The sequence below is a fragment of the Schistocerca serialis genome, chromosome 6 (assembly GCF_023864345.2).
Source record: "Schistocerca serialis cubense isolate TAMUIC-IGC-003099 chromosome 6, iqSchSeri2.2, whole genome shotgun sequence".
Lineage (NCBI taxonomy): Eukaryota > Metazoa > Arthropoda > Insecta > Orthoptera > Acrididae > Schistocerca > Schistocerca serialis.
The window spans coordinates 609157645-609279540 of NC_064643.1; the positions used below are offsets into that span (position 1 = coordinate 609157645).

The 121896-nt window shown below is 40.4% G+C and overlaps 1 protein-coding gene across 1 annotated transcript; it reads right to left on the reverse strand.

The window, feature by feature from the left end:
• Positions 1–22312: 22312 nt before the first annotated feature.
• LOC126484134 (protein KRI1 homolog) lies at positions 22313–117411 on the reverse strand. Its single transcript, XM_050107514.1, has 11 exons — positions 117185–117411; positions 92494–92799; positions 85377–85555; positions 76422–76582; positions 62804–62957; positions 52422–52634; positions 46585–46723; positions 24628–24719; positions 24247–24510; positions 23182–23342; positions 22313–22952 (listed from the first exon to the last, which is right to left on the reverse strand). The coding sequence occupies exons 1-11, from the start codon at positions 117294–117296 to the stop codon at positions 22499–22501; spliced, it is 2235 nt and encodes a 744-aa protein (XP_049963471.1). The 5' UTR covers positions 117297–117411; the 3' UTR covers positions 22313–22498.
• Positions 117412–121896: the final 4485 nt, after the last annotated feature.

Sequence of the window (121896 nt, forward strand, 5' to 3'; positions counted from 1 at the left end):
GTGAGTCTGATATTTGAACTTGTGTGCAGCTTGGTCTTGCTTGAAATTTGCAAAGCAGTTTCTTTTTAATTTATTTAGTGCTGCTGCTAATTTTCAGGTACAACTACGGAAATAGCAGGTCTGCTATAACTGTTTGGAAAGCCATGTGTAACCAAAGGGCCCTGAGACATTGGTAGGCCAATTTCATCAACAGGCTTGTTTACTCAACCTTGAGGCGGGATAGGCCATGCCTTGCAATCCTGGCAATGTAACAGAAGTGCAGCATAGCTGCTGGACATGCCAAGGGGGTTACTGCATCATTGAGCTACAGAGGTGCCGATTCGTACATGGTTGAAGAATGGGATGGAATTTGGTTGATGTGATGTACATGAACAAATGACTACAATTTCAGAAAAAATTGGATGACTTGCACAAGAGAAAGAGCTTCACACACTAAGCAAGATAGTAACACAATGGTCTCTTATGCAAGCATTTACTTGTTTCAGCATTGATTGTTGAAGCTGATGGATATCCTCCTGAGGGATATTGTGCCAAATTCTGTACAAATGGAGTGTTAGATTGTCAAAATCCCAAGATGGTTGGAGGCCTCTGCCCATAATGTTCCATATGTTCTCAAAAGGCGGATATCCAGTGACCTTGCTAGCCAAGGTAGAGGTTTGGCAAACATGAAGACAAGCAGTAGAAACTCTCACTGCGTATGGACAGGCATTATCAAGCCGAAATGTAAGCCCGGGATGACTTGCCATAACAGGCAACAAAACAGGACGCAGGATATCATCAACGTACTGCCATGCTTTGAGATGTCCTGCTATGAAAAGAAGTGGCACCACAGACCATTGAAGTGCCACATTCCATTTAGGCAAATGACATTTCACACTCCTTGTGTAGTACAATGGAAGATGATCATGACAAAATAATATTAAATAGGGAACAAGTCACATAACATATACTGTTTGTAGGTGTTTGTTTTAGTATGTTCAGACATTAAAAAAAGAGGCGTAGAATATGAGGAAACGGCCAGGTTTGATGACGAGTGAACAGCTTCACCTGCAGTGGGCGAGGCCTTTTATGTTTTGGCACTGCGGCCTGGTGGCAGCTTGACCATAAAAAATCAACCACTCTCTCCAAGACTGAAAACAAAAGACAAGACTTGGATGTCACGTTGAGTCTTTGAGGTGTACGTCATTTGAAAAGTTGTGTTCTACACTACTTCATGAGTCACTCTAATGACCTGACACACAGTCAAGGAAATAAATGTTTGTAAAAAGAAAGTAGTGAACATGCCTTTTAGTGATACAAGTTGAAAGTTATCTTCTTTTATCCAGTAACAGCTGCAGAACATGAAGAAGTCAAGCCTGTCTTCGGCTACACACAGGATTTCAGAGGCACTGATTAGCAGGACCTCTACTTCAAGAGAAGTAACTACACTGACCAAATTAAAAGAAAAAGATAAATACATCACATGATATGTTGGGTGACAGTGTTATTTACTTGCTCAATCTGTGAAGCTCATTCTCTTGAATAAATCTTCCAATCTTTCTTTTCTTTTTGAAATTGTAGTCATTTGTTAGTACTTGTACATCACATCTGCTGAATTTCATCCCATTTGGACAATTCCTTGATGGTGCTACACTTTCATATATTCATTTTTTTAAAGTGTACACGTTGATTTTAACACAGATAGAAGCAGTCTGGCAGCACCCATCACAATGAAAGGCCCACAACAGAACCATCAGGTTACAGGCCAACAAGCAGCCTACAATAGGACTGGGCTGCCATCTCCACCAGACCAGCTCCCAGTACGAAGTCCACCACTGCTTTGGAAAGCAGTGGTTTGGGTCTGGGGTGGGGTGGTCATCCACATACCATGGCTGGGGTGAGCACTCCAGCACCCACCTTCTTCACCCACTGGGGTGAGCTCTTCTTTTGGATCAGGACGGCCTCCACAAGAATTCTGGAGTCATATGCACTGATTGCACTTGCCACATAATGCCACACTGTGCAAACGGGGGCACGCATTGCCGAGTGGGCTAGACAGTTATCAGCATGGATGTCAGCCAGCCATGCCACCGGAAGCTGGCTTCCGCAGCTGTCAGCAGTGGGTCCTCCATGCCACACACCTGATGGGGTATGTGTGCGGCATCACAGCACCACGAATGTTGTAGCATTATTGAATAAAAGTATTTTATCTTGCAGCTATGTTTACCTTGCACCCCCTCCCTCGTCAAACCTCAGTCTGCACACCATAGCACTCACCCATCGGGACTGATGACCATATTGTTTAGTCCCTTTACCCTATAAATCGAGCATCACCCTTTGGAAACTAAATTTTGCTGATAGAAATCCTTGTCTGTGCAGCACGAATGCACAATCCCAACACCTAGTTTCATCACACATTAGGAGAGTGAACAAAGTACTTTATTTTCTCCATGTGTAGATAAAATGGGGTCTAGGTGGGTGATTCACTGGGATTTGAGGATAATTTTAGTGCAGCCATGAGAATCGGCTGATGTTTCTCCATTCTATGGTAATACCAGTGACCAATAGTAGCAACTCACGAGATGATGTAAATTGCTAGGTTGTTCTGCACTGTGTACCGATTCAGGGGCAGTACTTTGTTTTGTCATGGGTGTGGTCATGTGGCTAGACAGTACACAGTATCAAATTGTCTTTGGTGAGACATTGGTCACAACTGATGAATCATACTATATAAGCTATTGGTAACTTGTTCTGTTTTACTTAGTGTGTATTGAAGATTAAGGTTTTGAGTCTAAACCAGTGGCAGAGTCCAAAACACTGAGTGTCATCAGACAAGAGACTATGCACTTGTTGCTTAATGATCTAGCACATTTGAGAGAGGATAAAACAGACTTACTTGGGCAGCTTGCTGCTATGGATGAACAAATAGAATTTTACTTTTCTAGCAGATCCACCCACTGATAACTCTCTTTTTTGAAAAGTAAACTGAGGGCAGAATATCTTTCTTGGATGATCTGCAATTAGCAGCTAAGACTGGAGGATGGTCACGGGATCAGTTACTGCAAACAGCAAAGTTATGTTTGATAAATGAAGCAAAAATTTAAGTTGGGTGTGCAGAGAGGTTATGAAACACACAGACGTTTCATGAAATCAAACAATGGAAACTCCAGGTAGGAATTCCTGGCCCAAGATGCTGGAGTTGGCAGTTCGCGCGCGTTTGTGTGTGTGTGTGTGTGTGTGTGTGTGTGTGTGTGTGTGTGTGTGTGTGTGTGTGTGTGTTTTTATGAGTTAACAAGGGCCTCCTGCAAACATATAATACACAGAACAGCCCGAGGTTTCTCCACGAACAGTTGAGTACTTTAACAAAGAAGCACAATGAGTTTGAGAATCTTACAAACTGAATATGTAACATTAATATGTAAATATAAGTGTTGGGAGAGAATAATGAGACAAATAAAGTCATACACCAGGGAGCCCATCATAGTGTATTAGACACCTTTTTGAGTGACTTTCCACCTAATATTTCACAAGGGTTAGGACAGATACCCTGAGAGACTTGTACTCTGCTGTCAGGTTAATAGAAACATCAATTGTTGTTACTTTGGTTTGGAAGAATGTTGTCATAATTGTCAGTTGAGTTTTACAGTTAGGTGCGTGAAGTAAAATGTCTATTGAAACAAAAATGCAACCGTTGAATAGTGTGGATTGAGAATCGTTTCAACTGAAATTCTAGGTGTGATAATGACTTAAGTGTGCAATGCGTCATTGTTTTCCCACTAGTCAAGTAACTTTTGCATAATAATCGTTCTTAGTGCCATTGCTTTCTCAATGTTTAAATGACTTCTGTGACATAATTTTTCTAAGCATTGTGGGAGTGACTCAATTGATAATCAACATTGCACCATATGCAGTGAATCTTTATAAAACTATATTCTTTGATTATATTTTTTCTTTTGACATTTGCTGATGATTCACATGTGCTTTTGTATCAGTTATGCTAAAAAAGTGAATTTTTGCTGTACACTATCTGTGTAAAGTTGTTTATGTAACATACATGCTCCTATATAAGTGGTGACCTTGGAACTAAAGTGGTGTGGTAATGGACACATTATTATTAGTCTGTAACTCGCTGGAATGTGTATTTGGGTATTGGCATGTTGTCTGTGCGTAACCTATCATGTGCCACTGATGGTGCAATCCATGATGTCAAGAACGGGATTGAGGTTGTTCAAAATCCTTCTATGTTACTGCTGTCATACGATTCACCACCTCAAACCTATACCAACCATGATGTCACAAGATCACTCGTGTTGGTCATACTACCAGATATCTCTGCCACAGGAGATAGTTTCACACAACCAGACAGCAGGACATATGACATCAAACCAAATGTGAAGACACTCATGATTCAATCACCTGTGCAGGTGCTGTGTTGGTCCCCATGAGCTACAAACTTTCTGCTTGACAGATTTAATTACCCACCTATGTCACAATTACAAATTCAAGTGCTATCATTCATACCCGAACTGCCAGATATTTGGTTTGGTATTATGAGGAACATTTTTGTGCAACAGCAAATGCACAATGAATTTGAAAAATTTATTATGGTCAGCAACCTTGATCAACATGAGCTTCGGTGGTGCTGGCCGTTATTTTTACACCCTCCTCCACAGCAAGCCTACAGCATCCTCAAGATGGTGCTAATGTCTTGCTGCAAGAAACCAATGTATCAGTTATTAACACAGCTTCTTTACCACAAGCAACATGGCAACAGCTCACCTTCCAACTTTTGGAGACACTTACAGGGTGTGGCTGATTCCAGAATTCTTTTGGATGCTCTGCTGTTACACATTTGGCTGAAAGTTACCTCAATTATGCATTAAAGTCTGCCATTATGTCAGTTGCTGCAAGTGGCTGACAAAGCATACAACACAACCACCATTGTTCGCAAAGAGTAGCAAGCATTGCCATACCCAGTTGGCACAGCATCGCCAAGCTGCACAAGCATGACCAACCAAGACTGCTGGCGTCACCGAGGGCCTCTAATCTTTCCGTGCTGCCATCAAGGAGCTGACTAAACAACTGCAGATGTTTCAACTGTGGAGTGCAGTGGCAGATGGCCTGGTAACACAAACTAACTATCCACCACAACTCGGATGTCAAGAACCTAACCAGACAGGGTTTCGCTGATTCCAAGGCATTTAGGTTTTCAAGCTACAAAGTGCAAAGGACCGTGCTCTTATGCAAACATCTCATAAATTCTGTTTTGGGTGTGACAGATGGTGGCAATCATAAGCAGCACCTACCTCTGCAGGCTGGTGGTGGGGACATGAGCTGTACATGACTAAGGATGTTGCTACAATATGAGTGGACCATGGCCAGACAAGTAGTATCACTAAGATTATTCATTTCTGATCACTCTACAGGGCTGATTTTTTAGTAAACATTGAGTTGGATGTCAGCTCACTGCCTGTTAATGCCTCCCCTAACACCAAATGCACCAATGCAGCTCCTTTGAAAGTGGCCAGTGACTCTGCCCTACAAACATATGGACTAAAAACAATGGTTTTTGACACTGGACATTCTACCAAGTGTGTGTGGACATTTATGCTCACCAACATTGACCAACCACTCTAGGTGCCTGTTTCCTGACAAAAAATTTGCTGATCATAGACCTGAGTGGTGCATGCCTTGTTCGTACCGCTGACAGCCGTATTATTCTTGAAGTCAAGGGGCAAACGACATCTTGTGTCTACCCCATGGTGGACAATCTCAGCAAGCCTAACCTACAGGGTAGTGCACGAAATGTGTTACCAATTGTTTCTTTCACAATTTACGACGCACATTACATATCGTGCTGGGATCTCTACAGCAGTACCAGCAGAGCTTGGAAAAACAAATGAATTACGAAATGACGTGTAATTCATGATACTGCTGCTAGGAGACTAATGAGCAGCAATGGCTGACAATGGAAGACTGACGACACAGCAATGATCGGCAATTGTGTTACTTTTTCATGGAACGAAAAGCCTTGTTGTGACTCAGAGGTGTTTTCAACAACAGTTTAACACACGATAGGTCCCTTGCAAGAAGACCATCCACAGGTTGTGTGATAAATTTGTACAGGAAAGAACAGTATTGGAAGCGAAGCGACCTCGGCCTAAGCCTGTTTGTTCACCATAGAATATTGAAACGGTATTGTTGCTGTACAGAGAAGTCCCGGGAAATCGTGTAGAAAGGCAGCAGTGCAACTGGGAATATGCAGATGCTCCGTTCAACACATTCTGAAAAGTGACCTTCATATGTACCCATACAAGATGACCTGTGCACAGAAGCTCACTGAAGAACACAAGCAGCAGAGACTACTGTTTGCTCAGTGGGCAGAGGATAGGGAAGAAACTCTCAACAACATTTGGTTTTCGGACGAGGCGCATTTTCATTTAGATGCTGTGGTTAACAAACAAAATGTACACTTTTGGGCCACTGAAAACCCACAAGTGCTTCATGAACAACAACATTATGCTCCGAGGATTACAGCGTGGGCAGCAATTTCCAGTCAAGGACTTATTGGACCCTTTTTCTTTGAAGAAACTGTGAACAGCGAGTGTTATTTGAGCATGCTTCGCAATAGCTTCATTCCACAGCTTCTTGCTACTGCCTTGCCCTTCAACACGCAGTGGTTCATGCAAGATGGAGCAAGGCCGCATACTGCAAACACTGTGTTGTAGTTTTTACTTTGAGCATTTCGACATGCTGATCATTTCACTCAGGTTTCCAGGTCGCTTCAATGACGGACAAAATTGGCCCCTCTTAGGAGGTACCTAAAGGAAAAAAATTTCCCGAAACGTCCACGTGATTTAATGGACCTCAGAAGACTTATTCTTCAAGCTTGCAGTGAAATTATGGAAGACATGTGCCATAGGGTAATCACTAACTTCAGTGTTCGTTTGAAGGAAGTTAGGAAACAAAATGGTGGACATATTGAGCATGTGCTGAGTTAGAACAAATCTCCATGGCTGGCTCTTCATTGTAGTGTATGTTCCTTTCAGATTGTATTGACAATAAAGCTTATATTCAAAAACAAAATGGTAACAAATTTCGTGCGCCACCCTGCAGGTGATGGCAGGAGATGGTGGGAACACTACCATTGCAACCTAGAATCGGCCATCCAGAGCATGAAGGAGAAGATTGAAGCAAATGGATGCAAATCAAATAAATTATGTAGAGAGAAAAAGTTCTTGAGGCTGCTATTTTGGAAGCAGAGTCAGACCTTAAGCTGCTCGAAAAATTACAGAGCGGCTCACAACACAATAACAGTAAGTCATTTCTTCACCCTCTGAGTCAGTATGACCAGTGATGGATAGGGACATCGTCAAACACTAAACAGTATATCGCATCCACACAATGCCGGGTTAACCAGTTTCCATGTGATCATGAATAGCGACTGATCAGCAATGCAAGACCAAGACCATCTTCAACAACATGGTACAAGGAGTCATGCACCCATTCAACAGGCCATGGTCCTCACCTCTACAACTTTTGCATAAGAAAAATGGGTCATGGTATCTGTGTGGTGGCTATCAGGCACTGAACATCAGAACGATTCCAGAGAGGTACTCTGTGTCACATTTCCAGGATTTCACAAATTCACTGGCTGGGGCAAAAGGTTTCATTGTGTTTGATTGTTAAAAAGCTTACAATCAAATATCTATGGCAAAGCTGGACATATTAAAGAAGGCAGTGACTAGCCCATTTGAATTTTGGTTATGAATTGAATTTTTCGTTATGACATTTGGACTTAAAAACACTGGCTAGACTTGCCAGTGTTTTCTGGACAGTGTACTGAGGGTACTACCTTAGTGCTTTGCTTGCCTTTATGACATTTTGGTATTTTCAGAAAACACACAGGACCATGAGAAACATTTGAATGAATTTGAAACATGCAAAGTACCCATGGAGACGTGCTGAATGAGGATAAGTATGTGTTTGGTGCACCATTGTTAAACTCCCTTGGCTAGAGTGTGTCAGACCACGGCATCTCCCCTCCACTGGAAAAGTTGGAGGTGTTACATTCTCTTCCTTGATTTCAGAATTCAGTTGGTTTCTCAGAATGGTAAACTTTGATTGCCACCATCTTCCAGGAACCGTTGCTATTCAGAATTTCTAACCATAGCACTGGACACAACAAATGTGGAAAATAACCCTTTCCATGGATGCCAGTGACGAATTCTGTCTTTGAGGAGCTGCAAAATTCCCTTGCTGATGTGGTGGCCCTCAAACATCCTGTCCTCAGAGCACATTTGGCCTTATTAGTGGACAGCAACCAGTTAATGATCAATGCAATATCCACCAAACAGTGAGGGAACACTGGGCAAACTCACTGGAGTGCTGCTGACAGGGAACTCGTCACAATGTATGAGAGCAACAAATACTTCCGCTCCTTCACAGTGGCCAGCCTTGTCACTATTTTCACCAACCACAAGCCCATCATTGCAGCTTTCCAGAAAGCTCTGACCTGCAACTAAAGAGGCTGTTAACTGACTCACTCACTGGCCTGTGTTTACAGGTACTGGAAGCAACATGTTGCACTGCTAAAAAGTGGTGTGATGTCTCTACTACCAGACCTTGATTGTACATTACATCCAAGTTCTGGCAAATGGTTTTCAACTGCATTCATGACTTGACATTTCACGGAACAAATGCCACTGTGAGACCAATGACAGAGTATTTTTAGTGGCCTTTGTTCAAAAAAGATTCATGAGCATGGGCTCACAGTTGTACCCAATGCCAGTGCAGCAAAATGGGATGCCAAGTGCACGCTCCAGTAGGCCACTTTCCATCATCTATGACGTGCTTCAGGCATGTCCACATTGATTTAGTTGGTTGTGCTAATAAAGTCAATTCTTGCTGTAAAATATCCTTATGTATACATTGTTTATCTAGTATGAGGACACCTACAGTGTAACTGTTGACATGAGCAGAATGGCTTCAACACATTTAAGTCAGTTTAATTTCAGTTTTATAGGGACAAAATAGGTAACTGAGCAAAGATTATGCACCTTGCTCTTGAAGGGCTAATGGAAGATAACAAAAGGCCAAGGGAGGTAAATTATCCTGTAAGTGAAGACATAGATTCAACATCTCACAAATAATGGAACCTTCAAATGTGTAAGTTGTTGAAAGGGAAGTGCAAAACAAAATCAGTTTCAAAAATTTGTTGGTAACATTCTCTATGCCTAGTAGCAGTTCCAAAAGCAGATCAAATTTTTCCTCTGGTTTAAGTGACAATTATCGACCAACAAAGAGGTTGAATTGTCAAATTCAAGTGAAAGAACAATCGCACATAAAGAAAGCTCTCCCAATTAAAAACCTAAAAAAGAATGTGTTATGTTAGCAAATGTGGCAGAGTAAAAGCAAAGATGTTGAGAAACAGTAGGAGAAGTTACATATCAAGAAAGGGTAAAATTGTTGCATCTCGAAAAATGGGTGCTGTGTGCACTGATAAACGTATCCTCTCTTGTACAAAGAAAAACTATCAGAAGACTAAAAATGTCAGTGTCATGAATTACTGGGCACTGCGATCTTACAAAGACAATCGGATTTTCTGAATTCACGCACTGAAACACTCATTTTCAAATACTGAAAGCTGAAAAGCACTTTCTACTTCATGAAATATGAGTAGAAGATTCGCATATGCAAAACATTTCTAACAAATACTTTGAGAATAGCCAAAAGGTATACCTGTACTGTTATTGAAGGCAAAATGACTGAGACAGGGGTAACACCTTTGGACAACAAGGAAAACATTCTAAGACTGATCCAGAAATCTTGGAGTCAGTTAGGAATCACATATATTCAGTTCCCCATACTGAAAGTCACTATGTAAAGGAAATTCACAGACAGTGGCTTATCCTTCACAGAAATGCACAGATATTACTCTTCAGAGTAATCTTCCGCTAACCTGCCAGCTGTAAATTATGATGCCTACGTGCATATGTTGATACCAAATTTAATATTGGATTTTTTGTACCATAGGAGGATCAGTGCACGCAACATGGAGCTTATAAAAATGCTATTTATTGAAAAGAAGGCAAAGCTACAAGATGCATTTCAAGAACGTAAAGAAGAATAAGAATTGATATAATAGAAGGAAACATTCCACGTGAGAAAAATTATATATAAAAACAAAGATGAGGTGACTTACCGAACAAAAGCGCTGGCAGGTCGATAGACACACAAACAAACACACAAAATTCAAGCTTTCGCAACAAACAGTTGCCTCATCAGGAAAGAGGGAAGGAGAGGGGAAGACGAAAGGAAGTGGGTTTTAAGGGAGAGGGTAAGGAGTCATTCCAATCCCGGGAGCGGAAAGACTTACCTTAGGGGGAAAAAAAGGACAGGTATACACTCGCACACACGCACATATCCATCCACACATTGCCTTTACAAATGTCTGCTTGTGTCTGTGTATGTGTGGATGGATATGTGCGTGTGTGCGAGTGTATACCTGTCCTTTTTTTCCCCCTAAGGTAAGTCTTTCCGCTCCCGGGATTGGAATGACTCCTTACCCTCTCCCTTAAAACCCACTTCCTTTCGTCTTCCCCTCTCCTTCCCTCTTTCCTGATGAGGCAACTGTTTGTTGCGAAAGCTTGAATTTTGTGTGTATGTTTGTGTTTGTTTGTGTGTCTATCGACCTGCCAGCGCTTTTGTTCGGTAAGTCACCTCATCTTTGTTTTTATATAGAATAAGAATTGAGCTGCATATAGAAACACGTGGACAGGAAGTTGGTTTGAAATGAGGAGATATAACTGGTGGTTAATGATTTACGTGCAATAGAAATAGCAACTTGTGTGTTACAATATCTTTCAAGTCTACATATATACTTTGCAAACTACTGTGTAATGCTTGGCAGAGGTATGTCCCATTTTGCCAGTTATTAGGATTCCTTCCCGTTCCATTTATGTATGGGGTGCGCGAAGAATAAATATCTTAATGCCACCATGTGTGCTGTAATTACTCTAATCTTGTCCGTATGTTCCTTATGCAAGCTATAAGTAGGGGGTTGTAGTATATTCCTAGAGTCATCATTTAAGACTGGTTCTTGTAACTTTGTGAGTGTGGCTTTTTTGGGATTGTTTATGTCTAAAGTATGCCAGTTCAGATTCGTCAGCATCTCTATGACATTCTCCCAAGGGTCAAACAAACTTATGACCATTTGTGCTGCCCTTTCAGCAATATTCCACAATCGGTGGTATGAGCGATTTGTGAGCAATCTCCTTTGTAGACTATTCTACAAAAAACCAAAGTCTACCACCTGCTTTACCCATGAGTGAGTCTATGTGATCATTCCATTTCAAATCCCTACAAAGTGTTACACCCACGTATTTGTAGGAGCTGCCTGAACATAACTGTGACTCAGTAGTATTATACTCACAGGATACCACATTTTTTTCATTTTGCGAAGTGCACAATGTTATATTTTGAATATTTAAAATGAGTTGTCAATCTTTGCACCACTTTGAAATCTTATAAAGATTTGACTGAATATCTTCGCTGTTTTTTCAGGGAGTACTTCACTATGGACAACTGTTATCTGAAAGAAGTCTGAGGTTACTATTAATCTTGAAGAGTTATCTAAAAGGATTCCTGGGATGAAGTTGTATTTTATTCCAACAATTGTGGAGAGCAATAGAAGAACAAGTAAGTACCAAAAATTCACATTGTGATTCACAGAAATCATTTAATAAAATGTTACTGTAGCAGACAACACATGGATTGAAATTTTCAATTTATATTACAAATATGTGATTGCACTGTATTTATATGTGGCAAACAGCTGGATAATCAGTCCATTACACAAAAGAATTTGATTTGTGGTCATATCCAGAACAAGAGGGACGCAGTTCATGGCATCACTGAGAGGCCAGTTAAGAGTGTTAGGAAGTCATGGCCTATTCATGTACCTGATCAATACATATCAGTCATACGAAATGCAAAAAAAGAAGGGAAATTCACTAAGTCTTAGAGACATGGATTTTTCAGATCTGAAGGACATTAAAACTTTGTGTGATGACATGGCTCCTTACACAGCCAAGGACTTTGATCGATATATGTTCAAATTATCTGACAATCAAATTGTTCCAGTGTGAAAAGGGAAATGGTGAGTTTCAGTATAAGAATAGCTACAAACAGTCTGAGTGAGGACAAGTTCAGTTTGAAGATAGAAAGATGCATTTAACAAGGAATGTAGATGCAAGGAAATCGGATTTGAAACCTGCTTATATTATGAAAATTACCCTTTCACAGAACAAAAATCAAGATTTAAGTAATTTGGTTAGCAGCAACATCATTCCTAAATATTTCAAGTTTTTCTATGATTCTGTTTCCACATAAATGTACAGTGTTGCCTTTCATGCCCCCCCCCCCCCCCCTTTTTGTCCAATGTATTATTTAACTTCATTTATGTGACAAAAATAATAAAAATGACAAAAAAATGAAACTCCATAAGAATAACAAAATAAAAAAATGATTTAGACAAAAATTTAAGCTTTTCCCACACTCTTTTTTTGGCCATATTTGTTAATTTGGTTAATAATGTTGCAAGTGGGTGAACAGGATGAAATTCACCAGAAATAATTTTTGTATTTTATAGGGGACGCTTAGTTAGAATTAGTCCAACTTTCAATTTCACAGGCAATTTTGCTGTTAGTTAATGAGGTTTTTAAACAATTTAGTTTGTTTTTCTGTGTTTTCTCTAAACTTTTCATTATGGCAGTTGTCATTGTCCATACAGAATGGCAATGCTTGGTTGACCTCAGAGTGTAACGTATTGGGCTTTGGTTATGATATGATCCCTCCATACATTATCTGTTATCTGATTGATATGTGTGCCAACTTTTACCTTACAAATACGTTGCAGTCACTGTTCTTGAAGTTACTTTCTGTAGTGGAGGTGCTATTTAGAGGCTGTAACATGGCTTCTCAACCATCTGGAGTGTGATGGACACTGAAAGAGAGCTCTGATCTATTCAAGATACTAAAATGACAAACCAGTTTTGTGATTACTCTTCTGTATTGTAACTGATATGACTTCACTGTAAAACTTCATTCACAATTACGGATGATACAAATCTTAATGTTAAAAAATATATCGGCTCAACCACTTGTTTATAGTGTAAAACATGTTTTACACTATAAACAAGTGGTTGAGCCGATATATTTTTTAACATTGATATTCACAACCACGACCTCTCATCCAGTATGGATCAAATCAAAATGATCCAAATCTCTCATAAATTCTACCTCATATTAGATCATAACATGTACTGCTCTACCTTTGACATTACAGAATGACAGTTCTTATCTATAATCTTCAGATGTTCTGGTGTTGACATTATTGCCCATGCTCTCCACTCTATCAAGCCATGACACTAAAGCACAAGTGGCCCCTCCACATCTGGTAGAGATGCTCACCTGCCATTGCACCTAGTTGATGTTCTGAGCTGATGCATTTTACAACAAATCTGCACATATGGTAAACCACAGGGCATACAGTGGGATTTTTCACATTTACCAACTGCCTAAAGAACATTTCTGGTTTACATGGACATGTTTCCACAGAATCGATGCTACACCACAAACTTAGAGGGACAACATCTCAGCTAGGAGAAACCGCGTTAGTGAAGTACTTTCACAAGATTTGTCCACCTTCAAGAGTGAACAGCTTGAACTGCAGAGACCAACATCAAAGCTTAACTTGCATGATACTGTGCCACAAGGCAATGTAAAGTTTTTCTGGATGAGTGTAGAACCAAAGTGGCTTGTTAATATGTTGTGTGTGGCAGAAAGACTTGCAGAAAATGATGCATTGGACACATCACATTGCTTTGTAAGAAAAATCATTCTATGTATACAAGTGAAAGGTGACCAGAAAGTGATACCCATAAGTGAAGATAAGTTTGATGCCAATGAGGTGAAGCTGGTAGCTAATCTGGATACCCTAGAAGAGGATGATTGGGAAACAGCAAGTGTGCATTGCGATTGGATGCAGGCTGCTGCTAAAACTGCATTACATTAGGAGGTAGAGCATCTAGAGGAACAGAAAGAGTGAAATGGAAAGCTGTATTGTGGTATGAGGATTTGTGTTTACTCAAGAGCTGTTGGCAGCAACACTTGACAGAACATTGAATTCCTATAAAGTGCCAGTATATCACAATCCTTATTCTGCATCTTGGAATTTATGGAAGTTTTTATATAACCAGCAGTACGAGATGGAATAACAGAGTACAGCCTTGGTCCATTGTGGGCCACTGGAGTGGTCATGCCAAAGAAGACATCATGTACATCTAAGAATCTAGGTCTTGCTGTGACTATAGATACCTTAACAGCAAGACAGTGTCAGATCTAAACCCATCACTAAATGCCACTGAGACTACCGACTACTTGAGGCAGTTCAAGCATTTCTCTACCATGGATCTAAAAGAAGTGGGTACCATCAGCTGGAGGTATTGCTTGAGGACCAACCAAAGACAGTTTTCTTGGTCCCCTGAGGTCATTACCAATAAAGAAGGATGTCATTTGCATTAAAAAATTTACCAGCAACATTTCTCTGGTTGTTGAATGGATTACTGAGAGGGCTAGAACCTCAGCAGCATATGGTGTACCTCAATGATATAATGTTTTTGAAAAGGATGTGACGGAGCATATTCACAACTAAGAGATGTTTTTAAAAGGTTATGTGAAGCGCTTTTCACGCTAAATACTGAGAAGTGTCATTTGATGTTGGAGGAAGTTGTGTACTAGGGGTATGCAATTAGTAGAGAGGTGTTTAACACAGACACAAGGTCAGTGCAGGCAGTGAAAGATTTTTCAGTTCCTAGGAACAGTAAAGAATTACAATCATTTTTGGGTTTAGCAAATTATAATAGAAAATTCCTAAACAGGGTTGCAGAGATGGCAAGACCACTCATGCAGCTATTAAAGGAAGGCGTATAGTTCGAGTGAGCAAAAGAATGTCAGGCTGCCTTCGAGGAACTGAAAAAGGTATTAACACCGAGTCCAGTGTTAGTTTTTCTGGATTACGAGAATGAGTTGTGCTTTCATATGATGCTTTCAATCAGATCTACATCTACATCTACATTGATACTCCGCAAGCCACTCAACGGTGTGTGGCGGAGGGCACTTTACGTGCCACTGTCATTACCTCCCTTTCCTGTTCCAGTCGCGTATGGTTCGCGGGAAGAACGACTGTCTGAAAGCCTCCGTGCGCGCTCTAATCTCTCTAATTTTACATTCGTGATCTCCTCGGGAGGTATAAGTAGGGGGAAGCAATATATTCGATACCTCATCCAGAAACGCACCCTCTCGAAACCTGGCGAGCAGGCTACACCGCGATGCAGAGCGCCTCTCTTGCAGAGTCTGCCACTTGAGTTTATTAAACATCTCCGTAATGCTATCACGGTTACCAAATAACCCTGTGACGAAACGCGCCGCTCTTCTTTGGATCTTCTCTATCTCCTCCGTCAGACCGATCTGGTACGGATCCCACACTGATGAGCAATACTCAAGTATAGGTCGAACGAGTGTTTTGTAAGCCACCTCCTTTGTTGATGGACTACATCTTCTAAGCACTCTCCCAATGAATCTCAACCTGGTACCCGCCTTACCAACAATTAATTTTATATGATCATTCCACTTCAAATCGTTCCGCACGCATACTCCCAGATATTTTACAGAAGTAACTGCTACCAGTGTTTGTTCCGCTATCATATAATCATACAATAAAGGATCCTTCTTTCTATGTATTCGCAATACATTACATTTGTCTATGTTAAGGGTCAGTTGCCACTCCCTGCACCAAGTGCCTATCCGCTACAGATCTTCCTGCATTTCGCTACAATTTTCTAATGCTGCAACTTCTCTGTATACTACAGCATCATCCGCGAAAAGCCGCATGGAACTTCCGACACTATCTACTAGGTCATTTATATATATTGTGAAAAGCAATGGTCCCATAACACTCCCCTGTGGCACGCCAGAGGTTACTTTAACGTCTGTAGACGTCTCTCCATTGATAACAACATGCTGTGTTCTGTTTGCTAAAAACTCTTCAATCCAGCCACACAGCTGGTCTGATATTCCGTAGGCTCTTACTTTGTTTATCAGGCGACAGTGCGGAACTGTATCGAACGCCTTCCGGAAGTCAAGAAAAATAGCATCTACCTGGGAGCCTGTATCTAATATTTTCTGGGTCTCATGAACAAATAAAGCGAGTTGGGTCTCACACGATTGCTGTTTCTGGAATCCATGTTGATTCCTACATAGTAGATTCTGGGTTTCCAGAAATGACATGATACGCGAGCAAAAAACATGTTCTAAAATTCTACAAGAGATCGACATCAGAGATATAGGTCTATAGTTTTGCGCATCTGCTCGACGACCCTTCTTGAAGACTGGGACTATCTGTGCTCTTTTCCAATCATTTGGAACCCTCCGTTCCTCTAGAGACTTGCGGTACACGGCTGTTAGAAGGGGGGCAAGTTCTTTCGCGTACTCTGTGTAGAGTTTTCGGTCAGGTGGTAAATGACAAAGAATATCCTATAGCATATGCTTCTCAACAGCTCAATAGAGGAACACTCCACAGCAGCAAAGGAAATGCTCAGTTTGATGTATGGGATTATGTAATTTCAACGTTATTTATAGGGAAGAAATTTAAGATGGTAACCAACCACCCAATTCTTAAAAGTTTGTTAGGGCTAAAGGACCCTGGTGGTAGGCTCACAAGATGGGCAGCAAGAATGAGCAAATTCAAACATGACGTTGTACACAATTATGATAAAAAACACAGGAGCCACGATGGTTTATGCAGAAACATAGTGGTAATACTGGAACTGGGTCACAGCCTTACATTTGGGAAACAATGTGTCATGCTGACACTGACTGTAAGTTGTACGAGGTGTGTGAGAAATGTAATGAGATCGATTTTTAGCGCCCAAAGTTTTTTTTCTTTTTTTTTCCCTGTCTTTTTTTTCCCCTTCCAAACAACAATATTGTCCTGTTCTGAGATGCTTCAACTGGTAAGGCCTTTAACATGTCAGTCACATTCTTTTGAATGGTCCCCACAGTCCCAAAATGACATCTGTTTAAGAATTTTTCAATTTCGGGAAAAGAAAAAAGTTACAAGGACTCAGATCTGATGAACAGGGGGGCTGTGAACAACAGGACTGCCTTTTGAGATCAAAAATTTCGTGATGGAAGTGGCCATGTGACCTGGGGCATTGTCATGATTCAGCTTCCACTTGTCTGAAATGTCCGGTCTCACTTGATTCACCCTTTCCCTGGCTGTTTCAAAGATGCCCTTGTTAAACATTTGGTAGACAGTTTGTTCTGGATGGACTGGTCTCACAATAGCATCCACATGTTCGACATTTTCATCAGTTTTTGAAGCTGAAGGTCTTCCTGACCGAGACTCATTTTCAACATGTTCTTGGTCTTCAAAAAATGAACTGTGCACATGAAAAACTTGTGCTCTTGACAAGGAAAGTTCCTCATAGACCTGTTTCAACTTTTCAAGGTCACACTCACAGATTTTGAAGTTTAACACAAAACCTGATGGCATAACATTACTATAAATTCCACTGTTCCATTTTTGTAACACACAACAAAAACACAACTTCACAGACAGTACTCTCAAAAATCAATTGCTGACTGTACAGAGCTGAAACTTGGAATGAGGGTCTAGAAGGGATGAACACACCAGTTTACACAAGTCTAGCAACACAACATTACTAGATTGCTCTTAATGCTGTCAGTCACATTATTTTCCCCACACACCTTGTATGCAAAAAAGCCACAGTTTGTTGTATGTGACGGCCTATTATGCAAGACAGCTGGGTTGGGGGCCCAGTGTGGTAGTGCCAGCTAATCTGGAGGAAGAAGTTCTGAAGGAAGCACACCACCATGAGCTGTCTGGCCACAGTGGTCAAGGAACAATCAATAGGAGAATGGCGGGGTGCTACTGATGAAGACAAGGAAGGAAGATGTGGACCAGTATGAAAGAAATTGCGTACACCGTGTGCAATGAGCAGACATTAGCCACAAGGTAGTACTATTAAGAAAAATGTTCCCAGAGGTGATTAAACCTTTTTAAATGATTGGAATGGATATTCTTGGACCATTTAACTGGGCTTCTGCAAGGAACCTTTGATTACTGTTGATCATTTTTGTCAGTATGTAAATATGATCACCATCCCTAATCAACAGAGGCGCAAATATTGGTCAACAGCTGGTTTCTCAAATTTGGTGTTGTGGAAACCATAATCACAGACCAAGGCACAAATATTATGTTCGATTTGGTAAAACAACTGTATCATTTGCTGCAGGTTTAGAAATTAGGAACTAGTCTGCCGCATCTGCAAACAAAAGATAAAATGGAGAGTGTGTAGTGTACTAAAGATATTTAGGTGTTTCTTTCTTTGTTTGTTGGGCGACAGACCTTTCCAATGAGGGAAGAGGAATGACTGTGGCTCCTTGATCCCAGTTTGCCAGCATTGTCCATGTGACTTTCTGGAGCCGAGACCCTACTTATAACAAGTTGAGCTGCACTGGGTTTATTCCATGGACAAATACTAAAGTGGTGGAACTGCCACAGGCCAAGCAATTGCAACTGCACAGCTCTGGATTAATAATTTACAGAGCAGAATGGGATATAACAGAGCTGAAATTTCATCTGCCAGCCACTGCTATTGGTGAGACACAGTTAAAATGTTGTGCAGCCCCAAGTTTTACTGGCTGTCCAAACTGCTAAAGGTGCTTCCGATGCAAAATTTGACCTATTTGAATAAAACACTACATCTTCAACCAGCCATTTCCTTGAATCAGTTAACAGACCTGCAAGAGATGCAAATTATGACAGAGTGAATGCTTCAACATGTGCAGCAAATAATTCAACATGCGCAGCAATACCAGGAAGCGCAACTATGTATGATTGTGACCATGAATGTTACAATAATCAGAACAATTTTAGTTTTCACTCTGTTTTGTGCCGCCTTCGTCAACCTTAGGCCAGAGCCACTCATCAGTGTGATCCTCCTGTGTATCAGATACCACTAGACTGGTTAACTATTTGTTCATAAAGTAGAAAGGTAGAGCAGAAAAAGTTCATTGTGAATCTGGATGGGCAAGGAGAAAATGGGATAGAACTGTAGAAGGAATGTACAGTCTCAGCCTCTGAACCTTGTGGTTCAAGCTGCATCATGTTAAGAAGGAAACTTGTTGCAGACCAGTCACGGGTAGAGATGGTGGTAGGGTCTTCCCAAAGGGTGAAGGTGACACCATTATTTTTTTGGGTGCTACGATAGAAGTAGCAGCTCTTCTAATGCTTTGTGGAAAGCTATGTGCAACTGATGGGTGCTGAGGCACTGGTATAATGATTTCATCAGGAGGCCTGTTTATCCAACACAAGGGTGGGCAGGACACACCTTGCAATCCTGGCAATGCAGCGGAAGTGTAGCATGGCTGCAGGACGAGCCAATGGGTTACTACAATGGTGAGTACAAGAGGCGCTGATTTGCACATGGCATAAAAAATGTGCCATTAATCAATATAAATACTCTCTGGTTTTACCAGAGGTAGGAGCAGTCTGGCAGCACCCACCTTCACATGAGGGCTACAACAAGCACCACCAGGTTACAGGCCAACAAGCAGACAATGCCAGTCTGGGCTGCCATCTACACTCCTGGAAATGGAAAAAAGAACACATTGACACCGGTGTGTCAGACCCACCATACTTGCTCCGGACACTGCGAGAGGGCTGTACAAGCAATGATCACACGCACGGCACAGCGGACACACCAGGAACCGCGGTGTTGGCCATCGAATGGCGCTAGCTGCGCAGCATTTGTGCACCGCCGCCGTCAGTGTCAGCCAGTTTGCCGTGGCATACGGAGCTCCATCGCAGTCTTTAACACTGGTAGCATGCCGCGACAGCGTGGACGTGAACCGTATGTGCAGTTGACGGACTTTGAGCGAGGGCGTATAGTGGGCATGCGGGAGGCCAGGTGGACGTACTGCCGAATTGCTCAACACGTGGGGCGTGAGGTCTCCACAGTACATCGATGTTGTCGCCAGTGGTCGGCCGAAGGTGCACGTACCCGTCGACCTGGGACCGGACCGCAGCGACGCACGGATGCACGCCAAGACCGTAGGATCCTACGCAGTGCCGTAGGGGACCACACCGCCACTTCCCAGCAAATTAGGGACACTGTTGCTCCTGGGGTATCGGCGAGGACCATTCGCAACCGTCTCCCTGAAGCTGGGCTACGGTCCCGCACACCGTTAGGCCGTCTTCCGCTCACGCCCCAACATCATGCAGCCCGCCTCCAGTGGTGTCGCGACAGGCGTGAATGGAGGGATGAATGGAGACATGTCGTCTTCAGCGATGAGAGTCGCTTCTGCCTTGGTGCCAATGATGGTCGTATGCGTGTTTGGCGCCGTGCAGGTGAGCGCCACAATCAGGACTGCATACGACCGAGGCACACAGGGCCAACACCCGGCATCATGGTGTGGGGAGCGATCTCCTACACTGGCCGTACACCACTGGTGATCGTCGAGGGGACACTGAATAGTGCACGGTACATCCAAACCGTCATTGAACCCATCGTTCTACCATTCCTAGACCGGCAAGGGAACTTGCTGTTCCAACAGGACAATGCACGTCCGCATGTATCCCGTGCCACCCAACGTGCTCTAGAAGGTTAAGTCAACTACCCTGGCTAGCAAGATCTCCGGATCTGTCCCCCATTGAGCATGTTTGGGACTGGATGAAGCGTCGTCTCACGCGGTCTGCACGTCCAGCACGAACGCTGGTCCAACTGAGGCGCCAGGTGGAAATGGCATGGCAAGCCGTTCCACAGGACTACATCCAGCATCTATACGATCGTCTCCATGGGAGAATAGCAGCCTGCATTGCTGCGAAAGGTGGATATACACTGTACTACTACCGACATTGTGCATGCTCTGTTGCCTGTGTCTATGTGCCTGTGGTTCTGTCAGTGTGATCATGTGATGTATCTGACCCCAGGAATGTGTCAATAAAGTTGCCCCTTCCTGGGACAATGAATTCACGGTGTTCTTATTTCAATTTTCAGGAGTGTATACCAGACCAAAACCCATTACTAGGACTACAATCTGAGGACTTGGCACTGTGCAATGAACGAGCCACTTCCGGGCTCTTTTCAGCAGCAACCAAACTTCTGCTTGGAGGTCAGTGGTTCATGTCAGGGGCTGTGCAGCTGCCTGTGCACCAACACCAGGGCGAGCAGTCGAGCACCCACCTTTGTCACCTGCTGGGGTGAGATCTTCTCCTGTGTCACGAGAGTCTCCAGGAGAATTCTGGCAATCTTAAGTGCCGCTGGTCCTTGCCACATAACACTATGCTGGGTAAACTATGGAACATGTTGCTGAGGTGGCTAAATAAGTATCAGCATTGCTGGGCACGGACTACACCGCTGGCATCTGTCTTCCACAGCTGTCAGCGGGGCCTCCACATTTCACGCCTAAGGCATCGTAACACTACGAGTGTTGTAGCCAAGTTGAATAAAAGTGTTTTACTGTCCAGCTGTGTTTTCCTAGCCACCAATGGCCATCATCCCGTTTCCAGCGCCCACTCCCAACTGCACTTCAGCCTCTAATCTCTACAGCATAGTTGCCTCCTCATTCCTGAGCCACTAAACTTATGATGATTGCGCTGTTCTAAGCCTGTCGTTATATGTCTTTATACCTTCTCCTCTGGAGCTTCTGCTGCAGAGTTTACATAAACTTGTGTTGATGCAAACATGAAACTTAAGGCATTTCATTGCACTATCTGATACATTTAAGCTACTTCTATTTTTTATTTGTGGGGCTCACACTCTGGTGCAAGTCTTTCTAGTTGATATGATTTGATTAATTACCTGTAAAGCACAGTAAGTATAAGTGTTTTAGTACAGATGATTGACAACAGCACATGGAGTGTAAAGTGTAAAGTTGTGTTTTTATTGTTGCTGCCGATGAGAAAAATGGGACAGAATGAAACCCACATGTACACTGCTCCCCTCAGATACCACCATTAACAATGGTGTAGTTTGATATATTATCTATGATATTGGTACAAAGTGTGGCAATGAGACATCTCTCTCCTCCCCTTACCAAAAATAGGAAGTTGCAAATATCCCTCACAAGCAGGATTCAAACTGACTATCTCTGATATGCCTTTAAATGCCCTGTGAACTGAGATACATAATATATAACAAATTATGCATAATTTATTTCACACATTCACAATATTAAAACTATGTACATACACATTCGAACAACAAAATATGTCTCTTTAAATAACAAGGGATTTAATACAATATTTTGTAAACAAAAGTGGACTTGCAGCAGTTTAAACCTTCATTAATTTGAAGATATAAACATATGCCATTACTGAAGTGTCATTTCCTCTCATAGTTTAAAATATTACAAGCAGACACAAACTATTTTATACTTCTTTTATGTTTCCATATTTCATTTTGTTTTTGAACTTCTTTGGGTTTATTCCATATGCTTTGAGCCGTGCATCTGACAGTTCTGTAACATTATTGTTGTTTTTGATATTGCCATTTACTTTACTTCTATTGTTCTTGTTCTTTTTGTGATGAGAATTCCTTATTGATGCTTTAGGCATTGCCTTGTTACTCATCTGTTCTATGAATTTGTTTCTTTTCTTCTTTTCCTTTCTCTTCTGAGGTTCTGTATGGGAACTAGAACTTTCTTTCACAGCTTTGCAATTATTTTCTGTAAGAGATGTTTCTCCAGCTTGATGAGCAGGCAGGGTGGCAGTGACATGTTCATCATGAGAAGAAATTTCCAATGTCTGCTGATCATTCATGAAGCTGGACTTCTTTTTCTTCTTTTTTGGTGGCTCGTTGTTCAGCTCCTCTTCTTCTGGCTCACTATTGACAAAGCAAACAGGATTTTACAATTCTGGTCTCTTTGTGTGCATGAATAAATTAAAAATAATGCATATCACAAGCAAAGGAAGAAGAAAAGAGTGGAAGAGATCATAAACTTTTCACTACACATTCTTTTTTTGTAAATTTTGTATCAGAGCTCCATTAAGATAGATTACAACACAGGGTATAATATAAATAAAATATGTTACAATAAATCATCATAACTTACTCAGTATACAAACTCCTCAAGATTTTTCTTTTTAACTTCTCGTTCTGTGCTTTCTTCTTATATGCTACAACATCATATTTTTCCACGTGTTCTGGTCTATACTGAACAGCCTTCTTCAAGGAACACCATTTATTTAGTTCCTTGTCATCAGCACGAAGAATCTTAAAAAGAGTATATTATTATTAGGCTTAGTATATAGTAACTGCAGTTAGGAAAATCCCTCAAAATGGCACTTGATGAACAGCAGAAATAGCAACTGAGACAAAGTATGCCAACTTCTTAAGTTTTATTAATACAAGATATTACTGGAAAGTTACTCTAAATGAAGCAGAGGATGATTATGAAAAGAAGGGGGGAGGGGGGGGGGGGATGGAGGAAATCTAAGCAGAGGAGCAGAGTACGAATGATGGGAAATAATGTGGAGAAAAGGATAGAAATGAGAGGTGAAAGACAGCTCAATTACTTTTAACAAATACATAACAGCAATGGATATATACATCTCCCGACTTCTCAAAGTTACAGGAGTAAGAACTTGAGTTGGGGTTGAGTTGTTTGGGGGAAGAGACCAAACAGTGAGGTCATTGTCTCATTGTATTAGAGAAGGATGGGGAAAGAAGTCGGCCATGCCCTTTCGAAGGAACCATCCCGGCATTTGCCTGGAGCGATTTAGGGAATTCACGTGGCCAGACATGGCCACAGAAAACCTAAATCAGGATGGCCGGATGCGGGTTTGAACTGTAATCCTCCCAAATGCAAGTCCAGTGTGCTAACCACTGCGCCATGTTGCCCAGTAAAAAAACTTGAAATTCAGGTATGTAAGTAAGATATACATGGAATGGGACTGATTTCCTTCCTTCTAAATGTGATATACTACTGCCAAAATGCACTTAGGGACAGGATACAAGGTTTAAAGTTTGCTGCTTGTGCATGTTATTGTACAATGAATCTATTTCAACAAGGAGTTTCCATAACATACACACTATTTCATAAACTTCCAATGCTTCCTTACTTAAGGCTAAAATATCCTACTCTACTAAAACATTAATAAATGTAGTATAGCTCTACCTCATCTATTGTTAATCCAAAGCTGTTAGGAACAACTTTTCTGTACTTGAATCTGCAGGGTAGATCACCAATAACATCTTCACAGTCAAGCTTATAATACTCTTCAAGATATTCATCAAAAGTCTGATCATTTGGATTAAATGAAGGTTTTGGCTTTGAGACAATTTCAGCAAATTTTGACTGTCTCCGTCGCTTCTTTCTCTTTTTCGATGACTCAATAAGCTCGGATTGTAATGCTGCCGTTGGATCATAATCACAATCCATCTGTAAAGTTGAATTAAGACGATATTTGTTTATTCTTGTAGCAATGATAAACATAACACATGATATTTAAAAAATCAAATAGCATACTACTGCATGTATGAAGATGTGAATCCTTACATTGAAATCTGGATCCTCACAGTGAGGTTCATAGTCAGCCTCCTCATTTTCAGCATATTGATGGCCATTTGACTGTAAATTTTCCCAGTTTTCTGAAGCAGAAAACAACACACTTGTGAACTTTAAAATTAAATCATGATCTAGTAAACAAAAATGAATGTTCATTTGTCTTATACATGTTCCTATACTATTCATCCAATTGTGATGAAGAAATTTGTTGTACTTCTGAGAGTGAAAGTTACTGTGGGGTAGGAACAACATACCTCGCATAGGGGTGGAGTGAGGTAAAAAGGTGTGACATAAAAGCAGAACTCACATCTGGAGCAACTTCAACCAAATTTGGTATAGACATGGCTCAGAGGGACCAACATATCCCTGCTACTGTTAGGAATAGGGGTGACAAAGAGAAGATGTAACATGTAGAAACGTTCACAAACAACCCCTTGGTATTTCTTTTTGTCTATAAGTAGTTGACTTGAAATACTTCAAAAGTATGAAGTGCAATCGGTCTCCCACATGCGCCATTCAATGCATCAACAACATTGTGTTTTGGAATAAAAGATCATGAGACATGGCTCCATATCACACATAAATTTAACCACCTCTCTAGGAAAAGATCAAAGAATGGAAAATCCGGGATGGCCTCCTGGCCTCAATCTTCATTACTCAATGTCCTCACCCATCCAGCCCCTTTCTTGTTCCAAGTCCAGCACTACACAACCCTCTATTCCACCAATGCACCCAGTCTTTTTACTTCTCTCCTATTCTGCTACCCAGCCCCTGCCCCCACATTTCCTCTGCCCTCTGTCTAACCTCCCAATTGCACCTTGCTGCCCTAACCTGTCTCCACCTTGTCTCTGCATGCTCCCCAGAAAAGCACTGTGTGTGTGTGTGTGTGTGTGTGTGTGTGTGTGTGTGTGTGTGTGTTGTGTCTATTTTTGACAAAGGTCTTGTTGGCTGAAAGCATATTTTGTGACAATCTTATTGTTGCGCCTATCTCCAACTCAGCATCTCCACTATATGTTGAGTAGCATGGTTTCACAGGTAGCCCTGCCTTTGATGGGATAGGTGATGTTTGTGACCAGAATGGAGTAGATGGTGGTGGGAGTATGTATGGGGCAGGTCTAGCATCGAGATCTATTACAGGGATATGAGCCATGGGGTGAAGGGTTGGGTGAAGAGGTTGTGTAGGGATGGATGAGTGTACTGTGTAGGTTTAGTGGACAGCACAATACCACTGTGGGAGGCTGGGAAGAATAGTGGGCAGGACATCTCCCATTTCAGGGCACAACGAGAGGTAGCTGAAACCCTGGCAGAAAATGTGATTCAGTTGCTCCAGCCCTGGCTGGTACTGAGTTATGAGGGAAATGCTCCTCTGTGGCCGGGCGGTGAGACTTTGAGAAGTAGTGGGAGACTGGAAAGATAAAGCATGGGAGATTTGTTTTTGTACAAAATTGGGAGGATAATTATGATCTGTGAAGGCCTCAGTGAGACCCTTGAAATATTTCGAGAGGGACTGTGCATCACTGCAGATGTGACAACCATGGGTGGCTACGCTGTAAAGAAGGGCCTTCTTGGTATGGAATGGACGGCAGCTGTCAAAGTTGAGGTATTGCTGGTGGTTAGTAGGTTTAATATGGACACAGGTACTGATGTAGCCACCTTTGAAGTGGAGGTCACATCTAGGAAAGAGGCTTCTTGGGTTGAGTAGGACCAGATCACAAAGATGTCATCAATGAATCTGAAGCAGGAGAGGGGTTTAGGAGTCTGGGTGTTTAGGAAGGATTCCTCTACATGGCTCATGAATAGGTTGGCATAGGATGGTGCCATGTGGGAATCCATAGCCATACCCAGCATTTGGTTGTAGGTAGTGCCTTCAAAGGAGAAGTAATGGTGGATGATGATATAGTTGATCACAACTACTAGCATGGAGGCTGTTGGTTTGGAATCCATCAGGTGTTGGGAAAGGTAGTGTTCAATAGCGATAATGCAATGGGCATTAGGGATATTAGTGTAAACATAGGTGGCATCAACAGTGACAAGCAGGGCACAGTGTGGTACAGGGAAAGGAACTGTGGAGAGTCGGTGGATGAAATGGTTGGTATCTTTTATATAGGAGGGTAGTTCTGGGTAATAGGCTGAAGCTGTTGATCTATGAGAGCAGAAATTCTCTCAGGAGGGGCACACTAATCAGTCAGAATGACGTGTCCTGGGTGGTTGGATTTATGGATTTTAAGAAGCATGTAAAAGGTAGGAGTGCAGGTAGTGGTAGGGGTGAGAAGAGAGATGGACTCTGGGGAGAGGTTCTGTGATGGGTCTAAGGATTTGAGGAGAGACTGGAGATCCTGCTGTATTTCTGGAATGGGGTCATTGTGGCAAGGTTTGTAGGTGGATGTATCTGACAGCTGGCAGGGTCCTTCTGTCAGGTAATCTCTGCAGTTCAGAACAACAGTAGTGGAACGTTTGACCACAGGTAGAGCCATAAGGTTGGGATCAGTTTTTAGATGGTGGACTGTGATTCTTTCTGTGGATGTAAGGTTAGTATGCATGTTGAGGAATTTGTGGAATGATGGTGAGGCAAGGTTCGAGGTTAAGAAATTCTGGAAAGTTAACAGGGGGTGATTTGGGGCCAGTGGGAGTGGATCACGGTTGGATGGAGTAGTGAACTGAGACAGGCAGAGTTCAACATTGGTCTTTGGTTGAGTCTGATTGCTAGGATTGGTAGCAAGAAAGTGTTTCCACTGTAGGGACCACGAGTAGGAGAGAAGGTCTTTTACAAGTCCTGCACGAATGAATTTGGAAGTGGGGCAAAAGGTCAAGCCTTTGGACTGATATTTTTGTGGGGCTAAGGCTTATGGAGGAAAGTTCATGACTGTGTTTTGGGTCTGTTTAGGTTCTGGATTTTGTGTGGTGGTGGGAAGGAGTTTTGGAGGGTGGGGTAAATGTAGTAGGTCTGCGAGACAGGGTTTGTCAGCTATGACAGAACGTGAAGGAGGTGTGTGGTGGATGTTGTAAAGGTGATGGACAGTGGTACTCCCAGGCAGGAGTAAGAAGTGAGCAGGGTAGAGAGTTTTTTGAGGTGCCATTGTGCATGTTACTCTAGTTTGTGGAGGGCAAGAGTTTCAATGTGTGTTGTGGGTTCCAGGGTTTTGGGATTGCACAGCAGGAGGATTTTACAGATGGAGAGAAGACACTGCAGGATTTGGGGTTGGTTGATATGGTTTTGCAGGAGTATGTTGGTGAGGGCTAAGGATTGGCAGACTCTGAACAGATGGAGGTCATTGTGGAAGGAGAGATGGCAGCCGGAGATGGGTAATTTGATGGTAGGCCATTTGGGGAGATTTCATGAGCCAAGCAACAATGCAGGAACAATATGTGGGACAGGGATTTGGCTACCGATAAGGAAAGTTGTTTGTATTGACGCAGATGGACGGAGTATGGAATAGACGTGAAAAATTACATAAGTATCGTAGAAGTATGTCCAAAAAAATTCTCAAAAACACACCCAAATACATGGGAAAAATCACGAGAATGATGAAACGGATGAAAAAGGGGGGAAACAATATGAAATCTGGGGGAGTCGATGATAGTGAAAAGCAAAAACTCGCTAAAAGTGGCCTGAAGTCACAATGTGATCAAAGTGTATATATAATGGAGGGAAACATTCCACGTGGGAAAAATATATCTAAAAACAAAGATGATGTGACTTACCAAATGAAAGTGCTGGCAGGTCGACAGACACACAAACATACACACAAAATTCAAGCTTTCGCAACAAACTGTTACCTCATCAGGAAAGAAGGAAGGAGAGGGAAAGACGAAAGGATGTGGGTTTTAAGGAAGAGGGTAAGGAGTCATTCCAATCCCGGGAGCGGAAAGACTTACCTTAGGAGGAAAAAAGGATGGGTATACACTCGCACACAAACACATATCCATCCACACATATACAGACACAAGCAGACATATTTAAAGACAAAGAGTTTGGGCAGAGATGTCAGTCGAGGCAGAAGTGCAGGGGCAAAGATGTTGTTGAATGACAGGTGAGGTATGAGTGGCGGCAACTTGAAATAGCGGAGATTGAGGCCTGGTGGATAACCAACAACCTGGCAACAGCTTTCGCATACCGCAACTACCCTCCCGACCTGGTACAGAAGCAAATAACCAGAGCCACTTCCTCATTATATATATATATATATATATATATATATATATATATATATATATATGGAAGGAAACATTCCACGTGGGAAAAATTATATATAAAAACAAAGATGAGGTGACTTACCGAACAAAAGCGCTGGCAGGTCGATAGACACACAAACAAACACAAACATACACACAAAATTCAAGCTTTCGCAACAAACTGTTGCCTCATCAGGAAAGAGGGAAGGAGAGGGGAAGACGAAAGGAAGGAAGGAAGGGTTGCAGCCAGAGATGGGAACTTTAAGTGTGAGGCCTTTGGGGGTGATGCCAAATGTCAGACAAGCCTGAGAAAATAGAATATGGGAGTGTAATCTGGCTAGGGCGAAGGCATGTTTGCGGAGGGAATGTAAATAAAACTTAATGGGGTACCAGGATGGCCCCTTCGTACGCCAACCTATTCATGGGTCGCTTAGAGGAAGCCTTCTTGGTTACCCAAGTCTGCCAACCCAAAGTTTGGTACAGATTTATTGATGACATCTTCATGATCTGGACTCACAGTGAAGAAGAACTCCAGAATTCCCTCTCCAACCTCAACTCCTTTGGTTCCATCAGTTTCACCTGGTCCTACTCCAAATCCCATGCCACTTTCCTTGACGTTGACCTCCACCTGTCCAATGGCCAACTTCACATGTCCGTCCACATCAAACCCACCAACAAGCAACAGTACCTCCATTATGACAGCTGCCACCCATTCCACATCAAACGGTCCCTTCCCTACAGCCTAGGTCTTCGTGGCAAACGAATCTGCTCCAGTCCGGAATCCCTGAATCATTACACCAACAACCTGAAAACAGCTTTCGCATCCCGCAACTACCCTCCCGACCTGGTACAGAAGCAAATAACCAGAGCCACTTCCTCGTCCCCTCAAACCCAGAATCCCCCACAGAAGAACCACAAAAGTGCCCCACTTGTGACAGGATACTTTCCGGGACTGGACCAGACTCTGAATGTGGCTCTCCAGCAGGGATACGACTTCCTCAAATCCTGCCCTGAAATGAGATCCATCCTTCATGAAATCCTCCCCACTCCGCCAAGAGTGTCTTTCCGCCGTCCACCTAACCTTCGTAACCTGTTAGTTCATCCCTATGAAATCCCCAAACCACCTTCCCTACCCTCTGGCTCCTATCCTTGTAACCGCCCCCGATGCAAAACCTGTCCCATGCACCCTCCCACCACCACCTACTCCAGTCCTGTAACCCGGAAGGTGTACACGATCAAAGGCAGAGCCACGTGTGAAAGCACCCACGTGATTTACCAACTGACCTGCCTACACTGTGACGCATTCTATGTGGGAATGACCAGCAACAAACTGTCCATTCGCATGAATGGACACAGGCAGACAGTGTTTGTTGGTAATGAGGATCACCCTGTGGCTAAACATGCCTTGGTGCACGGCCAGCACATCTTGGCACAGTGTTACACCGTCCGGGTTATCTGGATACTTCCCACCAACACCAACCTATCCGAACTCCGGAGATGGGAACTTGCCCTTCAGTATATCCTCTCTTCTCGTCATCCGCCAGGCCTCAATCTCCGCTAATTTCAAGTTGCCGCCACTCATACCTCACCTGTCTTTCAACAACTTCTTTGCCTCTACACTTCTGCCTCGACTGACATCTCTGCCCAAACTCTTTGTCTTTAAATATGTCTGCTTGTGTCTGTATGTGTGGATGGATATGTGCGTGTGTGCGAGTGTATACCTGTCCTTTTTTCCCCCTAAGGTAAGTCTTTCCGCTCCCGGGATTGGAATGACTCCTTACCCTCTCCTTTAAAACCCACTTCCTTTCGTCTTCCCCTCTCCTTCCCTCTTTCCTGATGAGGCAACAGTTTGTTGCGAAAGCTTGAATTTTGTGTGTATGTTTGTGTTTGTTTGTGTGTCTATCGACCTGCCAGCGCTTTTGTTCGGTAAGTCACCTCATCTTTATATATATATATATATATATATATATATATATATATATATATATATATATATATATATATATATATATATATATATATATATATATATATATAATGAAATGGATGAAAAAGGGGGAAACAATATGAAATCTGAGGGAGTCGACGATAGCGAAAGGCAAAAACTCACTAAATTGGCATGAACTCACAATCTGATCAAAGTGTATACATACTGTGGGTGGCAGTTCCCATGGTGGTTAAGCGTAAAGAGGGGGGACGGCAGATGTAACTGGATGAGGGAATGAGACACAAGATCATGTGGCACCAGAAAGCTGTGGGAAATAACATGGGAAAATACGAAAGTGACACAGGGAGAGTGATCAATTTGAAGGTATAGGATTACTGATATCGGCGGAAGTAAGGAAGTAATGTGGGACATAAGCTGCAGCACCAACAATCAGCATGGCTATGTAGCTGGCTGTTGTGCCCGGCCAAGACCATTGATACAGTGTGGGTCATAAGTAGAGCATGCAGTGTGGTTCATAAGGCAACAAGAGAAAGACAGGAAAGAAGAGAAACAAAGACAGACATTGAGTATAGTAATATATAGAAAATAGTAACAAAGGAAAACAGCAATGGGTTAGGATGGATGAAAAGCCGTCAGGCAAAAATCAAATAATCCAGGATGGAATGTAACAATATTTTGAAAAGGGTAGTTGCTGCTCACCTTCTAGTAGAGGTGCTGAGTCACAGATAGGCACAACAAAAAGACTGTCACAAAATAAGCTTTCGGCCCCTCCCCTGTTCCAACTCCAGCACCACACAGCTCTCTATTCCACCAACACACCCATTCTTTTTACTTCTCTCCTTTTCTGCTACCTTGCCCCTGACCCCCACCTCTCCCCTGCCCACCGTCCCACAGAAGCACTTCCCCTTCCCCCCACCCATATCCTGCTATCCTTCCCCCTCCCCCTCCCCGTCCCTGCTTCCTCCTTATCCCCACCTAGTTGCCTCTCCCATCATGCAGTGCTGCTGCTGCTCACAGTGTGGCTTCAGCTGTCAGAGACTGGAGATGTGCATGTGAGGTGTGTGTGTGTGTGTGTGTGTGTGTGTGTGTGTGTGTGTGCGTGTGTGTTTTGTCTATTTTTGACAAAGGCCTTGTTGGCTGAAAGCTTATTTTGTGACAGTCTTTTTGTTGTGGCTGCCTGTGACTCAGCATCTCCACTATATGGTGAGTAGCAACTACCTTTTCCATGATGTTGTAACAATCTCCCTAAATTTGCAGGCCATATAACTGTGGAGACTCAGACACTTATCAGTGGCAGCACTTTTTCTCAACACAACAGTCAATTACTGGCAGAATTACAAGTTTCCTCAGGAGTCAGATGAAACTGCAGGTGCAATTCAGTACAGATACAGATAAAATATGCGTGAAATACATTACATAAATCCTTGTTTTTCACAGTATCAGTTATATGTTGCATGCTCACAAGTAGTACAGTCAAAAAAATTATGTTTTTGCAGAAGACGGTAAGAAAAAAAATGTATATCCCAAAGCACTCAAATAGGCTTTTTCAAAATTAATTTAATGCACAAAAAATCATTCTTTTCCTTTATTTTGTATGTGTGAAATAAAGCAGTCATATGTCACTTCCTACAAATCATGGAGATCATATTCGAGCAGCTGCCAAGCATTCTTACAGATGTTGACTTCATCATGATCACAGAAGACTTGCTGTTGATTAATATTATGAAGTAGTCCAACATCTGATAAAAAACACACAATCTACTTTTAATTACCTCAAGAAGCAGAACCATCTGTCTGTCATTGTCAGTCCTGTCAATTTCAGACAACTGGCTGGCTCTGCAAACAATATACATATTCAAAAAATGGTGCCTGCAAAGTTGCCATCAAAGAGTTGTGTATGAGCACATGAATACCAATATCAGTGTCTAGAGTGAAATCAGCACTCCAGGATCTGGACCACCAAATATGTTGATGTCCACAGATATGAGCTTGCTTTTGAAGAATACAGTTTCTTATGCAAATTACTTGAGAAGCACGTCAAGTAATCTCATTGAAATGGTCAACAATTAGGACTTCCTTTTTGTTTCCTCATTCTCAGCTCTAGCAACCTTTTCTAGCCTGAAGTGATGAGCAATCTGTTGGTTATGGTCGGTGCTACAGTGTCAAAACTCTTGAGAATCTGACAATAGATGACAGGATGTCATTATTAGCAAATATCCTGTTCACTGACACACTATTTTTATCATCACTTTTCCAAGCACTTATACAATGTAATTTTGAAGTCAAATGTATTGAAAAGACATGTTATCGATGACGTCTTTTTTTTGTGTGTGTGGTTTTGGGCATGCTCAAGTTTTGCTCTGGATTGAAGTTCTCCTCTGGATTGAAGATGCTCCTGTTGTGTATTCAGCTGCTGGAATCACGTACATTGAGTAGGTGATGGGCTGCAATCTTGCAAAGCACAGAGAGCAATTGCACCAACTGGCACAGATGTGTCAGATGCACAATCATCACAAGGAAGGAATATACACTGCAGCTTTGATTTTCCTTGTGAAACCCTTGAGAATATGACAGTTCTTAAAATTGAAGAAAAGAGAAAACAACTTGATTTGTCATCTGCAAATGGCAAGCAGATGAGTCAATAGTGAATTACTATAATCCTGATAATCTCAAGCTACAGCAAGTCAACATGAACTTTCAACCATCTGGTTCCAAGACTGATATTGCCATTTATATTTTGAAATATGTAGCCAAAGCTGAGAAAGACGTTATCAGCATAAATATCTGACTGGGTGTAGAAAAAGGTCATTGAAAAGGAGGTGGCAAAAACACTGCCCTTCATTTGATGGCACGCAGCATTCTCAACAATCGAGAGATGTCAAAAGAAGTAGTTGAAGTGCTTTGCAATCTTAAGTAGTGCCATTAAGTAGGCAGTGTGTATTTCTGTAGAACGTTCACAAAGAAAAATGGTCATGGCTGCTGTTTTGGACAAGTGTTGGATACAAGTCAGTTGAAGATTAGATTAGATTAATACTTGTTTTATAGATCATGAATACGACACTTCGTAATGATGTGGAACGTGTCAGGTTAATAAAAGATGTCTGTACAAGATATTACGTTACACAAAATATTGCATGACACTAATGTTTAAGTTGTTGTTGTTGTCGTCGTCATCCCCCCCCCCCCCCCCCCCCACCCACCCACCTTAATTTATATCTAAAAATTCAGCCAATGAGTAGAAGGAGTTGTCATCTAGAAATTCTTTAATTTATTTTTAAATGTTAGTTGGCTATCTGTCAGGCTTTTGATGCTGTTTGGTAGGTGACCAAAGACTTTTGTGGCAGCATAACTTACCCCTTTCTGTGCTAAAGTCAGATTTAACCCTGCATAGTGAAGATCATCCTTTCTCCTGGTGTTATAGCTATGCACACTGCTATTACTTTTGAACTGGGTTGGAATATTAACAACAAATTTCATAAGTGAGTATATATACTGTGAGGATCCCTAGATCCTTAAATAGATGTCTGCAGGATGACTGTGGGTGGGCTCCAGCAATTATTCTGATTACACGTTTTTGAGCAATGAATACTTTTCTACTCAACGATGAATTACCCCAGAATATGATGCCATACGAAAGCAGTGAATGAAAGTAGGCATAGTAAGCTAATTTACTGAGATTCTTATCACCAAAATTTGCAATAACCCTAATAGCATGTTGTTGTTGTTGTGGTCTTCAGTCCTGAGACTGGTTTGATGCCGCTCTCCATGCTACTCTATCCTGTGCAAGCTTTTTCATCTCCCAGTACCTACTGCAACCTACATCCTTCTGAATCTGCTTAGTGTATTCATCTCTTGGTCTCCCTCTACGATTTTTACCCTCCACGCTGCCCTTCAATACTAAATTGGTGATCCCTTGATGCCTCAGAACATGTCCTACCAACCGATCCCTTCTTCTGGTCAAGTTGTGCCACAAACTTCTCTTCTCCCCAATCCTATTCAATACTTCCTCATTAGTTATGTGATCTACCCATCTAATCTTCAGCATTCTTCTGTAGCACCACATTTCGAAAGCTTCTATTCTCTTCTTGTCCAAACTATTTATCGTCCATGTTTCACTTCCATACATGGCTACACTCCATAAGAATACTTTCAGAAATGACTTCCTGACACTTAAATCAATACTGGATGTTAACAAATTTCTCTTCTTCAGAAACGCTTTCCTTGCCATTGCCAGCTTACATTTTATATCCTCTCTACTTCGACCATCATCAGTTATTTTGCTCCCCAAATAGCAAAACTCCTTTACTACTTTAAGTGCCTCATTTCCTAATCTAATTCCCTCAGCATCACCCGACTTAATTAGACTACATTCCATTATCCTTCTTTTGCTTTTGTTGATGTTCATCTTATATCCTCCTTTCAAGACACTGTCCATTCCATTCAACAGCTCTTGCAAGTCCTTTGCTGTCTCTGACAGAATTACAATGTCATCGGCGAACCTCAAAGTTTTTATTTCTTCTCCATGAATTTTAATACCTACTCCGAATTTTTCTTTTGTTTCCTTTACTGCTTGCTCAATATACAGATTGAATAACATCGGGGAGAGGCTACAACCCTGTCTTACTCCCTTCCCAACCACTGCTTCCCTTTCATGTCCCTCGACTCTTATAACTGCCATCTGGTTTCTGTACAAATTGTAAATAGCCTTTCGCTCCCTGTATTTTACCCCTGCCACCTTTAGAATTTGAAAGAGAGTATTCCAGTCAACATTGTCAAAAGCTTTCTCTAAGTCTACAAATGCTAGAAACGTAGGTTTGCCTTTCCTTAATCTTTCTTCTAAGATAAGTCGTAAGGTCAGTATTGCCTCGCGTGTTCCAGTGTTTCTACGGAATCCAAACTGATCTTCCCCGAGGTTGGCTTCTACTAGTTTTTCCATTCGTCTGTAAAGAATTCGTGTTAGTATTTTGCAGCTGTGACTTATTAAGCTGATAGTTCGGTAATTTTCACATCTGTCAACACCTGCTTTCTTTGGGATTGGAATTATTATATTCTTCTTGAAGTCTGAGGGTATTTCGCCTGTTTCATACATCTTGCTCACCAGATGGTAGAGTTTTGTCAGGACTGGCTCTCCCAAGGCCGTCAGTAGTTCCAATGGAATAGTGTCTACTCCGGGGGCCTTGTTTCGACTCAGGTCTTTCAGTGCTCTGTCAAACTCTTCACGCAGTATCATATCTCCCATTTCATCTTCATCTACATCCTCTTCCATTTCCATAATATTGTCCTCAAGTACATCGCCCTTGTATAGACCCTCTATATACTCCTTCCACCTTTCTGCTTTCCCTTCTTTGCTTAGAACTGGATTTCCATCTGAGCTCTTGATATTCATACAAGTTGTTCTCTTATCTCCAAAGGTCTCTTTAATTTTCCTGTAGGCGGTATCTATCTTACCCCTAGTGAGATAGGCCTCTACATCCTTACATTTGTCCTCTAGCCATCCCTGCTTAGCCATTTTGCACTTCCTGTCGATCTCATTTTTGAGACGTTTGTATTCCTTTTTGCCTGTTTCACTTACTGCATTTTTATATTTTCTCCTTTCATCAATTAAATTCAATATTTCTTCAGTTACCCAAGGATTTCTACTAGCCCTCGTCTTTTTACCTACTTGATCCTCTGCTGCCTTCACTACTTCATCCCTCAAAGCTACCCATTCTTCTTCTACTGTATTTATTTCCCCCATTCCTGTCAATTGCTCCCTTATGCTCTCCCTGAATCTCTGTACAACCTCTGGTTCTTTTAGTTTATCCAGGTCCCATCTCCTTAAATTCCCACCTTTTTGCAGTTTCTTCAGTTTTAATCTACAGGTCATAACCAATAGATTGTGGTCAGAGTCCACATCTGCCCCTGGAAATGTCTTACAATTTAAAACCTGGTTCCTAAATCTCTGTCTTACCATTATATAATCTATCTGAAACCTTTTAGTATCTCCAGGGTTCTTCCATGTATACAACCTTCTTTCATGATTCTTAAACCAAGTGTTAGTTATGATTATGTTGTGCTCTGTGCAAAATTCGACCAGGTGGCTTCCTCTTTCATTTCTGTCCCCCAATCCATATTCACCTACTATGTTTCCTTCTCTCCCTTTTCCTACACTCGAATTCCAGTCACCCATGACTATTAAATTTTCGTCTCCCTTCACAATCTGAATAATTTCTTTTATTTCATCATACATTTCTTCAATTTCTTCGTCATCTGCAGAGCTAGTTGGCATATAAACTTGGACTACTGTAGTAGGCATGGGCTTCGTATCTATCTTGGCCACAATAATGCGTTCACTATGCTGTTTGTAGTAGCTTACCCGCATTCCTATTTTCCTATTCATTATTAAACCTACTCCTGCATTACCCCTATTTGATTTTGTGTTTATTACCCTGTAGTCACCTGACCAGAAGTCTTGTTCCTCCTCCCACTAATTCCCACTATATCTAACTTCAACCTATCCATTTCCCTTTTTAAATTTTCTAACCTACCTGCCCGATTAAGGGATCTGACATTCCACGCTCCGATCCGTAGAACGCCAGTTTTCTTTCTCCTGATAACGACATCCTCTTGAGTAGTCCCCGCCCGGAGATCCGAATGGGGGACTATTTCACCTCCGGAATATTTTACCCAAGAGGACGCCATCATCATGTAATCATACAGTAAAGCACAGTAATAGCATACGTAGCTGAACTCAGACATTTCAGCAGACCATCAATGTGATGCTTCCAGTTTAACCTCTCATCAATGGAGACACCTAAAAATTTTGAAAATTCTACCTTAGCTACAGACTTCTCTTCAAAGTCTATATTTATTACTGGAGTTGTGCCATTTACTGTACGGAACTGTATATACTGTCTTTTATCAAAATTTAAAGAGAGAAGACAAAGTCAGGCACAATACACTCACAACTGAGCAGAGAAAATTATACCGCCTTGACAAACATTATATCAATGTAGGCATCAACTATTCAGACACCTCTATGTTTATTCACTTCTGGAGGCATTGGAACAGGCAAAAACTTTGTCCTCAGAGAAATGTGTGAATTGGTACAAACTGTGTACAGCAAGGCTGATGCCATCCTTGACACTGCACCAACTGGTGTAACAGCTAAGAACACAAAAGGAATGACTTGCCATTGCTCTTTCAACCTTCAAAATGACCAGAAGCATCAAATTCCTTTTGTGCCATTGGCTGGTGAACAAGCAGAGAACGAATTCACTAAATTCAGAGACAATCATTGGGTCATACTTGATAAATGCTCTACGATTCCATAAGAAATGTTAGCTGCAATCAGCAGGAGTCTCAGAAAAGCCAAACAATGGCCAAATGGGAATTCAGTAATTTAAACATTGTTCTCATTGGAGATCTGTTTCAATTGCAATCTCTTCCTGGCTCATGGATTTTCAAGCAGCCAAAACCTTATGAGCATAATTTTAACCTGTGCCAATTCTTCAGTTTGGTGGAGTTCCCACAGAGTATGTGACAGCAAGGTAATGTCTTCACTGAACTGCTTCATCAACTTCATGAAGGCAACTTCACTTCTGATGAAACGGATGTCGTCTACAGCAGAATTATAATCTGAGTTTGATTTGAGATTGGTGAGTGTAAAGCAGTTGTTTCACATACGTCCAACAAACGCACAGTGCATTGCCTGGAGCCATTAGAGGCTTGCAGAACTGGCTGGAAAAGTTTATAAATTTCCTGCCATGGATATGTACTCCAAAATGTCAGAGGAAGCACGAAAGCCGGGACTGAGTAAGCACCACAACTGAAATGGCAATGACTGTGGTGGACTTGCTGATGAAATCGTTATTGGGGTTAGCACTCGATATACACTGAGAGTTAAACATTCCAGTTGGCACTGGTCTCATCAATGGCGCGCTTGGTGAATAGTTGAGATTCGTTGGATGCATTCAGATCAGCTTCACATAGGTCAGCAACCACTTTAAGTTCTCATTCACTTTGATGATTCTCTCAACATTTTAATTAATGATACATAAAATCCAGCAACTTCAGCTGTCTCTGACACTGAGCAGGGCTTACTTTGGCTTCTAGTGTGGTCTACTTGGACAGATGAATATTCGTCATGGTCAAGCCTATATGGTGTTGAGCAGATCTCGATCTTGGGACTCTTTTTCTCATTTTAGTTTATAATGAAAAAGATTGACTGTTCTATGGTTGTGTATTGTGTTTGAAAGGCCTTCTGCCATTTGGCACAGGGCAACATTTTAGAATGGAATGATTTCCTAAACTATGATCACATTGCTCTTTGGCAGTGACAACAGTGAGCATGAAGGTCAACCAAATCAAGAGCTGAAAAAGTTACCAGGATTCCACTTCTCATCACATTCGAAATTGTGGGTTACTTTATTTCATGTTGAAAAAATAAAATAAACATCAAATCATAACAGAAGTTGGAACTTATCTGCTTTCTCTTGATCTATATACTCTTAATAATAATAGAATACTGATAAATACTTAAGTATATTAAACCGCATGTTTTCTGGACAAAACTTGAAATAAAAAGACATTGGGAAGGATCAAACATTTTGTGAAATTATTTATCTAAAGTTAAGAAATAAAATAGATTAGAGAAACATTTGATGCACCTTTGAATGTTGCTCAATATCACGTACAGGAAATGAAATGCTGATTGAGAGCCTGAAGTTCAATGTTTACTTACAATCTCAGTATTTTAAAGAGTACAGGAGGATACCTGTCTGGAGAAATACGTAGACCATGCAAAGTCTGCTACTGTGTGGCCTTAACAAATTTCTATTATTTATGGCCAAAGGTGTAAAAAAGTCCCATCAATTTTTCAGCCTCAAAAATAATGTTTCTGTAGGGAACCATTCATATATCAGGAAAAATAACATTTATGGCACAATAAGTACTGTCTCCCTACCAAGTACTGTCCTTATCATTGGTTATGCTTGCTCACCTTTCCCAATAAAAAAAAAAAAGTACATGATTTTGAACAACATTCAAAGACATGTTAAATATTTCTATAATCTATTTTGTTTCTTACTCTTGGGAAATGATTCCACAAAACATTTGACCTTTTTTCAATTCTTTTTACTGATGACACTTTATGTCTGGTACTTTTGGTTGTGACTAATATTGTGACATTGATTGTTCCACCCATTCATATCCATCTTTCCATTAAAAGTTTCACTAGTGAAAACCCATTGTCGAGTGGTGTTGCTCTGTAGCTTTGTACAGTCTGATAGCCATCATCATTCTTCAACAGATTCTGTTTAATGGTTCTGATTCCAGCTTCAATTAATCCACTGCTTTGTGGAAACTTTGACCACTTGTTTTACGCAAAAATGATACTTCTTTTGCAAACTGTAAATATTCAGGTGTGAGTAATACTCCAAAATGAGCCCCAATCTCACTCACAAATTTCTTCAATGTACCACGATGTGAAAACATAGACTTTAAATGTTTCATAACCTCTGACTCATGATAAAGAATGCAACAGTGCAATTTCTTGATAGTTATAATCAGTTATAAGCAAATTTTATTTGCCAGACAACTTGAATAAATCAGCAACAACTCAATTCCTGGACCACTGTCAAAATTCTGAAAGGAAAAGTGTTTGTGTGAATTCTTTGTCTTTATGTTGCACTGTGGGCATTGATCAATCAGTTTTTCAATGTCAGACAAGATTCTTGGCAAACATATTGACTGTCGCATCATTGCTCTGCCTTTTCTAATTTCTTGGAGTCTTCTGTGGATTCTTGTTAAGACACCCTTTTCTCAATAAACCATGTTTTGGAAATGAAGAACACACTTCATATGCCTTGGTCACAGTGGAGACAATTTTATTGTTCCAAGATGACCAGTTTAAGCCATCTTTTGCTGCCATCATCTGATATGGAACATACTATAAAATTGGCAGCATAAGATTGTTGAAACAGACAAAAATGTCTACTCTGCAATCGCAACCGACAAAGTGTGTTCTTCATTTCCAAACATACTGACTGCTCCACAGCACAGCGTGTATTGCTATTGCCACTATCCCTATAATCACTGTGCATTTATATCCATTCAATTGTTGCTGCTGTAATTTTGTAAGTGTTTGTCACCTGTATCTTACTGCTGAGCTTCAATAATCTCTTGAAGTCATCTATCCATAGCATAAAGATCACTCGTTATCACAGTTACACATGCACAAAAACTTACAAAATGAAAACACTGATTTTGGACATTACATTACTATTAAATGACCAAACTCTGCATTTTTACAATGCACATTATCTGTACTTCAAGTCTACACAGCTAATAATAGAATAAAAAAAAATTATTCCTGGCAGCTGTTTATTTTAATGGCATTTGTTTTGCCACCAGACTAAAATGTATTTAAAAGGACCAGTGGAAACCCTAACATGTAAAAATAATGGCAAAATAATGTGGTAAGCAACTGAAGATGAGCCCTCAGGGCCGGAAATGAACTGTGCTGTAAAAGAAATATCATTGGCGACTGAAGGCTGATGAATAAAAATAAATAAATAAATATATTACAGAGCTTCAATAAGCTTTACACCTAGGTACATCAGTCTTTGCCAGCACATATAGTTTATGGTACTGCTGCAGCCTGAATTCTATGTACCCAAGTAACTGCAGCTCTGCATAATGTAATATCACATAGACCATATGTAAGAGTTTGATTGTTGCATGCAGTGCTCTGCTCAAGATGATTGCCAGTCATAACTGGTATACTATTTATTGCAAATAGGTTAAACAAAAAAATATAAATATACACTAACATTTGAGAAAAACTTTTAAAAATACACATGGCTGAAATAAATTACATGGTACAGATGAAGAGTAATTCAATACAGAGCTGATCACATTATACATGGTCTGTGACTTGGACAACCGAGTATAGTATGAAGATTCATTATGCTGCTATCAAGAGACTAAACTCTGTGGTGTCAAGGGGGGCCAGATATATTTCTTGGGAATTTATACATATTGCAGATCCATCACATCCCAGACATGTTCCATGGGCAACATGCCAAGCAAACATACAGGCAAATGGAGCAGCAGAGCAGTAGCCATCTATTACTGAAGTAAGCTTGTACATTCTCATAAACTGTGACCATAAATTGTTCTGAAACATGACATATAGAGTTTCCTGAATGAAAAGCAGTTCCTCAAAGTCCAAATTTTTGCTGACTTAGCAGCTGTTGTTCCAACTGGAATCAATGCTCTTGGCAGTTCTATACTATGCTGCTTAAAAATGTACACTGCCACATTGTGAACACTATGGTAGCACTAGCACATATGCACCCATCACTGTGGGAGAGGCTGATATGGTACTTGTCTAAAGAGATTACTTTCTGCCATTTCAAATGACAATCCACATACAATGTTGCCTGAGATTTATGGTTCCTGAACAATGAAAGTAGACAAAAATGGACCTTGTGTCTATTTTATCATTTTGGCTTGAGGGATCAAGGGAATTAGTCTGAAGGGCCTCAGACGTAAAAATGTTCCTGGATTCCACTGACCAGTGCACTTTTTGTGGGAACAAATTATCATGTCAGGTGCTGAATGTCAGAATTTGGAGCTGGATGATTTGATTTTGTAGTAGAAGGTAACATTAGAACTGGGAAGAACCAGGAAAATAAAGTATCAAACAATGGAAATTTCCAGGTAGGAATATCAACAGTGCAGGAAAAGATAAGATTGCTACTTATTGCAAAGATGACAAGTTGCAGACAGGCACAATTAAAAGACACTTACTGAAAGCTTAGGTGTAAGGGTCTTTTAATTGTGCCTGTCTGCAACTTAACATATCATCTTTACAGTAAATAGCAATCTCTCTTTTCTTGCACTATGAAGTATGCTTGACTAGATCTGGACATTTCATTTTCTCAAAATTTCTTCCAGTGGACAGAGCCAAAGCTTCATTCCAACACTCTGTCAATGCACTAAAGCCATATCCTTCAATAGTAAATGTTCAGTGGTTCAACTCTTGACATTTTTTAGTTTTATTAATAACATGTACATGTGTTGTTAAAAAAAGGTGTTGGATATTTGAGGGCTGGTAGTACCCACAAAAACAAAAAATAGGTCCAATAAACACAAGACATCTGCAGATATGTTATAGGAGGTGCTCAATGTGTTGACTGTCCTTGGCAATGCACCCCTCTGCCCTCCACCGTAGGGACTCACAAATTCTTTGAAACACACCCCGTTGTTGTTGTAAGTGCTGGCAGGCATTGTAGATGTGAACCTGTAGTGTCTGGACATTGTTGACTGCGGTGATGTAGACTAATGCCTTCAAGAGTCTAGAAGATTGAAGTCTAGGAAATGGGAAGGTCATGGTGTGGAGCTTCCCCAATCAATACAGTGGTTCCGAAATATTAGCATCAGATTAACTTGCACACTGCAGAGGTAGTATGCTGGTGGACTATTGTGCACAACACACTTCTGTAGTCTTTGCTGACATGGCACATTCTCCAACAAGGTGCACAAAATGTAAACAAGGAATTAGTTAAATGAACCCTATTTAATATTTGTGGTGCAATGTGACTGCCCTAGTGATTTTTCACCAAGAACAGTGGCCCGGCCATTGTTAGAGAAATGATGTTGATGCCTTCTTTCTGCAACCGCACAGGGATTTTCATCATCCCACACATGCTGCTCCATATGAAGTCAGTTATCAATATACAGACATCTGGTGGCAGTGGATGTGCACTATCTGATGTGCAAGAGGGCATCCAAAAGAAACCGAACCTTTTATATTTTTAACTTATTTATTCACATTTTAATCACAAACTCTGAGACCCTTTCAAACTACTCTTCACTTGCACTAATACCCTTGTCTAATCTTATATTCCATTTTTCAAAACATTGTTTAAATTTGACTTCTATGATTCTTGACTCCACCTCCATTGCGTTTTTCTTCACCTCAGCAACATCAGCAAGTCACAAGGGGCAAGGTCAGGTGAGTATAGGAGTGCGGAACAGGTGCCATACTATTTTTGGTCAAGAACTGTTGTGAAGGCAGGTCTTTGTAAGCAGGGGCATTGTCACGATGGAGAAACCAGTCACCCGACTGCCACACATCATGGCACATTTTCTGCACACTGCTGTACAATCTTTTCAAAACTTCCAATCAGAAAGCCCGGTTAACCGTCTGACTCTGTGGAACAAACTCTGAATGGACAACTCTTCTAACATCGAAAAAACAAATCAGCATTGTTTTAACATTTGATTTCACCCGACGAGCTCTCTTTAAGCGCACTTGAAATATTCTACTGGCTTTACTGTTGCTTTGATTCAGGATTATATGCATAGCATCAAGTTTCATCACCTGCGATCATTTTTTGAAAAAGTTTGAATCATTTTGGGACTCTTCTATCAAAGCACTCCATACTTCCATGTGACCTTGTTTTTTCAGCAGTCAGCAGTCATGTCATGAATTTGGCAGCCACTCTTTTCATTCCCAAATCTTCTGTCACAATTCACTACACTGAACTCCAAGTCACTCCCAAAAGCTCCACAATTTCTTCAACGGTCCGTTGTCAATCTTTGTTGATGAATGCACGAATATTTTCAACATTTTCCTGTGTTTGGACTGTGGGAGGTTGACCACAATGAGGTTTGTCATCAAATGACATTTCACCATTTTTGAAATGGGAAAACCACTCAAACACTTGAGTTTTCCCCACAGCATTGCCCTTGTATGCCGCTTTTAACATTCCAAGAATTTCTGTTCCAATATTTCCAAGCAAAAAGCAGACTTTCACCACCATATGCTATTCATGAAAACCAGCCATTGCAAAAACAACTATCACACAAAACAGCTGTCATCATAAACTCTGCCAAAACTAGTCCTGACCTTCTTCAACAAAACGACACTAGGCTTACTGACTCTGGAATGTTTGCACTATGTGCTCCTAGCAGCAAAATGCAGTACTACAAAATCTCTGCAAATGAAACATTTAGTTTGGTGTCTTTTGAGGACCTCCTCATATCTGACATCTCTGTGCCCTGCTTATACAGTTCTGGCTCTTACTTTAATGTACTTAATGTTGCATGGGAGTGTGTCTGCTTTCAGTTTACCTCTGTGTTTTCAGTGATCAGATGGCAATGTGGCACATGTAAGGACTTTATAATTCATGTATCTCATGACCTGAAGATGGGAATATAACTTTGCAGAAACTAGTAATCAGTATATGTATCATATGCAATCTGGGCAATGAAACTTCTATTTTGGGAGCTTTTCCATTTGACATAGAAATAACTCTCCTTCCGACAATATCCAGCAATGAAATTAGTTTGACTGATGGATCTTGAAGAAGTCAAAAGTGTCAATTCACTTGGACTCGTCTGTGAATATTGCATTATAGTTACTGTGATATTTACAACTCCATAAAAAACTGAATTAAAACATACATTATCTCATGTATACAGGCTACGCAGTGTTTGACCATTGACTCCAAAGGCATTCTTCATTAAGGTGACACTTACGGAACCACTGGCGTACTGCTAAATTTAAGTCCTTCCCTGGATTTGTGAGTATGTACATGAGGGGAGGGGGGTGGGGGGAAAAAGCCTCCCTTTACACGTTGTGATTTCTAGGAGGAATTTCTTTGATTTTGTTCACATGCCATCTTAGATTCAGTCCTGACTGGGCACATCAAGTGCCATATTAGAAGCCAAATCCAGCCCCCCACAAAGGAAAGGACAGTTACAGGACTCAGTATTTTTGGGTCTGAAGTTCAACGTGGTTGTATGGTAGTGGCAGAATGATGGACCCTGACCAACAGTGGTAAAAGCCACCACAAAGTGCTCTGCCTTTGTTTGGGTGATGTTTCCATATGATTTCAGCAGGCAGTCCCATGCCTGCACCATGGTAAGGTAGTTTGCCACAATTTCCGCATACTGCCTGTCCCTGGCATGCCACGGTAGTGTGTCCAAAATACTGATGTTTAAAGGACCTTAAAGGGTGTATTATGTAGGGCTGATATTTTAAGCAGAGGAACAAACTTGTTGAAAAACAATAAAAGTGTAGTAGTCTTTTGCAGTTCACCACTGACAATTGTCATATGTTGAACAACGGAAAATCCACGATGGAATGTAAAAATATTATGAAAAGTTGCTACTCATCACATAACGGAGATGCTGGCTCACAGATAGGCACAGCAAAAACACTGTCATTGTGACAGTCTTTTGTTGCGCCTATCTGCGACTCATCATCTCTGCTATATGGTGAATAGCAGTTTTCATATGTCATATACATCACACACTCCTTCGGCTTCCCATTCTTCTTTTAATTCACTTATGTAAGTTCATTTTCTATGCATATAAATTAAAGTGTCAAGCAGCTCCACCATGACTGGGCTAAGTAGAATGACACATCATGACCAGCTGTACGCTCCTCAGTGATGTCAGCTATTTAAGAAATATTTAGTATCATGCCGATTATTTTAAAATCTGGTCACTCACTTGTATTATAATGACATATGACAAATGTAAGTTTTGACTGTAACCCAAATATACCCATTTAATGAGTTAAACCATACACTTGACAATGGTTACACAGCTGAAATTGTGCAATAGCAAAAGGGACAGTGTAAAAGGATATTCTAATCCAAGTTACGAGAGCCAGTGCAGTAGATTATTGTCATTCATTCCATTCACTTTACACTACTCAGAATTATACACTTAAATATTTTTGTTGAAGTATTGCCACAATATTGTTGTCATGAGCTACAGAGGTGTCAATGAACTATAATTGTGTTGTCAGTGCTATATTTTTTAGTTACCAATCTCAAGTTCATCATCAAGTTCTGGAAATTCTGGCTTTGCTGAATCTCCTTCTTCGGCATAATACTCCTCACTGAATAACTGATTCATTCGTTTGTCATATTCTTCTGGATCAAAATCTCCTTCAATATCCTCATCCTGCAATTGAAACACATATTTTAGAGGATGCTCAAGTGACAACTTTTGTTTAAGGCTGACACTCTAACCACTGTGAAAATCTCAACCTTTTCTCTACAAGCAAATTACTAAAACCAATAAATACATTATTCTCTACAATGATTTAAACACTTTTGCCTTTAAAGGGCAGACCAACACTGACACTTGTCTTTCATTCAAAGAGAGTATTTTACATTGGATATAACTTTATCACTGTATATGCCATCAGCTAATGTCCCTATCAAAACTGTTACCGATAATATACTGTTGCTGAGATTGTCTAATCCCCAAAGAGTAGCTACTCTTCCCAAATTTTAAGAAATCAATTGGGTTAGTTTTCTAAACACAATCTTTTCAGCTTTATGACCTCAGATAATATGCTAGGATCATGTCACAATTAATATCTGTTTTACTGCCAGCATACAAAGCATCCCTAAAGGTGGTTACAATGTAACTGCAAGCTCAAACAACAATTATTTGCAAGAGCTCGATGAATCCTCTTCACCTACAGACACAGTTCATGCACGCACATATAAGCATTAGTGTGTGTTTGGATGACATCAAGCTTGGTTGACAATGATGTGTTCTCTTGATACAGGTTTGACTTCAGAATGAATGAAGATTCTGTCAATTGTAATATATTTCATTAAAAGCTGGATGGCATTATGAGAGAGGTTACAGTACTACGCGGAAGACTGACAGCAACAGTGATTTTTTTCAGGTGGGAAGAGCTATGAAAATCTCAAATATACTCTAAAGATAGAATAACAACAATATTAAAAATATAGATTGCTATTTATCACATAGAGAAAGCATTGAGTGGCACTGAAAAGAAAAAGACTGCTAGACGTTATTAGCTACCAGACTGAGTCATTCATCAGATGCAGACAAAACAAAACATACGCAAATTCACACACATACATACAATCCCCATGAACCATGGACCTTGCCATTTGTGGGGAGGTTTGCGTGCCTCAACTATACAGATAGCCATACCGTAGATGCAACCACAACAGAGGGGTATCTGTTGAGAGGCCAAACAAATGTGTGGTTCCTGAAGAGGGGCAGCAGCCTTTTCAGTAGCTGCTGGGGCAACATTCTGGATGACTGACTGATCTGGCCTTGTAACATTAACTAAAACAGCCTTGCTGTGCTGGTACTGTGATTTGCTGAAAGCAAGGGGAAACTACAGCTGTAATTTCTCCCGAGGGCATGCAGCTTTACTGTATGGTTACATGATGATGGTGTCCTCTTGGGTAAAATATTCCAGAGGTAAAATAGTCCCCCATTCAGATCTCCAGACAGGGGCTACTCAGGAGGACATTGTTATCAGTAGAAACAAAACTGGAGTTCTACAGCTTGGTGCATGGAATGTCAGATCCCTTAATCAGGCAAGTAGGTTAGCAAATTTAAAAAGGGAAATGGATAGGTTAAAGTCAGATACAGTGGGAATTAGTGAAGTTCGGTGGCAGGAAAAACAATTTTTGGTCAGGCGAATACAGGGTTATAAATACAAAATCGAGTAGGGATATTGCAGGAGTAGGTTTAATAATGAATAAAAAAAGGAGCACGAGAAAGCTACTACAAACAGCATAGTGAACACATTATTGTAGCCAAGATAGACATGAAGCCCATGCCTACCACAGTAGTACAAGTTTATATACCAACTAGCTCCGAAGATGACGAAGAAATATATGATGACATAAAGAAATCATTCCGATAGTGGGGGGAGATGAAACTTTAATAGTCATGGGTGACTGGAATTCAATAGAAGGAAAATGAAGAGAAGGAAAGTAGTAGGAGAATACGGAATTGGGGTAAGGAATGAAAGAGGAAACTGCCTGGTGGAATTTTGCACAGAGCATAACTTAATCATAGTTAACACTTGGTTTAAGAATCAAGAAGGAAGGTTATGAATGTGGAAGAGGCCTGGAGACAAAAGAAGGTTTCAGATAGATTATATAATGGTAAGACAGAGACTTAGGAACCAGGTTTTAAATTGTAAGACATTTCCAGGGACAGATGTAGACTCTGACCACAATTTACTGGTTATGAACTGTAGACTAAAACTGAAGAAAGTACAAAAGGGTAGGAATTTAAGGAGATGGGACCTGGATAAAATGAAAGAACCAGAGATTGTAGAGAGTTTCAGAGAGAGCATTAGGGAACGATTGACAAGAACGGGTGAAAGAAATACAATAGAAGAAGAATAGGTAGCTTTGAGAGATGAAATGGTGAAGGCAGCAGAGGACAAAGCAGGTAAAAAGACAAGGGCTAGTAGAAATCCTTGGGTAACAGAAGAGATATTGAATTTAATTGATGAAAGGAGAAAGTATAAAAATGCAGTAAATGAAGCAGGCAAAAAGGAAAACAAACATATCAAAAATGAGATCGACAGGAAGTGCAAAATGCCTAAGCAAGGAGGATGACTATGGCTAGAGGACAAATGTAAGATGTAGAGGCATATATCACCAGGGTAAGATAGATACTGTCTACAGGAAAATTAAAGGGACTTGGAGAAAAGAGCACACTTGTACGAATATCAAGAGCTCAGATGGAAAACCAGTTCTAAGCAAAGAAGGGAAAGTACACAGAGGGTCTATACAAGGGTGATGCACTGGAGGGCAGTATTATGAAAATGGAAGAGGATGTAGATGAAGATGAAATGGGAGATATGATACTGCGTGATGAGTTTGACAGATCAATGAAAGATCTGAGTCCAAACAAGGTCCTGGGAGAACTACTGATAGCCTTGGCAGTGCCAGCCCTGACAAAACTCTGGCATCTGGTGAGTGAGACATGTGAGACAGGCAAAATACCCTCAGACTTCAAGAAGAATATAATAATTCCAATCCCAAATAAAGCAGGTGTTGACAGGTGTGAACATTATAAGTCACAGCTGCAAAATACTAACATGAACTCTTTAGAGGCATATGGAAAAAACTGCTAGGTGCTGACCTTGGGGAAGATCAGTTTGGATTCCATAGAAATGTTGGAAGATGTGAGGCAATACTGACCCTATGACTTATCTTACGAGATAGAGTAAGGAAAGGCAAACCTACGTTTCTAGCATTTGTAGACTTAGAGAAAGCTTTTGAAAATGTTGACTGGAATTTTCTCTTTCAAATTCTGAAGGTGGTAGGGTCCAAATACAGGGAATGAAAGGCTATTTACAATTTATACAGAAAACACGAGGTAGTTATAAGAGTCGAGGAGCATGAAAGGACAGCAGTGGCTGGGAAGGGAGTGTGACAGGGCCGTAGCCTATGTTATTCAATCTCTATATTGAGCAAACCGTAAAGGAAACAATAGAAAAATTTGGAGTAGGAATTAAAATTCATGAAGAAGAAACTAAAAATTTGAGGTTTGCTGATGAGACTGTAATTCTGTCAGAGACAGCAAAGGACCTGGAAGAGCATCTGAACGGAATGGACAGAGGCTTGAAAGGATGATATAAGATGAACATCAACAAAAGCAAAACAAGGATAATGAAATGTAGTCAAATTAAATCAGGTGATGCTAAGGGAATCAGATTAGGAAATGAGACACTTAAAGTAGTAGACGAGTTTTGCTATTTGGGGAGCAAAATAACTGATGATGGTTGAAGAAGAGAGGATATAAAATTTAGATTGGTAATGGCAAGGACAGCATTTCTGATGAAGAGAAATTTCTTAACATCGAGTATAGATTTAAATGTCAGGAAGTTGTTTCTGAAAGTATTTGTATGGAGTGTAGCCATGTAAGGAAGTGAAACATGAATGATAAATAGTTTAGACAAGAAGAGAATACAGGCTTTCAAAATGTGGTGCTGCAGAAGAATGCTAAAGATTAGATGGCTATATCACGTAACTAATGAGGAGATACTGAATAGAATTGGGGACAAGAGGAATTTGTAGCATAACTTGACTAGAAGAAGGTTGGTAGGGCATGTCTGAGGCATCAAGGGATCACCAATTTAGTATTGGGGGGCAGCGTGGAGGCTAAAAATCACAGAGGGAGACCAAGAGATGAATACACTACGCAGATTCAGAAGGATGTGGGTTGCAGTAGGTACTTCAAGATACAGAAGCTTGCACAGGATAGGGCAGCATGGAGAGTTGCGTCAAACCAGTCTCTGGACTGAAGATCACGACAACAACAACAGCCACTGTCAGCGATTTATAACTGACGAAGGACTTAGTAGCTGATAATATCTATCACTGTTTTCTCAATGTGCTTGTCTGCAAGTCAACACCTACTCTATGAGTCGCAGTCTACCCTTTTCATATTGTTATTATTCAAATACACATTTGTAACGCCAGTGTCTTTCTGCCTAAGTACCTCATCTGTAGCAGTCCCAGTTTAATAGCTACTGCTGAATTATTTTTATTACCTTCTCCTGTAGTTGGTCCTCAGGGAAATTACCATTTAAGAACAACATGTTTGTTTGTGGCAGTGTCAAATGTTTTGTATTTCTTTTAAAAGCAGCATACCTATTTGCGTTCTTGACACATAATTATGACTTAATGCTGGCTTCAATGTGTTACAACATATTCGAGCAATCCACAACTGATTTGTTTCATACTGCTCCACACTATAGAGTGTACAATGTGACTCTATTACGATTTTTTCATTACTGATGTTGGCTTGTATAAGCCTACACACTGTTTATGAACAGTTAGAGCTGTGCATGTTGACAGGATTGAGAAAGTTTGCATAATTAGAAATTGATCATGCTTCCACAATGGTAATCATTTTACTGGAGCGTATGCCACAGTCATCTAACTTTGAAACATACTTATGTTCAAGATATTTTAGTATTTATAGTCAAATGTTTCTGAAGCTTCAACATATAAACTTTGCCATCACTCTGAGAATCAACTATTTCTTTAGGCATTATTCATTGCTCTTCTCTTTAACTTTTATTAATTTCTGCTTGTGTAATCACAATTTCTGTTTTGGTATTAACCTAAAGTTCATCAGAATATGGATACTATTTCTATATGCAGTATTGTGAACAGTTCCCACACATTATTGATGAAGTTATAAAGACCAAACGGGCTTCCATTCATAAACTGTTATTCTTCAATAATTGTAAGTGTACTTCCGTAAATGTTAAGCATGAACAAAATACTATATCAATGGCAGTTGAGCAATATAAATGGACATGCAGCTTTTTTCCCTGGAAGATAACGAATTTCTTTAAAAGACTAAAGCATCATACTGGAGAGTCCAGCGTGTAGTAGTAGTAACACTCATAAGTAACTTCCTCTGTACCAAACTGCAAAGAAAAATTGCTTTTACAGTCAGCTGTAAATAGGCTCTGATTCCTTTTATTCCTGCCAATTCTGCAACATGTGGTATAGGAGCGTAAACAGAGTAAAGCAGATTTATATTACCAACAATTAAGTATCAATATTGTCTCACGATAGTTCACTGTAGCTATTTATCTTTGACAGAGTGTATATATATTATTTTCTCATTACACACATCCTGCTGCAGAAAAGGGCACAAAAAATACAAATTAATGGACAGAATCTCTTTTTTTCCTTGACAAATTGTTTTCTATTGATAAATAAAGTAAATGTAGATATAACAATTACACGCTGCAACAGGAATCTTTAAATGATCTTTCTACTGAATTCTGTTGCCTCTGAATACCAAAAGAAACCTTGAAACTGAAACATTTTGTACACTATACCTTGAATCCTAGCTCATTATTTCCTGTAACATATTTTAGTTTTTCTATTTTTTCCAGAATTTCTTTTCTTTTCAGTGCTTTCAGCTTCTTAATTTCTTCTCGTTTTGCAGCTTTCTCTGCCTCCTTTCTTTGCCTAATTTCCTCCCGCTTTCTTTTCCTTCGATCATCTTTCCTCCGTAAAGAATTTTCCATTGTTCGTGGATATCTTTTAATCTGAAACAATAAATGACAGGCTAAAGAAATAAATGTGTAGGAAAATACAATCTAAAGCCAACACAAATAAAAGAATTCATCAAATTTTACTAATGAGCTGGAAAATGATAGGACATGACAGGAGTGCATTATATTCTGATCTATAAAAACCTTTATATGTTTTGACAGTTTTACCATTTTCATACAAATTTGGTGGTACAATTCCACCAGTATTTTAGAACATGTGGCAACGAGCAGATGTTTCATCTCGGTAAGTGCCTACATTTAGCAACTCTCTTGATCTTGCCTGCACAACAGTACTGAGGTGATCCTACCTGCCAAAGCTATGACTCCAATCTCTCCAACCCTCCCACCCCTACCTTTCACCTGCCCCACCACAAGTAAAACTACCTTTCTCCAATTTTTTTCTTTGGAGATTTAATAATTTTGCATGCTGGTTTAATAAAAAATCAAGCATTATTGAGAAATATTATTTAAATGAACTATTTTGATGGAAACTTTAAACACAATAAATTAAATGTATCATTGTGGGAAATAAATTACAAGCTGTATAAACTTTCTAAAAAAATTGAAAGTAAAACAATGCCTATTTTTTTATTGATTATGGCAGCTACTGTATGTTGATTAAGTGTGATGTATAATAAAGTACATATTTTATTCACTCCTAAAAAATTGTTAATATCATATAAAATATTAATTAAAAATAAAAGGACTACATTTAAGAGCTGACAAATATTCCTTTCCAGGAATCGTGTTTCATTATAAGTTTACTTTGCACTCCTTGCTTTGAGTGAAGCACGTTCACTGATTATGTCGTTGAATTCAACTTCAGCAGCTGTCTCTTATTCTACTGACAAGGTATTTAAATTTGACAGTCTGCACTCACCCATATTCAATAGAAAACAGTTTTGTATCATATTTATTTTGCTGAAACTGTGTTCATGAGATGCTGCAATCATTGGCATTGTCAAAAAAATCCTCGAAGGCATTATAATGTTTCGACAAGCAATTTTAAGCAATACTTTGGAGAAAACTTTAAAAATATCCAAATGGGAAGCTGTGTCACTGCTTTCATCAGTTCTTTTGCGTGGAATCTGAAAAGTTTGTTAACTGGCTAAGCTGTATCAGTATCTGTGTTACACACACCAACAAACTCAGATGAACATTTTTTTTAGATAAGATGTAGAATTTTCATCCAATCAGTTTCATGAGAAGGGATTAAAATCAAATGAAATTACGTGACTTTTGTAAGATCTGTTTTTCATTTCACTTACTGGTATATCAGATTCTTTGAAATGCTCTAGCTCAAACAATTTTTCCAATATTTCAGCACAGAGCAGGTGTACCTCACATTCATCATCCCTCCAGAGCTGCTTTGAATAGATACAGAATCACAAATACACTATGTAATCAAAAGCATCCAGGCACCAGGCTGAAAATGACTTAGTTTGTGGTGCCCTCCATCGGTAATGCTGGGATTCAATATGGTGTTCGCCCACCCTTAGCCTCGATGACAGCTTCCCACTCTCGCAGGCATACATTCAATCAGGTGCCGGAAGTTTTCCTGAGGAGTGGCAGCCCATTCTTCACGGAGTGCTGCACTGAGGAGAGGTATTGATGTTGGTCGGTGAGGCCTGGCATGAAGTTGGTATTCCAAAACATCCCAAAGGTGTTCTATAGGATTCAGGTCATGACTCTGTGCAGGCCCGTCTATTAGAGGGATGTTATTGTCAAGTAACCACTCTGCGACAGGCCGTGCATTAATAACAGATGCTTGATTGTGTTGAAAGATGCAGTCGCCATCCCCGGTTGCTCTTCAACAGTGGGAAGCATGAAGGTGTTTAAAGCATCAATGTAGGCCAGTACTGTGATAGTGCCATGCAAAACAACAAGGGGTGCAAGCCCCCTCCATGAAAACCACGACCACAGCATAACACCACAGCCTCTGAATTTTACTGTTGTCACTACACATGCTAGCAGATGAGGTTCATAGGGCATTCACCACACCCACACCCTGCTATTGGATCATCACATTGCGTACCACGATTCGTCACGACACACAACATTTTTCCACTGTTCAACCGTCCAATGTTTACTCTCCTTACACCAAGCGAGGTGTCGTTTGGCATTTACCGACGTGATGAATGGCTTATGAGCAGGCACTCGACGATGAAATCCAAGTTTTCTCACCTCCCACCTAACTGTCATAGTACTTGCAGTGGATTCTGACGCAGTTTGGAATTCCTGCGTGATTGTCTGGATAGATGTCAGCCTATTACACATTACGATCCTCTCCAACTGTCGGCGGTCTCTGTCAGTCAACAGACGAGGTGAGCCTGTATGGTTTTGTTCTGTACGTGTCCCTTCACGCTTCCACAGTCAACAGACGAGGTGAGCCTGTATGGTTTTGTTCTGTACGTGTCCCTTCACGCTTCCACTTCAGTATCACATCAGAAACAGTGGACCTAGGGATGATTAGGAGTGTGGAAATCTCGCGTACAGACATATGACGTATGTGATACCCAATCGCCTGACCACGTTCGAAGTCCGGAGTTCCGCGGAGTGCCCCATTCTGCCCTCTCAAGATGTCTAATGACTACTGAGGGCGCTGATATGGAGTACATGGCAGCAGGTGGCAGCACAATGCACCTAATATGAAAAACGGATGTTTTTGGGGGTGTCTGGATACTTTTGATCACATAGTGTACCTTTGCCTTTGAATGTCAGTACTCTTTCATGTAACTGTTTAATATTCTTCATCAAATCATGTAGTAAACTAGAAGCTATATTGAAGGTGGCTCTCTTTCCTAGCATTAATTTATTAAAATAGTCCAATTTTATTATAATACATTAGAACAAATCTCTAAAAAGGCACACAAATTCAGTCATTTTCTCTGATACAGTGGCCCATCTGTCTCTATTGCTCTTTTCCTACAAGATATTGCAGATATGTTAAAGCTTAATACCTTGTATCAGTGTCTCTTGAACATTGTTATAAGACAGATGAATGAAGCCGCCTCCTTCACAGAAAACTGCTGGGGTAGTTGAAAAATTGTAAAATATTTCAAAAAGGCAATCACTTCAATTGCGCACCCATGGCACGCACTCCTGAAAGATTTAGACCAGGTGCTGCTCAATGCACAAATTCAGCAAGCTCATTTTTATGACACGTACGTCCTTGAATGTCTTCATATTTTCCTGCCACCGAATCATTGTCAAAGTTTTGGCTGTGACACTTCTGAATGTCCAAGCCATCACTGTTCAGCTTCTGCAATAGTTCTTCCGATAAACTCGTCCAGGTTTTCTGATGACGTGACAGGGTCAACAAAACTTTCTTATACTGAACATTCTCCACTGTTAATGCACGCATATCTGATGACTTGATTCATCTGTTCAACATGTGCCTTGTCTGTCATACAGTTAGACCAAATAGATAAGTACTTATCGCTGTCTACCTTATTCATTATTTCACATTGAACTGTACTGCCCAAAAAATCTGTACCTTTATTCTCGATTTTAGGGAAAAAATAGCTTGGAAAATGTTTCCGCTTCTAACATTTTCTGTGTGGTCAAAGAATTGTAGATTGTAGTCACTAAAAAACACACCACAGTTGTTTGCACTGATGTAATCAAAAAAGATAAGTTGTTCCTGGCACAAAGGAAATTACATCCAGAATACATCTGAGAATGCTATGCCAATTTTCTGTTTCCGCTTCTACACAGAAGTACTGGTTTGTGTCTAAATTTCTAATCCTTTCCATTTATCATATTAGTTTCAATGAGTTGATGATGTTTCATGAACGTCAATAAAGGGGTTTAAATGTTTTCAATCCCTGAATCCTTTTTCAAGATAAGATAATGGCAATTTGTTGTCATTTGAAAAAAATAATGCAAGGGGAACAAAACAATGGGCCCTAGACTGACTGTACAACATCCACCATATTTCAATTATTCATTATTTCATAAATTTCAAATCTACTATTTGTAGTAAGTTGAGTTAATCATCTGAGGGAGTCATTCAAGAAATTTACAATGAACTATGTATGATCAAAAATTTAGTGACTACTTCCTTGGATCATCATAGATAATTTGTAGTCTCACTTTATCTTAATTAAATGTGTCATTTACATTAGATATGGGGGCTTTTTAGACATCAGCAGAACCCCTGGCCATTGTGAATTGACTTAGCTCTGTATCATTTCCTTCTTTAGAATTAATGACCACCTCCACTGGAATGATCTGGCTGTGGAAGTTTTTTTTCTGAAACAGTCTTGCTATCTTATTCTTGTACTACAGTTCTATCATTCTGATACACTTTTTGACAGATATTTTTTCTGTGTTCTTCATTTAGCTGCCAGTTTTCAAGTTATTGTGTTAGTTTCATTTTTGTATTTTTCTAAATTGATTTTAAGAATATTTTCTTGGGCCCAGTTCTGAAAAGAAATCAATGTCTAACAGAAAAGAGAAAATCTGCCTCTGCAGATCCTATTATGCCTAAAAAAATTTATGAAATTTTAGACACTGTCTGCAACTTCTGAACTTAAAACCTGTGTCCTTGCAGGGATGGGAGGAGGAGGAAGAGGAGTGCTAAGAGTGGGGCTGAAAACACGTTTCATATGCTACTTCAAATGCAGTTGCTGTTAAAGTTTAAAGCCAAAGTCACTGTAAATGCGAAATAGAATGCTTTATGCCACTATAATATTTTTGACTGAATGGAGAACTACCAGGCAAAGAACTTCGTTAATTTGCCACAAAAAACATACACACCGTTTAAATTACAACTTGAATACATTTGGAATATTCTCTAAATTCTTGTCTAGTAAGTACAGTGTGTGCCTGGTTGGACACGTCAAAGTGTGAGACGTGGGCAGACACGCTAGGATGGTAATGCGACAATGGCAACAAGTTTATTGTGTTTGGGTAATAACAGCATACACAGTAAAGAGTATTACTGGCAAAGCAAACTGAAAGAATACTCAAAATGAGAACCACAAAGGCAAGCCATCACAGAGAATATAATTTCCCAATTTACATCCCTTTTAATGATTGTGATGCATGCATTGTGCAAGCTGTGTGTTTTCTTTGGCACTGGCTGCAAAATTTTCTATTTGTATGTAAACCACAATTTTGTAACAAAACACCATGTCTAGGTTTCCATAAGAATTTCACTCACTCAATCTTGACAGCTTTACAAGTTTGCAACAATGATCATGCCTATGTCCAAAATTGTATACCTGTGTACACTACTTGTTTCCATACTCAAAAGAAGTTCACTGACTTGACTCAAATTCAAAATTTTCCATCACCTTTTCCATCGGCACTTGTGCCGCCCTCTCCTTATCCTCATAATCTATAAATGCATAGGATTACCAGCAAATTGCCATGCCTCTCTGAGAAGACTTCTCTCTTTGTAATGTGATGTAACAATGCACACTGCTTTCAATAGGATCATGGCTGTGCGTAGTCAAAGTGACGAGACAAATTCCCACTACAGACAGTTGTAGAGATAGCTTTGTCAATTTTTACTTATTCTGTCACTGGTGACGGTGAACTGTTTAAATGGAAGAAGGAAAACAGCTTTTCCAAAGGACATATGTCCCTCGTGGTGGTGGCAGCATTGTGCTGTTACACCACAGCAAGACCAGCAAGAGAGAGAGAGAGAGAGAGAGAGAGAGAGAGAGAGAGAGAGAGAGAGTCTTTGAGAATGCAATGTAAACAGAAACTAGATCAGCCAGTATTGTTCCCCTTTGGAGAAGGGATACAAATGTATAAGGACACTGTGCTGCATGCATTTACAAAAAAAATAGTGTTGGAGTGGAAATATCTGTGACCATAGAACAGAATGAGGCTTTAACGGTTTTGTGCACCCATATGGCCCAGAAAATTCTTTTTTTTGGCCATCAAGGACTGCCACGTTCTGCATTCCAGTACAGCACATTATTGCAGTTATTCCGACACCATCAGTGACGTCATCGGTCAGGCACTTTAGTTTTCCTCATGACATTCTATTACAAATTAATGAAACCTTTAAAAAAATCAAGTAGTTTGAACCAAACATAGGCTTAGGATCCTAAAAGAGACCTCTTCTAGGTTTGGCCTCTAACACTCAGGCTTGGGATCCTGTGCAAAGAAACTTATCTGTGGCTTCTGTTGCATAGCTGTCAGGTGCCCCCCTATGGTGCTGGAGAAGATGGTTTTCTCACTTTAACAGAAACCAACAGTGGTTAAGCCAACATGGACCATAGCTACACCTTTATACAATTTTTCATCAGTACATTAATTTTCCACATAAACTGCGAACTGTGCTAACACAAAACATGTTGTACTTGGAACTGGAATTAAACTAGTGTGTCTACAGCATTGCATAATTAGAAGACATACCCAAAATCCTCTGTAACATGAATCCTTTCCAAAAAGAAGATCAGGTAGACTGTTATGAATTTCACCAACATTATATAATGTGACAGACAATGGTGTAAAACTTTAAGGTAGTTTATACACTGTATGTCCAGGCATTGTCCTTGGGAATGCACAGTTAAATTTTGAAATTTAGAACCAGTTTGATTCTGTAGTTATTACAGTAGAAAAACAGATTGAAATACATCATGGTGAGTTGTGACAAATGACACCCTGTTTTTGAAGTTTTTGGGGTTTGTTCTGACTCAATCTCACTTTCTAGACACCAGAACTTTTGATGTTGCCTTCGCCACAGCATTCAACAATTGCAGAAGATAATAAAAGATGTAAGACTTAATTTGAGCACCAGTGAAATACGGGTTTACTTTCAATGCACCTCCGCCTTGTCACTGTTTTAGGGCCTTATACGCTCAAACTGCAAAACCAAGCCTAGTTTTTTAGGTTGTTTAAAATATAAATCTTTTTTTGTAAAAGTTTGCTAAAAATACTAATTTCTTGACACTTTCAAAAAAATTTTCAAATTAGCGCTCAGTTTTTAAACTACTGAAAAGCAGTACAAGAATGAAATTTCATATTCTAAGATCTCATATATGTAAGTTACTACGTGCAAAGTTTCCAGTTTATCCTGCAATTACTTCCAGAAATATAAAAAGCTAAATTTCTCATTCTTTTCAAGCATCTATTTTTTCAGCCATCTTTGCTTCAAATTATTCATAAGAAAATTACACAATAAATATTTTTTTAAAATTTATTTTGCTTAAGAGAATTAGAAGGTGTACAAGATGTGCTACTTTTGTTTTGTTTGAGAAAATATTGCCAAAGTTGCTGAAAACTCGGTGCACTGTTGAAAGCTGCACCTCAAGGTCGAAAAATGACTACATTTCCGCAAGTATTGAATTGGTGATTGTGAAACTTTATCACTGTTTATTGGGAACATGTGTGTGTGTTCACACTAAATTTTATCAACAACCATGATGGTCAGGTGGGAAACTCTATTCCACTTGGCATTGAGTGACCCAGGAAGAAATGTGTGTCATGAATGGATTTGGCTCTAATTCCAAGGATGCTGCTCAACTACTAAAGCCAAAACATGCAACAAATAATGTAAGAGGACTAGAAAGAGATGACTAAATCAAGACTTTTGAGGGTGGCACAAAGCACGAGACAGCCTATACTGGTTGTACAACTCACTCTAGATCAAAACTGCACTGTCAATGCTCCAAACACGTCAAGCATGACAGATTCGACAGGCCACACAACTCAATCTAAATTGAAAATGCACTGTCAACACTTCAAACACATACTCCACTTGGTTGAGCTGTACGAGATTCAAATCTTTTGTAAAACCGATTGACTTCCATTCATTTAGTACATAAGAACTTTGACAACACTGTATTAACGAACTGCAGACTTTTCACTAAAACAAAGTGATACTTCATTCACTTGCCAGACCTGGTCTCTAATAAACAAAGTGGGCAAATGACAACAACAGAGTAATGGATATAGAGTAGGATGGGAAACACTGATGTTGTAAAAGACTTGATAACCAATAAGGTGTGTGGCTTAATAACAGTGCAGCCTTGCAAACTTCCCCTGCACCTGCAAGCAGGACAAAGTGCAGTTCCTGCTCTCTGTTAACGTAAGCTGAACATGGATAGCAGCAACGCGCTATGTATTCCTCCATGTAATAAAGGCCTACTTCCAGTGGCCCTCTGACATTAGATGCTTGAACAATGCAGCCAATGATCAATAGCAGAATATATGTTTGTTTGCATGAGGACAACTTATATGAACAGAATATAGCTGCCTAAAGATACAATGACTAACAACTCCCGTAACATTATTAATCAGACACAGAAGACTTGCATTCTTTTTTATTTACACGGCAGGTAGTACAAACCAAAACTTGGCAGCAGGAAAAAACTATCTGTTCACAACATCCTGAATGAGGACTATCTAATTCTGGATCAGCTTAAGTCAGTTGACTTTGGGCCACAAATATTTTGTAGTGACTACTGCCAACATTGACAATCTAAAAATACAATTCCACCAGGACGTCATGAAGTCTCTGTGCTAGTGGTGGGGCAAGAAAATTACATTTGCTTTGCTTTTATAAACTGCAACTCGCTCCTGTCCTGAGTCAGCAGAAATTGACAAAAATCATAAACCAACACTCCATTCACTTGCTAACCTTTGATTTCTTACAATACCACAGCAAAACAGCAGCAACAACTCCACTGTTGAACGTGGGAGAGTTGTGTAGGTGATTGCTGTGTGACACAGGATTACTACTGCCACATAAACCATGTTAGTAATTGATGACCATTCAGTAGTAGTCATTCATTTATGATTGTATTTGGACGAAATGACACATTACAAAGGACACAGTAAAAACAACGTGCATTTACATTCAAACCCCAAGGAAATGACTTATTCTTGTACGCAAAAGATAAGTACGAGGGTCTGTGCCCCATCTGTGCCTGTGCCCTTAATGCTGGTATACTTTGCCACCGTTTCAGTACGACTCTGTTTGCCTGAGAGCATGTCTCATGTTTTAATGGTGTATAATGGGTCATCCTCAGGAATTCTCTGCAAAACAATATAACATTCAAAATCAAAACCAATTTTTCAGAGTGATATGCTATGGTTTTTGGAAATCCTGTCCCGAGATTTCTAGAATTCAGGGATACTTGATATCCTTTAGGATACTTCATGTCCTTTCAGATTAATTTTTCTTTCTTACCATAAGAAATGAATATTTTTCAGATGCTTTGAACCAATTTACTTCCAGTATACAAAGAAGAATACACTCAATTCAAGATTCACAATCGCTAGTTGACTAATGAAATTGTTTGTGTTTCAGTCATTTGTAATACGTGACTGCTTCACTGATGTATGCACATTACTGTAATGCCAACTTTACCAAGGAGGTATATGTGACCAAGCAATGAATTAGTGTCATGATAACTGGTCGACTCAGGGTGTGTTCCTTGAGACCCCTTATAGTTTCTACAGACTAGTAAGTACACTCTTTGTTAACGTTAACAGTGAGCTACTATAATACATGTATTGTCTGCCAACATGATTACAGGATGATGGAAACTAATAGGGCTGAAGCACAAATTTTATAAACTTAGTAATAATCCAAACCAATGTTAAGTGTCTGATATACCATCAATTACGTAACACATTTAAAACTTAACATTCTATATCGTGGATTGTTGGACATTGTAACTGTGTTGCATACTGACAATACGGTGTAAAACAACTAGTCATTATTTATATTTTGAACTACTGTCATTTCTTAAATTGGTCTTATATGTTTTTACAAACCAATTTTCAGAAGGTGTAAATTTAGTTGACGTAATAAGGTGCTACAGAAATAAGATCTCTGACGATGTTTACTGCCACTTCCTCCCATTATTTCATTCCTCTGGTTGGTTTACTTGTGTAATTCATAGTAGAATGCATACCATACACAATCCACAAGTCTGGTACACATATAAGGTACAGTAACATGAACAATGTGCAGAGGCAAATTCAAAACAATTAAATTCTACCCTAAATAGACAATCACCTTCCAAAGAGGGCTGTCAACTGGGTAAGGATAATAAAGTGAAGTTTAAAACTTAAATAGTTGTTACTTACAGTATATCTAATCACCAGTACCAAAACTAGTGGCAGACATAACACAGTCACAAAGACTATTTTAGTGCAATTACAATAAATAAAATTTTAAATTAATTTCTTACAAATTCTTTGTCTGGTTCTTCAAACCGAAAATTGTACTTGTGTTCAAATTCCTCTTGCTGCTGAAGTGTAGATTCATCACCAGATAGATCATCAGAGTCATGGACAATTTCATTGTACGTTGGGATATATGAGTCATCCTCATCATCCAAGAACCTACAAACAAAAAAAGAATAAATTACATATAAAATACAATACAATAAAACAAACTCCTATGTAATATATGAATAGTGTATTATATTATCTTGTTATAAGGAAAAGCAGCCTAGATTTATAAAAACCAAGCAGACAAATTTTAAGTCACAGGGTTTAATATTGACATTCTTGTTGATAGACACAATCAAAATGAGACTGATGAACAGATTACGCTGACTGTATAGCACTTTCAACATGATGCAGGCAGTTCTGACATGTGTGATAAGTGAGCATGAATATATAGCTGTGCTGCCTGTATCCCACAATCTGCAATAATGCTAAGTCTAATATCTACACGTCACTTTACAACATTTTTTGATGTGTCCTCTTCCCTTCACACTCCTGTCCCTCAATAACAGCATGATTCAAGGTAAATCTGAACCAAGCATAATGACTGGAAATGATACAATACCATTCAACAGCTGTCCATGCCTCCTGACTACAGTATCATTCAATTAGTGGAAGGCTGATTAGGGCATCCTAAACCCACTGTACTCCTATTGCTGGCCATGGACCTATGGTGGATTGTTATAAAAATATTACGCCTGTCACCAGATAACAGGCACAAAAGGAATTTTGAACTAATGACAAACAATATACACATGGCTCCATACACATTTCACCAAATATTACTACATCAGGATCTGTTTTATACTATATATCAGTGACTTCATGAAAGCAGGTGATGTGCAATAACGTATTAATTCGAAGCCTATCAAAAGCGCAACTTTCCAATTATTATTATTATTTCTTTCCTTTCTCAGACCTTATGTATGGTTAAAAATGGAAAGTGACGCGGACCTTAATCAAGCGTGACTTACTTTTAACTGTATGGTATATGTAACATTGCATTTAGGAACTTTTGGGTAATTGGACAAGTATCAATAATTACAGATTTCTGTAGTTGTATATATATGTTTGGATGTAGCTGTATTGCGTTGATGTACTGGTGGATATTGTGTGGTATGACTCCTGTAGTTGATAGTATAATTGGTATAATGTCAACTTTATCCTGATGCCACATGTCCTTGACTTCCTCAGCCAGTTGGATGTATTTTTCAATTTTTTCTCCTGTTTTCTTCTGTATATTTGTTGAATTGGGTATGGATACTTCGATTAGTTGTGTTAATTTCTTCTTTTTATTGGTGAGTACGATGTCAGGTTTGTTATGTGGTGGTGTTTTATCTGTTATAATGGTTCTGTTCCAGTATAATTACAGTGTTATTATTATTATTATTATTATTGCTATCATCATCACCATCATCATCATCATCATCATCATCATCCTCCTCAGCTTCAATAGTGTTATAAACAGGATACACTGTTACCCACTGTAAAGATGACACGCTGAGTTGCAGTCAGGACGATGAAAAGACTGATACATATAAGCTTTCAGCCACAGCCTTCTTCAGAAAAGAAAAACACGCTTACATTCATACATGTTAGCACATCTCACACACACACTTGATCAATATCTCAAGCCACTAAGGCCACAATGCAAAAAAACATGTTGAGCAGGAGAAACAATCCAGAGTGGGGTAGGGAAGGGGGAGGGGGGAAGGACAGCAGGGTATGGGTCATGGAATATGAATCAGCACTATCTGGCGAGGTGTGTATGGATGAGAGGTGGCAGGACAACACTGCCAAGTACAATGTCAAAACACTGTGGGGGAGGGAAGGTGGGAGGGAAGCAGGGAGCAGAAAGGAGAGGAGCTGAGGTGGCGAAGAGACCAGTGGGTGCGCCGGTAGACAGCAGCACACAATGTGGGTGAGGGGACATGAACTGAAAGATGACAGGACAGAGAGAGGGGGTGGGACTGTTATGCAGAGGGCACGGGGACAGCCGGTTACTGTAGGTTGAGGTGGGGATGATTTTGGGAGTGGAGAATGTATTGTAATCTGCACAGTTCATAAAAGCTGGTGATGGATCCGGATGGCCCAGGTTTTGAAGCAGCCACTGAAATCAACCCTGTTATGTTCACCTGCATGTTGTGCCATAGGATGGTTCAGTTTGCTCTTGGCCACAGTTTGAAAGTAGCCACTCATCCTGCTTAAAAAATGGTGGTCATACCAACATATAAGCTGTGCTGTGGTTGCAGCAGAGCTGGTATATGACATGGCTGCTTTCACAGGTGTCCGGCCACACGGGCTTATTTTACCTCACACAGGCCAGTCCTCTGCTATCCCTTCCCCACCCCATTCCAGATGGTTGCTGTTCAATGAATTTAGTTGCATTCTGGCTGAGATGGCTGGAGAGAGCAGTAACGTGTGCGTGTTTTTCTTTTCTGAAGAAGGATTTCCCCAAAGCTTAGATGTAACAGTCTTTCCATGGTGCCTGACTGCTACTCAATGTATCATCTTTATGGTGAAGACTACCTATTCATTTCAAACCACTGTTGATATTCCAATCTGGACTTCCCATTGTTTTATTATTATTTTTATTCATCCCAGAGTCATCTCACAATCATATAGGGGTTGTCAAGGTAATACATCATGAAAAAGTAGCTCAAAATATACAAAACAGAGAATACATAGTATGCTTTATTAGGTATGACAGATGGTCTGTAAGGATAGGACAGGTGGTTGGCCATGGCTCTGATGCACGGACTATCCTGACATTTGCCTTAGTGTCTTACAAAAACCCAAATAATGAAATAATGATGGCTGGACAGAGCAGCTCCATCCTCTTGAACAAGAAATCAGTATCTTAAGAGTACAACTGACCCATATGGTTGGTCCCTATTGCCTAATGTCCCTTGATTTTCACACAATTTGTTTCAGATGACTTATAATATACAACATAGTTCTGTTTTTTCATTGCTGAACACGCTAAGGCATAGGAGACTCCTGGACAGTCAAGATGTTGTTGTTGTGTCCCTAGCACAAACTCCAGTCTGTCCAGAAAACACACTCCATGCCCACACACATTTAACTAAGCTCCTCAGTCTATCTGATAAACTGAGTCAGCATTTCCCCATGACGATTGAGTTGATGAAGTCAGGAGAAGGACAAGAAATTACTAGCATGTACTTTATATTCTGACACATGATTTCCTTTAGAAAGTAATGAACTGTGATTACATATTGAAATGTGAGATATGGTGCTGTAGTTATTCCCTTTCAATTACTACCCACTACTCTGAATCGACTCACAAGGCACGACGACACCCTGTGACTGAAGCAATTTGGGTTCAGGAATCACCACTCGACAGCACAACAACTCCTTCGGCTCACTAGGCACTGTATCACCAACGACACCCTGAGACCAGAGCAATTTGGCTTCAGAAATCGCCACTACACAGCACAACTCCTTCATGTAATAGAACAAATAACAAGATACATCGAAAAAAGGTTTCTTCATGTAATAGAACAAATAACAAGATACATCGAAAAAAGGTTTCTTCATGTAACAGAACAAATAACAAGATACATCAAGAAAAGGCTTTTGACTGTCTCTGGCAGAACAGCCTCATTTGCAAACTCAGTGATGCTGGTTTCCTTGACGGACTCGTCTTACATTCCTACTTCACTAACACCTACCATTCTGGGGCCTCTCGCATCTCGTGGTCGTGCGATAGCGTTCTCGCTTCCCACGCCCGGGTTCGATTCCCGGCGGGGTCAGGGATTTTCTCTGCCTCGTGATGGCTGGGTGTTGTGTGCTGTCCTTAGGTTAGTTAGGTTTAAGTAGTTCTAAGTTCTAGGGGACTTATAACCACAGCAGTTGAGTCCCATAGTGCTCAGAGCCATTTTTTTCTGGGGCCTCTCTTGTTCAATGACATCCCAACCACACAATATACACTAAGTGATCAAAAGTTTCCGGACACCTGGCTGAAAATGACTTACAAGTTCGTGGCGCCCTCCATCAGTAATGCTGGAATTCAATATGGTGTTGGCCCACCCTTAGCCTTGATGACAGCTTCCACTCTCACAGGCATACATTGAATGAGGTGCTGGAAGGTTTCTTGTGGAATGGCAGCCCATTCTTCACAGAGTGCAGCACTGAGGAGAGGTATTGATGTCGGTTGGTGAGGCCTGGCATGAAGTCAGGGTTCCAAAACATCCCGAAGGTGTTCTATAGGATTCAGATCAGGACTCTGTGCAAGCCAGTTCATTACAGGGATGTTATTGTCGTGTAAACACTCCGCCACAGCCCATGCATTATGAACAGGTGCTCAATCGTGTTGAAAGGTGCAATTGCTTCCCTGAATTGCTCGTCAACAGTGGGAAGCAAGAAGGTGCTTAAAACATCAATGTAGTCCTGAGCTGTGATAGTGCCACACAAAATAACAAGGGGTGTAAGCCCCCTCCATGAAAGACACGACCACACCATAACCTCACCACCTCTGAATTTTACTGTTGGCACTACACCCGCTGACATATGACGTTCACCCGGGATTCGCCATACCAACACCCAGCCATCGGATCGCCGTATCATGTACCGTGGTTCGTAACTCCATACAACATTTTTCCACTGTTCAATCATCCAGTGTTTAGGGTCCTTACACCAAGCGAGGCATCACTTGAAATTTACCAGTGTGATGTGTGGCTTATGAGCAGCTTCGCGACCATGAAATCTATGTTTTCTCATCTCCTGCCTAACTGTCATAGTACTTGCAGTGGATCCTGATGCAGTTTGGAATTCCCGAGTGATGGTCTGGATAGATGTCTACCTATTACACATTACGACCCTCTTCAACTGCCAGTGGTCTCTGTTAGTCAACAGATGAGGTCGGCCTGTACCCTTTTGTGCTGTATGTGTCCCTACACGTTTCTACTTCAGTATCACATTGGAAACAGTGGACCTAGGGATGCTTAGGAGTGTGGAAATCTCGCATACAGACATATGACACAAGTGACACCCAATCACCTGACCACGTTCGAAGCCCGTGACTTTGGCGGAATGCCCGATTCTGCTCTGTCACGATTTCTAATGACTACTGAGGTCGCTGATATGGAGTACCTAGCAGTAGGTGGCAGCACAATGCACCTAATATGAAAAACGGATGTTTTTGGGGGTGTCCAGATAGTTTTGATCACGTAGTGTACGATGGCTGCCATATATGCAGATCACATCACCATCCAAGACTGCAAGCCATGGAACCTCAACGCACTATTACGAACAGCACTCAGAACTGCCAGGCTTCGATTGGAACATTGGCCTGTTAAGATAAACATCGAGATGTACGAAGCAGTTTTGTTCACTCATAGATCGAAACAACTGCACAAGCATCAGCACTGCAGTTGAATAATACTACATACATGCTCAACACGTGTCCACGAGAAAGTCAGGTGCCTCAGTGTCTGCCTGGACAGGAATGTAACTGACTGACTAACATATAATACATTGCCAACTGAACACACTTGAGGCTCAAATAACTTACCCAATGATTAAAAGACAAAGCACACTGAATATGAGGGTGTTGTGGTCCATGTAATGATATGATTAGATCTCTGATCATGTTAACAGCTCCAGTCTAGGGTTACGCAGCTCCAAAATGCCTGCACCACTTACAGGTCATACAGAACAAGGTTTATGTATCATAACCAATGCTCTGTGAGACAAACACATCATACACCTTCACAATAAATACCATCTCAAGACTCTCTCGGAGGTATTCAAAAAACTCATCACACAACTGTACAGAAACTCAAGACACTCGAACAACTCCTTCATCCTAAATCTGGAAAACTACGAACACTACCATAAGTGGAAACATAGTTGCCCAAAGACACTCTTTACTAGGGACACCTAACCACCTATTACACTCTAAAATGCACAAACAATGCAAATATCAGGGAACCCCTGCATCTCAGTAAAGCTGTCTGGCACCATCAGCTGAACACACACAACCGCTGACCCAGCAACAACAAGGAAGCTAATTTGCACACAAAGTACAAACAAAACCCACCTAAACATACACACTGTGCAAACGATTTTATGACCAATCAATCACATGAATGATGATTCTGGCATGTTAAAGGTATGCTGATGCAACCAATCTCCAGACTGATGGCAGCTACAGTTTCAATTTTGGATATTGGCAGTTTTTATGCTCCCAAAATTGCAAAACTCACTGACTATTTTAATGTTTCATTTTTCAGTCTAATTTCCTGCATCATCTGATTTAATTAAACTACATTATATTATGCTTGTTTTGCTTTTTATTGATGTTCACCTATCAAAGACACTATCCATTACTTTCAACAGATCTTGCAAGTCCATTAACCTCCAAGTTTTTATGTCTTTTCCCTTATCTTTCATTTCCACTTCAGATTTCTTGATGTTTTCCTTCACTATTCATCTGATTCATTCCCTTCTCAATTACTGGCCTCCTTTCATGTCCTTTGATTCTTACACAGCAGTCTGGTTTCTGTACAAGTTGTAGGTAAGTTTCTGCTCCCTGAATTTTACACCTGCTATCTCCCGAATTGCAAAGAGTGTGTTTCAGTTAACACTGTCAAAAGGTTTCTCTAAATCTACAAAAGCTATGAATGTAGTTTTGGTATTCTTCAGTCTATTTTCTACAATAAGATGAAGGGTCAGTAAGGTATCTTGTGTACCCAGAACCAAAACTGATCTTCCCAAAGGCTTGTTACTATCCGTTTTTCTATTTGCTGAATGTAATTTGTGTCAGTATTTTGAAATCATAACTTATAAAACTCATAGTTTGTAATATCTTCCCCCATCAGCACCTGCCTTCTTTGGCATGGAATTATTAAATTTTTCTTGAAGTCTGAAAGTATATTGCCTATCTCATATACGTAGCACACCAGGTGGAATAATTTTGACATGGATGACTCTCCCAAGAATCTTCATGTTCTTGAGTGAATATTATCTACTCCGAGGAATTGGTTTTGACTTAAGTCTTTTAGAGTTCTGTTAAATTCTTCTTGCAGTATCGTACCTCCCACTTCATCCTTATTTATGTCATTTTCTCTTTTTATGTACTGGCTTCAAGTTTGTTTTCCTTACACACACACCCTTGTATATTCCTTCTACCTTTCATCCTTCCACCTCCTTGCCAGCCATGCTCTTAATATTAATGCAAGTGCTTCTTTTTTTCCTCCAAAGGTCTCTTTAATTTTCCTATATGCTGCATTTATCTTTCCCAGAGCCCTGCATGCTTCTACAACCTCTCAACTATCCTCTAGTCATTCCTTCATTGCTAATTTTCACTTCCTGTCAATCTCGTTTTATAGATGTCTGTATACCATTTCTCCTGCTTCATTTGCTGTATTTTTGTATTTTCTGATTTTGTCAATTAGAATGAATATTTCTATAAATATTTTAGGAATAAAGTAGACCACTCACTGAAATGCAGAATTACTGAACAGTCGATAGGCAGACACAAAAAAGAAGGAAACTTTCCAGTTATCGGAATAAATCCTTTCTCAAGCTAGAGTACACACACACACACACACACACACACACACACACACGTACATTCGTATGCACCTGCCTATGCCCCTACACAGTGCTGGCTGGCTGCACAAAGTACGGCAAGTGGTCTCAGATAGGATGGCGGTTGTGTACATGGAGTGGATAGAGGGAGAGGCAGGCAGTAAGAGAGTTAGGGGTGGGCAACTAGTGTCTTGGAGAAAGGCAGTTAGATTGCTGGCTATTAATGTGGAAGGGAGGAGTAGCACATGCATGAGCTAGGCATGTGATCTATGGGTGTCAAAGCGATTGGTCAGTGGTACATGATGAAGGTGACATGGAGATGTGATTGGCAGGAAGTGATGAGACAGAGGAAGGGGAAACTGTTGGGTGGAGGGTGTGGGGATAGTGAGTTAATGGAGACTGAGACCAGGAGGGTTATGAGAGTGAAGGATGTGTTGCAAGAATAATGCCCATATGCATAGTTCAGAAAAGCTAGGGCTGGAGAGAAGGATCCAGATGGCCTGAGTAGTGAAGTAGCCATCAAAATCGACAATGTTGTACTCAGATGCATGTTGTGTCACTGGATGTTTCGGGTCACATTTAGCAGTGGCCATTCATTCTGATGAACAGCTGGTTTGCTGTCATACAGACATAAAAATCTATGCAGTGATTGCAACACTGTTGGTATATGACATGGCTACTTTCATGGGTTGCCCTGACACTAATGGGATAGGATAAGCCTGTAACAGGACTGGAGTAGGAAGTGCTGGTTAAGTGGACTGGGTAGGTCTTGCATGTGGGCCTTGCCCAGGGATATATATATATCCTCAATGCTTCTGCTTTTCAATGATTGATCGCCTTTACTCCTCAAGTATTTACATTCCACCAGAACTTTCCTACTACAATTACACTGAAAATCTCGTGCGTTATCCAGGGATTTCTAATGGGATTTGTCATTTTGCCTATCTGATCCTCTGCTGCCTTCACTACTAATCTCTTAAAGCCGCTTGGGGGGGGGGGGGGGGGGGGGGGGGGGGGGGGGGGGGGGTGAATGATTATTATATGTGTGGTAACTGTATGTAACTGTACAATTGCACAAGCCTTTCCAACACTATAAGACACAATCTTTTTGTTATAACCTCTAATTCACTAATAATTTGCGTGGATATACAAACATAGAAACAATCGTGAGTTTCATACTACCAACTCCGTATCTGTCACTCAACTGCCGTGCCGTGACATGCGGCCGGCACCGTTCATAGCTAGGTGGTGCTCCCGCGCTCAGCCGAGCTGCAGAGCGCCTCTATTGCCGTGTTCGCGTACTGACGTAGCGGCACTTTTAAATCTCGTGGCACTGTCACAACACTTTTCCCCCCTTGAAAAAAAAAAAAAAAAAAAAGACACTCACTTCCTTGGAGACACGGACAGTGCGGAGACATCCATGGCCTCTTGGGAGACCCCGAGAAGATCCCGCGGAGAAACACGAGAATATGGTCGAAAATGTCAGGACGGAAGCTTGTGCGTGGAACGTGCCTCCTGGACAAGATGATGGGTGAAAACTCCGGAGCAGCATCCATAGGTGTCATGGACCTGGGGGTGTGCTCCAGTGAGATGGGTCCCGGAGAAAGCGGCGTCGCGACTGGGGCCGGTTCCGGCGTACTCGGAAGCGGCAGCGACGTTGGCTGCAGCAACACGCACGGGAGATCGGCAGCAGCGACAGGACTGGCTTCTCGGGCTGGTGGAGGCGAAAGAAGGGGCGGTGGCACTGGCATGGCCACCACTCGTGGGCGCATCTGGTCGTAATGGCGAACAACCATGCTGTCGTCCGTACGTATTTCACAAAGCCGGCGGCCGCAAAGAGCCTTGAGCAGCCTTGGAATCCATTTAGGGCGAGATCCATAACCTCGTGCCCACACGTCGACGCCCACCGAGTATTTTCCCGCATTAGGGGACACAGTACTAGGCCTGACAGGGTGAAGCAGGTGCAGTAGAGTGCGTGGTTGGTGGCCATGCAAGAGTTCAGCAGTGCTGCGATCACCCAGAGGCGTGAAGCGATAAGAACTCAGAAAGTGCAACAGAGCGTCATCGGTAGAAAAATCAGTAAGGAATTTTTTCATCTGGCTTCTGAAAGTGCGGACAAGGTGCTCGACCTCCCCATTCGATTGGGGATGGAATGGCGGTGCTGCAACATGATGAATCCCGAGTCCAGTACAAAAATCACGGAAGGCCTGCGAAGAGAACTGAGGGCCATCGTCCGTGACAATTGTGGATGGAAGACCTTCTAGCGCAAAGATTTTGGACAAAGCCAGCATCGTCGCCGCAGTGGTGGGCAACGGACATCGAACAACAAACGGGAACTTCAAGAAGGCGTCAATCAACAGTAGCCAATAAGTGCCGAGGAAGGGGCTGGCAAAGTCAGCGTGCACCCGTTCCCATGGCTGCGCCAGATCAGGCCAGGGAGAAGGCATTGTACGGGGTGCAGCCAGTTGTTGAGCACACTGACCACACGCAGCGACCATGTGGGTGATGTCCGAATCGATACAGGGCCAATAAACATGCCTGCGGGCCAGGGACTTAGTCCGAGAAATCCCCCAATGGCCTTCATGCAATAGTTTGAGAACATCTTTGCGAAGAGAAGCTGGCACCACGACCCGCGGAGATGCGCCAGCCGTGGCCAGAAGAACAACACCCTCACGAACAGACAGACGAAGGCGCAAGGCATGGTAGTTGCGAAGGGGATCCGATGCCCGGCCCTTGGTCCTGTCCGGCCAACCCCGTTGAACAAAACCGATCACCTGACGTAGGACCGGGTCCCACGCAGTAGACGACGCGACCTGCGAACCTGTAAGCGGAAAACCCTCGATCGAAAACCGGGTCGGGGCCCATCGTCAAACGCGACAACGCGTCAGCGTTGGCGTGCTGGGCCGTGGGGCGATAGTGAATCTCATAGTGAAAACGAGACAAGTATAAGGCCCAACGTTGCAGCGGTGAGCTGCCTTATCCGGAAGCGACGCCGAGGGGCTGAACAGAGAGACCAGCGGCTTGTGGTCGGTGATGAGGTGAAACTTAGAACCATACAAAAAAACGCTGAACTTTTTAGAGCATAAATGATAGCAAGCGCCTCCTTTTCGATTTGAGAGTAACGCCGTTGGGCATCGTTGAGGGTCTTGGAAGCATAGGCGATGGGTCGTTCCGACCCATCCTCATACCGATGGGCGAGAACAGCCCCTAGGCCATACTGTGACGTGTCAGTCGCCAGAACCAAGTGCTGACCCGGACGGAATGTGGCAACACAAGGCGCCGACTGCAAATGAGCCTTCAGGCGGACAAAAGCCTGCTCACACTCGTCGGACCAACAGAAAGGAACGATTTTGCGTAACAGATGATGCAGAGGATGAGCCACCTCCGCCGCGGATGGAATGAATTTGTGATAATAAGCAATCTTGCCTAGAAACGCTTGAAGTTCTTTGACCGTAGACGGCCGGGGTACAGCGGTAATGGCCGCAACGTGCTGACGTAGAGGACGTATACCCTCACGGGACAAGTGGAAACCAAGATACACAATGGAGGGTTGGAAGAACTGTGACTTGTCCAGATTGCACTTCAACCCAGCCGAATGCAGAACCCGAAATAATGAACGCAAATTGCGAAGGTGCTCCTCAGTGGAGGTCCCCGTGACAACAATGTCATCCAGGTAGTTGATGCAGCCAGGAACGGAAGCGGTGAGTTGTTCCAAAAACCGCTGAAAAATGGCCGGCGCGCTAGCGACACCAAATGGTAACCGCTGGTACTGATACAACCCACAAGGAGTGTTGATGACGAGAAATTCCTTGGAAGACGCATCCAACGGCAACTGATGGTACGCCTCTGATAAGTCAAGTTTGGAAAAGAACTGGCCCCCAGCGAGCTTGGTAAATAACTCCTCAGGACGGGGAAGAGGATAAGTGTCAATGAGGCTCTGAGCGTTGACAGTGGCTTTAAAATCGCCACACAATCGCAGACTCCCGTTTGGTTTAGAAACCACCACGGTTGGCGATGCCCATTCGCTGGAGGTAACAGGAAGGAGAATCCCTGAAGCTGTTAACCTGTCTATCTCAGCCTTGACAGGTGCACGCAACGCCATCGGAATAGGGCATGCCCAGAAAAACTTAGGGCGAGCTGTAGGTTTAAGAGTAATGTGGGCTTCAAAATCCTTGGCACAACCCAGACCAGCAGAGAACACGGATGAGAATTCAGAACACAATCCATCCAGCTGTTGATACGGAATATCCTCAGATATGAGGTGCACATCATCATCAATGGAGAACCCAAACAACTGGAAAGCATCATAACCGAACAGATTTTCGGTGCCCGCATGATTCACCACATAAAACGTGAGGGGCCGAACAACAGACTTGTAGGCAGTGGAAGCATCAAACTGGCCAACGATAGGAATTTTCTGTTTATTATAAGTCCTCAGATTTCGCGTAACTGGAGACAAGGGAGGGGAGCCCAACTCCAAATACGTGCGAGAATTAATGAGAGTTACTGCAGAGCCAGTGTCCACTTGCATGCGAATGTCTTTATCCAGAACATGAACAGTAACCAACAACTTATTTGTTTGAGAAAGCACACAGTTAACATCCATGTCCGATGCCTCGTCCTCGTCGACAGGAACTTTAGGGGGCTGACACACAGAAGCAATGAGGCCTTTTTTCCTACATGAATTACACGTGGCCCAACGTTTTGGACATGCGGCCCTGTCATGCTGTATGAAACAACATGGACAAGAAGGAAGAGCGGAACGAACCTGCTTCTGTGGCTGCTGTTTTTGCTGCGAGCGTGGCGGCCCAACGCGACGTTGTTGACGTGAGTGAACCGCCGCCACATCGTCGGTCCCTTGGGAAACAGGCAAATTGTCCATGTCGAAAGTGGTCTGTATAGCGCCTACATCACACCACGCGTCTATTTGCGCACCAGCAGCGTGAGACACTTCAAAAGATTGAGCGATGCTTAGAACTTCCGACAACGACGGGTTTGGCAGTTGTAAGGCACGTTGTCAAACTTCTTTATCAGGAGCAAGCCGTAGAATAGCATCCGTAACCATTGAATCAGCATAAGACTCATGATGAGTGTCCGTGACAAACTGACATTTCCTACTCAGACCATGTAGTTCCGCCGCCCAAGCCCGGTAAGATTGATGGGGCTGTTTACGACACCTGTAGAACGCCACGCGGGCGGCAATGACTTGTGTGTTTTTTCGGTAATAGTTAGACAATAAGTGACACATTTCTTGGAAGGACAGAGAGGCAGGTTCCCGCAGAGGGGCTAACTGAGATAGCAGCTGATAGATCCGTGGGGAAATCCAAGATAGAAATAACGACTTACACATAGGAGCGTCGACAACGCCGAAAGCCAAAAAGTGTTGCCGCAAACGCTTCTCATAATCCTCCCAGTCTTCAGCGGCCTCGTCGTAAGGAGGGAACGGAGGTGGAGAAGCGGAAGACAGACGATGAGTAAGCGACGTCGACAACGCCTGAATAGCAGCCGTCAGCTGCGTTTGTTGTTCAATGAGCGATTGCAGAAGCTGTTCCATGTCTGCCCAGACACGAATGCACAATTCCCCAACGCAGGAAAAAATAATATCCCATCCTCGTCGCCAATAAGTGTTATAACCTTTAATTCACTAATAATTTGTGTCGATATACAAACATAGAAACAATCGTGAGTTTCATACTACCAACTCCGTATCTGTCACTCAACTGCCGTGCCGTGACATGCGGCCGGCGCCGTTCATAGCTAGGTGGCGCTCCCGCGCTCAGCCGAGCTGCGCAGCGCCTTTATCGCCGTGTTCGCGTACTGACATAGCGGCACTTTTAAATCTCGTGGCACTGTCACAACACTTCTGTGGTGCATTTTGACAATAATTTTAGACATCAGAGATAAGTCAAATATGATAACTTTCACACTTTTGAATAATATGCTCGTGTGGGAAATGAGTCATCCATTCCTTCTCTCAGTCATTAATATTTTTATAAGGAATCACAAATAATAAGAAATATATACCTTTTATTGAGAAGATAATCACGAAGAAATACTTCATTTTCATCCAGCTTAGGATCATTCCAATAAACATGCAAGTATTTCAGATCAGATTCTGCTTCTTTGTCAGCAAGTTCTTCTCTCTGCCCCTTCAGCCATTCAAGATAATCTTCTTCTTCTTTCTCCTGTAAAATTGTACACATTATACCCTTCAATCAATTGTGTGAGATAAAAAGGCTAAAGAGAAAGCTATGTTATAAAAATCAGGGTAATGTAGTAAGATGAGTGTAATCTCTAATTACAGTGACATGTTGAATGATGGTGTGTGTAGCAATGTTTATCCCATAAAAGGTGAGGAGGAACTTACTATAATAAAATTAAGTGATGAAACAGAGTGTGTTAATGTTGTTCAGGATGTGCAAAGTGTTGAAATGGATGCTGAATTTTTAAGAAAACATGAGGAAGTCAGGTGGTTCACCTTATGGTCTAATACTGGAAACAAGGATCAACTAATTATCCATATATGTGAGGACAGTGAAACTGACAGAGGGTCTGATTCTGACAGGAAGTTGTAATGTCTATAGCAGTGATGAATCCGGTAGTGATGACAATGAGGTATTTGAAGTTATAATTGATAATGATGGCCATGTGGTAAGTAAAGATAGAACAAAGGTGGATAATATTAGGCTTAATGAAGAGTTAGAGTTTGGGAGGCGTAAAGAGGATGAGGACCATGCTAGCTGTCATTAGACTGCGTCTGATAATCAATTTGGTAAACAGGATGATAGTTTTTCCAGGGAAAGGATTAATGAGGATCTGTTGTATGAAGATCACATGGTAAGTAAAAAGGAAGTGTGGCACCCTGTAATAACAGCAAGTGTACAAGGTATACATGTTAACGTGTTTATTTGACAGCGGTAATTAATTGAGTGAGTTCAGTTTTAGTTGTAATTTCTGTAAATTTAACTTTAAACAATGTGTATTTTCAGCACCTATTATTGTGAGGACATATAAGGGATAAGGGCACAATTTTTGGTCACGAGACAGTCAGTCCACAGCAGAATTTCATGTGAGCAACCTGTGCTGGTTAGAACAATAACAATGCTTAAATTTAACTGTGAAGTAAGTGTTAAACAATTGGGCCGTGTGTAAAAACCAATGACAGTGGCTGCTTCATACGTTCCTGATTCTTCTTCAAGAACTGTGGACTTTCTGGTTAGGTTTTACTGCTTGTAGATGTTCATCAGTAGGCAATTGTAGCAGTATATGGAGGTTTGCCTACAAACTATTAATGAGGCTTTGGAAAGTTTAAACAATAGTGCACTGGCCATTTAACTGTGTAAATGTTGGGGGTTGTGCAAAGTGAAAATTAAAGTAATATGAAACACAACTGTGCACCTGTCAGCTATATAACTTAATAACTTGCAGTAGTCGGTGTCGGAATCCACAACCCCATTTTTCAGCCTAGCTTTGCCAGCAAAATATTCACAAAGTGAACTGAGAACTAACTGGTAACTAAAGTAGAATACAAGCACTCGCAGGCTCAGTTGAGAGTTCAAGGGTGAAGTCCACAGCACAAACAAAGAAAACTCAGATGATACGCAGGAATCTGAATGTTGTTAGCTGGTGGTTTCATACACAAGCACTCCAGCAAGTGTGCCTAGTGTATTAACAGGACACACCTATCCTATACATATTACATATCCCATTTGAGAGTATCCAAAAGTTTTTGACTTTGAAACTAGTAGCATCTCTGCCAACTTGTCTCAGTGGACATCACTGTCATATGATATTAAACACAATATGAAAATAATAGAGGGAAACATTCCACGTGGGAAAAACATATCTAAAAACAAAGATGCTGTAACTTACCAAACGAAAGCTTGGTATGTTGACAGAGATAATACAAAAAACACACACACAAATTTCAAGCTTTCGCAACCCAAGGTTGCTTCATCAGGAAAGAGGGAAGGAGAGGGAAAGACGAAAGGATGTGGGTTTTAAGGGAGAGGGTAAGGAGTCATTCCAATCCCGGGAGCGGAAAGACATACCTTAGGGGGAAAAAAGGACAGGTATACACTCGCACACACACATATATCCATCCGCACATATACAGACACAGGCAGACATAAGTAAATGCAAAGAGGTTGGGCAGAGATGTCAGTCGAGGCGGAAGTACAGAGGCAAAGATGTTGTTGAATGACAGGTGAGTTATGAGTGGTGGCAACTTGAAATTAGCGGAGATTGAGGCCTGGTGGGTAACAGGAAGAAAGGATATATTGAAGGGCAAGTTCCCATCTCCGCAGTTCTGATAGGTTGGTGTCAGTGGGAAGTATCCAGATAACCCGGACGGTGTAACACTGTGCCAAGATGTACTGGCCATGCACCAAGGCATGTTTAGCCACAGGGTGATCCTCATTACCAACAAACACTGTCTGCCTGTGTCCTTTCATGCGAATGGACAGTTCGTTGCTGGTCATTCCCACATAGAAGGCTTCACAGTGTAGGCATGTCAGTTGGTAAATCACGTGGGTGCTTTCACATGTGGCTCTGCCTTTGATCGCGTACACCTTCCGGGTTACAGGAGGTGGGAGGGTGCATGGGACAGGTCTTACACCGGGGCAGTTACAAGGGTAGGAGCCAGAGGGTAGGGAAGGTGGTTTGGGGATTTCATAGGGATGAACCAAGAGGTTACGAAGGTTAGGTGGACAGCGGAAAGACACTCTTGGTGGAGTGGGGAGGATTTCATGAACGATGGATCTCATTTCAGGGCAGGATTTGAGGAAGTCGTATCCCTGCTGGAGAGCCACATTCAGAGTCTTAACCAGTCCCAGAAAGTATCCTGACACAAGTGGGGCACTTTTGGGGTTCTTCTGTGGGAGGTTCTGGGTTTGAGGGGATGAGGAAGTGGCTCTAGCTGTTTACTTCTGTACCAGGTCAGGAGGGTAGTTGCGGGATGCGAAAGCTGTTTCCAGGTTATTGGTGTAATGGTTTAGGGATTCAGGACTGGAGCAGATTCGTTTGCCACGAAGACCTAAGCTGTAGGGAAGCGACTGTTTGATATGGAATGGGTGGCAGCTGTCAAAATGGAGGTACTGTTGCTTGTTGGTGCGTTTGATGTGGACGGATGTGTGAAGCTGCCCACTGGACAGATGGAGGTCAATGTCGAGGAAAGTGGCATGAGATTTGGAGTAGGACCAAGTGAATCTGATGGAACCAAAGGAGTTGAGGTTGGAGAGGAAATTCTGGAGTTTTTCTTCACTGTGAGTCCAGATTATGCACATGTCATCAATAAATCTGTACCAAACTCTGGGTTGGCAGGCTTGGGTAACCAAGAAGGCTTCCTCTAAGCGACCCATAAATAGGTTGGCGTACGAGGGGGACATCCTGGTACCCATGGCTGTTCCCTTTAATTGTTGGTATGTCTGGCCTTCAAAAGTGAAGAAGTTGTGGGTTAGGATGAAGCTGGCTAAGGTAATAAGGAAAGAGGTTTTAGGTAGGGTAGCAGGTGATCGGCGTGAAAGGAAGTGCTCCATCGCAGCGAGGCCCTGGACGTGCGGGATATTTGTGTATAAGGAAGTGGCATCAATGGTTACAAGGATGGTTTCCTGTGGTAAAAGATTGGGTAAGGATTCCAGGCGTTCGAGAAAGTGGTTGGTCTCTTTGATGAAGGATGGGAGACTGCATGTAATGGGTTGAGGTGTTGATCTACGTAGGCAGAGATACGTTCTTTGGTGGCTTGGTAACCAGCTACAATGGGGCGGACGGGATGATTGGGTTTGTGAATTTTAGGAAGTAGGTAGAAGGTAGGGGTGCGTGGTGTCGGTGGGGTCAGGAGGTTGATGGAGTCAGGTGAAAGGTTTTGTAGGGGACCTAAGGTTCTGAGGATTCCTTGATGCTCTGCCTGGACATCAGGAATGGGATTGCCTTGGCACAGAGGTATCGTCATGATACACATGAGAAGTATCGTCTGGGTTTGAACATGGCAAAGATGGAGGAGTTTGAATCTATAGGACAGATGACTAAGGCCGACAGTTCTGAAATTAAGTAACAATGTCACAGGAATGTTTTACTAGTAATTCATACATAACCAGGGAGATCGTGACAGTGAACATTACCACTTGAATGATAATTATGCTACAAAAATTTACAAGCTATATCAGCACAATTTATTAACATTATTAGAAAACCCTATGAAAAATTAATAACTAGTAAACACACTGAGTGATAATTACTGTCAAGATATAAAATGATAGCTGAGGGAGTCAGCTATAGTCACAAATTGTCACTCATTGCTATCTGAAATACAGCCTAAATGATGGAGTATTTTAATAACATCTAATTATGCAGATCTGTCAGACTGATTCCTCCACCCACACAATCATAATGAATGCAGTACATTGTAACTATATCTTTGTCCTGTTTTCCAATATGTCCATATGTATAGTGCTTAGCTTGATGTGTTATTTAACTAATTGTAAAAGGTGCAACTTATACTCATTCTGAAATCACCATTACATAAAGATGTTCCTTATGAACAAGCCATGTTAATGCACATTCATATATTTCAGTGTGTTTTCTCTGTTGTAAGTACTAAGCAGATTTGTGCATGATATGTACTTATATTGTTTATGAATGAACCATTAGAATTAGGTTATTTTATAAGATCGGAAAATGACCTACAAAAAAAGGTGTGCCTTTTAACATGTATCTATTATAAATAATTTACTTGTAATTTAAAAGGTATATCAATTTGTTTATGTTGCTGTATTTCAGCGAGCTCGTCTTAGCATGTAAAAAGTCACACTCAGGCATGCTGAGGATCATTTCTATTCAGAGTTGACGAGACATTAACTTGTGCACATGGATCTATCTGAGGTGTTTTGCAGTAGTCAAGTGATGGAAATTGGGTGGCAAGTGGCCACTCACTACTTTAGCTTTTAACTTAGAAAAAATTGATAGGGGTCTCAACTTAGAACCATGGAGCCTGTAGGCACTCCCAATTTCGTGAGTGTGTCACTGTGTGCAGAACAGGACTTAGAATTACTTCCATATCTTTTAATAATTGTTACTGGTTACCCTAGAAAACTTCATTATGCTTAAAAAAATTATAATTTGAATAACATACTACTAACTGTATGGGTTAGCTGGTGGTTTATGAATAGCTACTGTGCTATGGGGCTTTATATTACCCACATTTGCAATAAGAGTTGGTCAAGGAAATCCACCTGCACTCTGGTCACACATATGGAAATTTAACTTCACATTCACAGTAGAACCCCTGTAATTCAAGTTACCTGGGGCTGAGGCTACCTTGAATTACAAAAAACTCAGATAATACAGAAATATTACTAAATCAATGGGTAAATCATGAATAAATGTTTAATGACAACAATAATGATGAAAAATAAATAAAAACAATACAGTGCATACCTGCGTTCTGTGTACATACAAGGGCACACATTCCCAAGTTGCAAAAATATACATTACATTTTAAACAAATTGTCCATAGTCATTTGTTTTAAACCAGAACCTCATTTTTTAGCCTCAATGACGCACCGTCTTCTAAGAAGCATGGTGTCAGTTAGAGTAGCTTTCGCTTGTTGCTCAATATAATGCAATGCCACATCTAGCACAGCCAAACCCTTGGTGTGAGTGATCACTGGTACAGTTTCTTCAGGCAACTCCTTGTTGTCACTGTCTTCAACTGGTTCACTAACCATTTCAACAATTGCAAGATAGGTCACTTGAAACTGTTCATCACTGTGCATCCATTCTGAAACATCACTCGCATTCACATTTGTACAACCAGCATTATCAAGCTCTGTCAAGGGTAAGTCATTTTTGTCTGTGCTGTAGGTATCTGTTTCATTCCGTAAAATCTGGTTCCAAGACTTTTTTAGTATCTCCCCCATTATTTCAAGCCATGAATCTGCTATTCTGTAGACTACATCTTTTTTGATAGTTTTTTAAAGAAATTCTTCGATGGTTCATTCACTTTCTGTTGTTTGTAGAAGCGTCTGAAGCAAACAACAATGATGCCATTTTTTAAGGCATTTTAAAACACCTTGGTCCACAGGCTGCATTATATTTACCATGTTAGGGGATAAGAAGAATGTGTAAATACCATTACATGGTAACTCTTCCTTTTCTAAGTAAAAACTAGCATTCTCAAGCATTCAGATTGCTTTGGAATGCAAGCATTTTTTCTTTAGGTATCTTTTGATCTCTAGAACACAATATTTGAAAATCCACTTCTTAAAAATATTTTTGTTCATCCAAGCAGATTTTCAATGGACATATTTAATAGGCAGTGCAGAAGCAGTGATATTATTTAAAGCTCTAGGCTTAACAGACATATCTGTTACCAGCAGCCTCAGTTTATGGCCTCCATTTGCATTCAATGCAGCAAGAACTATTAAGCTCTCTTTAAATTTTTTGTAGCCCAGGGCACACTTTTCTTCTTCTGAAGCTAGGGTTTTAGATGGAAGCATTTTATAATTGAGCCCTGTTTCATCACAGTTATACGATCGATCAAGAGTACGATTTTCTTCTTGTATAATTTTTCTTAATTTCTGACAAGACTATGTAACAGTTTGAGAACCCTCAGAAAGTTTTTCACCACTAATTTCAAGCTGCCTTATGTTGTATCACTTCTTCCACCTGCCCAACCATCCTGAACTTGCAGTAAAATCATCCTCACCTTCCTTTAACTCATTTCTAAAAAATACAGCTTTTCCTTAGAGAATAGGCTGTAAAAATGGATTTCCTTTTTGTCTTTGTTGAGTAAACTAAACAAAAAGGCTTCTCATTTTTTCATACTCAGATTTCTTCATTGTCTTCCATTCAAATGACGAAACAGAACACTTGTTTGATGAAAACTTCTCAATTTTGTCTCTGTTTCTATGCCAATCTCCAGGTATCATTTCATCAACTTCATACTCAACACCAAGTTTTTTAATGTTCTCCTTTGTTTCATCTTTTCAAAGTCTCCAGTTTCATATTCAATGGCACAAATTTTCTCCTTCTCCTAGCACTCATTGTAATGTAAGAATTAAAACATTACAAAACACAGTTGCATATGTACAGTACACTGTACATACACACAAAAGTTTAAAATAAGTGACGCACGTGGGCTCACTACATTACAGATGTTACTACACAACCAACTACAGTACATAGAACAATGTCAGCTAATGTTGTCAAATGTGTATTGGACTGTTACTTATGCATACTGGTGCTGAGTAGGCACAACATTAGGGGTAACAATAAAGATGGTATGCACTGTACAACTGATTGTCAGTTGGTCCCAGTTAGTGGAGGGTTGAGAAAGAAAGAGCAAAGGCACCCCTTGAAACCAAATGGTACCTGTCCATCTGTAATAGAAATGCATTAGCAATCTGCAGCTGAGGTTATTTCTGTGCATTAAAAATGAAAACCCTAAGTCGAACAGTTTTACCTTTATCGTATAATAAAATTGAAGGAAAGTTCAAATGTAACACATTCAAAAGTGCATAAAATGTAGTTGCGGACAATATATGAAAATGAGTTTTTATTCTAGTTTCATGTAAAATTTTAATTATCTTAAGACCAGCTCGAATTACACGGTACCTCGAAACATTGGGGCTTGAATTACCAGAGCTCTACTATACTATTATTGTCTTCTTTTCTTTTTCAACACTGTTTCTGCATACTTTTTGTAAGGATACTATTCTATTTATGATATTTTTAATGGAGGGATAATCAATCAGTTCTTCAAAACTTAAATCACTGGTGCAGCTTCCAATTATCAATCATAATTGAATATAATAGTTATTTATCATTAATCAATTATTTTTCTTGTTTTATTCACAAACTTGCCACCCTCAGAATCAGTTGCAAAAACTACTCATTTTCTATTAGTTTAGTTGCATGGCACAAGTTTGACAGCGTGCGACCCACCCCCGCCAAAGCACTCAGGTAAAATTAACTGAGCATGCCTGTATTCAGTGTGTCAATACAAGCCACCAAAAATAATGAAGGTGACTGTGATATTGATCATAATTGCCACTGCTAACTTGCAAGTGTTTCTGTCTACTATGCTGAGTGTCTAATTTATGACACTATCTATTGACCTACTCTGTCAGAAACCGAAATACACTGGCTGAGCCCCTGTAGCTCCATGTGCCTGAAGTTTATCACATAAGAGGCACCATTAGACCTCAGCCAGGTTGTTTATAATTCAAGTATACCTGCAGGATTTATGTTTCAAGGAGTTCTTGACTTCAGATTTTTTAATAATTACTGCTCTCATGGTCTTCCACAATTCGATTACCTAATCCATTTGCAATTCTTCATTTAGCACTGAAGAGCAGGGTACACTCTGCAGTGCTGTTGCTAAAGAATGTCTATGTGGATACCATCACAGCCAGGTGTTTTCACTTTCATTAACTTAGCCAGCTTCACCCTTAATTCATCTTGCACTTAGGAATAAAACACAGTATTGGGGTTATAATCCTGGTCTGATGAGGCCACAATCTGTGTATGTATGTGTAAATGTGCAGCTGGGTCATCATCGAGGAAGAGTTGATGAAGCAGATACTTACGGCTTTCACGACTATGATATTGAAATAGCCAATGTGTTATTTCACTGTTTAAATGACACCATCTTCAGACTACATGGATGTGTTTTAAACATCAGTTTTTCACAATGAACATGTTTCACTCCAAATTCTATTTTCAGCTGTAATGACAAAATATAGATACGAATATCTAGCCTAGTGCCCTCATTTTCCAAACACATGGATTTCACAGTGTCATAGTAAAGAGGGATCTCATAATTGTCAATGTAATATATACATGGAAAAAGCCTGAAGTCAAGATAATATTTTGACAATAATGAATAAAAATAAAAGAATACATTATTAAACTATAGGTTTCAGCTATTAAAACAATTCAAATTTATATTTACAAACAGGAAATTAGAACAATGTGACATACAAGTTCTTCTTTTGTTTTTTTCCTTTGTTGAAATAGTCCTCCCCAGCTTCCCTTATCTTCATCTTCATCGGTATCTTCAAGAGCATTTTTAAAACTTTCCTTAATGGCTTTCTGCTCCTCAACTAATGTGGGAGACTCAGGTCGTAAGGCCTTTTTACTTTCAGAAGATGAATCCTCCTCTGTAATTAGAGATGGGTACCAATATTCCATTATTTCCAAGGCAAATGAAACTTTAAGAGTAGAGTTACACATATTGAAATAATTGATTTTAAACACAGTTAACCACAGTGATAAATCCACACTAACCTCACATTCATTAATCAGAGACAGTACTCAGTTCTAGGAAATGCAAACAATCATTTAGCTGACACCAGAAAAAAGTAACAGGATGAACCCACCATTCTAACAAGTCAATCCTCTTGAGGTTATTTTATCCAGTAACTACCATTCCTGATTTCCTACACATTCGTTCTGTCCATTGTATTCCTTTATTAGCAGCAATCTTATAAATCAGTTCACATTATCCACATAAAAGTGCCAGAACACATATGACATTATCTTCTGTAACAAGGCAATGATATTCACCAATTCCTTGTTGTTTTTGAAACACATCTATTCAAGACTGAGACAAGATATCAGCTCAGTATTTATCAACTGCCAGCAGAAAAAGCAGCCATCTAGGATAACCACTGTGTCAAATTACCACCCTTACTCTGCCTAAAGAATAAATACATTAATACATTTTCAGTATACAACATAGACTCTAATTAGTTCCAGGAAATTACAGAATAAAAACTGAACATCAGTTATGAATTACCCCAATGATTACTGAAGTGTGATATGACATTTTTATGAATGACATGTCCCACTCCCAGGCTTCCGTGATGACAGAAGATGTTTGTGACAGTCCGTAGTAAGTGTTGGGACATCCCACTGTGAATTGAATCAATATGACAGATAGCAGAGAGCCTTGAACCCATCACATTAACAAGGCAGGATAGCAAGTAAGCGTCTCTACCTTGTGTGTTTTTCACTTAACACGAATTTTTTAACACAAACTCCTGATTTTTTTGGCCCCTTCGAATTCGTGTTAACGAAGTTTTACTGTATTTCCATATGGCTTCAGGGCTCCATTTCCTGTGTGTGATCTGTAACACTCTAACATTTGACATCAGTATCTTTCTTTAATAAGATTTCTTTCAGCTGCCTTTTCTTGATGTTTGCTGAGGTGGACCAGCTAGTCAGTTTTATCCAGCTGTCTTCCAGAAATCTTCACAGAACTACTTCTCCTTGTGTGCAGGTGGATCCTGAAAGAGAGCGTTATTTGTCCTCCAAGCTACTCGAATAATGCAAACAACTGAATTTTAAAATTTCTGTATTCACATTTACTTTTACAACAACACAATCTCATATACTAAGTGGCTTGACAGATCATCTTATACATAGGCCTATGTGGTTTGTGCAAAAGCAAGAGAAGAAGTAGTACCTTACATACGCCAACTGAAAAGTCATTTGACACAGTGTCCATTACGGGCATGACCCTTCTTGTTTTTCTCCTTGTCTTTCGAAAACCTTAAAAGTGTCATGTCAAGGAACAACCAGCCTCATACGGCAGGTGGAGACGCTCACTCACCGTCTTGTATTGTACAAGTAATGGGTTCAAACTGTTCTCCCAGCTGCACTTATTGTAATAATATCTTCCACACAACATTTCTTTATTACTACACATCATGAACATCTTTCGTCATGACACTTCAATATGCTACATGTGAGTGGTTGCCTTCCCCTTATTTTATGTACTGATTTGTATACTGTATTAACAATAAACTATTACTATATTGCTTAACACTATTAACCCATTAAGTACCAGTGTCCTATTTTGAGGACAGAGCACATATTTATTTATAAATACACAATAAATTATTAATTTGCAGCTATTACTGTTCTATGTCATTTGTTGATGCTTTTTATAAGCAATAAATCCTACCATTAATTGATTATGGAATACTAAGGCACACTTTTCGTTATTACAGGTATTTACTTTATCAACAACTTCGTAATATTTGAAATATGTGGCAAAGATCTTTATGTGATTATTTATGGTCAAAAATGTGTCTTTTAAACTACTTGCATTGTTAGCTCAATTGGAGTTATATTCATTGTTTTCCATTGTTATAAAATTTGGTGTACTTGAAATAGGACACTGGGACTTGGTGTTATCATTTCAGTTATTTTTATGAATATGTTACCCATTAGTAAATAATACAGTTCCAGATGGACAGAGGTATTTACACATTCCCTTTTCTGTACTTTGTGCTAATGTATTATTCTTTCATTTCACTTTATTTTATTACATTTTATTTCATTTCATTTTATATAGATTATAATGGCCTTCAGACGAGATAGATACCTCACAAACGAAGAAATAATAAACAGTGGCGCATTCTATAATGCGGTGTCAGATGATCAAGACCATATTGATATCACAGTATGTCCTCCTGAAGTAGACTGTATGACCGACGAAGAAGAAGGTCCAGACGATATTACTGGAACCGTGGAAGACTCAGATGTGCCAGGGGCTATTGAATTACATTATGTTGCATCAGAGAATAACGAAGAAACTGTATGTAAAACTTCACTGCCAAATACACTCCTGGAAATGGAAAAAAGAACGCATTGACACCGGTGTGTCAGACCCACCATACTTGCTCCGGACACTGCGAGAGGACTGTACAAGCAATGATCACACGCACGGCACAGCGGACACACCAGGAACCGCGGTGTTGGCCGTCGAATGGCGCTAGCTGCGCAGCATTTGTGCACCGCCGCCGTCAGTGTCAGCCAGTTTGCCGTGGCATACGGAGCTCCATCGCAGTCTTTAACACTGGTAGCATGCCATGACAGCGTGGACGTGAACCGTATGTGCAGTTGACGGACTTTGAGCGAGGGCGTATAGTGGGCATGCGGGAGGCCGGGTGGACGTACCGCCGAATTGCTCAACACATGGGGCGTGAGGTCTCCACAGTACATCGATGTTGTCGCCAGTGGTCGGAGGAAGGTGCACGTGCCCGTCGACCTGGGACCGGACCGCAGCGACGCACGGATGCACGCCAAGACCGTAGGATCCTACGCAGTGCCGTAGGGGACCGCACCGCCACTTCCCAGCAAATTAGGGACACTGTTGCTCCTGGGGTATCGGCGAGGACCATTCGCAACCATCTCCATGAAGCTGGGCTACGGTCGCGCACACCGTTAGGCCGTCTTCTGCTCACGCCCCAACATCGTGCAGCCCGCCTCCAGTGGTGTCGCGACAGGCGTGAATGGAGGGACGAATGGAGATGTGTCGTCTTCAGCGATGAGAGTCGCTTCTGCTTTGGTGCCAATGATGGTCGTATGCATGTTTGGCGCCGTGCAGGTGAGCGCCACAATCAGGACTGCATACGACCGAGGCACACAGGGCCAACACCCGGCATCATGGTGTGGGGAGCGATCTCCTACACTGGCTGTACACCACTGGTGATCGTCGAGGGGACACTGAATAGTGCACGGTACATCCAAACCGTCATCGAACCCATCGTTCTACCATTCCTAGACCGGCAAGGAAACTTGCTGTTCCAACAGGACAATGCACGTCCGCATGTATCCCGTGCCACCCAACGTGCTCTAGAAGGTGTACATCAACTACCCTGGCCAGCAAGATCTCCGGATCTGTCCCCCATTGAGCATGTTTGGGACTGGATGAAGCGTCGTCTCATGCGGTCTGCACGTCCAGCACGAACGCTGGTCCAACTGAGGTGCCAGGTGGAAATGGCATGGCAAGCCGTTCCACAGGACTACATCCAGCATCTCTACGATCGTCTCCATGGGAGAATAGCAGCCTGCATTGCTGCGAAAGGTGGATATACACTGTACTAGTGCCGACATTGTGCATGCTCTGTTGCCTGTGTCTATGTGCCTGTGGTTCTGTCAGTGTGATCATGTGATGTATCTGACCCCAGGAATGTGTCAATAAAGTTTCCCCTTCCTGGGACAATGAATTCACGGTGTTCTTATTTCAATTTCCAGGAGTGTACATCCCAAGTTTTCAGAAGTAAATTGAAGAAGAGGCGTCTTACTGTGAGAAAAGCAATTGGAGAAAGATACCTCCAGTTTATACAAATCTGTCTCAAACTAGTGAACATGACATCAGCACAAAGAGAGAGGAATTGAAGGAACAACTTTCTTCCTCGACTTCGAAGGATATATTTGAAGAACTGATGAACGAAAACATATACGAGTTCATAGTGAAAGAAACTGTGAGATATGCAGTAAATATGAAGAATATGCAGGATTTTATCCTCACAGTTGAAGAAGTGAAGGTCTTTGTCGGATTTCTTCTTTTTGCTGGCTACCATAAGCTCCCTGCTGAGAAGCTATACTGGTTTGAAGATGAAGATGTTGGCATACCAATTATAAAGACAGCTATGTCAAGGAATAAATATCAGAAGTTGAAAACGTTGCTTCATTTTCAAGATAATGACTTAGTCAATGAAAACAAACACGATTGCGGATTCAAAATTAGACCTCTCTTGAAAATGATAAATGAATATTTTCAAAAATTTGTAATATTGGAGGAAAATTTGTCCGTTGATGAAATGATAGTCAAATACTGTGGACGAAGTGGGCTGAAACAGTTTATCCGAGGCAAGCCTATTAGATTTGGCTATAAGTTGTGGTCTCTTTGTGGAGCAAGTGGCTACTGTTTCAAATTTTATTTATACTGTGGAAAGGATCCAGAAGATACTGCAAAGGATGACCTACTATTGGGATCAAGAGCAGTCCTAAACATGCTGGACTGCATTGAAAAACCCGAGAATCATTGTTGTACTTTGACAATTTCTTCACTAGTAGAGATCTTCTGATTCATCTGAGAAATTTGGGTTTTCGAGAAACTGGGACTGTCAGGGAGAATCGAGTTGGTAACTGTCCACTACTGAGCATCAACGAACTGAAAAAGACAGTTCGAGGAAACTATGACTACCAGTTCGACAGGAATGGTGAAGTCTTATTTGTTCGATGGCACGACAACAGATGTGTTACAATTGGTACAAATTTTGACAAAGTTGAACTTTGGGAGCAGCTAAGTAAGAAGACACAAGTGCAACAACTTGCCGTTTTGAAGTCATGTAATGTGTACATGGGAGGTGTTGACCATCATGACTGGTTAGTTGGAATATATGCAATGGTAATTAGAGAGGAAAAAATGGTACTGGGTCCTATTTACACGTACGCTGGAAATGGCCCTTGTAAATGCCTGGCTCTTCTACAGACTAGTACATGGGAAAAATGCACTGGATTTATTGGATTTCAGACGTGCTGTTACAGTTACATACCTGAAATTGGACACTGGAAGACCGAATATTGGACGTCCAATGGAATACCCATCAAGTCAGTTGAAAGTGATACCAGACATCAGGTTTGATGGAATTGGTCATATGATTGATACAAGAAGCACGCAAAGAAGATGTGTAAGAGCTAAATGCAATGGGAAACCAAAAACATATTGTGTTGTTAAATGCCGTGTAATACTGTGTGTGAAGTGTTTTGTACCATTTCACTAGAAATAAATAGTTACGACTTGAATACAGTTTAGTATGCTATACGATACTGTTAGATCCCAGCGTCCTATTTTGAGGATGGCCATTATATCAGCATGTATAAATATTCTTTGGCTACTTTTGTACTTATTGTGGTTCATACACTATGTACATTAAAATTATGGAATAAAAAATTCAATTTAAAAAAAGAATTAATTTGGGACTTAATGGGTTAATGCTTATCCCAACTAAATTCAATCAAGTAAGTTAGATAGAATTTTGCTGTTTCCTTTAAAAAAGAAACTGTGGTTACCTCAGTTGTACTAGATTGCTTATATATGTGTGTTACTTGTATCTTAAAACAAAAATAGCAGTTTTCAAAGGTAATACTTACCCACATCTGCAAATACTGGGTCCTATTTAATTTCAGTTCATTTGTCATGCAGCTTTACAATGAACACTTGCTATCCAGCATCAATAATACTGCATTCAGTTCAGACTCTGTGTGTGTGTGTGTGTGTGTGTGTGTGTGTGTGTGTGTGTGTGTGTGTGTGTGTGTGTGTGTGGCAAGTTCAAATGCTGAACTACGAAAGAGCATATGGAACCTGATGTAAAAACAACTGATGAGGTACGATCCTTTTGGACACATTAAAATAGTGTTCCAGTCAGACTCTAAATTTTAATCTTCAAGAAGTTTCTTATCTGGGAAACTTTTCTATAAAGTGAATGATTAATTCTACAGGTGACGAAGCAATTTATTTCTTCATGTGTAGGCTGTGCACAAAAGGTCTCAAAGCTCAACAGTGAAAAACAGGGCACTGTGATAATTTAAACTGATGGCTTTAAATGTAATATCAGGGGCAATCAAATGAAAACGAGGTAGATGGGAAAAATTACGTAGACTACTTATTATTTAAAAAGTAATCAACATAACTGTTAACATATTTATCCCGCTGTGAGACAAGATGGTCAATACCTTCATGGAAAACTGTTTGCTGTTGCCTACAGAACCGTGATTGTACCCGGGTGGATGCCTCTTCTTCTGAAGCAAACTGACGGCCATGAAAGTCTTTCTTCAGGGCTCCAAAAATATGGAAATCACACAGGGAGAGATCGAGATTATATGGAGGATGGGCAAGTCTACATGTCGACAAGGCCATTTTGACTACGCTGAGAAGCCCTTACAGACCATCCATACAGTCCTCATCTCCCCCCATGTGATTTGCATATTTTTGGGGTCCTGAAAAAAGACATTCATGGCCTTTAATTTGCTTTGGACTAAGAAATGCATGCCTGAGCATGAACATGGTACCATACGCAACTGCACACATTTTACCATGAGGGCATTGAGTGTCTTGTCTTAAAGTGGAAAAAAAGCAGTAATAGCTACAGGTTACTTTTGAAATAAACAGTTTCATTACTTTTTTTTTTTTTTACATCTGTCTCATTTTCATTGGACTGCCTATTATAATTTTTGAGTGGAAATTCAATAAATATTATTTTAAATGGTAAAATCAATTACAGTTACTCGAAAATCATACCATCATCACTCAGTTTCCCTCCTTTCTCAGTTATAATCTTTCTCTCATAATCTCTGAGAAACAATGGCTTCTCTTCCTTTTCTTTTTTAGTTGTAATCGAACTGAGCTGGCTGGAGACAACTTCATTATTAAAAAAATTGATGTTTGGGTCATAAATCCGAGGGTCCTTCTTTTTCAAACATGACAGTGTTTTGAAAAAGCTTTTTTCAATTTCTTTTGTTAACTGCTCTGCATTTTCATCTTCTTCTTCTGAAGCACTTGAGCTGTCTTCTGCATCATCATCATCATCACCATATCGATCCTTTACTGAAAATAAAAATAATAGTATAGGGTTTACTGTCTCACTGGTGACAATGTCATTACTGGTGGAACAGAAACTTGGTGTTGCAGAGGAAGTGGAAGGAAATAGTGTTCTCTTCAAAGATACTATCCTGGCACCTGGCTTAGCAAATACAGGGTAACGGAAAATTTAAATATGTATAGCCAGATCCAAATTGCACTTTGCTCATTTTGAATGTGCCTCCACTGTCTCCTCTATAGCAGAACTTCAACAGGAAAATAAAAATATAGAATGTGCAAACAGAAACATTAAATTGCCTTTTAAAACTTCCACGAAAATACAAAATAATCTGAAATATTTATAATCATTGATCTTATTAACTTTTCTTGTTGCAGACTATTTTGGGAAAAAAGTATAAAAGTCACAATGATTTGTTCTACATCACAGGATTTTTTTCTGTATATCTGAAGGACAAAGATAATTATTTGTTTCAGTAAATGAATAATATTTTGACAATAGAAGACAAATTATTAATGCAGAAGACATATAGGTGACAATGAAAAGTAAAGTCAATTGACATGGTCCACACAATTACGATTTATCATGCATATGATTCATGGAACATGAAACTAACTAACTGAAATGGTCAAAATAGACAGCATGTGGTAAAAGAAACTGGCTTATCTAAGATTTATGAATAGTTAACCAGACTGACTTTTACTTAAAACTTACTAAAAACTGCATCTTGACTGTGGCTTACATCTATAACTTGACTTAAGCAAATGATGTCCTCAAAGATATTTTTTCTTCATGCTTCCTAACTCAAATATAATCTGCATTACTTATTTAACAGTACAAAATATAGTTCTGTATATACAGACCTACTACTTTCATAATGAAGATTGAAAAATCAACAACACAAGGAAAAGATAGATTGCTGTCTACCATAAAGTTGACACACTGAGTTGCAGACAGGCAGAGTGAAAAGATACTTACACATTAGCTTTTGGCCAAAGCTTTCTTCAGAAAGGGAAACATACACACATTCATTCACACAAGCAACCACACCTCACACACACGACAGGCATCTTTGGCAGCTCAGATTGGAAATTGGAATGCAACTGTGTCGTAGAGCAGAAGCAGCAATGTGCAGGGGGCAGAAAAGGGATAGCGAGATGGGGGGGGGGGGGGAGGGGGGGAGAGCACTGTTGGTGCAGCTTGCAGGGACTAGCCTGCCTGCAAGTGCAGTGCCAGGAGGCTGTGGAAGAGGGAGGGGGGAGGGGGGGGGGGAGAGTGAAAAAGGAGAGGAGCAAGGAAGGGAAAAGACAGGCAGGTAAGTTGGCAGAGGACGGCGCACACAGAGGGACTGGGAAATGAGAACAGGGAGGAGGTGAGTGGACCGGGGGGGAGTGAAAAAGGAGAGGAGCAAGGAAGGGAAAAGACAGGCAGGTAAATTGGCAGAGGACGACGCACACACAGATGAGAACATGAGAACAGGGGGGAGGTGAATGGACGGGGGGGGGGGGGGGGTGTTAAGAGTTTGGGGATAGTGGTTTACTGCAGGCTGAGGCTGGGATAATTTCAAGAGCAGAGAATGCATTATAAGGATAACTCCTATCTGAGCAGTTCAGAAAAGCTGGTTGTGGAGGGTGGAGGGGGGTGGGGGGTTCCATATGGCTTGGATAGTGAAGCAACCATTGAAATCAAGCATGCTATGTTCAGCTGCATGGTGTGCCACAGCATGGTCTACTTTGCTCTTGGCCACAGTTTGGCGGTGGCCGTTCATCCTGGTGAACAAATGGTTGGTAGTCATACCAATATAAAAAGCCAGGCAATGAATGCGGGAGGAGGAGAGCTCCTGAGCACTTACACTTGAGGTTGGCAGCCCTGCAGCCAAGCGACTAGCGCGAGGTTTGGTGTTCTCGTAAAGATAAGTTATTTTAGATTATAAAACACATAGATTAGTACTGATTACGTGGTAAATAAGTGTATTAGTGTGCCGTTTAAGTGTACCATTAAAGGTTTCATTTCTCTTTACGTAATATAGCAGAAAACGCGAAAAGACCGTACAGTCGTATTTTCTGTTTACGTTCTGCTGCAGCAAATCTATAGAATTTCGTTTAGTTGTTCCTTGCTCTCTCCAGCAATTTAACTTAGCGTACCTCTTCATTATTTAACTAGCATTTCCGGAAAGTAGCGTAAAGTTTAACTTGTTGTTTCAGAAACTTTGCACTTTTGTTTTTGTTTACACACAGTTGCGTATAGGCCAAATTTGTGTAACCATATTTTCGTGTTTATCTGTAATTTAACTGACTTATTCTTAATCAATTATTACGTTTATCATGAGTGAAAAGTGCTTGACTTGCCGTAGAATTGTTAGGTCGGGGCTTTGGTGTGATGGGTGCTGTAGTTTTTTCCATGTGGGTGACTGTAGTGGCGTGGGAATAGGGGAAGTAAATGAGACTCATCAGTGGTTTTGTAGGATTTGTAGTAGAGATAGGAAGATACTAGAACAGGAGGGGAAAATTGCTGCCCTTCAGGCTGAGTTAGACAAGGCCAGGGGAGATCTTGACAGGTTAAGGAGGGAGAAGGGTAAAGAGAGGTGGGAAGTGGCAACAGGCAACAGGAGGAACAGGCCTAGAACTTTGTCTGACAGCTTTATGGTGAATGTGGAAAATAGATTTGACCTGTTGCTTCAGTTAGAAGCTGGTGAGCCTCAAGCAGTTACAGGTGTAGACAGGGCACAACAAACTTTCAGCAGCAAATTGAAAAGTAAGAATGTAGGGAAATCAGTAAAGAGAAAGAAAGTGTTGTTGTTAGGTAGTTCCCATGGAAGAGGTGTTGGCCAACTCTTGCAGGATGAACTAGGATCAGAATACCAGGTCACCAATTTTTTTAAACCTAGTGCTGGTCTGGAGCAGGTGACAGAGGATTTAGGATCACTTTGCAAAGATTTCACTAAGGAAGACACCGTGGTTATAGTGGGTGGGGCAGGTAACAGTATTGACAGAGATCCTGGGTACAGCGTAGAGTGTGACCTGGCGAAGATTGCATCAGCATCGAGGCATACCAGTGTTGAGTTTGTATCTGTTCTTGGGCGCCATGACCGACCTCATTTGAACTCTTCTGTCAAGAGAGTTAATTTGGAGCTGGAACGGCTGCTCATGTCGGGTGCGGGGTCACACATTGGTGTGGTTCATGTTGATTCTATCAGTAGGTGGGATTATACTAGGCATGGCCTTCACCTCAACAGGAAGGGGAAGGGTAAATTGGCTGGGGAAATAGCAAGAAAGTTAAAGGGGGGAGGCACTGTCATGAGTGGTAAAATACCAGTGGTTATAGGATTCAGAAAAGACCCTTTTTTAGGGTAGGGAGGACAGAAAGAAAACAAATTTTAAGAGAGGTTAGAACTGAGACAAACCTTCAGTTTGAGAAAGAAATCAAAAAACATAATTCCAGCTTATTACATCAACATAAACAGCCATTGGTTAAGAATTTTCAACTGTCAGCAGATATTTTAACTCCACCCAATTTTAAGTCAGTCAATGTGAAATGTCAGCTATCTTTATTGCATCAAAATATTCGAGGACTGAGAAATAAAATTAATGAATTAACTATCTGCATAGATGAATTAGAGTCTTCAAACCCAGCTGACATAATCTGCCTCTCTGAACATCATGTGACCACTGGTATAGAACTTTTAAGTGTTACAGGGTTTAGGTTAGCATCTCATTTTTGTAGATCAGAAATGGAGAAAGGAGGAGTTGCCACATTCATCAGGAACGGTCATAAATTTAAGAACATAGACATTCATAAATTTTGCCTAGAACAGCATATGGAAGCATGTGCAACAGAATTAGATTTTCACAAAAAATCTTTCATAATATTAAGTGTATATCGAGCACCTGCAGGTAACTTTAATCTGTTTGTAAACCACCTTGAAGCTGTACTGGCCCATTTAACAACCAAAAACAAAGAAATAGTGGTTGCTGGTGATTTCAATGTAGATTTCCTTAAAGACTCTCCCAATAAGAACCTATTTGAGTTAGTAACACTATCATTCAACTTAATTCCCACAGTAAAGTTCCCCACTAGGATAACCACTTGCTCACAAACAGCCATTGATAATATCTTTATAGAAAAGTCAAATGAACAAAATTATATTACAAAACCAATAGTCAATGGCCTCTCAGACCATGACATGCAGTTCCTTCTGTTAAATGTTAATACTGAACAGGATATAAAATCTGTTAAATCTGAGCTCAAGAGGGTAATCAGTAAGCCAAAAATTGATTATTTTAGGACACTCCTCAGAGACATTCACTGGACTGATGTTTACAGTGCTCATGGCATGAATGAAAAATATAACATTTTTGCTAATAAAGTGCTTACCTTATTTGAACACTGCTTTCCCCCAAAACTTACCAAGGTTAGAGCAAAGTCTACAAAGAAGCCATGGATTACTCGAGGAATAGGGGTATCTTGTAAAACAAAAAGAAAACTGTATCTGTCAATCCAAAACATTTCCAATGTTGATGCTATAGCACATTATAAGAAATACTGCAAAATATTAAAGACTGTAATACGGATGTCAAAGCAAATATATTACAAGGAAAAGATAGTCTTATCAGATAACAAAATAAAGACAATATGGGATATAGTGAAGGAGGAGACCGGTAGAACCAGACATGAAGAGGAACAAATAGCATTAAGAGTAAATGATGCATTGGTGACAGATGTGTATAGTGTTGCAGAACTTTTTAACAAACATTTTATAACTGTTACTGAAAAGATGGGGTTGTCAGGTTCGGTAGATGCTGCTATGGATTACCTTAGACCAGACATTTCAAGTAACTTCCATAATATGAATTTGACCCTCACTACCCCAACAGAAATAACGTCCATCATAAAATCTTTAAAATCAAAAACATCTAGTGGGTATGATGAAATATCAACAAAGTTAATTAAAGAATGTGATTCTGAGCTAAGGAACATATTAAGCTATCTGTGTAACCAGTCGTTTATCAGTGGAATATTTCCCGAATGGCTGAAATATGCTGAAGTTAAGCCACTGTTTAAGAAGGGAGATAAAGAAATAGCATCAAATTTCCGTCCAATTTCACTGTTGCCAGCATTCTCAAAAATTTTCGAAAAAGTAATGTACAGTCGTCTTTATAACCATCTTATCTCAAATAACATACTGTCAAAGTCACAGTTTGGATTTCTAAAAGGTTCTGATATTGAGAAGGCTATCTACACTTACAGTGAAAATGTACTTAATTCATTAGACAAAAAATTGCAGGCAACTGGTATATTTTGTGATCTGTCAAAGGCATTTGACTGTGTAAATCACAATATCCTTTTAAGTAAACTAGAATATTATAGTGTAACAGGAAATGCTGCAAAATGGTTCAAATCTTATATCTCTGGCAGGAAACAAAGGGTGTTATTAGGAAAGAGACATGTATCAAGCTATCAGGCATCATCCAACTGGGAACTAATTACATGTGGGGTCCCACAAGGTTCCATTTTGGGGCCCTTACTTTTTCTTGTGTATATCAATGACCTGTCATCAGTAACATTACCAGATGCCAAGTTTGTTTTGTTTGCTGATGATACAAACATTGCAATAAATAGCAAATCAAGTGTAGTCTTAGAAAGATCAGCCAATAAAATATTTGTGGACATTAATCACTGGTTCCTAGCCAATTCTTTGTCACTAAACTTTGAAAAAACACACTACATGCAGTTCAGAACTTGTAAGGGGTGTCCCAAGAGTATATGTCTAATATATGATGACAAGAAGATAGAAGAAGTGGACGGTGTTAAATTCTTGGGATTACAGCTTGATAATAAATTCAACTGGGAGGAGCACACCACAGAACTGCTGAAGCGTCTTAACAAATCTCTGTTTGCAATGCGAATTTTGTCAGACATAGGGGATATAAAAATGAAAAAGCTGGCATACTATGCTTACTTTCATTCCATAATGTCATATGGGATTATTTTCTGGGGTAATTCATCAAGCCAAGCTAAAGTTTTCCGGGCACAAAAACGTGCAGTAAGAATTATATGTGGTGTGAACTCAAGAACATCCTGCAGAAGACTGTTTAGGGAACTAGGGATACTAACTACAGCTTCCCAATATATTTATTCCTTAATGAAATTTGTCATTAAAAATATATCACTTTTTCAAACCAACAGCTCAATTCATGGAATCAATACTAGAAATAAGAATAATCTTCACAAGGATTTAAAGTCACTTAGTCTTGTACAAAAAGGTGTGCATTATTCAGGAACACACATTTTCAATAACTTGCCAGCAGCCATAAAAAGCTTAACAACCAATGAAATTCAGTTTAAGAGAAGCCTAAAGGATTTATTGGTGGCCAACTCCTTCTACTCCATTGATGAATTTCTTAGGAAAACCAACTGATTTGTATATAAGTACAACATAACTTCTGCACAATTTCAGTGCAGTAATGTGTTCACTGAAAATTTGTGTGTGTGTGTGTGTGTGTGTGTGTGTGTGTGTGTGTGTGTGTGTGTGTGTGTGTGTGCTTGTGTGTGTGTGTGTAAGTATAATCTAACTTCTGCACCATTTCAGTGCAGTAATGTGTTCATTGTAAATAAGTATTACAGTAGTTGTATTACATGTTTCTTACCTTATAAATAAATAAAAAACTTTTTTATTTTAAATTCAGTGCAATAGTATTTGTAAAATGACTCTTAGTGTTCATTAAAAAATGACGATCATTCCACTTGGGACCTGTGGAATGGTACATTAGCTTATTTGTTTTAGTTGTAAATATTTGTCATGTATTGTTGTTTTTCTGACATGTTCCACATCCTGGAGGACCTCCTCACTACGGATCAATTGGAATGAAAGTAAATCTAATCTAATCTAATCTACTGCGATGGCTTGGAGCCCATGTGGTGGGGGACAGCAAACTCACTGTGCGCTGACCGCATTAAGCCCAAATGAGGCAACAATCAGTGTACAATGGCAGCAGTCGTGGAAGTCCTGTGCTTCAACTGGGTGATACATTTCTATTTCTTGAGAGGGATGTATGTCTGCAGTGCCTTGTATGTCATAAACTTTTCAATTCTGCTACGAAGTACAACATATGGCATCATTAGACATCTTCAAGCAGTGCTTTATGAGCAGATAGAAAGCAAAGCATGCAAAGAGCTAGCAGCCAGACTTCAGAACGACATATCAGAAGACCTAAGTTTAAAAAAGTACACTTAAGGCAGAAGTGCCTCAGCGATACAGATGGCCGTACTGTAGGTGCAACCACAAAAGAGGGCTATCTGTTGAGAGGTGAGACTAATGTGTGGTTCCTGAAGAGGGGCAGCAGCCTTTTCAGTAGTTGCAAGGGCAACAGTCTGGATGACTGACTGATCTGGCCTTGTAACAATAACCAAAACGGCCTTGCTGTGCTGGTACTGCGAACGGCTGAAAGCAAGGGGAAACAACGGCCATAATTTTTTCCCGAGGGCATGCAGCTTTACTGTATGATTAAATGATGATGACGTCCTCTTGGGTAAAATATTCCGGAGGTAAAATAGTCCCCCATTCGGATCTCCGGGCGGGGACTACTCAAGAGGATGTCGTTATCAGGAGAAAGAAAACTGGCGTTCTACGGATCAGAGCGTGGAATGTCAGATCCCTTAATCGGGCAGGTAGGTTAGAAAATTTAAAAAGGGAAATGGATAGGTTAAAGTTAGATATAGTGGGAATTAGTGAAGTTCGGTGGCAGGAGGAACAAGACTTCTGGTCAGGTGACTACAGGGTTATAAACACAAAATCAAATAGGGGTAATGCAGGAGTAGGTTTAATAATGAATAGGAAAATAGGAATGCGGGTAAGCTACTACAAACAGCATAGTGAACGCATTATTGTGGCCTAGATAGATACGAAACCCACACCTACTACAGTGGTACAAGTTTATATGCCAACTAGCTCTGCAGATGACGAAGAAATTGAAGAAATGTATGATGAAATAAAAGAAATTATTCAGATAGTGAAGGGTGACGAACATTTAATAGTCATGGGTGACCGGAATTCGGTAGTAGGCAAACGGAGAGAAGGAAACGTAGTAGGTGAATATGGATTGGGGCTAAGAAATGAAAGAGGAAGTCGCCTGGTAGAATTTTGCACAGAGCACAACTTAATCATAGCTAACACTTGGTTTAAGAATCATGAAAGAAGGTTGTATACATGGAAGAACCCTGGAGATACTAAAAGGTATCAGATAGATTATATAAGGGTAAGACAGAGATTTAGGAACCAGGTTTTAAATTGTAAGACTTTTCCAGGGGCAGATGTGGACTCTGACCACAATCTATTGGTTACAAACTGTAGATTAAAACTGAAGAAACTGCAAAAAGGTGGGAATTTAAGGAGATGGGACCTGGATAAAGTGAAAGAACCAGAGGTTGTACAGAGTTTCAGGGAGAGCATAAGGGAACAATTGACAGGAATGGGGGAAAAAAATACAGTAGAAGAAGAATGGGTAGCTCTGAGGGATGAAGTAGTGAAGGCAGCAGATTATCAAGTAGGTAAAAAGACGAGGGCTAGTAGAAATCCTTGGGTAACAGAAGAAATATTGAATTTAATTGATGAAAGGAGAAAATATAAAAATGCAGTAAATGAAGCAGGAAAAAAGGAATACAAACGCCTCAAAAAGGAGATCGACAGGAAATGCAAAATGGCTAAGCAGGGATGGCTAGAGGACAAATGTAAGGATGTAGAGGCTTATCTCACTAGGGGTGAGATACATACTGCCTACAGGAAAATTAAAGAGAACTTCAGAGATAAGAGAACCACTTGTATGAACATCAAGAGCTCAGATGGAAACCCAGTTCTAAGCAAAGAAGGGAAAGCAGAAAGGTGGAAGGAGTATATAGAGGGTCTATACAAGGGTCATGTACTTGAGGACAATATTATGGAAATGGAAGAGGATGTAGATGAAGATGAAATGGGAGATACGATACTGCGTGAAGAGTTTGACAGAGCACTGAAGGACCTCAGTCGAAACACGGCCCCGGAGTAGACAACATTCCATTGGAACTACTGACGGCCTTGGGAGAGCCAGTCCTGACAAAACTCTACCATCTGGTGAGCAAGATGTATGAAACAGGCGAAATACCCTCAGACTTCAAGAAGAACATAATCATTCCAATCCCAAAGAAAGCAGGTGTTGACAGATGTGAAAATTACCGAACTATCAGTTTAATAAGTCACAGCTGCAAAATACTAACACAAATTCTTTACAGACGAATGGAAAAACTAGTAGAAGCCGACCTCGGGGAAGATCAGTTTGGTTTCCGTAGAAATACTGGAACACGTGAGGCAATACTGACCTTACGACTTATCTTAGAAGAAAGATTAAGGAAAGGCAAACCTACGTTTCTAGCATTTGTAGACTTAGAGAAAGCTTTTGACAATGTTGACTGGAATACTCTCTTCCAAATCCTAAAGGTGGCAAAGGTAAAATACAGGGAGCGAAGGGCTATTTACAATTTGTACAGAAACCAGATGGCAGTTATAAGAGTCGAGGGACATAAAAGGGAAGCAGTTGTTGGGAAGGGAGTAAGACAGGGTTGTAGCCTCTCCCCGATGTTATTCAATTTGTATATTGAGCAAGCAGTAGAGGAATCAAAAGAAAAATTCGGAGTAGGTATTAAAATCCATGGAGAAGAAATAAAAACTTTGAGGTTCGTCGATGACATTGTAATTCTGTCAGAGACAGCAAAGGACTTGGAAGAGCAGTTGAATGGAATGGATAGCATCTTGAAAGGAGGATATAAGATGAAAATCAACAAAAGCAAAACGAGGATAATGGAATGTAGTCGAATTAAGTCGGGTGATGCTGAGGGAATTAGATTAGGAAATGGGACACTTAAGGTAGTAAAGGAGTTTTGCTATTTGGGAAGCAAAATAACTGATGATGGTCGAAGTAGAGAGGATATAAAATGTAGACTGGCACTGGCAAGGAAAGCGTTTCTGAAGAAGAGAAATTTGTTAACATCGAGTATAGATTTAAGTGTCAGGAAGTCATTTCTGAAAGTATTTGTATGGAGTGTAGCCATGTATGGAAGTGAAACATGGACGATAAATAGTTTGGACAAGAAGAGAATAGAAGCTTTCAAAATGTGGTGCTACAGAAGAATGCTGAAGATTAGATGGGTAGATCACATAACTAATGAGGAGGTGTTGAATAGGATTGGGGAGAAGAGAAGTTTGTGGCACAACTTGACCAGAAGAAGGGATTGGTTGGTAGGACATGTTCTGAGGCATCAAGGGATCACCAATTTAATACTGGAAGGCAGAGTGGAGGGTAAAAATCGTAGAGGGAGACCAAGAGATGAATACAGTAAGCAGATTCAGAAGGATGTAGGTTGCAGTTAGGTACTGGGAGATGAAGAAGCTTGCACAGGATAGAGTAGCATGGAGAGCTGCATCAAACCAGTCTCAGGACTGAAGACCACAACAACAACAACAACAACAAGGCAGAAGTTATAGAAATATGCAAGATAGTTCACGTACTGTAATGCATTTATACTTTTATGGTGAATGACATTGAAGAAAATGAACTGAAGCAGCAGTTCAAGCAAGCTACAAAGTTGCTCACATTATAGTGACAAGTGGCAAGTCATTTTCTGAGGGAACTTCTGTAAAATCGTGCACAATAGCAGTTGCACAATATTCGTTTTCAAGGGAGCTGCAGGCAATTGAAGGAGTTTGCCTTTTGAAGCGAACAGTATCTCACTGAATCCTGGATGTTGCAGCGAAATTAGACACACAACTCAGGAGAAATCCAAGAGCTTTGTCGCATTTTCACTAACACTTGACGAAAGCACAGATATGTGCGACCGATCTCCACTTAAAATGTTCGTGTGTGGTGTCGATACGGAGCTGCATGTAACTCCTGGAGCTGGTACTGCTTGATTACACCTCAACTGGACTCGATATTTTTCAAACTTTTTGTGAATCAGTGAACAATATGAATTTGCCTTGGGATCAGCTCCTTTCTGTAGCTGCAGACAATGCACCACACAAGATAAAGCATCATCAAGGTTTCACTTTTAGTTTAAAACAACCTTGAGAACAAACTCAGGAAAGATATTTTGACTGTTCATTGTTTCACTCACCAAGAGGCACTACATGCTGAAGCAGTGGAAACAGGTGTTAAGATCAAAGTTTTGGTCAAATCTGTGAATTTTGTGCAGCATCACAATGTAAATCATCATCAATTCAAAGGATTCCTGAAAGATATGAAAGCAGGGTATCGCGAAAAACTTTACCAGAGCACATTTCCTTGATTTAGTCACGGAAAAGTTCTTGATGGTTTCTGTGCCATCCATGAGGAAATATCTCTCTTTCTCAAAATTAAAGTGGAAGAAACACGTCTGAAAGATTTAAAAGGGACATCAGGTGTTCTTAGCTGACATAACAATGCATCTGAATAATTTAAATCTGACATTTCAAGGCACAAAGCAGCTAATAGTTGACATGCATGCACAACTCAGAGCATTCATAGAAAAGTTACGCTTGTTTGAGAGGCAGACGGGTGATGGAATTTTAACATTCTTCAATCATCTGGCTCCTTTCAAACTACCTGAAAGTATCAGTTTTGGTCATTATCAAACCAAGCTAAAGTGACTGATCATCTCTTTTTAAACACGATTCAGAGAGCTCACCATTTTTTAAATGGAAATGAAATTGTTCAGCTCTCCTTTCTCAGCTTCACCCAATGATTTGCCAAAATCACTCCAGCTAGCAGTTACTGAGCAGCCAATTTCAATTTTGTGAAAGACAGAAACTACAACACACTTAATTTGTCATGGTAGCATCGTTCATTACATAAAATAAAAAATTTCACAAACTCCACAAAAATGCCTCACTGATCATGTGCATGTTTGGATCTACATAATCTTGTGAGCAGCTTTCCTCAGCAATGAAAAAAATAAAAACCAAAGAATGACCTTTTCTTCAGGACAAGACACTGAAGGCCATTTTCAATACTAATGCTACGAACAGTTTGACTCCCGATATTTCCTCTCCTGATATAAAAAAGTCTAATTTCAGATACCCAATAAATGTGTGCAATTATTTTTAACACACTTATTTCTTATCTGCTTCTTTAACTTCCTATTACCCTGAGGTATCATGTCACTATATCACAGCTGCTAAGAGCAACGTTGGCGAGCTTGTAAGTTGCTGCAGGCAGATCAAAAGGCCTACCATGCCATGTGCTGCTGGGCTATTTGTTGACAGTTAGTCACAATGCTCCACACAGCAGGGAGTGCTCCACAGCTCAGCAAGGCACTCATGAGCTGGAACAGCCTGACAAGGATATTGTGGAGATTGGGTGGGCAATGGAACACCACTTTAGGCAGAGAGATGGGAAGGATCTTGGATGTGATGTCCTTCATTTCAGAGCATGTTGACAGATAATCATAGCCCTGACGAAGGATATGGCTCAACTGTCCAGTCAGGGTGATACTGGATGTCGAAGGGGCCACTTCTTTGTAGCTGGTTCTTGGAGGTGCTGGGAGGATTGGGGATGTGATGGGAAATGGCACGGGAGATCTGTCTCCGAACTAGTTCTGGGGGATAGTGCATGTCTGTGAAGGCCTTGGTACTCTTAAAGACCCCCAGAATACTGGGCGAAGCAGCTGAATGCTGGGTGAGGCAGTTGAATTCTGGGTGAGGCAGGCTCTATAGGAAGGATTTTTTGGTGTGGAAGGAATGATAGCTTCTGAATGAAAGTACTGTTGGTAACTGGTGAGTTTAATGTGGACAGAGGTGTGGATGGAGCCACCAGAGAGAAGGGGGTCAACATCTGTGATGGTGACATGCAGGTTGAGGAGCACCAGGTGAAGCAAATGGGAGAAATGCTGAGGTTGTGAAGGAATGAAGGTAAGATGTCTTGGCCCTGATCACCACTGAACCTAAACCAGACCAGGGGATTGGCGTTTTGGGACACTAGGGAGGTTTCCTCTAGACAGCCCATAAACAGGTTGGCACAGGAGGGTGCTTTGCAGGTTCCCAAGGCTGTGCCATTGATTTGTTTGTACACCTTCCCTTCAAAGGAGAAAGAGCTGTGAGTTAGGATAAAGTTAGTAAGGTGTGTGAGGAATGAGGTAGTGTGTCTGGAGTCTGAAGGATGTTGGGAAAGGTAGTGTGCAACAGTGATAAGAGAATGGACATGACAAACGTCAGTGTATAGGGAAGTGGCATCAACAGTGACAAGTAGGGACCCAGGACATAAAGGGGTGGGGATTTTGAAGAGTTAGCGAAGGAAGTGGTTCATATCTTTGATGTGGGAGGCTAGAATACAGACAATTGGTTGGAGGTGTTGGTCAATGAGGGGCAAAATTCTTTCAATGGGTGTCCAGGATTATAGGGCTTGTGGATTTTGGAGAGCATGTAGAAGGTGGGTGTGTAGGATGTCATAGGAGGAGTGAACTGGATTCATGACAGAGGCTCTGGGAATGGCCTACAGCTTAAACAGGGGTCGGAGGTTATGTTGAACTTCTGGGATGAGATCACTCTGGCAGAGTTTATAGGTGGAGAAGTAAGCCAAAAGCACAGACATTCCACAAGGTAGTTATTGTGATTCAAACCACAGTGATGGAACCCTTGTCTACAGGTAGCATGATTAGATCAGGATTTGTGTTGAGGTTGTGTATGCCTTTTCTTTCTTCTGCTGAAAGGTTGCTGTTCTGAGAAGGGGATCTGGGAAGGATGGTGAGGCCAAGCTGGAGGTACGGAATTCCTGGAAGTTGACCAGGGGATGGTTAGGTGGGAGCAGGAGATCAGACGGAGGATCACTGTTAGATGGTAGTATGAACTGGGAGAGGCAGGGTTCAATGTTGGGATTGGATTGGCTTTGATTGGAAGGACTGGCGGCAACAAAGTGTTTCCACTAAAGGGATCAGGAGAAGGAGAGTAGATTTTTGATAAGTCCAGCATGGTTAAATTTGGTTGTAGGGCTGAAGCTGAAGCTTTTGGATAGGATTGAAACTTTTCTGTGGCTGAGGATTTTAGTAACAACAGTGTTACTGGAATGTTTTGCTCTGGAGTTGGTGGAGTGCTGGTGGGATGTTTTGGGGGATGTCGCGATTTGAAACGGTCATCTAGACAGTGTCTGGCTGCTCTGAGGGGTTGGCAAAGAGGAAAATTCTGGGTACAACAAAAACATCAAAAAATCCCTCCCATCCAGCCTGACCACTCGGGTACAGAATTTATGCAATGACAAAAACTTCCTTGCCCAGTATGCTGTGAATCTCACCAATGCCTTCACATACAGGCACTAACTGCCAGACCTGCTCTCATGGCATTTCCTCTCACACCCCCAGGAACCAGCTAGGAGTGGCGCTTCTTCACCCAGTACCACCCCAGACTGGGACAACTGAAACATATCCTTCGTCACAGCCTTCATTACCTATCATCGTGCCCTGAAATGAGGGTCATCCTACCCAAGATCCTTCCCATCTCCCCCTAAATTGGTGTCCTGTGCCCACCCAACCTCCACAATATCCCAGTCGAGCCCTATGCCAATCGCAATCCCAACCCCTTGCCAGAGGATTCATATCCCTGTAGAAGATGCAGGTCAAGACCTGCCCAATCCTGCCCAACAGCACTTCCTATTCCAGTCTTGCCTCAGGCTTATCCTACCCCACCAGAGACCACACAACTGGTGAAAGAAGCCATGTCATATACCAGGTCTCCTGCATTCATTAGATGGCTTTTTATATTGGTAAGACTGTCAACCAGCTATCCACCACAATGAAGGGCCACGGCCAAACTGTGGACAAGAGAAAAGTTGACCACCCTGTGGCACAACATGCATCTCAACATAACAAGCTTGATATCAATGGCCTGCTTCACTACCCAAGCCATCTGGAACTCCCATTGACCACCAGTCTTTCTCAACTGGTCAGATGGGAGTTATCCTTAAAACACACACTCTGCTCCTCAAATTATCTCAGCCTCAAGCTACAGTAACCTCCTGTTCCCAAACCCTGTAACCAACACTTCCCACCCCCTCTGTCCTATCAACTCCTCCCTATTCTTGTCTCCCACTCTCTGACAACATACCTGCCCATCTTTCTCCTTCCCTGCTCCTCTCCTTTGTCATTTCTCATTTCCCTTGCCCCTCCCAACACTGTGCCTATTGGCAGTCTAGCCCCTGCACACTATGCCAGACAGTGCTCTTCTCCTCCCCATGCATAGCCTGCTGTCCCTTTCCCTTCCCTGTCCCCACCAGATTGCTGTTTCTGGTTTATGTGACAGCTGCAATCTGGTCCGAGCTGCTGGACATCATGTCGTGTGCATGAGGTGTGTTTGCTTCTTTGAATGGAAGTGTGTGTGTGTGTGTGTGTGTGTGTGTGTGTGTGTGTGTGTGTGTGTCCTTTCCTAACAAGGACTTTCCCTTACACTGTTGAAGACTGAAATAATCATTTTCAGACCTCCTTTCTAGGGCTACTACTTAAGATACAGGACAAGAAAATTCCAATATTTCTTGGTGAAAATCCAGTCATCATTGCCAAATAAGTACAAATTCTGGTTGACGTAGTCCAGAACAATCAGGTGCAAAATTTGTTTTACAGGACGTAGCCTGCTTCATAAAATATTGCATTATAATATATTATCTATATTGTAAAAAAAGGTCTTTCAATTAATTCATACCAAAAGTGGCTGGCATGTATCAGTGATAAAGTGATACATATGGGAACTACTCATATAGGCCTATTTGAATTAAGGATATGTTTGGGTGAACAGTTCTATTTATATCACCACACTTACATGGATCTCAGATCTGCATTAACTGATGTCACAACTGTACTTACAGCATAGTGTATTATGGTAAGTTAGTCAGTTTCATGTTCCATGGACCATTTGAATGGTAAGTCAAAATGATGTAGCACGAGTAATTTTATATTCACATCATAAATTAATTTGTAAATATGGCTACATGCTGAACATTTATAAAGTTTTTTGTTCCTTTTTTAAAAAAAATACAGATGTAAGTTAGTAATTCCAACCACCACCTTTCACACATTACAGTAATAGAAAGTAGAAGGATCCGCCAAGGATAAACTTTTTCAGTTTGTTTTCAAATTTTATTTTCATATATAGTCAAGGCTCCAGTTTTAGCCACTACTGCACTTATGGCCAGTTTGACGCAATTAGAGAATTTTTAAGCTTCTTTTGAATACCAGTCAATCTCAAAATAGTTTATTACAAACATAATGAAATGTGCTATCAGTTAGATATATAAGTATTTCTTTGGTTGCTCTTGTTTGGAATCACAATTTTGTGAAAAGTTCTGTGTTGAAGAAGTTGAGTTCCATGGAGTTTTTCTTTCAGCAAGGCATATCTGATTTTTCATATTTGACTTGTTTAAATAAAACGTCAGTAGAAACTTAATGTGTTGGGAGGTATGGATAAGTATTATAGTTTTATTTTTTGCGAGTTAAATATGGTACAACCCATGAACATAGCATCAAACTTCTCTGGCCATTAACATATCCATATTTAGTCTTGGTTACCTGCTAGGGCCATCCTTGTGGTCATACGTAGGGACATATATGGGTACAGTCTTAGCCACTTTTAAAATTTTTTTTACTAAACATCCATTCTAACTAGGCTAATTTTAGTTAAGTAAATTTATTTAAAATATTTCTGGTATTCTTTATATAAAGCTAGACCTGATTAATAGTCTCACCTGAGCATCTCATATTAATTTATCTATCCCTGTAACACAGTAAAATATGCAAAATGAATTGTGAAGATGTAACCTTTTTTAACTCAAGGTTTTTGAGTCAACCTAACAATAAGAGATTTCAGTATTCCCACCACAGTTAAAAATGCATTGGAGGCTATTCTTGAGGGAATGAAGGTTGATACTGCAAGCAAGTTGTGCAGTGCTCCAAGAATATTGAGAAACAAAATTTCTTGCCTATCTACTGGGCACTGTGGCCAACACACTGTCTTAGGAAACAAAAATGCTGATGGATCAGGTTCTGGACTGGACTTTTCCAACACAGAAGATCTCATGTATCTATGCAAAAAAAAAACTCATTAAAGAGGCAGATTTGTGAAGTGCTAAGAGTGCACTGACAAACATCAACCTGAAAAAAAGTGATATCATGGCTTTCTCAACAGACACAAAGTTTTGTCACAAAAAGGTACCAAATGTTAATGGCACTAGAGGTTCTAATACAGTGGAGAAAAATAAGAAATTGGTTGCAGGAAGTATTTGAAACTCTGAATGGTAAGGATATGTTAAACGACCCTAACAGAGTTCTTAATATGGATGAAATCTCTTTCTTCTGGCTCCTGAAGGGGAATTAATTGTAGATTGTTTCTCGGCCAACCAACACAATAGTTTTTACTGATTGTTTTTCTGTTCCACTCAATTGTTGTAACTTTTATTTACTTTATGCATGTTTGTTTTCTTAAATGCTTGTACAAAGAACAAAGCATTTTGTAGCAAATTGATTCTACAGTTACTTAAAGCCGCAGTTTTATTATAATAAGCAGCAGCCAAAAGTGGGGAAATGGCATACCACAGCCACAATTAATGCGGCCAAAATTGGGGAAATATGCCACCTTGTATTCAATTTATTTATTTATTTATTTTTAAAGCTTAGATCATTTGTTCCTACATAATTGTAATGTACAGACTTTTATCTTGAATTGTCCTGAAGACGGGCATACGTGGTGCCTTGAATCTATGTCCATCATGAAGATACTACAATTAAGAAAAATAAATATGATGCACATACGCTAACATAACACAGTAAGGTACAGTACATACAATTGTGATGTCTTCTAACGCAGATCTGAGATACATTTAAGTGTGATGACATAAAAAGAATTATTCACACCAAACATATCCTAAATACAAATATGTAAGTCATTACCACATGTATCATTTTATCAGTGACTCCTTTATTACCTACATTTCGACACATCTACTCCTAACTAATTTTGTTCTTTGTAATAGGTGGTTTGCAAAAATTGGCAAAGTGCAAAATTAGGCAACCAGTAAAAAACAGAAGCTTTGATGTTACACATTAAAAATGTATTTTCTACAATATTTGAGAGCTGCAACACATGATATACCAGCAAAGTTATCTAATCTACTGCTGAAAGAATATATATATATAAACAAAGATGATGTGACTTACCAAACGAAAGCGCTGGCAGGTTGATAGACACACAAACAAACACAAACATACACACAAAATTCAAGCTTTTGCAACAAACTGTTGCCTCATCAGGAAAGAGGGAAGGAGAGGGAAAGATGAAAGGATGTGGGTTTTAAGGGATGACTCCTTACCCTCTCCCTTAAAACCCACATCCTTTCGTCTTTCCCTCTCCTTCCCTCTTTCCTGATGAGGCAACAGTTTGTTGCGAAAGCTTGAATTTTGTGTGTATGTTTGTGTTTGTTTGTGTGTCTATCGACCTGCCAGCGCTTTCGTTTGGTAAGTCACATCATCTTTGTTTTTAGATATATTTTTCCCATGTGGAATGTTTCCCTCTATTATATATGGAAACATTCCACGCGGGAAAAATATCTTTAAATATGTCTGCTTGTATTTGCATATGTGTGGATGGATAAGTGTGTGTGTGTGTGTGCGCGAGTGTATACCCGGCCTTTTTTCCCCCTAAGGTATGTCTTTCCACTCCCGGGATTGGAATGACTCCTTACCCTCTCCCTTAAAGCCCACTTCCTTTCGTCTTTCCCTCTCCTTCCCTCTTTCCTGATGAGGCAACAGTTTGTTGCGAAAGCTTGAATTTAGTGTGTATGTATGTGTCTGTTTGTGTTTCTATCGACCTGCCAGCGCTTTCGTATGGTAAGTCACATCATATATATATATATATATATATATATATATATATATATATATATATATATATAGAGAGAGAGAGAGAGAGAGAGAGAGAGAGAGAGAGGGAAACATTCCACATGGGAAAAATATATCTAAAAACAAAGATGATGTAACTTACCAAACGAAAGCGTTAGTATGTTGATAGAGACACAAACAAACACAAACACAAAATTCAAGCTTTCGCAACCCACGGTTGCTTCATCAGGAAAGAGAGGGAAAGACAAAAGGATGTGGGTTTTGAGGGAGAGGGTAAGGAGTCATTCCAGTCCCGGGAGAGGAAAGACTTACCTTAGGGGGAAAAAAGGACAGGTATACACTCTCGCGCGCGCGCGCCCACACACACACACACACACACACACACACACACACACACACATACACACATATCCATCCGAACATATACAGACACAAACAGGCATATGTAAAGGCAAAGAGTTTGGGCAGAGAAGTCAGTTGAGGCGGAAGTACAGAGGCAAAGATGTTGTTGAATGACAGGTGAGTTATGGGTGGTGGCAACTTGAAATTAGCGGAGATTGAGGCCTGGTGGGTAACAGAAAGAAAGGATATATTGAAGGGCGAGTTCCCATCTCCGCAGTTCTGATAGGTTGGTGTCAGTGGGAAGTATCCAGATAACCCGGACAGTGTAACACTGTGCCAAGATGTACTGGCCATGCACCAAGGCATGTTTAGCCACAGGGTGATCCTCATTACCAACAAACACTGTCTGCCTGTGTCCTTTCATGCGAATGGACAGTTCGTTGCTGCTCATCCCCACATAGAAGGCTTCACAGTGTAGGCATGTCAGTTGGTAAACCACGTGGGTGCTTTCACATGTGGCTCTGCCTTTGATCGTGTACACCTTCCGGGTTACAGGAGGTGGGATGGTGCATGGGACAGGTCTTAAGCCGGGGGCAGTTACAAGGGTAGGAGCCAGAGGGTAGGGAAGGTGGTTTGGGGATTTCATAGGGATGAACCAAGAGGTTACGAAGGTTAGGTGGACAGCGGAAAGACACTCTTGGTGGAGTGGGGAGGATTTCATGAACGATGGATCTCATTTCAGAGCAGGATTTGAGGAAGTCATATCCCTGCTGGAGAGCCACATTCAGAGTCTTAACCAGTCCCAGAAAGTATCCTGACACAAGTGGGGCACTTTTGGGGTTCTTCTGTGGGAGGTTCTGGGTTTGAGGGGATGAGGAAGTGGCTCTAGCTATTTGCTTCTGTACCAGGTCAGGAGGGTAGTTGCGGGATGCGAAAGCTGTTTCCAGGTTATTGGTGTAATGGTTTAGGGATTCAGGACTGGAGCAGATTCGTTTGCCACGAAGACCTAAGCTGTAGGGAAGCGACTGTTTGATATGGAATGGGTGGCAGCTGTCAAAATGGAGGTACTGTTGCTTGTTGGTGCGTTTGATGTGGACGGATGTGTGAAGCTGGCCATTGGACAGATGGAGGTCAATGTCGAGGAAAGTGGCATGGGATTTGGAGTAGGACCAAGTGAATCTGATGGAACCAAAGGAGCTGAGGTTGGAGAGGAAATTCTGGAGTTTTTCTTCACTGTGAGTCCAGATCATGAAGATGTCATCAATAAATCATTTTTCGAAATTTTCCCAAATTTCTCCACCCTTTAACGTGTTTTGGCGGCAACACAACCACCTAACCTTTGTGCACATCATTGTTTACCAAACCAAGTTCACCACAGGATCAACATAGCTCAGCTTTAACCAACACTTTTTCAACTTTTTTCACACCAGATCTCCAGTTGCTTTCTAGTTCACCTTTATCTCTCCCCATATATTTTTATTTTCATTTTCATTTCAGCCTCATGTTACACTTTCCACCTTCTAATACCATGTCACCCTCACAACATCCCCACAACGACCCCAGTAAGAGAAGGAAAAGTAATAGGAGAACAGGGACTGCGGGTAAGGAATGCAAGAGGGAACTGCCTGGTAGAATTCTGTACAGGGCATAACTTAATCATAGTTAACACTTGGTTTAAGAATCATGAAATATAATTGTATACATGGAAGAGGGCTGGAGACACCAGAAGGTCAAAGTGATTATATAATGGGAACACAAAGATTTAGTAACCAGTTTTTAAATTGTAAGACATTTCCAGTGGCAGATGTGGACTCCGACCACAATTTATTGTTTATGAACTACAGATTAAAACTGAAGAAACTGAAAAAAGGTAGGAATTTATGGAGATGATACCTGGATAAACTGAAAGAACCAGAGGTTGTAGAGAGTTACAGAGGGTGCGTTAGGGAATGATTAACAAGAACAGGGGAAAGGAATACAGCAGAAAAAGAATGGGTAGCTTTGAGAAGTGAAATAGTGGAGCCAGCAGAGGATCAAGTAGGTAAAGAGATGAGGGCTAGTATAAATCCTTGGGTAACACAAGAGATACTGAATTTAATTGATGAAAGAGGAAATATACAAATGCAGTAAATGAAGCAGGTGGAAAGGAATACAAATGTCGCAAAGATGAGATCAACAGGCTGTGCAAAATGACTAAGCAGGAATGACTACAGGGCAAAAGTAAGGTTGTACAAGCATAGAAGCACATACCACTAGCAGCAAGATATAGGCCACCTACAGGAAAATTAAAGAGATCTTTGGAGAAAAGAGAACCACTTGCATAATTGTCTAGAGCTCAGAAGGGAGAGCAGAAAGATAAAATGAGTATATAGAAGATCCATTCAGGGGCAATTTACTAGAGGGCAATATTTTGGAAAGGAAGAGGACAGAGATGAAGATGAGATGCAAGATATGATACTGTGTGAAGAATTTGACAGAGCACTGAAAGACCTAAGTCGAAAAAAGACCCCAATAATAGACAACATTCCATTAGCTGACAGCCTTGGGAGCCAACCATGGCAAACCTCTTCCATTTGGGGAGCAGGATGTATGAGATAAGTAAAATATGCCCGGACTTCAAGAAGAACATAGTAACTCCAATTCCAAAAAAAGCAGGTGCTGACAGGTGTAAAAATTACCGTACTATAAGTTTAATAAGTCATGGTTGCAAAATGCGAACATGAATTCATTACATACAAATGGAAAAACTGGTAGAAGACAAACTCAGGGATTATCAAGTCTGGATTCTGTAGAACTGCTGGAACACATGAGGCAATACTGATCCTACGACTTATCTTAGATGACAGGTTAAGGAAAGGCAAACCTATGTTTCTAGCATTTGTAGACTTTTGACAATGTTGACTGGAATACTATCTTTCAAATTCTGAAGGTGGCAGGGGTAAAATACAGGGAGTGAAAGGATATTTACAATTTGCACAGAAACCAGATGGCAGTTATAACAGTCAAGGGGTATGAAAGCTAAGCAGTGATTGAGAAGGGAGTGAGACAGGAATGTAGACTGTCACCCGATGTTAATAGGTCTGTATACTGAGCAAGCAGTAATGGTAAAAAAGAAAAACAATGGAGTAGGAATTAAAATCCATGGAGAAGAAATAAAAACTTGGAGGTGTGCCGATGACATCGTAATTTTGTCAGACACAGCAAAGGACCTAGAAGAGCAATTGAACGGACTGAACAGTTTCTTGAAAGGAGGAAATAAGACGAACATCAACAAAAGCAAAACGAGAATTATGGAATGTAGTCAAATTAAATCAGGTGATGCTGAGGGAACTGGATTAGAGAGTAAGACACTTAAAGTGGTGGATGAGTTTTTCCATCTGAGAAGCAAAATAACTGATGATGGTCAAAGCAGAGAGGATATAAAATGTAGACTGGCAATGGCAAAGAAAGCATTTCTGAAGAAGAGAAAATTGTTAACTCTGAGAATAGATTTAAGTGTCAGGAAGTCTTCTCTGAAAGTATTTGTGTGCACTACAGCTATGTATGAAAGTGAAACTCGGACGATATATAGTTTAGACCAGAAGAGAATAGAAGCTTTCAAAACATGGTGCTATAGAAGAATGCTGAAAATTAGATGGTTGGATCATGTAGCTAATGAGGAGGTACTGAATAAAATTGGGGAGAAGAGGAATTTGTGGCACAACTTGGGTAGAAAAAGCAATCTGTTGGCAGGACACATTCTGAGGCTTCAGGCAATCACCAATTTAGTATTGGAGGGAAGTGTGGAGGGTAAAAATCGTAGGGGGAGACCAAGAGATGAATACACTAAGCACATTCAGAAGGATGTAGGCTGCAGTAGTTACTTGAAGATGAAGAGGCTTGCACAGATTCGAGTAGTTTGGAGAGCTTCATCAAACCAGTCTTTGGACTGAAGACCACAAAACAACAACAACAACAACAACATAGTAACCTTCATATTACATGGTAATTATTTTGCTATCAAGCCGCATTTGCCAATGAAAAATAGGTGCTAAATTTGACAGAGAGTGTAATTTTACTTGTGCTGTAGATGAATCTTTTCGAGTGGCAACAGAATGTGGTGGTGGTTGTAGGGATGTTTAAGGGGGACTAAACAGCTAAGGTCATCAGTCCCCGGCAACAGAATGTAGAGTAGGGTAGCTTAAGTTGTATATTTACTTTTATATAACACTCACTTCCTTATTAAAACTAAAACTGCAAGGCAAATTCAGAAAAGTTTTATTACATAACACACAAATCCCTGGACAAGTATTTTGGCACAACCGTATTATCTACATGTATGCTACCCTACATAGTATGAAGACGAATACAGAGTGGGTAAGTTCGATGCCATAGCTTATCAATTTAATAACTTTTAAAAAAATACAGTGTTGGAGTAATATTTTCTGTATTCTAAGATTGCTACATATAGATCATTTACATGGCTTCTTCCCATGTGTGAGCCAAATAACACCACTATAATAACAATACAGATCCAAGGTTAAAAATTATATGACGTCACTTTAAAGGTGACGGGTGGTAGTGTTCAGCGTTTATTCATCTTTGTATGTGTGTTCATGCCTGACATTAAATTCATGTTCTCTCAACGATGTTTACATGTGATGTGTGAGAAAACAGTACTGAATTAATAACATCAGTCTGTTGTGTTTGGTCATCAAATATCTGTACGCACAAACCCAAAGGTTTTACAGCAAAGCAACCTATGAGTTGGCGCTGTTCCCTTCAATCACTGCATACACAACTGAAACAATATGAAATATTAACTGACAACACAAAAAGTTTTAACACTACATTGCGTCTGATGACGATCTAAGTGACTCCAACGCAGCGACAGAATAACAGTGACCACCTTCCCCCTTTCCACCCAGTAAAAAAATAAAATCTAGCTTCCTTTGTAAATTTTTAAACTGAAATAGCGCAAATGATTATGCAGGTTTTAAACGCGATATTGGTTTAGTACCATCTCCAATATGCATCAGTAAGTTATGTGGTCACAACCTAGAATACCTCAGTTGAAAGGTAGGTACAGTGCCATTTTGTTACTTTTGTAATAAAATAAAACACGTAAACTGCAACTTAATGAAACAGCAGTCGAGAAAATACTTATAAAACAATACAATTTTCAAGTTAGCTCACACTTCTGAAGCTCTTCTTTCTCTCTCCATGTGTTATATCGCTCAGCATACGATTTGTTTACTGTTAAAATATTTTCTGGCTCCGAATCACTTCCACACAGCAGCTCCTTCATGGTGAAACGATATACATTGCCCTACATATGTTATAACACACTCTTCTCACATGTGCACAACAACGCGTGAAATATAAACAACAACATGGTAAATTACTTTCAACCAAAGACATTCCGTACCTATCGCAATACTAGCTCGGCCTCCACAGGCATCAGAAACTTGCACATATTTCTTCCCGCCAATCGACAACAAGAGCACCACCAATATTGAAAATTATAGTAACTGGCCTGTAAATTCTCACTGTCATGCATGCTGTTATAGCTACTGAACCAGTTGTAATGTTTCTGTTTTTCCGTTTATTAGCTATTTCTGGGCATATCGTCCAATGGGGTAATAAGGGTCATTGCAAATTTTGGTGATAAACATCTTAGTAAATTAGCTTACTACGCCTATTTTCACTCATTGCTTTCATATGGCATAATATTTTGGGGTAATTCATCACTGAGGAATAAAGTATTTATTGCACAAAAGCGTGTAACCAGAATAATAGCTGGAGTCCACCCAAGATCTTCCTGCAGACATTTATTTAAGGATCTAGGGATATTCACAGTAGCTTCTCAGTATATATACTCTCTTATGAAATTTGTTATTAACAACCAAACCCAATTCAAAAGTAATAGCAGTGTGCATAACTACAATACTAGGAGAAAGGACGATCTTCACTATTCAAGATTAAATCTAACTTTGGCACAGAAAGGGGTGAATTATACTGGCACTAAAGTCTTTGGTCACTTACCAAATAGTATCAAAAGTCTGACAGATAACCAACAAGTATTTAAGAAGAAATTAAAAGAATTTCTGAATGACAACTCCTTCTACTCCATAGAGGAATTTTTAGATATAAATTAAGAAAAAAAAATATTAAAAAAATAAAAAAATAAAATAAAAAAATAAAAAATAAAGAAAAACAAAAAAACACAAAAAAATAAAGTTGTTATATTAACTTAAGTATGTTGTTAAATTAACCTAATTATGTCATGCATTGGAAAATTCGACTCGTTCCACATCATTACGAAATATCGTATTCATGATCCATGGAACTAGTATTAATCTAATCTAATCTAATCTAATCTTGAAACAGTGGGATTACTTGAAATGCTTGTGTCATGTCTTGCTTCTAGTAGTAGTAGTAGTAGCAGTAGTAGTAGCTTGATTCATCCGTAGATCTCTTTTTAGCTTTTACAAGGATAGAAGACATGTCAAAGTATTTACAAGTTTAGACAAATTTCAAATAAGGTAATTCATATACACGTATATTTACAGAATTCTAGTTAGACATAATCATTAGATTTACTCCTGGTATACAATACTTTTTTTTTACAAATAACTTATTAAATACTGTAATGCCACACTATCCACTCATATCTCACTATCAGTCACTGCACACACACTATACACACATTCTTTCGTAACACACACACACCAGTGATCTCTGGGCCATTTTCTGTACCAGAACTTCCCATTTGCTATCCTGAAAAACTCAGTCAGCATCCCTCTATAATGAGTGAGATGTTGAGCTCAGAAAGAGGGAAAAAAACATAGTGTGAAGCTGTTATGTGGAATGTTGGATGTTTTATAATCATTACTATTATTTATGTGTATAACATTTTTTTACCAAACCACTACTCTGTTTTATCTAAGTAATCCTTCAATGTATAAACTGTATTGCATAGCAGGTACTTTTTAGCTGCCTTTTTAAATAAGTGTATTTTGGCAATTTCTTTAATCTCTTTTGGTAAATTATTGTACAGTTTTATTCCTTGGTATAAAATGCTGTTTTGAGTTTTATATTGATATTTTCTTGGTAAATGGAAGTTGAGTCTATCTCTTGTTGCATGGTCATAGACAGAGCTGTTTGAGCAGTAATTACCATTGATATGATTGATGTTTAAAACTGACTGGTAAATGTATTCAGATGGAGCAGTTAAAATCTCCAGTGTTCTGAACAGATCTTTGCAATGAGCTCGACTAGTATTTTTGGTTATTAATCTTATCGCTCTTTTCTGGAGTTTGAAAATTATGTTCATATTTTGTACGTTTGTTCCCCATAACGAGTGTAACCAAAAGACACTGCATGTTACGCACTGATAACAGGATTCTAAGGGCATAACACGCTGATGACATTCCGTTTGCAAATATCTTTGTGTGTTCACACCACTTCAAGTGATAATCAGTATTCATTCCTAGAAATTTTGCATATGTTACATGGTCTATAGAGGTGCCATCTACATTTAATTTAACTTTGTCATTTTTCCTCTTCAAACTGAAATTCATGGCATTAGTTTTCTTTATTTTCAATGTCACTTTATTGCTTATTGACAAATCATAAACTTTCTTGAGAGTTTCATTTGCTTTCTCATCATGAAGTTTTCTTATTTTCTCGGTGACTATAATATTGCTGTCATCAGCGAAGAGAATTTTTTCACCATGAGTAACACTAGTGGGAAAGACATTCATGTATATCAGGAATAGTATTGGTCCTAATATGCTACCTTGCGGAACCCCTATATTATTGTATTTTGGTTCTGATAAGTGTTTAACTAAATGTTTAGATCTATTTGAAGTATGTGTTATCTCTACTCTTTTTACCCTATTTGCTAGGTATTGAAACCAGTCATTAGCTACCCTTCTTAATCCTAATGCTTCTAATTTATTTAATAGAATCTGTGGTCGACTGTATCAAACGCCTTAGAAAGATCCAAAAACATGCCAGTGACACACTCATCTTTATCAAGAGCATCAAATACAACTTTTGTGAATTCTACTATGGCTGACTCCATATTTTTGCCACTGCGGAAACCAAACTGTGATTTGCTTAAAAGACTGTATTTATTCAGGTAATTCATTAGTCTGTCTTTCATAACTGCTTCTATTATTTTTGAGGATAGTGACAGCAGAGAAATGTGCTTGTAATTTTATGTCTTCTGCATTACCTTTCTTGAGCAAAGGTACAACTCTTGCCTGTTTTAACTGATCTGGAAATATCCCTGATGTGAAGGATTCATTTATTATATTTGTTAAGGGGCCTTGTATAATCCCTATGCATTGTTTCAGTACACACACTGGTACTTCATCTAAGCCTACTGACTTTTTATTTTTTAGTTTTTTAACAGTTTTATTGACTTCATTCTCTGTGGTTGGAAGTAACATTATTGTATTTAGTGCAACATTATTCGCAGGTGTTATATTTGTTTTGGGAAATTTTTGCTATAACTTCTCTGCAATATTTGAAAAATGCTCATTTACATAGTTTGCTAAGTGTTGTGGATCATTTATTACCTTATCCCGCTCCCTTAGCAGTATGTTATTCTGTGATTGTTTGGCTCTCCCCGTTTCCTTTTTTATAACATTCCAGACTGCTTTGCTTTTATTCTCTGCATTATATATTATGTGTCATTAAATTAATCTTTATAGATCATTGCAAATCTTTTCATGGAACTGAGGTGTTTAAGTGTTTGGGAGGACTTCTTAATACCTGCTGTTATCTTTCTGTTTTTGTGAGATGTTGAAACAGACATGCATACTTTTGGAAATGCCTTTTCAAAGTTCAATTTAAACATGTGGAGAATTTAGAGAATTTCATATTCAGATTGGTTTCCTTATACACTCCTTTCCAGCTTTGTTTTTCTAGTTCTTTTGAGAAATCTTTTATTTTGATTTCTAATGGATGTCGTTTGTAGGCTTGTAGTTTAGGGAATGATTCAATGTCTGATTTTACTGTTGTTATTTGACAGAGATGGTCTGATAGTCCAAGATCAGCTATATCACATTTTTCCCTGTTCATATTTGTGGTCACATGGTCAATAACTGATGCAGTCACTTTAGTAACCTTTGTTGCACTATTGACCAGTATGGACATTCCACAACTTTGAAGGACGTTTATGAAGGTGCCGCTGGAATCACTTACTATATTAGTGTTGATGTTAATGTTCCCAACAGAATTATGTTGACCTTTGTACTTGAGACTTTATCTGAACCTCCTGTTAAGTTATTGAAAAATGTGTCCACACTACCACCTGGAGTTTCTTGGTGATATCAAGTCCTGTTAATTCAATAGCTGATATTTCAGTGTTTGTCTTCACTTACTGTAGTGAGGTCATGTATTGATTTGAACTGTGTTCCTTTTCTGATATAAATGCATGATGCTCCACCCATTGAAATAGTTCTGCAGTAAGAGTTTGCCATTTTATACAATGACAATACTACATGTTGGATTTCTGTGTCTCTACACCAGTGCTCAGTAATACAAACAACTGTGCAGTTCAAAGATTGGAACTCAACTTCTAATAGTTGTATTTTTTAATGATTGCATGTTTTGATTGAGGATTTTTAAGTCTGTGAAATGCCTCATGTTACTATCTCCAATGGTTTGTTTTTCTTTGTGACATCTGGTACGTGTGATATTTGAAGTGTTAAAATCTGTCTTGTGAGTGATTGTTTCAGTATTTTTTAAACACCTGGAGATACTCTTTATGCAGGTGAACCTGTTATCTAGATATATCCTAAAAAACACTTACTTTTCCTACCTATGACAACAGGTATTTGACCATGTGTGGCCCCCTATACTTTCATGAATCAGCTGTACCAATCTTCCCTTCC

Bases quoted from the DNA above. Each gene is read 5' to 3' on its own strand.
- LOC126484134 (XM_050107514.1), bottom strand. From the start codon at position 117,296: ATGAAGGAGCTGCTGTGTGGAAGTGATTCGGAGCCAGAAAATATTTTA. The intron at 52,635-62,803 runs GTAAGAAATTAA...TTATTGTTTCAG, and splicing joins AAGAACCAGACAAAGAATTT to ATTAAAAGATATCCACGAAC. The intron at 22,953-23,181 runs GTAAGTTATGAT...CTTTGTCAATAG, and splicing joins TTGAGGAGTTTGTATACTGA to TGAGCCAGAAGAAGAGGAGC.